The following is a 144,179-nucleotide window of genomic DNA, read 5'->3' as shown; positions in this document are numbered from 1 at the left end:
TTTCTTGCTTCCTGATGGTTTAAAAGGCATTTTATTGACAAGTTTGAAAATATCACCTAGGAGAAAACTCAGGTGAAAAAGTGAATTGCATCTGGGCCTCAGTGTCTTTCGGTAGGGTGGCACCATTATCCAGGGCCTCCATCAGAAATTTGTGGGCCTCTTAGGGCTTGTTAACACCATGGGCTTGATTCACTAAACTGTGATAACTCAAATATCACCTTATCAAAGATATCACACCTTATCAAAGTTAACATGCCTTATCAGAGTAGCATAGCGAGCGCTACGAACCCGCAGGGGCTCAGGGCAGGATGAGTGCCATTGCCAATTAGCAGGCATAAGTTTGTAGCGCTCGCTATGCTACTCTGATAAGGCATGTTAAATTTGATAAGGTGTGATATCTTTGATAAGGTGTGATATCTTTGATAAGGTGTGATATCTTTGATAAGGTGTGATATTTGAATTATCACGGTTTAGTGAATCAAGCCCGATGAGCATTTGTTTGGGTTTTTTTGTATTTAAACTTTTTATTTTCCAATATGCCAAAATACAAACATTTGTAAACCTTATAACATGTTGCAGTTACAAATAAATGCTCTTTCTAAAACAATATTGAGTCTTATTTATTTGTTGGCCTATTTATGTTGAACCCGATTCTCAGATAATCTATTGATTTCCCTATAGTGGGAGTGAATCGATTTGTTCCTGTATATATTTGTATTTATTGCTTTATAATTACAGTAACCACAAATAAGCTTTCTTTAGATAGCTATAAAAGAGAGAAAGAAAAAAAAATAAACGAAAAAAAAGAAATGGTTGCTAAGAAAGAAAAGATACGAAAGAGTAGAAAAAGGGGAAAGGAAACAGAAAAGAGAAAGGAAGAGAGAGAAAAGAATATAGTCCGCCAGCCCATTTACCCCTGCCATAGGTATCTCCCTAATTGAAAAGAAGACATTCAAAAAGTAACAGGCTCCCACACTTTATCAAAAATATGTACCTTATCCCTTAATACTGCTGTTAAATGCTCAATTTTGTATATATAATGTATTCTACTTCTAACTTCCGTAATTGGTGGTGCGGTGGAATCTCTCCAATGCTTTGAAATAATACACCTGGCAGCTGTTAGAAAGTGATTAGTAAGTCTTTGTCGTGGACCTTTCAATTGAGCGTTTGTTTTTTTAAGCGCTAGCGATTTTAGAAATCGCCCCCAAAAGCACTTGTGCAACGACTTCCTATGACAGTGTTCACATGTGCACGTTTCCATTTTACAAAAATCGCAACGCGCTAGTGGCGCTACATGTACCATTTTATAAGCACTTTGGCTAAATAGAAGGTTGTAACGATTGGTGTCAGCACACAGAGAGAATCTGATTATTGATGATCTGCAGAATCATCAATAATACAGATGTATACTTGATTATGGATGATCTGCAGAATCACCAATACTACAAGTATGACTAACCTCTGGACACCTAATAAAGTGTAAGTGTTTGGTGTAACTGTAGGCTATCTCCCGTGAGGCGGGAGACACAGGCAGCTTGGCTAGGAACCACCTGAGGGGCAGGTGGCCCTTGGCTGTGCAGGAACTATCTCCTTTGAGAGAGGGAATAGAGAGAACCTAGCAACCAGTGATCAGATATAGACTGTACTGCAGCCAGGTGGGGGGGGCTCCAGAGGAGTAGAGGCCACTGGCTGCTAGCAGGCCAGACTCTCTGAGGAGCAGGAGTCCTAACATCTAACTGACACTTGAGGGAATAGTGTCACAGCTAGTACAGATAGACTGAGCACTCAAGGGATGAGTGACAGCCTGGAGGGTCGGGCAGGCCAGGTCGGCAACACACGAGCAGATAAGGTACAGAGACAGAAGGCTGATTCGGTAACCGGGTACAGGCAGAGTTTGGCAACAGATAGACAGATATGCAGAGGTACTAGTGTTGGGCGAACAGTGTTCGCCACTGTTCGGGTTCTGCAGAACATCACCCTGTTCGGGTGATGTTCGCGTTCGGCCGAACACCTGATGGTGTTCGGCCTTTTAAGTTCGGGTTCGCCCCGAACTTCTAATGGCCGCCGAACAGGGCCGAACAGGGCCCCTGTTCGGCCGAACAGGGCCCTGTTCGGCCGAATATTGCCCCCCTATGGGGTCGCAGGCATAAGGGGGGAGCATGCCCCGATCGCGGGGGGGGGGGTCGGAAATTCCCCCCACCCCCTCCGCTAGCGCTCCCCCCTCTGCCCGCTTCCCCATACAAAAGTTTAAGCAAAGTACCTGTAGTGGATGGCCTGGCAGTGGGCGGCACTGTGGAGTGAGGAGGAGGAGTCCGGAGAGTGACGAGTTGAGGGAGGCCGGGCAGCGGGCGTGAGGTCAGAGAAGGGGCGGAAGTACCACAAGGGTACTTCCGCTGAACCGCCCGCTGCCCGGCCTCCCTCAACTCGTCACTCTCCGGACTCCTCCTCCTCACTCCACAGTGCCGCCCACTGCCAGGCGATCCACTACAGGTACTTTGCTTAAACTTTTGTATGGGGAAGCGGGCAGAGGGGGGAGCGCTAGCGGAGGGGGTGGGGGGAATTTCCGACCCCCCCCGCGATCGGGGCATGCTCCCCCCTTATGCCTGCGACCCCATATGGCCCCCAAAAGATGGATGTTCGGAAAGTTCGGGGTTCGGCCCGAACATGCCGAACATCTCGGCCATGTTCGGCGAACTTTCCCGAACCCGAACATCCAGGTGTTCGCCCATCACTGAGAGGTACCGAATCAGTAAGCAAGAGAGAGGTCAACAGAGCAAATAGTCATAACAGATATAAGGCACAGTCCTAGTCTGAGGTGTGAGGTCCTTGGTCTCGACACCCAGGAACTAGTCTAGAGAATAACTCAGCAATGACACAGTAATCCTAAGCTTGGGTGTGAGGTCCTTGGTCTCAACACCCCGGAACTGGTCTAAAGTATAACACAGCAATGACACAGTGATCCAGTGGCGTAGCTAAGGAGCTGTGGGCCCCGATGCAAGTTTTGCAATGGGGCCCCCCAAGCACTCTATACATAACAATTGATACGGCGCACCACAATCTGCCAATGGCAACCACAGTGTCAGAGGTGCAAGAAGGGGGATGGGAAACAGCTTGTTAATGATTACCACAATTCAAAGTATCTATAGAAGTGATTATTATGAGCACAGGACCAATAGTGAGCTAAAACTGTAGTTGAGGGAAGGCACTTTGGGGCCCCTTTGGCCCAAGGGCCCCGATGCGGTCGCAACCTCTGCAACCCCTATTGCTACGCCCCTGCAGTGATCCTAAGCTTGGGTGTGAGGTCCTTGGTCTCAACACCCCGGAACTGGTCTGGAAGTATAACACAGCAATGACACAGTGATCCTAAGCTTGGGTGTGAGGTCCTTGGTCTCAACACCCCGGAACTGGTCTGGAAGTATAACACAGTAGTAATCTGGCTAAGTGTGAATTCCCAGGTCCACCTGGTTCTAACACACTGTGGGATCTGACTGAGGTCTGAGTGCTCACACGTAAGTATTCGCAACGGCAGACAACCAGAGACTGACCAGCAAGATCTATATATACGGCAGTGCTCCTCCGCGCCGCCCTGCGCCACTCAGCCAATCAGTAACCGCGCTGAGATCAGCTGATCAACCTGATCAGCTGATCGCTCTCCTACTGGCATAAATGGCTTGCCTTCTAGTGCACGCGCGCGCGTATCTCTCCATCTGTGTGCACTAGAAGGGCCAGGCAAACCAGACGCATGCTGCTGTGCGGAAACCGCCGGTCTGAACACGGAGACAGCCGCCCCGCTGCCAGACCGCGCGGTGGCATCTCCGCAATCCATTGCAAAGGTATCGGGAAATCTCACCAAGCACTTGAAAAAGCTCTTTGTATAGAGATTTCCTGAGCGCTTTTATGAATAAATACATTGAGCTTGATTCAGTAAACCGTGCTAAGTGTTAGCACGCCTGTGAAAAGCCCTATATCATGCCTAAAGTTAGTTTAGGCGTGATAAATTCACATCGCGCACATGGTGCGATGTTAAGGTCGCACTTAATGCGACCTTATAGGCGCATCGTTTGCGCCATTTTGGTCGCACCGCGATGCAACGTTTTGCGCGCGGGACTTTGCGCGCGATGTGAATTTATCACGCCTAAACTAACTTTAGGCGTGATATAGGGCTTTTCACAGGCGTGCTAACACTTAGCACGGTTTACTGAATCAAGGTGCGCATCGGGTGAGCCGTTTTGGTCGCACCACGATGCTACGTTTCGCGCGCACCGTGCGGTGCGTGTGCAAGGTTTTGCACACGGGGACTTTGCGCGCGATGTACATAATGCAGAGCAGCAGCAGAACATAATACATTACCTTCTTCTGGCTGCAACACAGGTCCTCTTCACTACTCTTTAAGGCCGAATTTATACTTTTTTGCCCTGAGGCTAAGTATATTGGGGATCCTCTTCCAAGTGCAGCAGCCCCTCTCATTCCATGTGCCACCCCCTCTTCCATGTGTATCCTCCCTGTACTGCAGACCCCTCCCATCCCATGTGCCACCCCCTCTTCCATGTGTATCCTCCCTGTACTGCAGACCCTCTCTTTCATGTGCAGCACTCTTGAACATCAGCTTCTCTTTTCATATGTTGCTCCCCATTTGTAGCCTTTTCTTTCATATGTAGCAACCATGCCCAGGTACCCCCTGCACAAGGCCCGGGCTTGGTGGCCTTTTCAGAAATCTGGCCCTGCTACTCTTTAGTGTACAAGCGCTGTACAGCCAATCATATGCGCTTCTGTCTCTTTCAAATGACATGCAGGGATGGAAGCCGCATGGTGATTGGCTTTACAGTGCTTGTACACTGAAGGTGAGTGAAGAGGACCTGTCTCACTGCGGTGGCCCCACCAACCGATCTCTGCTGGGGGGCCCAGCACAATGAATTTATGCCCCTGCTAGAAAACCTTGTTCTGGAAGCACTCCATAGTACATACATTCATTTCTACTTAAAGTGGACCTGGACTCTTGCACAAGACTGAATAAATACATAGAGGAATGCATCCTGTATTTATTCAGAGAGTTTAGCCTGTTTAATTCCTCCTTAATTCCCCCTCCTGTGTCACATGACTGCCATGTCAGAGATGGCAGATAAGCTCATTTGAAAGCACAGAATGTTAACAATATGTCTGCTTCCATGATCCAGGAAGTATAAACAATGCAGATTTAGTTTAGGATTTGTATCAGCTGTAATAAAGAAATGCTTTTTGTTTAAAGGATATTATGCTGTTGTGTATCTTTTAGAGCAGAGAGGACATTCTAAATTAAGGTCCGCTTTAAAACAAAAGGTAGTATTGTTAGCAGGGGTCAAGTCCTGGGAAAAGAAGTGAGTGGACTCACTTGGAGAACTCCTGCGGGGTGCCAAAAATGGGTGTGGCCAAGCACACCGTGGGCGTGGTCATGGGTGGAGCCAAATATACATGACTTTAGCAGTGATGTAAAAGGTCTGCCGAGGAAGTTTGAGCTCTGCCGTAGTGTATCCCCCAAAAATAGATGTAATCTGACAGCATTTCACCAAAAAGACACATAATCTGGTAGAAGTTCTTCCAAAATACAGATAATATGGAAGTGGTTCCCCCAAAATAGACACTGTGGCAGCAGCAGTTCCACCAACATACACATAATTTGGAAGCAGTTCCCCAAAATACGCTAAACCAGGCAGCGGATCACCCAAAATACACGTAACACCCAAAGGTCATATAATCTGGCAGTAGTGGTCCCCCCAAACATACACAATCTGGCAGCAGTTCCCCAAAATACACGTAATCTGGCAGCAGCCGTTCCCCTAACATACACATAATCTGGCAGCTGTTCCCCAAAATACACGTAATCTGGCAGCAGCCGTTCCCCTAACATACACATAATCTGGCAGCTGTTCCCCAAAATACATAACAGCGCTTCCACAAAAATGCAGATAATCTGACAGCAGTTCCCCCAAAATAGGTACTCCCAGGTAGCCAGGTCTATAGATGTCCCCAGTATAAGTAGCCATGAGTATAGTAGTCCCCAGTATATGTAGCCAGAGGTATAGTTGCCTAGTATATGTAGCCAGGGGTATATGTGCCCAGTATATGTAGCCAGTGGGATATGTCCCCAGTATATGTAGTCAGGGGTATATGTGCCCAGTATATATAGCCAGGGGTATATGTTCCCAGTATATATAGGCAGGGGTATATGTGCCCAATATACAGTATATAGCCAGTGGGATATGTGCCCAGTATATATAGCCAGTGGGATATGTGCCCAGTATATATAGGCAGAGGGATATGTGCCCAGTATCTGTAGCCAGTGGGATATGTGTAGAGATGTCGCGAACCGCCGATTTTCGGTTCGCGAACCGGTTTCGCGAACTTCCGCGAACCGCAATAGACTTCAATGGGGAGGCGAACTTTGAAAAATAGAAAAAATTATGCTGGCCACAAAAGTGATGGAAAAGATGTTTCAAGGGGTCTAACACCTGGAGGGGGACATGGCGGAGTGGGATACATGCCAAAAGTCCCGGGGAAAAATCTGGATGTGACGCAAAGCAGCGTTTTAAGGGCAGAAATCACATTGAATGCTAAATTGCAGGCCTAACGTGCTTTAAAACATCTTGCATGTGTATACATCAATCAGGGAGTGTAATTAGAGTACTGCTTCACACTGACACACCAAACTCACTGTGTAACGCACCGCAAACAGCTGTTTGTGTAGTGACGGCCATGCTGGACTACTGCGCAACATGGCGAGATTGCTTTTCCTCACTCAGTGATGTCAGGTAATGTGTGACTTCCTTCTCAACTTTCCATGGCATTGTTAAAAAGCTTACGTTTTGTTTTTAAATTACATTTTCTACTTGCTGTGTACTTGTTCAGTACCGCTACAATAAGAATCCTGTGGAGGCGGGCAAGTCTGCCATTGTGACCCCGGGTTTACCCGGGGAATGAGGGGTTGGAATCCGGTGTGGAGCCTGAGCAACGGCTACCACTACACATCCAAGAAGGGCAGCAGGCAGGCATGCACGCCCGCCCGCCCCGAGGTAGTGACCAAAAATAACAATACAGGAGGAGGACTTTCGAGGCCCTGCTGTGTATTTGAAATGAATGTACTTTAAATCCTTTAACGAGAACCAGTTATGGCGGGCAAAGATGACACCACATTCCTTTCACGAGAATCATATGGAGGCGGGCAAGTCTGCCATTGTGACCCCGGGTAATGGCCGGGGAATGAGAGGTTTGAATCCGGTGTGGAGCCTGAGCAACGGCTACCACTACACATCCAAGGAGGGCAGCAGGTAGGCATGCACGCCCGCCCTGAGGTAGTGACCAAAAATAACAATACAGGACTCAGGAGGACCTTTTGCGGCCCTAATTGTCATGAATCAACTTTAAATCCTTTAACGGGAATCCGTTATGGCGGGCAAAGATGACACCACATTCCTTTCACGAGAATTATATGGAGGCGGGCAAGTCTGCCATTTGTGACCCCGGGTAATGGCCGGGGAATGAGGGGTTTGAATCCGGTGTGGAGCCTGAGCAACGGCTCAACACAAAGCGAGGTGGGTTAAGTCAACACAACAGGTAGTAGGTATATGCAGTGAGCTGGGTTCACTCAACACAACAGGTAGTAGGTATATGCAGTGAGCTGGGTTTACTCAACACAACAGGTAGTTATGTGCAGTGATGAGGTGGGTTAAGTAAACACAACAGGTAGTAGGTATATGCAGTGAGCTGGGTTTACTCAACACAACAGGTAGTTATGTGCAGTGATGAGTTGGGTTAAGTAAACACAACAGGTAGTAGGTATATGCAGTGAGCTGGGTTCACTCAACACAACAGACAGAATGCTCAGCTAATCTAGTCGCTGTTTCAGCGATGGCAACATTCACACTGAGATAGGCAAGACTAACAGGTAGGAGCGAAACTAATAGCAACCGCTGCTATAGTTCGTCCTCAAGAACAAGGCAAAAACAAGGCTAGGAGGAATACTACCAGTCACCAATGTGGTGCTGGCAGAATCCAAACTATCAGGATCAGAAGGACTTTACTGACCCCCGCAGGCCCCCCGCAGGTCAGCAAACGTCAAGCAGACATAAAAATACAGAGCAAGGCATTACTTTCACAGCATAGTCCCAACGACAACTCAAAGAGCTGAACGATATGTCGGGCAGGGTCTGAAATGGCAGGCAGACCTTTATGCTGGAATCAGCCAATGGATGCAGGTATGCAAATTCCCACACAGCTGAATGGTAATCATTAAATCCTGAGCTGGCTTGTTTTCCATTTGCTAGCTGAAAGACTAACATAACAAATGCATGCAGTACTATGCAACAACATGCATGCAGGAAATCCAGGGCTATCTGGCTGCAGTTCAACTGCAGCAAACCATAGGAGGAATCCTGACAGCATCCTGAACTGCAGAGTGATTGCAAATGACAATAAGACTCACTGTGAATGCGCAACCAAATGAAAGCAGACACGTCAGAACTGCCCAGTTGCAGCTCCACTACAAGCGACAGAACATGCTACAGGAGAGATCCTGACATCAGCGCACTTTACACAAGGAGATGCTGTATGCTAGAGTGATGCAGAAGAAGCCTTCTCTCCGCCCACAGCACAAACAGAGCCGCATGAGGTATGCTAAAGCACATTTTAACAAGCCAGCTTTATCTTGGAATAAGGTGCTGTGCACTGATGAAACTCAAATTGAGTTATTTGGGCATAACAAGGGGCGTTATGCATGGAGGGGAAAAAACACAACATTCCAAGAAAAACACCTGCTACCTACAGTAAAATATGGTGGTGATTCCATCATGCTGTGGGGCTGTGTGGCCAGTGCAGGGACTGGGAATCTTGTCAAAGTTGAGGGACGCGTGGATTCCACTCAATATCAGCATATTCTGGAGACCAATGTCCAGGAATCAGTGACAAAGCTGAAGCTGCCGCGGGGATGGATCTTTCAACAAGACAACGACCCTAAACACTGCTCAAAATCCACTAAAGCATTCATGCAGAGGAACAAGTACAATGTTTTGGAATGGCCATCTCAGTCCCCAGACCCGAATATAATTGAAAATTATGGTGTGAGTTAAAGAGAGCTGTCCATACTTGGAAGACATCAAACCTGAATGAACTAGAAATGTTTTGTAAAGAGAAATGGTCCAAAATACCTTCACCCAGAATCCAGACTCTCATTGGAACTAGTGTTGGGTGAACAGTGTTCGCCACTGTTCGGGTTCTGCAGAACATCACCCTGTTCGGGTGATGTTCGAGTTCGGCCGAACATCAGCTGGTGTTCGGCCAAACTGTTCGGCCATATGGCCGAACTAAGAGCGCATGGCAGAACGTTCCCCGAACGTTCGGCTAGCGCTGTGATTGGCCGAACGGGTCACGTGTAGTGTTGGGCGAACATCTAGATGTTCGGGTTCGGGCCGAACATGGCCGCGATGTTCGGGTGTTCGAGCCGAACTCCGAACATAATGGAAGTCAATGGGGACCCGAACTTTCGTGCTTTGTAAAGCCTCCTTACATGCTACATACCCCAAATTTACAGGGTATGTGCACCTTGGGGAAGGGTACAAGAGGAAAAAAAATGTAGCAAAAAGAGCTTATAGTTTTTGAGAATATCGATTTTAAAGTTTCAAAGGGAAAACTGTCTTTTAAATACGGGAAATGTCTGTTTTCTTTGCACAGATAACATGCTTTTTGTCGGCATGCAGTCATAAATGTAATAAAGATAAGAGGTTCCAGGAAAAGGGACCGGTAACGCTAACCCAGCAGCAGCACACGTGATGGAACAGGAGGAGGGCGGCGCAGGAGGAGAAGGCCACGCTTTGAGACACAACAACCCAGGCCTTGCATGAGGACAAGAAGCGTGCGGATAGCAATTTGCATTTTGTCGCCATGCAGTCATAAATGTAATACAGATGAGAGGTTCAATAAACAATAAACAGTAATTGGTGTTGTCCAGAATGCGCACAATGCATGGGTCGCGTTCAATGCAGTCCTAGGCCGAAGAGGTCATAGCCTAGGGTCACAAAAACCTGTTTATTTGGGCAATTTCAATGGTGGCAAGTCTGACGTACATAAATCGCAGCAATGGCCGTTAGCAACGTCTGAATCTCACGAAATGTCTCATGCAGGTAGAAGACATATTTTTAGACTTGGGCTCCAAAGATGGGTTCCCTACATCTCTGCAAACCAGAGTTACAGGGCTCCAAATTTGGTAAAATCCCCCATAGGCTTTCATTGGGCCTCCTATTTACAGTTCCAAAATCTCACATCTTTTCAAAGGGCAATTGCTCAGCAGTGGCAAATTTTTTAGCATTGTAGGGACCCTTAGGGGGAACATGACTGGTGAGTTTCGGGCCCCTAGGCCAAAGAGGTCATAGCCTAGGGTCACAAAAACCTGTTTATTTGGGCTATTTCAATGGTATTTATGCTGACGTACATAAATCTCAGCCATGGCCGTTAGCAACGTCTGAATTTCACGAAATGTCTCATGCAGGTAGAAGACATATTGTTAGACTTAGATTCCAAAGATGGGGTCCCTACATCTCTGCAAACCAGAGTTACAGGGGTCCAAAATTGGTAAAATCCCCCATAGGCTTCCATTGCCTCCCTATTTCACTTTCCAAAATCTCACATCTTTTCAAAGGGCAATTGCTCAGCAGTGGCAAATTTTCTAGCATTGTAGGGACCCTTAGGGGGAACATGACTGGTGAGTTTCGGGCCCCTAGGCCGAAGAGGTCATAGCCTAGGGTCACAAAAACCTGTTTATTTGGGCAATTTCAATGGTGGCAAGTCTGACGTACATAAATCGCAGCAATGGCCGTTAGCAACGTCTGAATCTCACGAAATGTCTCATGCAGGTAGAAGACATATTGTTAGACTTGGGCTCCAAAGATGGGTTGCCTACATCTCTGCAAACCAGAGTTACAGGGCTCCAAATTTGGTAAAATCCCCCATAGGCTTTCATTGGGCCTCCTATTTACAGTTCCAAAATCTCACATCTTTTCAAAGGGCAATTACTCAGCAGTGGCAAATTTTTTAGCATTGTAGGGACCCTTAGGGGGAACATGACTGGTGAGTTTCGGGCCCCTAGGCCAGAGAGGTCATAGCCTAGGGTCACAAAAACCTGTTTATTTGGGCTATTTCAATGGTAGTTATGCTGACGTACATAAATCTCAGCCATGGCCGTTAGCAACGTCTAAATTTCACGAAATGTCTCATGCAGGTAGAAGACATATTGTTAGACTTGGATTCCAAAGATGGGGTCCCTACATCTCTGCAAACCAGAGTTACAGGGGTCCAAAATTGGTAAAATCCCCCATAGGCTTCCATTGCCTCCCTATTTCACTTTTCAAAATCTCACATCTTTTCAAAGGGCAATTGCTCAGCAGTGGCAAATTTTCTAGCATTGTAGGGAACCTTAGGGGGAACATGACTGGTGAGTTTCGGCCAAACTGTTCGGCCATATGGCCGAACTAAGAGCGCATGGCCGAACGTTACCCGAACGTTCGGCTAGCGCTGTGATTGGCCGAACATCTAGATTGGGCGAACATCTAGATGTTCGGGTTCGGGCCGAACATGGCCGAAATCCGAACATAATGGAAGTCAATGGGGACCCGAACTTTTGTGCTTTGTAAAGCCTCCTTATATGCTACATACCCCAAATTTACAGGGTATGTGCACCTTGGGAGTGGGTACAAGAGGAAAAAAATTTTTAGCAAAAAGAGCTTATAGTTTTTGAGAAAATCGATTTTAAAGTTTCAAAGGGAAAACTGTCTTTTAAATGCGGGAAATGTCTGTTTTCTTTGCACAGGTAACATGCTTTTTGTTGGCATGCAGTCATAAATGTAATACATATAAGATGTTCCAGGAAAAGGGACCGGTAACGCTAACCCAGCAGCAGCACACGTGATGGAACAGGAGGAGGGTGGCGCAGGAGGAGAAGGCCACGCTTTGAGACACAACAACCCAGGCCTTGCATGAGGACAAGAAGCGTGCGGATAGCAATTTGCATTTTGTCGCCATGCAGTCATAAATGTAATACAGATGAGAGGTTCAATAAACAGGGACCGGAAACGCTAACCCATCACAGATGTTCATTGTTCATGTTACTTGGTTGGGGTCCGGGAGTGTTGCGTAGTCGTTTCCAATCCAGGATTGATTCATTTTAATTTGAGTCAGACGGTCTGCATTTTCTGTGGAGAGGCGGATACGCCGCCGATCTGTGACGATGCCTCCGCCAGCACTGAAACAGCGTTCCGACATAACGCTGGTTGCCGGGCTAGCCAGCACCTCTATTGCGTACATTGCCAGTTTGTGCCAGGTGTCTAGCTTCGATACCCAATAGTTGAAGGGTGCAGATGGATTGTTCAACACAGCTATGCCATCTGACATGTAGTCCTTGACCATCTTCTCCAGGCAATCGGTGTTGGAGGTGGATCTGCACGCTTGCTGTTCTGTGTGCTGCTGCATGGGTGTCAGAAAATTTTCCCACTCCAAGGACACTGCCGATACCATTCCCTTTTGGGCACTAGCTGCGGCTTGTGTTGTTTGCTGCCCTCCTGGTCGTCCTGGGTTTGCGGAAGTCAGTCTGTCGGCGTACAACTGGCTAGAGGAGGGGGAGGATGTCAATCTCCTCTCTAAAGTCTCCACAAGGGCCTGCTGGTATTCTTCCATTTTGACCTGTCTGGCTCTTTCTTCAAGCAGTTTTGGAACATTGTGTTTGTACCGTGGATCCAGAAGGGTATAAACCCAGTAATTGGTGTTGTCCAGAATGCGCACAATGCGTGGGTCGCGTTCAATGCAGTCCTAGGCCGAAGAGGTCATAGCCTAGGGTCACAAAACCTGTTTATTTGGGCAATTTCAATGGTGGCGAGTCTGACGTACATAAATCGCAGCAATGGCCGTTAGCAACGTCTGAATCTCACGAAATGTCTCATGCAGGTAGAAGACATATTGTTAGACTTGGGCTCCAAAGATGGGTTCCCTACATCTCTGCAAACCAGAGTTACAGGGCTCCAAATTTGGTAAAATCCCCCATAGGCTTTCATTGGGCCTCCTATTTACAGTTCCAAAATCTCACATCTTTTCAAAGGGCAATTACTCAGCAGTGGCAAATTTTCTAGCATTGTAGGGACCCTTAGGGGGAACATGACTGGTGAGTTTCGGGCCCCTAGGCCAAAGAGGTCATAGCCTAGGGTCACAAAAACCTGTTTATTTGGGCTATTTCAATGGTAGTGATGGTGACGTACATAAATCGCAGCAATGGCCGTTAGCAAAGTCTGAATCTCACGAAATGTCTCATGCAGGTAGAAGACATATTGTTAGACTTGGATTCCAAAGATGGGGTCCCTACATCTCTGCAAACCAGAGTTACAGGGGTCCAAAATTGGTAAAATCCCCCATAGGATTTCATTGCCTCCCTATTTCACTTTCCAAAATCTCACATCTTTTCAAAGGGCAATGGCTCAGCAGTACCAAATTTTCTAGCATTGTAGGGACCCTTAGGGGGAACATGACTGGTGAGTTTTGGGGCCTCTAGGCCGAAGAGGTCATAGCCTAGGGTCACAAAAACCTGTTTATTTGGGCTATTTCAATGGTAGTGATAGTGACGTACATAAATCGCAGCAATGGCCGTTAGCAACGTCTGAATCTCATGAAATGTCTCATGCAGGTAGAAGACATATTGTTAGACTTGGATTCCAAAGATGGGGTCCCTACATCTCTGCAAACCAGAGTTACAGGGGTCCAAAATTGGTAAAATCCCCCATAGGATTTCATTGCCTCCCTATTTCACTTTCCAAAATCTTACATCTTTTCAAAGGGCAATGGCTCAGCAGTACCAAATTTTCTAGCATTGTAGGGACCCTTAGGGGGATCATGACTGGTGAGTTTTGCCACTGCTGAGCCATTGCCCTTTGAAATGGTGTGAGATTTTGGAACGGTAAATAGGAGGCCCAATGAAAGCCTATGGGGGATTTTACCAATTTTGGACCCCTGTAACTCTGGTTTGCAGAGATGTAGGGACCCCATCTTTGGAATCCAAGTCTAACAATATGTCTTCTACCTGCATGAGACATTTCGTGAGATTCAGACGTTGCTAACGGCCATGGCTGAGATTTATGTACGCCACCATCACTACCATTGAAATAGCCCAAATAAACAGGTTTTTGTGACCCTAGGCTATGACCTCTTCGGCCTAGGGGCCCGAAACTCACCAGTCATGTTCCCCCTAAGGGTCCCTACAATGCTAGAAAATTTGGTACTGCTGAGCCATTGCCCTTTGAAAAGATGTGAGATTTTGGAAAGTGAAATAGGGAGGCAATGAAATCCTATGGGGGATTTTACCAATTTTGGACCCCTGTAACTCTGGTTTGCAGAGATGTAGGGACCCCATCTTTGGAATCCAAGTCTAACAATATGTCTTCTACCTGCATGAGACATTTCGTGAGATTCAGACGTTGCTAACGGCCATGGCTGAGATTTATGTACGCCACCATCACTACCATTGAAATAGCCCAAATAAACAGGTTTTTGTGACCCTAGGCTATGACCTCTTTGGCCTAGGGGCCCGAAACTCACCAGTCATGTTCCCCCTAAGGGTCCCTACAATGCTAGAAAATTTGGTACTGCTGAGCCATTGCCCTTTGAAAAGATGTGAGATTTTGGAAAGTGAAATAGGGAGGCAATGAAATCCTATGGGGGATTTTACCAATTTTGGACCCCTGTAACTCTGGTTTGCAGAGATGTAGGGACCCCATCTTTGGAATCCAAGTCTAACAATATGTCTTCTACCTGCATGAGACATTTCGTGAGATTCAGACTTTGCTAACGGCCATTGCTGCGATTTATGTACGTCACCATCACTACCATTGAAATAGCCCAAATAAACAGGTTTTTGTGACCCTAGGCTATGACCTCTTCGGCCTAGGGGCCCGAAACTCACCAGTTATGTTCCCCCTAAGGGTCCCTACAATGCTAGAAAATTTGCCACTGCTGAGTAATTGCCCTTTGAAAAGATGTGAGATTTTGGAACTGTAAATAGGAGGCCCAATGAAAGCCTATGGGTGATTTTACCAAATTTGGAGCCCTGTAACTCTGGTTTGCAGAGATCTAGGGAACCCATCTTTGGAGCCCAAGTCTAACAATATGTCTTCTACCTGCATGAGACATTTCGTGAGATTCAGACGTTGCTAACGGCCATTGCTGCGATTTATGTACGTCAGACTCGCCACCATTGAAATTGCCCAAATAAACAGGTTTTGTGACCCTAGGCTATGACCTCTTCGGCCTAGGACTGCATTGAACGCGACCCACGCATTGTGCGCATTCTGGACAACACCAATTACTATGTTTATACCCTTCTGGATCCACGGTACAAACACAATGTTCCAAAACTGCTTGAAGAAAGAGCCAGACAGGTCAAAATGGAAGAATACCAGCAGGCCCTTGTGGAGACTTTAGAGAGGAGATTGACATCCTCCCCCTCCTCTAGCCAGTTGTACGCCGACAGACTGACTTCCGCAAACCCAGGACGACCAGGAGGGCAGCAAACAACACAAGCCGCAGCTAGTGCCCAAAAGGGAATGGTATCGGCAGTGTCCTTGGAGTGGGAAAATTTTCTGACACCCATGCAGCAGCACACAGAACAGCAAGCGTGCAGATCCACCTCCAACACCGATCGCCTGGAGAAGATGGTCAAGGACTACATGTCAGATGGCGTAGCTGTGTTGAACAATCCATCTGCACCCTTCAACTATTGGGTATCGAAGCTAGACACCTGGCACAAACTGGCAATGTACGCAATAGAGGTGCTGGCTTGCCCGGCAGCCAGCGTTATGTCGGAACGTTGTTTCAATGCTGCCGGAGGCATCGTCACAGATCGGCGGCGTATCCGCCTCTCCACAGAAAATGCAGACCGTCTGACTCAAATTAAAATGAATCAATCCTGGATTGGAAACGACTACGCAACACTCCCGGACAACAACCAAGTAACATGAACAATGAACATCTGTGATGGGTTAGCGTTTCCGGTCCCTGTTTATTGAACCTCTCATCTGTATTACATTTATGACTGCATGGCGACAAAATGCAAATTGCTATCCGCACGCTTCTTGTCCTCATGCAAGGCCTGGGTTGTTGTGTCTTAAAGCGTGGCCTTCTCCTCCTGCGCCACCCTCCTCCTGTTCCATCACGTGTGCTGCTGCTGGGTTAGCGTTACCGGTCCCTTTTCCTGGAACCTCTTATATGTATTACATTTATGACTGCATACCGACAAAAAGCATGTTACCTGTGCAAAGAAAACAGACATTTCCCGCATTTAAAAGACAGTTTTCCCTTTGAAACTTTAAAATCGATTTTCTCAAAAACTATAAGCTCTTTTTGCTAAATTTTTTTTCCTCTTGTACCCACTCCCAAGGTGCACATACCCTGTAAATTTGGGGTATGTAGCATGTAAGGAGGCTTTACAAAGCACAAAAGTTCGGGTCCCCATTGACTTCCATTATGTTCGGAGTTCGGGTCGAACACCCGAACATCGCGGCCATGTTCGGCCTGTTCGGCCCGAACCCGAACATCTAGATGTTCGCCCAACACTAGTCCCTACAATGCTAGAAAATTTGCCACTGCTGAGCAATTGCCCTTTCAAAAGATGTGAGATTTTGGAACTGTAAATAGGAGGCCCAATGAAAGCCTATGGGGGATTTTACCAAATTTGGAGCCCTGTAACTCTGGTTTGCAGAGATGTAGGGAACCCATCTTTGGAGCCCAAGTCTAACAATATGTCTTCTACCTGCATGAGACATTTCGTGAGATTTAGACGTTGCTAACGGCCATTGCTGCGATTTATGTACGTCAGACTCGCCACCATTGAAATTGCCCAAATAAACAGGTTTTTGTGACCCTAGGCTATGACCTCTTCGGCCTAGGACTGCATTGAACGCGACCCACGCATTGTGCGCATTCTGGACAACACCAATTACTGTTTATTGTTTATTGACCCTCTCATCTGTATTACATTTATGACTGCATGGCGACAAAATGCAAATTGCTATCCGCACGCTTCTTGTCCTCATGCAAAGCCTGGGTTGTTGTGTCTCAAAGCGTGGCCTTCTCCTCCTGCGCCGTCCTCCTCCTGTTCCATCACGTGTGCTGCTGCTGGTGCTGGGTTAGCGTTACCGGTCCCTTTTCCTGGAACCTCTTATCTGTAGTACATTTATGACTGCATGGCGACAAAAAGCATGTTACCTGTGCAAAGAAAACAGACATTTCCCGCATTTAAAAGACAGTTTTCCCTTTGAAACTTTAAAATCGATTTTCTCAAAAACTATAAGCTCTTTTTGCTAAATTTTTTTTCCTCTTGTACCCACTCCCAAGGTGCACATACCCTGTAAATTTGGGGTATGTAGCATGTAAGGAGGCTTTACAAAGCACGGAAGTTCGGGTCCCCATTGACTTCCATTATGTTCGGAGTTCGGCTCGAACACCCGAACATCGCGGCCATGTTCGGCCTGTTCGGCCCGAACCCGAACATCTAGATGTTCGCCCAACACTAATTGGAACCTACAGAAAGCGTTTAGAGGCTGTAATTTCTGCAAAAGGATTTCTGAAATAAAAATTGATTTCATTTCTTTTTTGTGGTGCCTAAATGTATGCATCTGCCTAATTTTGTTTACACAATTATTGCACACTTTTTGTAAATCCAATAAACTTAATTTCACTTCTCAAATATCACTGTGTGTGTCTCCTATATGATATATTTAACTGACATTTTTTATCGTAACAACCAACGATTTATACAGGAAAATCATGACAATTAACAAGGTTGCCCAAACTTTCCCACCCCACTGTATATTCTTCTGCCTATGCCTGCCTGGATTTTGACTACTCACTGCCTGCCTTTTTGTACAGTGTCACAATTCTTTACGTTTATTCATAAATGTAATTAATTCAACACATTTGTGTTCTAGTCTTTTATTCATATGCAGAATGTCTACCAGGCTTTTATTCTGACATATTTTGGTGAGTTATGACTTAAGAATTGGAGGCCTACAATTCTTGAAAAACAATGTACCGTTTTTGACTCATAATTCCGGACAGAAATGCACCGCCAGGGAGGTTAAACAGTAAACTTTATACAATCTTCTCTCTCCACTTACTTCAGTGCATTTTCGTTCTGTAAAAATCTACATTTCCTAAAACCTAATAGATAACTTGGGCTTGTTTAGCACTAGTTATTACAACACTTCCGCCACCAGATGGCATTGTGGGTAACCCCATCCCATTATCCACTGATCCAGCTAGAATATAAAGGCTCCAGGTTTTTACGCTTAGCGTTAGACATTTACGCTTAGCAGCTACAGACAAATTGGAGATTTACATTTCCCCACTGAGATGGCACAATAATATTTTTCTGACTATTTTAAGGTAGTCAAAACAATGTTGCTCTATCTCTTCTCAGCGATCTTTGTTTATAAATGGAAGAAGTGTACTTAAGAAGAACAATGTAGATAATAATGATTCAGATGCATGTAATGCCATTTACAGCACTTGGACATTCTTTGCAGTGGCTTCAGCTGGTTTCTATCAGGTTCACAAACTCCTTTCTTACATTTCACATCAGCTGGTCTTGTTTAAAGTGTATTGAAACCTGCAGATAACCCAACGTGTGGAAGAAGCAAGCACAGATTGCATCTGGGAGGATCAAACGCACTGCGCTATCTCTGGTGATGACGGTGGTAGGAATAAACACATGGCACAAATGGAACACTCGTAATCATCTATTTCTGCCGCTACTCATATTTGTGCACAATGCAGCACACTCTCCCAAAAAAGAAGAGCTGTTTATGACAGATCAAAGTTTTCTTGCAGAAGTTTAAAGTGTACCTGAGAAGGGGGCCACATTCCTGGGGCTTCCTGCAGCCCCCTCCGGCTTGATCGCTCACACACTGTCCTCTTCTGACTGCCTGTTCGCTCGCTACTGGCCCTGGAAAACACAGTCCGGTTAGGTGCTCTCCCCTGCCTTGCTCCCATCGGCAGGAGTGTTCTACGCTTGCGCAGTAGTACTGTGCAGGGGCAGAATGCTCCCAGAGATGTGAATGTGGCCGGGCCACACATGCGCAGTTGGCCCCTGACCAGAGGACTTTCCGGGGCCAATTGCAGAATAACGGGAAGTCAATAGAGGACAACGCTGGAGGGGGCTGAAGGAAGCCCCAAGCCCTCATCCTGGCTGATACTCCCTCCAGCTGGGCAGTCCCCCCCCCACCCACGGCCAGGTGGGTGGCGCCCCCCCCATGAGTGCCGCCTGAGGAACCTGCTACACCCCACCTCATGGGCGGCCCGGGGCTGTATATATCCATGTTCTGTGATGCTGTCTAGCAACATACACAGGCTTTACTAGAAGAGTGTGATATTTAGGGATGGTCAAAAATATACAGATTTTGCAATTCTGAAAGAATTTGAGAAGTGCTTTTCCAATTTCTGCGTAATTCTGCAGAAATCGAAGTTTCCGATTTCCGTGCAATGTTTTTTTCTTGCTATTTTTGTCAGCAGAGTTAGTTTTTTTGTAAAATAGTTTTTGCACAATCTGCTATTTTTTGTGGATGTACGGTATTATGCATAATCCTAATTTTCAATTGGCAACCGCGGTACTGTGAAGAAACGCGGAAAAGCCGCCGTATGGACGCAGGATGAGGCGGCTGTTTCCGCGGCTGGCATAGCGGAACGTGGAGAAAACCACAGTCTGACAGTCTGACCAGGCGCGGGGAGGCTACCGCATGTGCAGATAGCGGTGCATCTCACCCCGCGTGCAGGCCAGCAGAGACATTGCAAAGCGTGACTGGTGTGGCTGGGACTGATAGTCCACACAGGTTCAGAATGACGCGCGCGCGCTGAGAGGCAGAGTTTATATGACAGCCAGAAGAAGGTCAGCTGACCCAGCTGGTCAGCTGACATTTTCACCACTTTTCATTGGTCCAGCACTTAGGGGAGGCGCTGGAAGCGCTGATGTATATATACTGGATGCTGGTCATTTCTCTGGTGTCTGGCGTTGCAATCACTACGTGGTAGCACTCAGACCTTGTCAGTATCTGTGTTCTAGCATAGTTTCCAAAGGTGTTGATGATCACGGAGCTCACACCTTAGCATTAGGAATATTGAACTGTATTATTTGTTATGACCTTCTGCTTGCCTGACTAATCCTCCTGAACTCTGATTCTGTACCTTGCTATTTCTGATATCCTGTTGCCAATCTCTGCTCGTTCCTGGACTCTGTACCTGCCTCCTGATTCTGTACCTCGTTATTCTGATTCTCCGTTGCCTAACCCTGCCTGTTATTGGATTCCGAGTCTGCCTTCTGATTCTGTACTTTATCTGTCTGTGTGTTGACGACCTGGCTTGGCCGACCTCGAGAACTAGCCTTACTGTTAGAGGCAGTTCCCAGATCTGTTAGTGACGCCCTCTCATTGGTGTCATTCACGCTCTGTCCTTCCCACATTCTGCTTAGCTCCTCCCCGGGAGAGTCTAGGCTTACGGAAGGAGCATACTTCTGTGCAGTATTCCTTACTGCCTCTGTACCTACTCCTTAGGTACAGTCCACTAGTGTTACTGTTACACCCAAACACTCACTTCTCTCTCAGGTGTCCAGAGGTTAGTAGATATATCTGATTATCGGTGATACTGCAGATCATCAATAATCGGGTATATTCTGCATTCTCGGTGATACTGCAGATCACCGGTAATCAGACTCTCTCTGTGTTACACCGATCGTTACAGGTACACTTCCGAACAGTGGCGTAGCTAGAGACTATAGGGCCCTATAGCAACATTTTCATGGGGCCATCAGATTTAGGCACTCTTGAGCAATGTCACCTGCCCATAACCCATGGATATAAAGTGAGTGGGCAATTTAAATTTCCATGCAATGTGTATAGTCCCTGCAATAGAAATAGCATGTGGTCATATGGTTATCCCCCCAGTCCAGTAGTATTTTGAGAGATGTGCAGCCTCCAGGGAAGTTGTGCTAGACAACATATACCCTAAATCCAGTTGCATTTCTGGAGTGTTGTTCTGTGATCAGTGACATCACTTCCTGCTCTGTATCTGTGAGTACCCATTGATTTCCTCATCTGCCAAAAGTAATCTTCCTGAATTCCTCCCCTTCCCCCCACCTTTAGCTTCTTCACCTGATTTCTTGATAAATGTAATTGCCTTTCCCCCAGATAATATTATAAACACCAATAATCACAAAGATTCAACATGTTTCACCTAAATATAAGTAAGGCTTTGTCAGGAAATATAATAAAGTGCAGTGCCAATGTGCTACAATATAGTTACATGCTAACAGCCTGAGTTAGAGTCAGGGCTCTGACCTGGGCTGTAAGCATGTCACTATCTTGTAGCACATTAGCACTCCACTTTATTATTGTTCCTGACGAAGCCTAACTTATATTCAGGCTAAACATGTTGAAATTTTGTGATTGTGCGTGTATAAAATTATCTAGGGTAAGTGTAAACTTGGGTGATTATATTTAGCACCAAGGGGAGAAATTACTAACCTCTGTTTCCTGAACCCAGCACACCTTATCATGAATCTGTTGTGTGTGATTAACTGTATTGTGTATTTTTGGCCATTGCTTTGGCCATTGCTTTCCATAAGGTAACCCTACTGGTGGGGTGGAGGGAGAGACTTTTTCTCTCCCTACCAGACTTGTGTGCATTTTGGCCAGTTCACATTATGTGCATCCTATTAAATGTGCACTAGGATTCAATGATAGAGGTGATATCTTCCACTTAAGGTGGCCACTGGCCACACACAAACATGATACAATAAAATTATCCGATTTTACGGCAATTTGATAAAAAAAAAAGATCGAATTTCCCGAAAAATCAAAAACTTTTTTTATTCGAGCAAGAAATCCGATTGGATTTCCCCTTTTTATTCGATAAAACTCGATCAGGAATGGTGGATTTTTCTGATCAATTGAATGGTGTGTGGTAGATTGTCAATTTATTAATATATACATCTAATCAATTTTATCAAATTGAGGAAAAATTAAACGTGTGTGGTCCATTGGTCAGATTTTTGAAATGTTACAATCAGTCAGAAGAATTGATTGCTATTCTTGAATTGAACAGATATTAAAAAGTTGTATGTTGTGTGGTCACCTTTAAATGTTAAAGAGGAACTGTAGTGAAAAGGGGAAACAAATAAATCAATACATTGCAAAATGAGAAGTTGAATTATAAAAGAGAGATCAAGAAATGATTGATATTCGCCATGTAATTTGTTCATATTGTTTGATCCACAATCAGCCTGCATGTAATCGTCTTTACTACTGGCAGACATGAAAAAAACAACACCAATTGCCATACATACATAACCACACCCACTAACATTTTGATAGGCTAAAAGGCTAATACTACTAATATTATAATTGTGAAAGTTTGGATGTTTGTTACTCGATCACGCAAAAATGGCTGAACGGATTTGAAAGAAGTTTGGCACACACATAGTACATTACCTGGAATAAAGTATAGGATAATTTTTATTCCCATAATCAGAAAGTGGGCGGAGACAAATACAAATTTAATTGGAAAAATGTAAACTGCAGCCATTCTTAAACTGTTAATGGTAGGGTTCTCAAACTTTGCACAGTTGGTAGCTGGGTGACTAGGATTAATGTTCAGAAAAGTGGGTGGAGCCTATAAAAGCCAATCAAAATACACCTATTGATTTTCAAGGGGAATATTTACATTGCTGCCATTCTTGCACTGTTAATGGCACAAGCTTCAAACCTGGTACAGTTGATCATTAGGTGACTAGCGTTCAAATTGAGAAAAGGGGTGGAGCCACAAACAGCCAATCAGATTTGTTTCATTCCATTGCAAAGTATTGATGCCAAACACCGCAAAGCTCACAAACTTGGTAGTTGAGTAATTGATTAATTGTGTGTTAGGGTTAGGAAAAGTGGGTGCAGCCAACACCAGCCAAATACATAAGCGGGCAACAACTGGGTCATCAGTGGGCGGAGACAAAATACAAATTTCACTGGGAAAATGTAAACAGCATCCATTCTTACACTGATAATGGTAGGGTTCTCAAACTTTGCACAGTTGAATACTGGGTGACTGGTATTAATATTCAGAAAAGTGGGTGGAGCCTACAAAAGCCAATCAAAATTTACCTATTGATTTTTAAGGGGAATATTTAATTGCTGCCATTCTTGCACTGTTAATGGCGCAAGCCTCAAACCTGGTACAGTTGGTCATTGGGTGACTGGGGTTTACATTAATAAAAGGGGGTGGAGCCACAAACAGCCAATCTGATTTGTTTCATTTTAATGCAAGTTATTGATGCCAAAGACTGCAAAGCTCACAAACTTGGTCATTGAGTTATTGAGTAATTGTGTGTTAGGGTTAGGAAAAGTGGGCGCAGCCAACACCAGACAAATACATAAGTGGGCAATGACGGGTCATCAGTGGGCGGAGATAAATACAAATTTCACTGATAAACTGTAAACTGCAGCCAGTCTTACACTGTTAATGGTAGGGCTGTCAAACTTTGTGTAATTGGTTACTGGGTGACTGGGATTAATATTCAGAATGTGGGTGGAGCCTACAAAACCCAATCACAATTCACATATTGATTTTTGAGGGGAATATGTAATTGCTGCCATTCTTGCACTGTTAATGGCACAAGCCTTAAACCTGGTACAGTTGGTCATTGGGTGACTGGGGTTCAAATTCAGGAAGGGGTGGAGCCACAAGCAGCCAATCAGATATGTTTCATTTTATTTCAAATTATTGGTGCCAAAGACCGCAAAGATTACAGACTTTGTCATTGAGTAATTGTGAATGGGTTAGAAAAAGTGGACGGAGCCAACACCAGCCAAATACATACCCGGGCAATGTCGGGACATGGAGAAAAATACAAATTTCATTGGGAAAATGAAAACTGCAGCCATTCTTATGCTGTTAATGGTAGGGTTCTCAAACTTGGCACAGTTGGTCACTGGGTGACTGGGATTCATATTAAGAAAAGTGAGTGGAGCCTACAAAAGCCAATCAAAATCCACCTATTGATTTTCAAGGTAGAATATTTAATTGCTGCCATTCTTGCACTGTTAATGGCACAAGCCTCTTGCAATATTAATCACCTGTACCTGGTACAGTTGTCCATTTGGTGATTGGGGTTCAAATTCAGAAAAGGGCGCTCCCAGCGCCCCCCCCACCTCTGTCCCCGCTGCTGCCCACTTCCGTGAGCTTCCTCCATTAGGAAGCTAAGCCACGACCCAGGAAGTACCTCACAGGTCGTGGCTTGGCTTCCGATTGGAGGAAGCTCACGGGGGGGACAGAGGCGGGGGATCACCGACTAATTGACAGGCTGCAGGTAAATACTAGGCTAGCGACAAGCAGATTGTCACTAGCTTGGCACTTTTTACAGAGGGGCACAGCAGACCCCGGGGGGACTAGAGGCGGCAATAGCGAGACACAGAAGCATGTCCTTGTGCAAAGGACATGCCTCTGTGTTCTCTTAAGATTTAAAATACCCATCTCGGGTTCTCTTTAAAGGGAACCTGAGGTGAGAGGGATATGGAGGCTGACATGTTTCTTTCCTTTTAAATAATGCATATTGCCTGGCTGTACTGCTGATCATCTGCCTCTCATACTTTTAGCCATAGACCCTGAACAAGCATGCAGATCAGATGTCTATGACAAATCTGACAAAATTAGCTGCATGCTTGTTTCAGGTGTGTGATTTTAGATCCTACTGACTATCAAGATCAGCAGCACTGCCAGGCAACTGGTATTTTTTAAAAATAAATAAATATGGCAGCTTCCATGGGTCTCACGCTTTGGGTTCCTTTTAAGAGGGATGGAGGATGAGATTTTGTATCCTAGGCTGGGTATGCCTCAGACAAGCCAACTGTAATAGCATTAATAACATGAATAATAATGGCAAAAATAATTGTGATTATTATTATTTAGCATTTATATAGCACTGACATCTTCCGCAGCGCTGTACAGAGTATATAGCCAAGCTGTTCTGAATTATTGCAGTGTAGTAAAGCAATAGATGAAGAATTGTTATTTCAAGGTCACGTTTTCGTTCATTAGTATCGGGGAGGGGGGGGGGGGATGGGGAGGGATTTGCAGATGTTCACACTCAATATATTGCCTTATTTTTTGAGGAATTTATTTAACTCCTTCACTTCCAACAGCTTTTTCTCTGTTACAGGACCATTGCGTGACAAAGGGGAAAACATGAGGCTCTGAAGAGGGCATCAAAGCTCAAAGCAGGCATTAAAACAAGACTCTTACACTTTTTTATGTCGCTTTATGTTAATATCCCCGCTTTCTCCCCAAGCAGAGAGATCACTAATCACATTACCTCCGCTTCAGCCGTCAGCTCCAATAGGAAAATGTATAGAAAGAACAACAGCATAGCCAAGGTAGTGAGAAAATGCCAGTCCTTACCAGCAAGGCTTGGAGGGAGCACTATATGTACAACTCCATTACGACTTGCTAAACAACTGATAATAACCTTGTGCACCAGACAGGACTGTACGCCTGGTCCCTGTAGGGATGGACAGGAAAACCCTGTATATTCCAGGATATCCCATATATTGCATGTAAGACTGGGATAATGTTTGTTTTTTTATCATTTATTTTTTAATCCATTTATACTTTTATTGTTTTGTAAGCATTCAGTAGACCTTTCTGGTTTATTGTATCTATGTTTTGGGGGTTTTACAATCATTTTACTTGCATGTGGTGCACTACAATTTATATGCAACTTTGGTGCATTTAAATACATGTATTTGGCCCACAGTGGTAATTACATTTATGTTTATTTTTGGTACTGTTTAGGAATAAAAAATGTGTGTAGGACTCATGCTAAAGATAGATCATATCTGCATATCCGGCTAAATTTTTGGGGGACAGCTAGTGGCGTGGTGCTCTGTGGCACATATAGGTTGATGGACTGACAAAAGTCTAAAATGCAGTATATATGTATATATATATATATATATATATATATATATATATATATATATATATATATATATATATTTATATTTAATTATAAAACTTAATGAAATAAGTTTAAAAAAAAAAATTCTAACACCACGATAAATTGAAAATAAGTATTTATCAATTTCATGTATATGTAAACATGGATATTTAAAAAATAAAATTCTGATATAATAAAACAAACACAAAATAAAAATATTGAACTAGTATTTACAATAAGTGTATTGAAAGTTTATAGCAATTATGCATCTTATTAAAAAATTAAGAACATTACAAAAAAGTAGCGGGAACTGAAGGAGAGTTAAATCAATCTAGTTTTTAAAAAATGCATAAGCGTTTAGCAAAAATTGGAAAACATAAATGGATTGTTCGCCCTTCTGAAGAGCCTTTCAGCTCAGATTGATAATGTAATGGGCCATATTGATTTTAATTTAGGCTGTTCCTGTAATTGCAGAAACGTCAAATATGAATCGCTTATTATTATCAGTAGGGAGGTGAGTCTGGCGGAGGGGATATGGAATAAATAGGTATGATGGGTTCCGTAACTGCAAACCACAAACTACATCTGCGGGCTGGGAGCCGCACTTGTGTCCTATAGGGAGGAAAAGATTATCCAAGATAACCGAGAACTCTTCACTGTCAATACCTGCAAGACAGAGACAGACCAAGATAAATTCTGAGAGACAGAGAAAAGAGACAGACAACCTAACAGCTTCTACAATCATAACAATTATACTCTGAATAATAATAATAATAATTACACAGCAATAACAAACTGAAATTATTGTTATTATTCAGAGTATATAATATATGTAACGTTTTGTGCTATGCTTTATTTTTTATTGATAATATGCACAATTGCAATAAACTTTCAATAATCGTATTGATAGATGTTAATAGTAGAGTAAATAGTTCTACATTTTTATTGTGTATTTTTTGCTGAGCTACAGTATATCTAAATGTAATTATAAAATTAATTCCATTCTCTGATATATGAGATTGCTAAATATTTGTTTTCAATGTATCATGGTGTTAGCTTTGTTTTTGCCCAAAAATATGTTATTATGTTTTATGATAACAAAAGCATATGTTAAACTCAGCTTAATACATGCATATAACTATATTAACAGTTTATTAGTTTAATAAAACTTTTCCTTCTGCTATGCTATTTAATTTTGTGTTTTTGAAAAACACGTAATCATTTTTTTTACACCCCATGAAATTAAATGGCATACAAATTATTTGTGTGATTCTGTTTTCATCTTAATAGTTTTATAGTTTTACAGGCCAGTAGCTTTTCACTATCAAATTATTTAACAATGATTTTATGTAAATACATTCAGCTGAGATTTTTTATTCCATTTTACTATTATCATTCATTGTTTGTATAATAAAAGAGAAAATTATATTCTTAAAACTAGATAAGCTGTAGTTAATTCTGGAGAAGTAAGTTGAATTTTCAGACCCAAGAAGGAGTGGTAGATAAAGAAAAATGCGTGTTTGTGTACATTTTTAATGCACTTTGAAAGTTTTTCTGCTCATTTGCATACATGTGCATAAATTAGCTTAAAACACATAGAAATCCACATTTAAACTGCACATAAATGTGCTAAAATGTATTGAAAGATGTATGCAATAATGAACTTACTGGCACTGAGGAGCAACAATTAATTTCTAAAACATGTATCTGTATATATAATATATATGTATATGTATTCTGTATATTGTATTTTAAATGGTTGTCAATCCATTCAGTTATAAGGTCCATAATTCACCATGCCGCAAACTGTCCCGCAAAATGTAGTCGATCTGTCCAGGGTATCAAATGTTTGCAGATATGATTTATTCTTGGTTTAGAATTTGAAGGGTCCAATCACACTTCTATATTTAAATGCAGTTTCTACACATGTAGCTACACTGCCAAAATTGCTGATAAAATACAAGGTTTTAAACACACCAAAACTGCATATAAATTGCCACCACATGCAAGTAAAATGACTAAAAAAAATAAATACAATAAACGAGAAGGTTCTTAATGTCTGAATGGGAAGAAGACAAACATACTGAGTGCTTACAGAACAATAAAAGTTTAAACAGATCAAAAAATAAAAAAGTCTAAACAGTAAAAAAAAAAAAAAAAATCCCAGGCTTACATACAATATATGGGATATGCTGGACGATATACGATTTCTGTTGTCAATTCCTATAGAGACCAGACGTATAGTCCTGTTTGGTGTACAAATTTATTACCGGTTGTTTTTCAAGTCATTTTACATATAGATCTCCCTCTAGTGGTGGCCATACATGGTACAATTTTTTCATCCAATGTTACTATTTCTATGTAGTAGAAGGGTAAATTAAGTGAATATACTGAAAGGATAATTTAGGCAGTTCCCCTATATTACATAGAAATGGTAAGATTGGATGAAAAAATTGTACCATGTATGGCCACCATAAGCCTTGCTGGAAAGGACTGGCATTTTCTCACTACACTGGCTATGCAGCTATTATTATTATTATTATTATTATTATTATTATTATTATTATTTGAAAACTCTGGTCTTCCCACAGAAATGCAATACCTTTAAGAAATCACTAAATATTGACAATTCTCTAATCATTTTGCATGATCTATAACAACATTTAATGACTACTATTACTGCTACAGCAACAATACAAACATTCAAAGTGTGTTTTCTTTTTGTTTTATGTTTTCTGCACTAGAATAGGCCATAGTCAGACGTACAAGCAGTAGGCAATAATGCATGTTTTATCATTGCACATACATACACACAACACACTTTGCTTTATCTGTAACGTTCCCCTATCTAAACACAATAAATCTACAAATATTAATATGTATTAGCTGTATTTGGGAGGAATATGGTCGCCCCTGCTTGACTGGTCACTTTCTGATCAGCTGGGATTTGTAGTTCAATCCCTCCAGGGAGGTAAAAAGCTGAACAGTGAAAGGCAGAATAAGTTGAGGAAAGAACAGCAATACCCGAGAGACAAAATGAGAATCTCTCATGTACACTTTAGTTGCTTTAAACTGACTACATGATATCTTACTGCCAGCCTAATGGTTTGACCTATAGAGCAAGGAAAGCGGCTCCTCCGCCACTGTATGAATACATGATTGGTCACTGTCTCCCCCTATGGTTTGGACTGTATCCCCTTTTACCCTTGGCTTAAGTTCTGACTGCCCTAGTAAGGCTGGTGGTACAATAGACTTTTGTGTGTTACCTAGCGATGTCCTCAGATGTCCCCATGTCTCCTCCTCACACTGAGTTCATGTGAGCTCTAATAGGACTCTTATAAAGGGCTCGATTCACAAACAGGCACTTGCAGATTAGAGAGGGGGACGTGTGACTATTCCCAGCACATCATCATCATCAGGTCTTGGAAGGGGGGGGCTCAGGTGACATCAGTAGCTCAGGGGACCACCTCCCCGCTGCACAATGTGACTGACTAAGAGCAGCAGAAAATCCCAGCCAAGCATACAGGGTGTTCCACAGTCACACATCAAGATAACATGAATCTTACATTTACCTCTCAGGATTTAAATCCACTGTATAAAAGTTAACCCAATACATACAGGTGCTGGGTAACTGGGACATTTTACAGATCTCATTAACCAAGCTACAGGACATTGTAGATTCAGACATAACACAGATATTCTAAAAGGTGTTAAGGGGTATAAGCAGAATTATATGAGTACGGTCTTACACACACAATAAGTGTAATGCATTGAAATGTAATGTATTGCATTTTGCTCTACTCATAGGGCCATATGCATTTAACGTTTTCTCCTAAGTTTTCTCTTAGGTGATATCTTTAAACTTGTCAATAAAATGCCCTTTAAACCTCCAGCAAGCAAGAAAATACTCTATAGTACTTTTCACCTACTTTTTAGTACTTTTTTGGTTGAAAAGTGCTGGAAAGTTATTTTAAATCGAAAATTAAAAATTATCTCCTAGGAGAAAACTCAGGTGAAAAAGTGAATTGCATATGGGCCATAGTGCGGTAAGACTTAAAGAGGAACTCCAGTAAAAATAATGTAATTTATGTCATGAAAATCTTAAAATTTAAAATACATGCAAACATATACAAATTAAAAGAATGTTTCTTCCAGAGTAAAATGAGCCATAAATTACTGTTGCTGTCACAGTAAGTAGTAGAAATCTAACATTACCAACAGATTTTGGACTAGCCCATTTTCGCATGGGAGGTTTTAGGGTTTTCTTTAAATGGCAGTTGAATAGCAGTTGCTTCGTCCAACTGCCAAAGAAGTGTACGGTGAGTAAGGAGGCTGGCCAGCATCATTGTATAAATCTTTTTCAGGGAATGTCTTTATAAAGAATATCGGCCATGATGAGATTCCTCCATGAAGACATGGACTAACCCAAAACCTGTCGGTAATGTCAGATTTCTACTACCTACTGTAAGTGACAGCAACATAGGAGAAAAGTAATGTATGGCTCATTTTACTCTGGAAGAAATGCACTTCTTATTTGTATGTGTTTTAAATTTTAAGATTTTCACAACAGTTCCTCTTTAATGTTTACAATAATTATATATAAATGATTCAGTCAGTGTTTTCCCATTGTAAAATTTTTCCTCTCCCTGATTTACATTCTGACATTTATCACATACTGACATTTTTACAGCTGGCAGGTGATGTCACTGGAAAGAGATGCTGCTTGCTTTTTTGGCAGTTGGAAACAGCTATTATGGCCTACAATTCAACAAGTCTCCCACAGTGTGATGTCAGTACCTTAGTGCTGTGAGTAGCTGACATCACACTGTGGGAGGGGTTTCACCACAGAATCAGTCATACAGAGCCCCCTGATGATCGGTTTGCGAAAAGGAAAATATTTCTCATGGGAAAGGGGGAATCAGCTTCTGATTGGGATGAAGTTCAATTCTTGGTTACGGTTTCTCTTTTTAACGCACATAATTCTGCTTAATGCAGTGATGTGATGGATCACATAAGAACTAAGTAGGAGTTGCTGAAAGATTACTGAATTATGGCCACTCCCCCTCCTAAAGCTAACCCCACCCCTTTTTTACAAAGCCATGATATGTGGCTATGAAGGTAAATTTCGGCGCCTGAAGGCACCCATTTAGCGGCAAGAGGGGCAATTTCCAAAGACAGGTTTATGAAAGGAAAACTGGTTTGCTGATAAGTAAAGGAAAAATTTAATCAGACGCCTCTGGGCGCCAACATTTACCTTCATAGCCACATATTGTGGTTTTGTGGAAGGGGGGGGGGGGTTAGCTTTAGGAGGGGGATTAACCCTCCTGGCGGTATGAAAAAATCTGCCAGGAGGCAGCGCAGCAGTTTTTTTTTATTATATCATGTAGCGAGCCCAGGGCTCGCTACATGATAGCCGCTGCTCAGCGGAATCCCCCCGCCCGCTTCGATCAGGAAATCCCGTTCAAAGAACGGGATTTCCTGGAGGGCTTCCCCCGTCGCCATGGCGACGGGGCGGGATGACGTCATTGGGAGTCCAGAACCACCCCTCAGCGCTGCCTGGCTCTGATTGGCCAGGCAGCGCACGGGGTCTGGGGGGCCGTGCGGCGTGACAGATAGCGGCGATCGTGCGCGGGGTGGCGACGATCGGTGTGCTGACGCAGCTAGCAAAGTGCTAGCTGCGTTCAGCAAAAAAAAAAATTAAACAAATCGGCCCAGCAGGGCCGGAGAAAACCTCCTGCGCGGCTTACCCCGAACTACGTTCGGGGTTACCGCCAAGGAGGTTAAGGGTTAGGCACCACCAGGGGGGATTAAGTTTAGGCACCACCGGGGGAGTCTTGGGATTAGGCACTAAATGGGGGGTTTTAGGGTGAGGCCCTACCAGGGGTGGTCTTAGGGTTAGGCCCTACCAGGGGGGTTTTAGGGTGAAGCACCACAAGGGGGGGGGGGTCTTAGGGATAGGCCCTACTAGGGAAAGGTTTGGTGTGAGAGTAGGGTTAGGTATGGCCATAGTAAAATAACGGTAACTATTAGCACACGTGGTTTCCAGCAACTCACAGCTCCATACGTGTTAATATGGTAGAACCCGGTGCACCGTTATGGCTATGTTCATAAATGAATGTGCCAATTGTGGGACTAGGTTGCAGCGCATTACTGTGATTATAATTGAAATAAATATTATTACGCATCACAACACGCATAGTGTGAATGCACCCTTTGGGAACACAAACATGCAGTCATCTACAGCACTCACCGTGAGACCTCAAATAATCTTCTGTGTTCTGAATTTTTTAAAACGTTTCCTTGATGGGAATTATAATGAATGACAGGGGCATAGCAATAGCCATAGCAGCCACAGCAAGTGCTATGGGGCCCTAGAGTTGAGGGGGCCCCGGTTGTACTTGATGTGTTCACTATTCACTCTCCTCTTGTTTCTCCACCCTCTGACTGTGTCTCTTAGCCCCAGGACTATACACAGTGTACATTGCATGGAAAATGTCATTTACCCATTTAACTCATATCCAGAAGGTGGGGCAGGCGGCATTGCTGAAGAGTGCCTAGTTCTGAGAACCCCATGAAAATTTTGCTATGGGGCCCCATAATTTCTAGCTATGCCACTGATGAATGATACAAAGGGATAAACCCACTAATCATGGACTCCCCACCCTCACCAAATTTTGGTGGAATCTCATTAATGTTCACATCACCTCCCTTACCTCCCCTTGGTGACCCTCACAGCCCCCTCGGTGGTGTAGCTAAGGCACTATGGGCCCCAGTGCAAGTTTTACATTGGGGCCCCCAAGCATGCTATACATAATATAGCACACCAAAACCTGCCAAGGACAACACAGTGTCAGAGGAGCAAGAAGTGGATGGGGAACAGTTTGCTAATGATTACTGCTATTCAAAGCATTTACAGAAGTGATTGTTACTAGCACAGGACCAATAGAGAGCTAATACCGCAGTTGAGGAAGAGAACGCTGGGGCCCCTCTGGGCCAAGGGCCCAGGTGCGGTCGCAACCTCAGCATTCCCAGTTGCTACACCACTGGCTCACGTGTAGTTATCCCCCTGGGGTGAACAGCACAAACCAGGCATTTTTTTTTTTTGCAATCAGATAAATGGGATGCCCTATAAGTGCTAAGATGCTGGCAATGAAGATGAAGGCACCCTCCATACATTGCTGCTCAGGTCCACTTTGAATTTCTCTAGCGTTAATGTGCATTGCTTACAAGTTGAATGATGAATTGCTATTCAGCTGCCTGAACTATATAAGTAAATACATTAATATTGCTGCTTGTCTTTATACTGTTACTGTATAAACAGGCATTCTGTACTGATTCAGGTAAGTTGCCAAGCTGTCATAACAACTAGTCATCACTCGGATCTCTGGAGAGATTGGGTGAAGGAAAAGTAAGCAGAGGCTGGGGAAATGGAGCTGTTCATCACATCTTAAATAAAGAATCCCACGTTCATTTTTTAGGGCCCTTTTCCACCAGCGCGTTTGCGCTGGCTGAATCGCAAAACCGCAAACCGCTAGCGATTTTACAATCGCTACGGTTTGCTTTTTAACATAGGAATCGCGGTAGGTCATTTCCACTACCGCGATTCGCTTTTGTCGGGAACGCGAACGCGCGGCGGAGCGATAATTGCCGCGATTTTGCTATGCAGTGCATAGCATAGCAAAATCGCGGCCGCAAACGTCGGGGGAATCGCCGGTTTTGCGATTCAGCAATCGCTAGCGTTCAGCGTGAACGCTAGCGATTGCAGGTGGAAAAGGGCCCTAAGTCTTGTTGGAAATATTTGATCATCTAGCAGTAGTTACAACTGAATTTGATACGCTGGAAATTTTTTTGGGCACCATTGGAATGGTAATGCTTAGTGATGGGCCGAATATCACATTTTGCGAATCTCGGAACACAGGTTTGCGAATCTCGGAACACGAATTTTTGCAAAAATAAGCGAATCTGCTATTCGCAGCGGGCTCCATAGACTTTAATGGCAGGCAAATGGATGCCGAATTTAGCGGTTAATAGCAAAGCCCCCTTATGTGCTGGAAACACCACATTCTCAGGGTATGTGGAGGGAGATAGTGGCTACAAGAGGGGAAAAAAATCAAAAAGACCTTATGGTTGTTGAGAAAATCTTCAAAAGACCTTATAGTTCTTGAGGAAAAAAAATAATAGGAAAAAATAATACATTTAAATACAGTAAATGACAGATAATGTAGCAAGCCTAAAGGTAGTGTAAATTTACACATATCAAAAGAAAGAGCAATGAATTTCGTGACAGGGTTTCCAGGGAGTCTGTATGCACTGCCAACGATCGCTATAGAGCCGCAATATGGCTGTATCAATATCCCTGGCAACTTTACCTATTTTTGGAATTTTTTTATGTTTAGAGTGTGGGAAATAAAAAAAATGACATGAGGGCCCCCCTCCCGAGCCTCTTCAACCCCTTGTATCCCATGCAGGCTGGGATAGCCAGAATGCGGAGCCCTGGCCGAGTGAGGCTTTGCACCCTGAGGTATACCAGGCGGCCAAGCCTTTCCCTCCCCCCCGGAACCTTTGTCCAATCCATGGACCAGGGGCTCTTCCCCATCTCTGCTTGGCCCAGGAGGAGGTGGGGGTCGACGATTCCCAGGGGGTTCATGGGGGCATCTGGGAGTCCCCCCCCCCCCCTCCAAGGAGAAATGAGTACTGCCTGCGCAGTACAGCCCGGAGGACGTCCGATGACGTCAGCGTCCCCGTGAGGCGCAGAAGAGCCCGTCATTGGAGCGCAGAAGAGCCCGACCTGGCAGCCGGCCTGTCCAGGTCGGGTCAGCCACCGGAGACCACCAGGAGCCTGCGGATCGGCGGCGAGGGCACCTCCTGCCTGCCACGGGCTGGAGGAAGCCCCAGGTAAGTGGATAAGGATTTTTATTTCCCCCCCTCCCTGAACCTTTCCTTTAATTAACCAGAAATACTTACCTGTACCTTTAAAAAAAAGTAGGGATGTTTAGAAATGCAGATTTCCGATTCCGCATAAATCCTGATTTCTGCCAATGCTGATTACCAATTCTGCGGATTCCCGATCGGTTTCCGTTTCCGAGTTCGGATTTCCAAGTAGTGTTTTTTTTGGGTCATTTTTTGCATTCTCTGATTGGTCTAATGCTTCAGAGTTCTGTGATTGGGCTAAAAATACCGAGTTGTGGTAATGCAATATATCCACAGAAATCCGAGTTCTGATTTCCGATTAGTGGGGTTTTTTTGGTTATTTTTTTGGTCAAATACTTCCGAGTTGTTCTCTGATTGGTCCAATGCTTCCGAGTTCTGTTGTTAGTTGTTGCAGTAATGCAGTATTTTCACAGAAATCTAATTTCCAAATTCCATTTTCCCATTTCCGATCGAAAAATTCAGATTTCCGATTGAAATTTGGAAATTTCATCTGGCGGCGGTATGTACGAGGGTGGTGGATTGGAATATAAATGAATCATCAAAACAATGGGTTCTGCTGGAAAGGGAATTATTTGAGGGGGAGTTGAGAGAAGCACCATGGCTTACATACATTCCAGATACATACAGAATCCCGGGATCATTGGTGGAACATACTCTGAGAATCTTTAAGAAAGTAAACAGTAAGAAAGATATGTCCAGGGGTCCCTCTCCTTTAATGCCGTTACTGGAGAATATAAGATTCCCACCGGGGTGCCAAAAAGGGAGCTATAGAGAGTGGAGGACGGGAAGGAGGCCACAAATCCGTTCCCTGATTTCAAATAATAAGTGGCTGGACGAAAGGGAAATAGCGGAACAACTACAGGTGAGTAGGATAGATACATGGAGTATGATCCAGTTCAGACATTTTTTACTTACACTGGGCTCGAGGGAGACCCTATCAAGGGAATTGACTCCATTTGAGAAGCTATGTACATCAGAAGAAAGAACTAAGGGGACCCTGGCAAAGATATATAAAATATTAGAAGAAGAGGAATATCACACCTTAAAATATAAAGTAAAATGGGAAAGGGATATGGGGAGGGAATGGACGATTTCCCAATGGAAAATAATAGTTAAAATGACATATGGGGCCTCGATGTCCACCCGGATACAGGAATCTGGCTATAAGATAGTGATGAGGTGGTATTATACACCAGATAGGTTAAATAAGATGAGTGGGGTAAGCCCAACATGTTGGAGGTGTGGCAGGGAAAGAGGGGATTTCATGCATATCTGGTGGACATGCAAGGGCCTCACTACATATTGGGAGGGTGTAAAAAAATGGATCTGGGAGTTGGCGGGGATACCAATCTCGGTAGGACCCGAGGTATATTTATTACATCTAGTGGAGAAAGGGATAAGAGAGTATAAGGGGTCACTGGGGATGCATTTAATTAATGCGGCCCGGATCATAATTGCGAGAAATTGGAAAAGTCAACAGGCCCCAACTATAAAGGAATGGTTTGTGGAGGTAGACCAAGTATATAGGATGGAAGAACTTTCGTGCATAATTAAAGGAAAAGAAAACTGGGGATGGGATAAATGGTTGGAATTCAGAGAAACGGAGGAATACCGCAATAGTGTAGCATGAGATGGGTGATAAGAAAGGTAGTTTGCCCCGCGGACAGGGAGGTTTAGAGGGGAAATTGGGGGAGTTTGGAGGAACAGACAAGTGGGACCGCTGGGCAATTAACTTTTTTGGTGGTGGTGTTATTTTGTTTTTTGTTTTTTCTTTTCTCTTTTTCTTTCCTCTCTTCACGGGAGGAGGCTTCCTCTACCACTATAACTTTTCCTTCTCTCAAGGAGAGGATATTTAACTAGAAGACGTGACCCAAGCATTGGCCCATAGATATAAGGATGGATAGGAAGGAGACGGGATTAGTAACGGAATGATTGTGGGAGGTGAGATGAGAAGAAGATTAGCTCCGGGAACAGAGGAAATGGGTCAAGCTTGGGATAAGTTATGTTGGGGAGGGAAAGAGATTTCTTCTGGAATACATTTTGTAAAGATTGTGAATTGGAATTTTTGTAAAAGCTTGGAAAATATATGCTTTTGTATAAATAAAGAAAAAAAAATAAAAAAAGAAATTTGGAAATTTCAATTCCGCAAAATCCGAATGAGCATTCCTAAAAAAAAAGTTCCCATGCCAATATCCTTGGAAATGTCCCACACCAATATCCTCTAGTCTTGCGATCTTCAATTACATGTTGATTGAAGATCACCATTCACCGCCGCCACAAACAACGCTTCTGCCGCCAGCTCTCAGTTATAAGTATAGCTGAGAGTGCATCCTATGCAGACGCTTTACTGCCAGCTTCTGCTGTCCTCTCTGACCCCTAACACCTGTCACCCCCACAAAGGCTGGCACCTAGTGCACCCGTGCACTGGGTGCCAGCATGAGTGAGGGTGATAAGTGAGGGTAGGTGGAGAGGACAGCACGAGCTGATGGTAAAGCATGCACATAGGAAGCTTAGTATAGCTGAGCGCAAAGGCATCTTTAAATTTCCCTCCAAGACTCCCCATTGGTTTCTCAACTGACCAATGGGGATCCTCCAGTTTTAATAGGGATGGGGCAATATGGTAGGTTTCTAGGTTTTAGTATGGGATACAGTGGAAGCGGGCAGCGACATAACTACAGATAATCAGATCCAGTTCTGTATCATGGGCAGCACGGTGGCGTAGTGGTTAGCACTCTCGACTTGCAGCGCTGGGTCCCTGGTTCAAATCCCAGCCAGGTCAACATCTGCAAGGAGTTTGTATGTTCTCCCCATGTCTGTGTGTGGGTTTCCTCTCACATCCCAAACACATACAGATAAGTGAATTGGCTTCCCCCTAAGTTGGCCCTAGACCATGATACATACACTACACGATACAGACACACAGGGTTGGACTGGGACACTGGGGGCCCACCAAAGAAATTTCAACCTGGGGCCCACACATCCCATGATTGCGGTGAAAAAAGGAAGGTGGGCGTGGTGTATTATGGACAGGACCAAATGTACATGATCTTAGCAGCATTGTAATTCAGAGACACTGCTGCCCAGCAAAACTTTGCAAAGAGTCCCCTCCTTCAATATAAAGTAATGTCCTACTTTGCAGAGGTTGCAACTGTACTACTGTGGCCCACTCTGACCCTGCAGACACAGACATATGACTATGGTAAGGACTAGATTGTGAGCCCCTCTGAGGGACAGTTAAGTGACAAGACATAATACTCTGTACAGCGCTGCGTAATATGTCGGCGCTGTATAAATACTTAAATAAATAATCAGATTCTGAGAAAGTTAGCATGGAGGGGGTAAATAATTTACTTCCGAAAATTTATTCCCGGAATGTAGACATGTGCAGAGCAGAAGCGTCAAGCTTTAGTCCAAACTGGTGATGATGAATAAGTATTTGTAAACATCAGATGTGGAATAGACGTCAGTGCCAAAAACATACCAGCAACATGTAAAATTTGTTAGTTATGAAATTTCAAGAGTTGATAATTTGTGTGGATGCTCCAATGCCAGAAAGTATTATTATTAATAAACTTTACTTATAAATTGATAAAATGTTACGCAGTGCTGTACAATAAATAGGGACAAATTACAATAAAAACAATGTTACGCAGGGGCATTACTGCATTAAACAATGGTACACAAATTAGTGATGTAACAATAAGCAATGTTACATAGATTGTAATGAACAGGGCCGGATTTCTGGAAAGGCCACAAATGCCCGGGCCTTGGGTAGCTGCCACCCGAAGAGGCACCTGAACATGAAAGAAGGGTTGTGTACTGGTTAATGGCTCTGCCTCTGACACAGGAGACCTGGGTTCAAATCTCGACTCTTCCTATTCAGTAAGCCAGCACCTATTCAGTAAGGAGTTCTTTGGGCAAGACTCTCTAACTCTGCTACTGCCTACTGAGTGCGCTCTAGTGGCTGCCTCGCAAGCGCGTTGAGTTTGACAGGCAGGGACGGATCTAGACCAAGTTGCGCCTGGGGCAAGGTCAGGTTTTGGCGCCTAAAGGTCAGGTTTTGGTGCATAAAGATCAGGTTTTGGCGACTAAACTGCCATTTCCCATCCAAATTTTGCCGCCTTTTTAAGAATTCAACAAACTGCGCCTGGGGCAAGAGACCCGTCTGCCCCCCCCCCCCTAGATCCGTCCCTGCCGACAGGAGAAAAGGGCTATACAAAAAAAGGAATTATTATTATTATATAAAAGGAGGCTGAAATTGGGACGCAATGCATAAAAAAGGGAAACTGATGCTCAAGGGAACTTCATGAAACAGGGGGGCTGCTGTACATTATTAATACGCATGGAAGAGGGGGCTACACATGGAATGGGAGGGGCGCTGGCGCACAAGAAAGGAGAGCAACAATATACTTGGCCTATGGGCACAAAAAGAGTAAATCCGGCCTTGGTAATGTAACGATCGGTGTAACACAGAGAGGATCTGATTACCGGTGATCTGCAGTATCACCGAGAATACAGATATATACCCGATTATTGATGATCTGCAGTATCACCGATAATCAGATATATCTCTAACCTCTGGACACCTGAGTAGTATGAGTGTTTGGTGCAACAGTAATACTTTGAGGAGAGCACCCGTATAGAAGTGCTAGGCAGTACGAGATACTGCTTAGAGATCTGGTTCCTTCCAAAGGTCTGATGCTCCCCAAGGGGCGGAGCCAGGCTGAGAGTGGGAAGGACCAGAGAGTGAGTGACACCAAAGGTGAAGTGTCACAGACAGGTCTGTGAACTATCTTCCAACAGGGAAGATAGTTCTCGAGGTCGGGCAAGCCAGGTCAACAACACACAGACAGATAAGGTACATAGACAGGAGACTGATTCGGAAGTCCTAAAACGAGCAGGGTTTGGCAACAGAGTATCAGATATAGCGAAGTACCGAATCAGTAAACAGAAGGGTGTGAGCTCCTAGATCATCAACACCCCGGAACTGGTCTAGAATATAACACAGATGTTAACAGGATTCCTAGACTAAGGTGTGAGCTCCTTGGTCATCAACACCTTGGAAACTGGTCTAACAAATAACACAGATACTGACAAAAAGTCTGAGTGCTACCACGTAGTGATCGCAAATGCCCAGCCACCAGTATATATAGTTCAGCGCTCTCCAGCGCCTCCCCCAAGTGCTGGACCAATGGCAACCATTTCTGGCGTCAGCTGACCAGCCTGGTCAGCTGATCCCCCACTGACTGACATAAAGCTCTTCCTCCCAGCGCACGCGTGTGTCCACCTAAACCTATGTGGACTACAGCTCCCAGCCATACCAGAACTTGGTTGTGAAATGCCCGCTGCGCTGCACGCGGAATCCGCCGCCATGCCACCAGCGCATGCGGCGGTTCCTCCGCGTTCAGGCAGACACAAAGACGAGTGAGCAGCTGCATCAGCTGCCGCGCTGGACGCGGAACCCGCCGCCCTGCTAGAGGTGCATGCGGCGGTGCTTCCGCGTTTTCTCACAGGTAATGAAGGGATAAATATAGCAGATGAGTTACTGAGTCCATATGGTGGTGAAGAAGAGCACACCAGGAGAAAGACCTTGCCAAATAGGCCCTGTTACATCAGTATTCAGATGCTGTAATTAATGTACTGATTACAGCTGACTGTCTAAAATGAAATGCAGATTTACTGATCTAATGAATACTGGATATGTTAAAGGGAATCTGAACCAAGTAAAAATATTTAAAATAAACACATGGTATGCCTGAAAATGTATATTACATACTTGCTTTGCCATCAGTTCCTTTCAGAAGCTCACCATTTTTCTTTTAACAACAATTCCTTCCAGTACTGACTAGATCTAGTCAGAACTGGAAGTGTTACGGTCCCTTTCCACTATATCAGTTGCTGTCTGTTATAACTGAAAGGGCAACTGATTTGTAAGGTAATGTCCATGTTTCCCAAATTCCATGATCACAGTGGACAAACCGGACACAGGAGAGATGAAAGAGATTAATGAGCAGACTACGCGGGAGGTATGTATGTGTAGGTTTATTTTGACTTTTATGTTTACAGTTCAGGTTTGCTTCAAATGTTAATAATAACTGCAGTTATTAATTAAGCTTCGAGGCCATCAGGTATAGTTTTCCTTTCTAAAACAAGTTATTTGCAAATATTCAGCTTTAGGTATGCTTGAGAGTTCTCCCATAATTTTTAGCGTTTAGTATGGGATACAGTGGAAGTGGAAGGACTAAGGACTGCTCCAAACAGAGCTAAGTGTCTGCAAATTGTTTTGGGTCAAACAACTGTCTTTTCAGATTGTGATATTACATGACCTCTAAAGTTGAGGTAAGTATTGGGGGGAAAGGGGGAGGGGGAGTGTTAGGTTAACTAAGAAGGGCAGCTGGGAGGGGGCAAATAATTTACTTCAAAAAATGTATTTCCGGAATGTAGACATGTGCAGAGCAGAAGCGTCAAGCTTTCTGACTGGTGATGGGATGAGTATTTGTAAACATCAGATGTGGGATAAACATCAGTGCCAAATACATGTTCGCAACATGAACAATTTGTTAGTTATGAAATTTCAAGTGTTTAATTGAAATTTTGTGCTGATGCTCCAGTGCCAGAAACAACTATTATTTTTATTATTATGAAACTTTATTTATAAAACGCTAACATGTTACGCGGTGCTGTACAATAAGAACATTACAACAAAAACAATGTTATGCAGGGACATTACCGCGATACACAATGTTATGTAGATTGCAATGTAGGGATGCATTGTAATTACAAGCGGAGTGTCAACTGATCTAAGGGCACCTGCAGTGATCAGCTGCATCTCCTTTCCCTCACTCTTCCCCTAGTGCTTGCTTGTGCTGATTGCATCATTACACGTGACCAACACTAGGGGAAGAGCAAGGCAGAGGAGATGCAGCTCATGTGAAGTGGCGGCGGTGACTTTTAATGCTGGACATGAGTCTCGGTGACTTTTAATGCTGGACATGAGTCTCATGGTCAGGAACCTTTAGAGTAGCTGGTTTGGATGTGAGACTCACGTCCAGGAACCATAAGTGGTTAAAGTGAACCTCCAGAATAAAAATCTACTCAGCAGCACTGAAAACGCTTTGTGTTTCTTTAACAGTTTCACAGCATCAGAACTTTGCTTTTCTTATCCAAGCCTCATTTTAAACTGCACAGAAGAAAGCTGCCTGGGCATTTTTCCCCTGATGCTGTGCAAAGCATGATGGGATTTTTTCATGCTGTTGTTCTCCTTCTGCTGTTTTTGGCTCAAATGGTTTTTTTTATTTTTTTTATTGAATTTGAGATATGAAGCCTAGCGTGCACAGCTGGTAGGGGTGATCAGGACACAGGACAGTTGGAACTGTGTCTTATGCTCCCTGTCACCTCCTTTCAACTAAAAAGTTGGCTGCCCCCATGAAAAATATGGCTACTCCCATGAAATCACAAACATTCGCCTGTTCTTTTAAAACAGGGTGGGTAAGAGATTATATTACCTATCTATTTTAATTAACATAACGAATGTATCTTAATGACAGTATGTTTGTTTAGGCTGAAGTTCCTCTTTAAAGATCCGATCCGTTATGACGGTCGTTGGTCTTTCATGTGATTGCGCGCCTGTACCCACATCACTAGAACGCTGAAATGATCGCTCCTCATTGGAAAAATTGCATCAAAAAGCACGTAGTGGGTACAGGCTTTTAATAGGATCAGTACCATCAGGGCTGGGCCGAGGTAGAGGCGAGCGAGGCTCCAGCCTCAGGGCGCAGTGTAGGAGAGGGGCACACAACTCAGCTATCATTCCCCTATTGTGTTTGAAGCAGAGAGAAATAAGAAAAGGGGATACATGGCAGTGACTGCAAACGCCTCTTACTCTAATAGCAATCAGTGTGTGACGACTGGGGTGGGAGGGATGGAGGGGCGCACTTTGGTGTCTCAGCCTTGGGTGCTGGAGGACCTTGTCCCGGCTCTGTGTACCATATGCTCACACGTTGATGTTGTCAAGCCACAAGTCGCTTCAGGTACACTTGAAATTGAGGGTTCAACCTCCTTAGCTGAATGATTCTTTCAAGATTTTAGTTTCTAAAAGTGGTACAATGTTTTCTCTGGAAGGAATCAGGCCGCTAAGTATAGGCAGCCAGAGAACCCCCTAACCCCAAGTCTAGATAGCCAGAGTGAACCCCCCCCCCCCCCACACACACACACACACACACACACACACACACACACACAGTTTAGGTAGCCAGAGAGTGATCCCAGTAAAGGTATGTACTGTATGGGTAGCCAGAAAGAGCACCCCCTCCACCAGCATAGATAGCCAGAGAAGTCCCCAGCGTATAAGCAGGCAGAGAGTGCCCCCCCCCCCCCCATAGGCAGCCAGGCAGTCCCCTCCACAGTTTATGTAGTAAAGTAAGTGTTCCTCCTGTTATAGGTAAGAGAGCCCTCACCAGAGCAGGTAGCCAGATAGTACTCCCTCCATTCAAAATACAGTATATAGCCAGAGGGTGCCCTCCCTGTATAGGTTGCCCAATTGCCCCCCTATCCCCAATACAGAAAGTATGTGGAGCATACATTACTCATCTCCCAGTAATCCAGCCGCTGACATGCTTCAGTTCTTCCTCCTGTCTTCCTGTTATGTGACAGTCGGAGATCTCAGCATAGAGATGGGGAGCCTTAAAAATCACAGAGACAGGCTGCTGTGCCTGTGGCTGGATACGTAGGGAGGTGAGTCATCGAGAGCTTCACTGCACACACTGCATCTGGCCCTCCCGGCGGTATCCACGATTCAGCTCGGGGGCTACCTCTTATTACTGCAAAAAGTAACCCGAGCTACACTCGGGAATACCACCAAAGGGGTTTTAAGATATGACAAACCTCAGTAATAAAATAGAGAATCCGAATTTCTATCCACATAAATTGGCTGGAAGTTACATGGCTTTTTATTATGCCGTGTATTTATATAAATCTCAAGTATCCCTAATTACACACATGCCAGGTTATCTTGTCCAGATCAAACCAGAATCATAGGAGAAGAAGAACGATTTTCCTGTGTCTGATCTTTGATGGTTGAAAAGCTTCTGTTGTGCCACTATTGTAACTATCCATTTAGAGCTATGCTTTCCAGTTCTAATAACTAAATGCTTTATTTGCATCTGTTTCTGGTAAATGTTAAACGGAATCACATCTCTCATGCTTGTCTACAATTGCAAAAAATGCATCAGCTCAGCACTTCTGACCACTAAGACTATTGAAGTCGGAAAACCAAAGTAGAGAAAAAAAATGTCTGTTCTATCAGAATTCCCAAAAGGAAATGCTAAACTATTCCAATGTAGATTGTAGTGTGCTGTCACTTCAAAGCTCTTCAGTGGTTAACTAAAAAGAAGAAGAAGAGTGATATAATAACAGTAGTAGCTGACTTTCTTTGAGCACTCAGAAGGAAGTTCAGAGTTTAATAAACTGTGATAGAGCCGGATCATCCACAAGGCAAGTCTAGGCAGGCAGTTGCCTAGGGCCAGGAGAGAGCCTAAGGGCCTGGTGGATGCTACTCCCCACCAAATCTAACTAAAAAAAGCCAGGTGACCATCAGTGGGGGCAAACACTGCTATCTTGCCTAGAACCCAGGAGCCCTCTTAGTGCTGTGTGAACTTTTTCCTTTATGAAACTGCATCAGTAAGAAAGATTTTGGGAGTCCTGTCTCACTCAGCACTCCATTCACAAAGCCGTGATAAGCTTAGCGCGCTTGTTAGCGCGTTTACAGGTGTGCATGCATTAAAGTAAAGGTTTGCGCGCATTAAGTTTCCCCCTTCACGCACTAAGCCATACTTTAGCGCGTGAAAGGGGAAGTTAATGCGTGGAAACCTTTACTATTATGTGCGCAAACCTGTACGCGCGCTAACCCCGCGCGCTAAGCATATCACAACCGTGATATCATTTATCACGGCTTTGTGAGTCGAGCCATTATATGCCACTGGCTCTTATAATAATGCTAACCCTAAGTGTGGACTGCCCTAATGGCAACAGAAGTACCAACTGGCTTGTAGCGGTCTCAGGCACCTATGTCTATGTCACCTTACTGCCCAAGACAAGACCACTGCATGCTTCCTTATCGCACTGTTACTGACCTGAGGAAGCCGCTTGTGGCGGTGAAACGTGTTGTCCAGTACATTAATAAAGTTTACCTTTTGAAGTTCCAAGTGTGTCCTTCCTGGAAGGTAGGACCTTGGTATACTTTTTTATACTGCATATCTATAATTGGGCGCCGCCTACCTACTGGTTTACATTGTCTATCCCTTGGGCAAGAGACACCTGCTTTTGAAATTCTCCATCTAGCCATCTCTTTTACTTGAGTAGTGACCGATCATTCCCCATAAAGGCCGAGAGGGGGCGGCACTTCCCCTCACACTTATTTGATGGTTGCTGTTCTAGCCAGGGCCGGGCCGAGGCAGAGGCTGGAGAGGCGCCAGCCTCGGGGCGCAGGACCTTGAGGGCGCATTCTCCACTCTCCCCGCCAACCCATAATCTGTCCCTGCAGTAGTTGCGGTGGCGCAGTCAGTAGCGCGTCCGCCCACCGCCAATCAATTGCCACCTGAAGATTACCGCTGCCCACTCTCCCTCCCTTTAGTAGCTGGGGAGTTGGTGCCTTTGAGGGAAGGTCGGAAGTCCGGTGTGCGTTGCCTAATTGCTGACTGTTTTGCAGCTCCCGCCCCCTCACTGATGTGTGCCGCCGCTCGATTCCCCCCTCACTGATGTGCGCCGCGGCCACCGCTCGATTCCCCTCACTGATGTGCGCCGCGGCCGCCACTTGATTCCTCTCACTGATGTGCGTCGCGGCCGCCGCTCGATTCCCCTCACAGATGTGCGCTTGGCTCCCCTCACAGAAGCGCAGTCTGCCGCAGGAGGTAAGGCCCTGTACTTGTGTTTGCCGCTGACTATGTTGTTAGTTGTGCTTCAGTGTTCGGCACACGAGAGCAGCTGATCTGCACCATGAGACCATGCAGCATCTAGAAATGGTCCCGGAGCAGAGAGCCTGAAATTCGCAGCGCACGAGTGTGGAAAGGCTCTAAAGCCCAGGAATAATTTTATCCCACCCAGGGCTGGGCAAAAGCAGGCCCTGGGGTGTGTGTGTGTGTGTGTGTGTGGGGGGGGGGGGGGGCGCACTTCAGAGTTTCTGCCTCTGTTGCTGGAAAAGCTTGTCCCGGCACTGGTTCTAGCAACCCTGCCTTGTGAGTATAACTACACTACCATTCTAATTCCTTCAATTAAATCTACATACAACACCAGATTGGGATCCCGGTGTCTTTGTGTTTTTTCCTTCTCCTTATGCTGGGAATACACGTTAAGTTTTTACTTTAGATAGATGGGTTCGATAGATAAATTCCAACCTGTTGGATCTGGTCGATTCTACTTTCGTTTCGATTCTCCTCATTTAAGTGAATGTAATTGATAAGAAAAGATAAGGAATCGAGAGGGGAATCGAGCAGTGAATCGAGAGTAGAATCGATCGAAAGCGAAAACGACGGCAAAAACGAACGCAAAAACGCATCGTGTATTCCCAGCATTAGACCTACCAGCTGGCTTGGGCTTTCACCTTTCAGGCAGTGCTTTTTTGTCATCAAGATAGCCAATCAGATGTTTGTTTACATCCTAAAACATGTAAAGATGCTGTGAGCCACATTATCTCAAGTACCCCTTGACACATACAGTATATTTTTGTAAAGAGCACTTCATATTTTTGTATAAATGCATTTGAAACATTCCTTTATGTTTTAAATTAACTAAAAATACCAGTGGTGTAGCTATGGAGATATGGGCCCCAGTGCAAGTTTTACATGGGGCCCCACAAGCACTATATACATAACAATTGATACGGCGCACCAAAAGCTGCCAAGGATTTCCATAGTGTCAATGGTGCAAGAAGGTGATGGGGAACAGTTTGTTAATGATCACTACTATTTAAAGCATCTATAGAAGTGATTAATACCAACACAGTGCCAATATAGAGCTAATATTGTGCTTGAGGGAGGATCCCAAGGGCCCCAATGTGGTCACTACCTCTGCACCCCCTTTTGCTATGCCACTGAAAAATACCTATACAGAGATATTTATAAATGTATCATTATCTTAATCCCCAAATTTGCTGTAATAGATTGATGATGACCAATTAAGTGCCCCCTATAACCTACCCAAGTACTACTAGGGGTATGCGTACCCCATGTTGAGAACCTATGTGTTAAAGAGATTCTGAAGCCTAAAAAAAATACCTCTTTTTACTAGGCAGTCCTGTTCAGCAATAAGGCCATAGCTGAAACACTGCATTCCCGCAGCAGACTTATCAATGAATACCCCCGAAAACCCCAGGGCAAAATTCGGAGCTCCTTCCTGGTAGAGGCAGAGCTTTGTGCAGTAGCTCTGTCTCTGTTCGCATCAATCTCAGCAGGTCTCCGCCTCCTCCCGGCCCTCTCAGTCCTCTTTCACTGAGAGGGGCAGGGAGAGGCGGAGATCGGTGGAGATTGATTGCCCTGGAGGCAGAGCTACAGCGCAAAGCTCTGCCTCACCCGGGCAGCAAAATGCACGACCTGGAAAGTCGTGGAATTTTGCCCCGGGATTTCGGGGGTATTAATTGATCATTCTGCCGCGGGAATGCAGCGTTTCAGCTATGGCTTTATTGCTGAACAGGACTGCCTAGTAAAAAGAGGTATTTTTTTTAGGCTTTAGACTCTCTTTAAGGGTTGTAAAACAAAAGGAGACAATCGGGAGCCCTTGATAGTGCAGTAAAATAAGACAATCTCCAATAACATGCGTAGTGAAATAATACTCACCAAGGTAACCACTCGGGGTGGAGTATTGATAAAGAAAGGTAAAAACAGAGGCACCATAACAAATTAAAATATGCTAAAAATAGTTTAAAAAGGAAGGTAGTGGTGGACTTTCTTCCCCAAACATATACTCAGAAAGTCAACATTCAGCATAAAGAAGACTTTAATAATTAAAAAAAAAAAAGCTCCAAACGTACCGCATTTCGCAGGTATTCACACCTGCTTCTTCAGTCAATAAAAGGAGCAACTTTGCTGAACTTCAAGCTAGAAATATACAACCACAGAGGTGTTATTTCTAGCTTGAAGTTCAGCAAAGTTGCTCCCTTTATTGCCTGAAGAAGCTGCTGAATACCTGCGAAACGCGTTGCCTGAAGAAGCTTTTTTTTTTATTAAAGTCTGTTTTATGTTGAATCCCGACTTTATGTATACCAAAGTATGTGTTTGTGTCTGTGTCCGCCACTTCCTCCCTTTTTAAACAGTTTTTTTAAACATATTTTATTTTGTTTTGGCACCTCTGTTTCTACCTCCCAATGTGTGTTAAGGGAACTAAAAACAATAGATGACGATGGCCTGAACTTGAAAATTGTGATGCTCAGCCAGTCTGTCTCTAGGAGATACACTGCCCTATGCAAGTTCTAGATAAGTATCACCCAGCCCATCTGCATTCAGGGACTGGTTCATCTGCCTGCCATGCTTGGGTACAGGCAATACTGCTGTTGTAGGTGCTCACTAGTCTCTGAATAGCTTTAGTCTTCAATACTACACAGAAAATAACAGCATAGGCCAACATAGTGCCTTCAATTAATGGAATATGACTTCACACCTTCACTTCTGTTTTTAGACAGTCAGCTATAGTCAAAGTCAAACTTTTTGTAGCCTTTTCATTCTGTCTCAGGTTTTGAAGCACACATTTCTAAACGTTCATTTGAAACCCGAGGCCCCCAATCCATACAGAGGGGTTAAAGTCACAGAGACAGAAACACATTTGCTCCCTTTCTGTTACTTTAACCTTTACACCTTCTGTATGCTCCTTCCTAGCTTGAAGGGTATGGCTGGGTCCTCAAGGGCTGTTAGAATGTGAGAGTTGCGGAATTTTTCCTATTATCACTTAATTAAACAATTGACTTGGACCTAGATGCTATAAGATAAATATTTAAATGTTTGGCGTCTTTGGAAGCCTGGCGTGCCATTTGCCCTCTTGCCGCCTGGGCTTTGCACCGATGTTATGGCATCAGATTTCAAACGTCAGGTTCGTTAGTCATTATTATTTCACAGCTGACACTTTTGCTTGAAATAACTCTGAAAGGATAGCCTGCTGACAGTGCAACAGTCCGAACCGTGTTCTGTGGCCAAATCAATATGGAAAGGCTTATTGACTAAAGTACGTAATGGTATTCGCAGACCGATGTAGGATTTGTCCATCTGGTAGACATAGATGAGTTGATATCCGCGCCCCACCCAACAAGAGACTTAAAGAGTACCTCTAGTGAGGTAAGCGCTCTGCCCCCATTGGAAATGCAGCCATGGCGGGTTTTTATCAAACTTCTACCAACGCTTTCCCCCCCCCCCCCCCCGCTCAGCTTTGCCACGGCCTGACCCCAGCACACATAAGCCACTAATAACTGCACTTTTAATGTAAATGGGACCGGCCGAGGCAACACAGACAAAGGTTTCCGTGGAGCTTCAGAAGACTGAGACATGGTTGCAACTGCTTTGCCGAGGACCGGGATGGAGCTTCACCTTAAATCCAGTCAGGTAAGTAATTAAACCTGAAATCCCTGCAATCTTTCATCATTAAGACAGAGCCTGAAATGACAGGCTGTCCTTTATACTGAAGGTTTAAAGCGTACCTGAGACGAATGGGTGCAAAACATTTATGCTTACCTGGGGCTTCCTCCAGCAAGTGGATTTGCTTAAAGAGACACTGAAGCCTCCAAAAAACAATCTTTTTATTTAATAAATGTGTTTAACATAATAGCCCTAACTAAACCGCCGCATCCCCGCCGCTGTACACTATCTAAATCCCCCCAAACTCTCCCTCCCTCTCCCCTGCAAAATCCATGGCTTTCTTGGTCGTGGATTTTGCTGCCCCTGTGCGCTTCCGTGTGAGGCAGAGCTATGAGCTGCAGCCCTGCCTCACACGCGTCTGTCAGCAGCGGATCTCCGCCTCTCCCCCGCCCCTCTCAGTGAAGGAAGACTGAGAGGGGCAGGGGAGAGGCTGCGATCCGCCACTGACAGACGCGTGTGAGGCAGGGCTGCAGCTCACAGCTCTGCCTTACACGGAAGTGCTGCCCAGATTGCCCCCCGGGGAGTTTGGGGGGATTTAGTTAGATTAGAGCGGTGGGAATGCAGCGGTTTAGTTAGGGCAAAGATTTTAAACATATTAGTTAAATAAAACGACGGTTTTTTTTTTTTTTGAGACTTCAGAGTCTCTTTATAGCGGTATAAAACCCTGACATAATATTCAATAAAGACATGTTTTCCTACTTTTTATATGCCATACGGTTATCATATTTGCATTTGTGCAGAAGTATTACTATTCATTTAGAAATTATATATTCCCAAACATACAGTTTTTGCTTTGTGAGCTGACTTTGCATTTTATTCATAACTGGTTTTATTCATTATGTATTGAATTCAGAAATGCTTTGAGTCTGTGTCTGTGTCCAGGAGCGTCTGCACAGTCAGATAATGTGTCACATTCCTCACTTGACACAATTTAGTAAACACAAGATAACATAATCTACACTTTGGATAAGTCCACATTTCTCTGCACTGAACGTTTCAGCCCTGTGTGTAACCCTTTGAATGCTGGTCTAGTAAAAAAAAAAAAAATGCTGGTTGTATATAATATGCTGTAAATATTTTTTTACAGCAAAGAAGAAATGCTGGGTTTCATTTCGCTTTAAGGAAATCATTTATATGGCAACCTCCATATCACTCTCGCCTCAGTTGTCCTTTAATGCAGGACTGTCCTGTAACTGAAGCTAATATATTGGTGATTATGTGGTTAGCAAGTATGACTCTTATCATTAAAGCCACATGGTCAGTTCCCAGTTAGGACATTGGTATTTCTTTGTTCGCCTGCAGTTTATACATTCTTAAGTTTGCATGGGTTTGTTCTGGGCTATTTACTTTGTTCCCATAACCCAAAAACATTTAAGTAGGTTCCCTTGGCCTACCCCAAATTTGGTAACACTAAATTGTGAAACCCACCAAGGCATAATTAATCATGTGAGTAGAGATGGCCCGAACGGTTCGCCGGCAAATGGTTCCCGGCAAATTTCGGTGGTTCGCTCGCCCACGAACGCAAACTTTAAGGCGGTTCGATTCGCTTCCTATACTACATGATTAGGGTCAACGTTGACCCTCTAGATCACAGTCAGCAGGCACATTGTAGCCAATCAGGCTACACTGCCTCCTGGAGCCACCCCCCCCCCCCCCCCTTATAAAAGGCAGGCAGCGTCAGGCATTAGACTCACTCGTGTGCCTGCAGTAATTAGAGAAGGGAAAGCTGCTGCAGACTCTCATAGGGAAAGCTTAGTTAGGCTCTTGTAGGCTTGTTAGCTTGCTCCTTGCTGATTCTTATTGCTAAAAAAGCACCCCTCAACTTTTGAGAGCTAATCTTGTTCTTGTGATCCAATTTTTTTTGTGTGTGTGTGTGTGTCCCACTGACACTTGTGTTGCATAGACAGCCTTGGTAATTCCTATTGTGTGTGCCACTGCCAGGCCCAGCACATTCAGTGACTACCTGAGTGTGTGGCAGGTGCACTGTGCCTGTCCGGTACCACAAAAAATCCCACACTGCTGAGCCCTGGGGTGATGGAACTTTGGTGGTGGCGGCCGACTGAGTGTTAAGTGGGGTGCCAGAATCAGAGCAGGAAGAGGAAGATATGTCACGCTTCCGTGCGGAAGCTGAGAAAGATGAGGTGTTCTGTGTTAAATAGTCAACTACGTTCTGACAATATTAAGGGTTGATGGCACGTGCCTTCTTCTGAACACTGTACTTTGGTCGAAGGCAGCACGAAATCACGACAGCGCAACCTCGAACAGACCTACCAGGTGGCCTGCCGCTGCCTTTTGTTTTGTCCATATTGGGGGGGATGAAGTGAAAGGTATGTACTGACTTGACTAATGCAATGTGCAGTCACACAGGTGCAGTTAACAGGTATGCACGGAGTGGTATATCACACTGCGTGCACTCACGTAAGTAGGTGGGTGCACTGAACACAACAGGTAGGTATATGCAGTGATGGGTATTACAATGTGCACCTGTCACACACAGACAGGTAGCAGACAGGCACAGTGACACTGCGTGCGCTCACGTAGGTGGGTGGGTCCAGGTGAACAACAGGTAGGTATACGCAGTGATGGGTAATGTGCGCCTGTCACACACATAGGTAGTCACTAAATGTGCTGGGCCTGGCAGTGGCACACACAGTATGAATTATCAAGGCTCTCTATGCAACACAAGTGTCAGTGGGACACACACAAAAAAAAAAAGAGGCACAAGAACAAGATTAGCTCTCAAAAGAGCTGTTGTGGGGTGCTATTGTAGCAATAAGCCTACAAAAGCCTAACTAATCTTTCCCTATGAGAGAGTTTGCAGCAGCTGTCCCTTCTCTATTTACTGCAGGCACACGAGTGAGTAAAATGTCCGGCGATGCCTGCCTTTTATAAGGGGAGGGGGGCTCCAGGAGGGAGTGTAGCCTGATTGTGGCTGGATAGTGTAATGGTTAAGGGCTCTGCCTCTGACACAGGAGACCTGGGTTCAAATCTCGGCTCTGCCTGTTCAGTAAGCCAGCACCTATTTCAGTAAGGAGTTTCTTGGGCAAGTCTCCTTAACACTGCTCTTGCCTACTGAGTGTGCTCTAGTGGCTGCCTCGCAAGCGCTTTGAGTCCGACAGGAGAAAGGCGCTATACAAATACTGCCATTATTATTGTCTACAATGTGCCTGCTGCCTCTATGTAGAGGGTCAAAGTTGACCCCAATGGAGCATTATGGGGGCGAACCGAACTTCCGGTAAAGTTTGCGGTTCTCCGCGATCGGGAACCCCTGGAAGTTCGCCTGGAACCGTTCGCCGGTGAACCATTCGGGCCATCTCTAGTGATCATACCAGGGCGGTGTATCTGAGGATAGGGCTGTGGTTAGTGGTAATATTTTCCTCTGACTACTTACACCTTTCTCAAACACTTTCTTTTTGGTTTGGATGGTCTGTACACATACAGTTATTGGGGGGGGGGGGGGGGCTAGTTTGCACTAGATATTTGCACTAGGCCCATGTCTCTGTAGCTACACCACTGCCGTAAACCAAAAATACAAAGTGTCAGTGTAATAAAAATAAGTAGCGCCAGAGAGTAATTAGCTCCACTTGACCTTCTCCACACTGCCAGAATGAAAAAGAGGGCCACTAGGATGTCACATAACCCCTCCCACCTGGGTAGCTGTTTCTTTGAGCTCCTCCCATCTGGACTCAGATACAGGTCCATTCCATCCAGAACAACCAGGTGCAGGAGCACCTTCTTCCCCCAGACAGTCCTCCTGATAAACTCCTGCCCCCCTCCCCCCCCCCCCCCCCCCCGACAGGTGAGTCCTGACAGGCGTGCCCATCTGAGGCTCTCCATTCCATGGACAGCATAAGTCCCACAGATGCCCACTCCAAACTTCCAAGCTTTTCTAGGCAATACTTGCTCCTTTGTTCTGAGTTCCTGATTGCCCCCTTTGCACATTTTCATATTACCCTGACCTGTATCAATGCACATTTCACTACGCTATGTAAATATGTGTCATGTATGTTCTACACTGCCTTGTGTCTCATGTACTACTGCCATAGCCATGTGTACCACAAGTGGGTACGTCACCCGTCATACTTGGTGAATAAAAATGATTCTGATTCTGAATCTGGTGAGTTCCAAATCCTTAGGGGGGTTGCACAACGGTGTGATATCCAGCGGCAAAGGGATACCAGAACCTGCACTGGCATAGTAGTGGGATATTGTTTATGGTCATTATTTGAGCTTACACGGCACAGACCGCTACTCTCATAGATTTTAACTTGAACTGTGCCTTCATTATTAATATTATTATTATTGATTTATAAGCAGGTAACATACAGTATAAGCAAAGTTAGAAAAAAACGGTACAAAACATTATAGACAATGGGGTTACACCAATATACAAAATGCAGAGTTGGTACAAAATACAATTTACTATTACAAGGACAAAAGTAACATGATTAATAAAATGTATAACAAATTTCAAGACACAAAAAGATGAGAGAACCCTGTCCTTGTGAGTTTATTGTGCCTTTAACGTATGAGCATTTTTTTAATTTAATCTCATTTATGATGTACTATGTTTTATTGGTTTTATATGCTTTTTGTGCAGAGGTCTGATTGGCAGGGCCGGGCCGAGGCATAGGCTGGAGAGGCTCCAGCCTCAGGGCGCAGTGTAGGAGGGGGCGCAGAATTCATTTAGCTGTCATTCCTAATTGTGTTTGAAGTAGAAAGAAATAAGAAAAGGGGATACATGGCAGTGACTGCAAGCCAGATAACTAGAGCTTAAGGTGTTGGGGAGGTTGTGGGCCCTGTGGCCCTCTTAGTCTAATAGCAATCAGTGTGTGACAGCTGGGGTGGGAGGGATGGAGGTGTCTCAGCCTTGGGTGCTGGAGGACCTTGTCCCGGCTCTGCTGATTGGTTTGAATTCAATTAGGCTTTGTGCATATTGCACCTTCTTATGCTATCGCTAACAGAAAGCGGTCTACAAGACAGCCTAGGAATCCTGGAGAAATTTAGCACAACATGGGCACACCCCATTTATCTAAAGTAAACCAAAACCATGGTGTTCCAGAGGAAAAACACTAGGTCAGCCCAGAGCCCATCCTTTACTCTCAATGACTGTGAAATCAGCAAAACTGACAAACATACCTACCTTAATCTGGAAATCAAACAACCTGAAAGCCTTAACCACTTTATGATAGGCTGACTTATTAAAACGTCCTGTTTGAGCCTGTTAATTAACTGTTGGGACACCACAATCTGAGATTGGGGAAGAGGATCGAGCGGTTCTCTACCCAATCGCAATGCCTGGAATGAATGGACATGACCGCGATCAGCGGCCACGTCCATTCATAAAACAGGAAATAGTCCCAGTTTAGTTACCGTAAATGTAAAAAAAAAAGTGAACACTTCCTATAAAACAGGAGAGTGTTCACTAGCGCCATCCCGTGGGCAAAAAGTAAAATTACACATACAGACACATACATACACATACACGTATACACAATATTAATAAAGTTAATAACTTGTACTTCCAAAGCCAGCCCCCCCCCCCCAAAAAAAAAGTGTAAAAAAAATTAGTTAAAAAAAAATTACATAAATAGTTGCCTTAGAGACTCAGCTTTTTTAATCTATATTTTATGAGGGAATATTACTATAACTTTACTACATAGGGGATAGTAATTATGGATCAGACCAAAAAATAAATAAATAAATAAAACAGAAGAATAACAGCTATATTTCCAAATAATATATTGTCGCCATACATTGTGATAGGGACATAATTTAAAAAGTTTAATAATTGGGACAATTGGGCAAATAAAATGTTTTTCTTATTTTTCCCATTAAAATGCATTTGGAATAAAAAAATTCTTAGCAAAATGTACTACCTACAGAAACCTAATTGGTGGCGAATAAAAACAAGATATAGATCATTTTGTTGTGATAAGTAGTAATAATGTTATTGGCAAATAAAAGGGAGGAGCACTGACAGTTGAAAATTGATCTTGTCCGTTAGGGTAGAAACCTCTATGGGGCGAATTGATTAAATCAGCCATAGAAACTCTAAAAGCCAAAGCTTGCCGAACTTTCTATACTGTCTGGAAAGAACTGTACCACCTCAAACCAGCGGTCAATGTCTGGCTTAAAGTCTTTGACAGTGTCATCACCCCAATCCTACCCCAAGGAAACAAAGTATGGGGCCCTATCACCTACCCAGATCAATCAAAATGGGAATCTAGCCCTACAGAAATATTTCACTTGGAATTCCACAAACACCTCCTCCATGTCCATCGGAGTACCTCAAACAATGCCTGCCGAGCTGAGCTGGGTAGATTCCATACTCTGCTTGAGATACAGAAGAGAGTGTTGTCCTTCTGGGCCCACCTACAGAGCACCAGCCCCAACTCACCCCACTACAAAGCCATGAAGGCCAAGAAAAGCCATGTGCCCTGAAAGAAGTGGTCAACTCTCTACTCCCTCCAAACCCAGACCCACAGTTCCTATCATTAGCCCAGACAAAGCACACCACAGCCAAGAGCAAAGTGAAATAGTGAAATAAAACAGTCACAAAAGCTAACCATACTGCATACCAGTCCCTACATATAATAAAATGGCCCAATACCTGGAAAATCACCAAAACTCTCAAGAGAGGAAAATCCTGAGTGTCTACAGACTGAGTGCTCACAACCTCGAAATCAAGTCTGGGAGACATAGACAGACGTACAAACCCAGGAAGGAGAGACTATGCCAACACTGTAAGCAGAAGACCCTACAGGACAAGAATCCCTTCCTGCTGCACTGCCCCAAATATACTGCAAATATACTGCAGCCAGGGTAAGCTTCTTTAAGGAATTGTTGAACTATTTCTAGACATTCACACATTATAGGATGAGAGAAAATTCTACATTCTCTACTAGAAGAGGAATTCACAGTGACAATCACTGCACACTATGTCACAGCATGGCACTGACTGAGAGGAGTAGTGATGCTCAAATACCCCTTTTTAAAATTCGAGTTTGGTCGAATTCGAATAGTAAATTATTCGAGGTCAGTCGAATATTCGAGTCGAATAATTTTTACTATTCGATTCGACCTCGGACTTCGAGCTCACTATTCGAGTCGGTATTCGAGCTAACTATTCGAGCTGACTATTCGAATTGGCCTTAAATAGCTTCCAACACTTGTTTTGAGGGTGAATGATGCAAGAAACCTCTTTTTTTCCAAGTAACAACAGCAAGTGATTATGTGGGGATGTTCCTTTAAAAAAAAATGTGGAAAGAGAAGTTATGTCCTTAATTTTGTTCAGTAGTGTTACTGTATATACTTGTTCTTCTTCTTCTTTATCTTTCTTCTTCTTCTTCTCGATCTTCTTCTTCTATATCTTCTTCTTCTTCTTCTATATCTTCTTCTTCTATATTGTCTTCTTCTTCTTCTTCTTCTTCTTCTTCTTCTTCTTCTTCTTCATCTTCATCTTCATCTTCATCTTCATCTTCATCTTCTTCATCATCTTCTTCTTCTTCTTCTTCTTCATCTTCATCTTCATCTTCATCTTCTTCATCATCATCTTCTTCTTCTTCTTCTTCTTCTTCTTCTTCTTCTTCTTCTTCTTCTTCTTCTTCTTCTTCTTCTTCTTCTTCTTCTTCTTCTTCTTCTTCTTCTTCTTCTTCTTCTTCTTCTTCTTCTTCTTCTTCTTCTTCTTCTTCTTCATCATCATCTTCTTCTTCTTCTTCTTCTTCATCTTCATCTTCTTCATCTTCTTCATCATCTTCTTCTTCTTCATCTTCTTCTTCTTCTTCATCTTCTTCTTCTTCATCTTCTTCATCTTCTTCTTCTTTTTCATCTTCTTCTTCATCATCTTCTTCATCTTCTTCTTCATCTTCTTCTTCTTCTTCATCTTCATCTTCTCCTTCCTTTTCAATATCGTCTTCTTCTTCTTCACGTATTTCTCTTTTCAATTTTTTTTTTAAAGAAATGCAGCTATTTTTGAGCGATGAGCGTAACAAATAGCTGGTGGGCGCACGCATGTTGGAAGCGCCATTGTATGTGCTCCCTGGCAGTGGAAACACAAAGACAGCAGGAGGTAAATTCAGCAGCAGGAGGAGGAGGATGAGTGTGTGGCAGCAGGCAGTCAATGAGGCAGGCAGCTCGCCGTGACATAATAGCCCTGGTACCTAGCGGTGATACCAGGGCTGTAAATAAACACAACAGGAGGTCCCAGACAGCGGTCGTGCAGCCCACATTGTGTCCAATACACAACTGGGACAACACAGTTTTCAACCCGGGCACCTCAGAAAAATTAAACCTTTTTTTTTTTTTTTTTAATGGTTTGTTTGGTTTTGGTTTTGCAACCAATATAGCTATTGTTTGACGTAATAGCTGGTGGCAGAGTGGCAGCAGAAGTTAATTCTGTGTACCCTGGCAGTGGGAAACACAGACAGACAGCAGCAGCAGGAGGAGGAATGGAGGAGTAGGCGAGCAGCTATTGTTTGACGTAATAGCTGGTGGCAGAGTGGCAGCAGAAGGTAAATCATCTGTGTACCCTGGCAGTGGGAAACACAGACAGACAGCAGCAGCAGCAGCAGGAGGAGGTATGGAGGAGCAGTGTGAGTGTGGCAGCAGGTAGGCAGCGTGACATAATAGCCCTGGTACCTAGCGGTGATACCAGGGCTGTAAATAAACACAACAGGAGGTCCCAGACAGCGGTCGTGCAGCCCACATTGTGTCCAATACACAACTGGGACAACACAGTTTTCAACCCGGGCACCTCAGAAAAATTAAACCTTTTTTTTTTTTAATGGTTTGTTTGGTTTTGGTTTTGCAACCAATATAGCTATTGTTTGACGTAATAGCTGGTGGCAGAGTGGCAGCAGAAGTTAATTCTGTGTACCCTGGCAGTGGGAAACACAGACAGACAGCAGCAGCAGGAGGAGGAATGGAGGAGTAGGCGAGCAGCTATTGTTTGACGTAATAGCTGGTGGCAGAGTGGCAGCAGAAGGTAAATCATCTGTGTACCCTGGCAGTGGGAAACACAGACAGACAGCAGCAGCAGGAGGAGGAATGGAGGAGTAGGCGAGCAGCTATTGTTTGACGTAATAGCTGGTGGCAGAGTGGCAGCAGAAGGTAAATCATCTGTGTACCCTGGCAGTGGGAAACACAGACAGACAGCAGCAGCAGCAGCAGGAGGAGGTATGGAGGAGCAGTGTGAGTGTGGCAGCAGGTAGGCAGCGTGACATAATAGCCCTGGTACCTAGCGGTGATACCAGGGCTGTAAATAAACACAACAGGAGGTCCCAGACAGCGGTCGTGCAGCCCACATTGTGTCCAATACACAACTGGGACAACACAGTTTTCAACCCGGGCACCTCAGAAAAATTAAACCTTTTTTTTTTTTTTTTAATGGTTTGTTTGGTTTTGGTTTTGCAACCAATATAGCTATTGTTTGACGTAATAGCTGGTGGCAGAGTGGCAGCAGAAGTTAATTCTGTGTACCCTGGCAGTGGGAAACACAGACAGACAGCAGCAGCAGGAGGAGGAATGGAGGAGTAGGCGAGCAGCTATTGTTTGACGTAATAGCTGGTGGCAGAGTGGCAGCAGAAGGTAAATCATCTGTGTACCCTGGCAGTGGGAAACACAGACAGACAGCAGCAGCAGCAGCAGGAGGAGGTATGGAGGAGCAGTGTGAGTGTGGCAGCAGGTAGGCAGCGTGACATAATAGCCCTGGTACCTAGCGGTGATACCAGGGCTGTAAATAAACACAACAGGAGGTCCCAGACAGCGGTCGTGCAGCCCACATTGTGTCCAATACACAACTGGGACAACACAGTTTTCAACCCGGGCACCTCAGAAAAATTAAACCTTTTTTTTTTTTAATGGTTTGTTTGGTTTTGGTTTTGCAACCAATATAGCTATTGTTTGACGTAATAGCTGGTGGCAGAGTGGCAGCAGAAGTTAATTCTGTGTACCCTGGCAGTGGGAAACACAGACAGACAGCAGCAGCAGGAGGAGGAATGGAGGAGTAGGCGAGCAGCTATTGTTTGACGTAATAGCTGGTGGCAGAGTGGCAGCAGAAGGTAAATCATCTGTGTACCCTGGCAGTGGGAAACACAGACAGACAGCAGCAGCAGGAGGAGGAATGGAGGAGTAGGCGAGCAGCTATTGTTTGACGTAATAGCTGGTGGCAGAGTGGCAGCAGAAGGTAAATCATCTGTGTACCCTGGCAGTGGGAAACACAGACAGACAGCAGCAGCAGCAGCAGGAGGAGGTATGGAGGAGCAGTGTGAGTGTGGCAGCAGGTAGGCAGCGTGACATAATAGCCCTGGTACCTAGCGGTGATACCAGGGCTGTAAATAAACACAACAGGAGGTCCCAGACAGCGGTCGTGCAGCCCACATTGTGTCCAATACACAACTGGGACAACACAGTTTTCAACCCGGGCACCTCAGAAAAATTAAACCTTTTTTTTTTTTTATGGTTTTTTGGTTTTTGGTTTTGCAACCAATATAGCTATTGATTGACGTAATAGCTGGTGGCAGAGTGGCAGCAGAAGAAGGTAATTCTGTGTACCCTGGCAGTGGGAAACACAGACAGACAGCAGAAGGGCAGTACACAGCAGCCCACTGTAGGTGTAAAATGTGTGGCTGCAGGCGACGTAATAGTCAAAGTGAACCAGGCTGGCTTAGTGAGCAGGAGCCAGGAGGTGGTAAAGGGTGGTAAGGCACATTAACGATGGTTCCGGCAGCCAGTTCATGTCCCCCTCTCGCCGACAACAGGGGCCAGGAACTCGCCTTCCACCCACGCCTGGTTCATCTTGAGAAACGTCAGTCTGTCCACAGACTTGTGAGACAGACGTGAGCGTTTCTCGGTGACCACGCCACCAGCTGCACTGAAGCAGCGCTCGGACAGCACGCTGGAAGGGGGGCAGGACAGCACTTCCAGGGCGTACTGCGCCAGCTCGCTCCAGATCTCCATGCGCTTGACCCAATACTCCATGGGATCAACAGGGGCATCGCTGTCAAGCCCGCTGTACGACCCCATGTAGTCAGCCACCATGCGGGTCAGGCGCTGGCTGTGACCGGAGGAGGATGCTGCTGCATGCATCTCCTCTCTAGTCACTGCTGCCGGAGCCTCTACAGTCCTGTAGAGCTCGTGGCTGAGAGACAGCAGGTCTGTGGGGCGCTTGCTGCTGCTGGATGCAGGCACCTGCTGCTGCCTCTGTGCTGGCTGCTGGACAGTGGGGGTGGAAGGCTGGGGGAAGGCTTCCTCCAAGCGCTCAACAAGGGCCTGCTGCAAGCTCCTTATTTGTTGCGCTGGGTCTCCTCCTGCAGGCGGCAGGAACTGGCTCAACTTCCCCTTGAGGCGTGGGTCCAACATCATGCTGATCCAGATGTCCTCCCTCTGCTTCATCTGGATCACCCTGGGGTCCCTGCGCAGGCACGTCAGCATGTGCGCTGCCATTGGGAAGAGGCGGGCCACGTCTGCTGGCACATCGACGTCAGTGCTGTCCTCATCCTCCTCCTCTGCCGCCTCATCCTCTCTCCACCCCCGCACCAACTCAGCTGCGCTGTGCTGATCCCCCTCATCAGCAGCCAGGTCAGGGACCTCCACCAAGTCCTCCTCCTCCTCCCCCTCAGAGGTGGACTGCGCAGCTGGTTGCCACTCCTGCTGGTCCAAGGCTGCCGCTCCCTGTTCCAGCAAAGCATCGAGGGCCCTGTTCAGCAGAGAAACCAGGGGCACCCACTCGCAGACCATAGCATGGTCCCTGCTCACCATGTTTGTGGCCTGCAGGAAGGGAGCCAGCACTAAGCACACCTGCTGCATGTGCCTCCAGTCATCATCGGGGACGATGGACGGGAAGTTGCTGGTCTTGTCCCTTCTCTGAGCTGCGGAAACAGTGGCCAGGGCAAGGTACTGTTTGACAGCGCGCCTCTGTTCAACCAGACGCTCCAACATCGCCAGGGTGGAGTTCCAGCGAGTCGGAACGTCAAGGATCAGCCGATGGCGTGGCAGATCCAGCTCCTTTTGCACGTCTTCCAGGCTCGCACAGGCTGCAGCCGAGCGCCGGAAGTGACGCACAACATTCCTTGCCGTTTCCAGCAGTTCGCCCATCCCCTGGTAGGTGCGCAGGAACTTCTGCACCACCAGGTTCAGCACGTGGGCAAGACAGGGGATGTGGGTCAGGTTTCCCCTGTCTATTGCGGCAACCAGATTGGCCCCATTGTCGGCCACCACCTCTCCGACTCTGAGGCCTCTGGGGGTCAGCCAAATCCTCTCCTGCTCCTGGAGTTTGGCCAACACATGGGTTGCCGTCAGCTTGGTCTTCCCAAGGCTGACCAAGTGCAGCAGCGCTTGGCAGTGGCGGGCCTTCACGCTGCTGCTGAGGCGGGGGGTTTGGCCAGGTGTGCCGGAGGATGGCAGAGGATCGGAGGAACCTGCTGCAGTTCCCCTGAGCCTGCGGGGTGGCACCACCCACTGTGTTGCTGCTGCTGCTGTGCCCGCTGCTGCTCTCCCATCCTCACCCCCTTCCACCAAGCTGACCCAGTGGACAGTGAAGGACAGGTAGCGGCCTGTCCCGAAGCGGCTGCTCCAGGAGTCCATGGTGACGTGGACCCTTTCACCAACCGCGTGCTCCAGCCCTCGCTCCACATTGGCCATCACAAAGCGGTGCAGTGCAGGAATGGCCTTGCGGGCAAAGAAGTGTCTGCTGGGGAGCTGCCAGTCTGGGGCTGCGCAAGCAAGCAGCGCACGAATGTCGCTCCCCTCCTGCACGAGCGTGTACGGCAGGAGTTGGGAGCACATGGCCCGTGCCAGCAAGCCGTTCAGCTGCCGCACGCGACGGCTGCTGGGAGGCAGAGCCCTAACCACCCCCTGGAAGGACTCGCTCAAAAGGCTCTGGCGTGGCCTTTTGCTGACACGGGAATCAGCAGACACAGCAGAGGAGGCCACTGAGGACTGGCTGCCAGAACAGGCCTCAGTGTCGGCGGCAGGAGTTGCAGAGGGGGGAGGAGCAGTGCGTTTCCGCACTCCTGCTGGTGCTGCTGGAGGAGCAGGAGGGCGGGTGGCTGCTGTTGCTGCTGCTGCTGCTGAAGGCTGTGCAGTGATGGGTGTGGTGCCACTGCCAGCAGCAGATGCCTTCAGCCTCTGGAACTCCTCATGCTGGTGGAAATGTTTAGCCGCAAGGTGGTTGATGAGCGAGCTGGTGCTGAACTTTAAGGGGTCTGCACCTCTGCTCAACTTCCGCTGACAGTGGTTGCAAGTGGCGTACTTGCTGTACACAGTGGGCATGGTGAAAAACCGCCAGATTGGTGACAGAAACTTCCCCCTACGGCATGGAAGCGCTGCTGCCTGTCTCCCTGTGGTGGTTGGGGGGGGGGCTTGGGTGCGGCTGGGGGTGGTACTGGCTGATGCTGCTGCTGCTGCTGCTGAGCCTGAGACACCAGCAGGCTGTGGGACGCTGCCAATGCTTGCAATGATGCGCCTCCTTGCAAGGCCCACAAGCGCATCCTCCTCCTCCTCCTCAGAGCTGCTGAGGACGACATCCCCTGGAGGTGGTGGCACCCAGTCTCTGTCTGTCACCGGGTCATCATCATCCTCCCCCTCCTGAAACATGTCCTGCTGGGATGAGGACCCCCCAAACTCCTCTCCTGATGCATGGATGGGCTGCTTGACTGTCGCCACAGTCTTGCTGTCCAATCCCTCATCCCCCAAAGTGCCCATCAGCATCTCCTCCTCAAGATCGCCAACAACAGCAGACAATTTACTCATGATGCCTGGGGTCAAAAGACTGCTGAATGACAGGTCGGCGAGTGACGGTGAACTGGCCTCCTCCCCAGACCCTGCTGGGCGGCTGCTGCGAACAGGGGTGGTGGTGGTGGTGAGGGTGGAGGCCTCGGATGCAGAGCTGATGGCGGGCTGCTCATCCTCCGTCATGAGTTGCACCACAGTGTCTGCATCCTTTTCCTCAATGGGACGTTTCCGACCCGGCTGGAGGAAAATGGGAGCAGGTGCTACACGCTGCTGCTGCTGTGTCTCTGCAGCGTGAGTTGCAGATGCTCCTGCTGGGCGGCGCCCAAGGCGTCCACGGCTAGTGGCTATGGGAGGAATGTTAGCCACTGACGCTGCTGCTGCTGCTGCGGAACTGTGCATGCTTGCCACAATGCTGCTCCCTCTCCTCCTGATTCCCTTGCTGCCCTTCCCCTTGCCCAAACCGCGCTGGCTGCCACTTCCAGACATCTTAAATGTTTTGGGCGTATAGACAAAAGTTTTGTAAAAGGGCGGGTGAAAAGTGGGGTACTTTAATGGAGTGGGTTGGTTGGTGAGGTGACTGAGTGAGTGTCCCCTAGTACAGTAAGTAAGTAGTAACAGTCAGGAAGTACAACTAGCAGTTACAATAATCAGTAGTAATCACAAGTAAATTTAGTGTGTGTACACTCAGACAGTGTGGGTGTGTGTACACTCAGACAGTGAGTGCACGCACGCAGGAGCTAGTAGCCTATGAACACAGTGACTGAGTGTCCTAGACTCCTAGTACAGTAAGAGTAAGTAGTAACAGTAAGTAGAACTAACTAATTACAATAATCAATCAGCGATCAGAAGGAAATGGAGTGTGGGTGTGTGTACACTCAGACAGTGAGTGCACGCACGCAGGAGCTAGTAGCCTATGAACACAGTGACTGAGTGTCCTAGACTCCTAGTACAGTAAGAGTAAGTAGTAACAGTAAGTAGAACTAACTAATTACAATAATCAATCAGCGATCAGAAGGAAATGGAGTGTGGGTGTGTGTACACTCAGACAGTGAGTGCACGCACGCAGGAGCTAGTAGCCTATGAACACAGTGACTGAGTGTCCTAGACTCCTAGTACAGTAAGAGTAAGTAGTAACAGTAAGTAGAACTAACTAATTACAATAATCAATCAGCGATCAGAAGGAAATGGAGTGTGGGTGTGTGTACACTCAGACAGTGAGTGCACGCACGCAGGAGCTAGTAGCCTATGAACACAGTGACTGAGTGTCCTAGACTCCTAGTACAGTAAGAGTAAGTAGTAACAGTAAGTAGAACTAACTAATTACAATAATCAATCAGCGATCAGAAGGAAATGGAGTGTGGGTGTGTGTACACTCAGACAGTGAGTGCACGCACGCAGGAGCTAGTAGCCTATGAACACAGTGACTGAGTGTCCTAGACTCCTAGTACAGTAAGAGTAAGTAGTAACAGTAAGTAGAACTAACTAATTACAATAATCAATCAGCGATCAGAAGGAAATGGAGTGTGGGTGTGTGTACACTCAGACAGTGAGTGCACGCACGCAGGAGCTAGTAGCCTATGAACACAGTGACTGAGTGTCCTAGACTCCTAGTACAGTAAGAGTAAGTAGTAACAGTAAGTAGAACTAACTAATTACAATAATCAATCAGCGATCAGAAGGAAATGGAGTGTGGGTGTGTGTACACTCAGACAGTGAGTGCACGCACGCAGGAGCTAGTAGCCTATGAACACAGTGACTGAGTGTCCTAGACTCCTAGTACAGTAAGAGTAAGTAGTAACAGTAAGTAGAACTAACTAATTACAATAATCAATCAGCGATCAGAAGGAAATGGAGTGTGGGTGTGTGTACACTCAGACAGTGAGTGCACGCACGCAGGAGCTAGTAGCCTATGAACACAGTGACTGAGTGTCCTAGACTCCTAGTACAGTAAGAGTAAGTAGTAACAGTAAGTAGAACTAACTAATTACAATAATCAATCAGCGATCAGAAGGAAATGGAGTGTGGGTGTGTGTACACTCAGACAGTGAGTGCACGCACGCAGGAGCTAGTAGCCTATGAACACAGTGACTGAGTGTCCTAGACTCCTAGTACAGTAAGAGTAAGTAGTAACAGTAAGTAGAACTAACTAATTACGATAATCAATCAGCGATCAGAAGGAAATGGAGTGTGGGTGTGTGTACACTCAGACAGTGAGTGCACGCACGCAGGAGCTAGTAGCCTATGGACAGTGACTGAGTGTCCTAGACTCCTAGTACAGTAAGAGTAAGTAGTAACAGTAAGTAGAACTAACTAATTACAATAATCAATCAGCGATCAGAAGGAAATGGAGTGTGGGTGTGTGTACACTCAGACAGTGAGTGCACGCACGCAGGAGCTAGTAGCCTATGAACACAGTGACTGAGTGTCCTAGACTCCTAGTACAGTAAGAGTAAGTAGTAACAGTAAGTAGAACTAACTAATTACAATAATCAATCAGCGATCAGAAGGAAATGGAGTGTGGGTGTGTGTACACTCAGACAGTGAGTGCACGCACGCAGGAGCTAGTAGCCTATGAACACAGTGACTGAGTGTCCTAGACTCCTAGTACAGTAAGAGTAAGTAGTAACAGTAAGTACAACTAACTAATTACGATAATCAATCAGCGATCAGAAGGAAATGGAGTGTGGGTGTGTGTACACTCAGACAGTGAGTGCACGCACGCAGGAGCTAGTAGCCTATGGACAGTGACTGAGTGTCCTAGACTCCTAGTACAGTAAGAGTAAGTAGTAACAGTAAGTAGAACTAACTAATTACAATAATCAATCAGCGATCAGAAGGAAATGGAGTGTGGGTGTGTGTACACTCAGACAGTGAGTGCACGCACGCAGGAGCTAGTAGCCTATGAACACAGTGACTGAGTGTCCTAGACTCCTAGTACAGTAAATTTGGACAGAGGCGCCAGGCAGGTTAAAATGATCTAAAAACAACTAAAAAGGAGGAGTACAGGTGGACTTACCTCCTGAAATGATGGACAATCAAGATTGTTCAAATCGCAAATAACAATTTATTTTGGCACTCCGCAACGCGTTTCGCAGGTATAACCCGCTTCATCAGGCAAGGAGTGCAAGCTCAAAAAGGTCCAATAGTGGCAATGCGCCTCTGTCAGAGGCGCATTGCCACTATTGGACCTTTTTGAGCTTGCACTCCTTGCCTGATGAAGCGGGTTATACCTGCGAAACGCGTTGCGGAGTGCCAAAATAAATTGTTATTTGCGATTTGAACAATCTTGATTGTCCATCATTTCAGGAGGTAAGTCCACCTGTACTCCTCCTTTTTAGTTGTTTTTAGATCATTTTAACCTGCCTGGCGCCTCTGTCCAAATTTGCACAGTATATAGTCCACCTTGGGTGGAGGGGACTGTCCCCTTCTTTCTATCTACAGAGAGCGACTTCTTAAACCTGAGTGGGGTCAGGTTCTAATACTCCCCACCTGCAGTTCAAGTGGTTGCCTATGTGGTAACCCGTGTTTGTGAGTATATCCACATCTGTTAATTATTTCGCCAACAATTGTTAGACTTACTGCACTATATTGGGCTCTCGGTTTTTCTTTTTGTTTCAAGTGCATCCTAGTACAGTAAGAGTAAGTAGTAACAGTAAGTAGAACTAACTAATTACAATAATCAATCAGCGATCAGAAGGAAATGGAGTGTGGGTGTGTGTACACTCAGACAGTGAGTGCACGCACGCAGGAGCTAGTAGCCTATGGACAGTGACTGAGTGTCCTAGACTCCTAGTACAGTAAGAGTAAGTAGTAACAGTAAGTAGAACTAACTAATTACGATAATCAATCAGCGATCAGAAGGAAATGGAGTGTGGGTGTGTGTACACTCAGACAGTGAGTGCACGCACGCAGGAGCTAGTAGCCTATGAACACAGTGACTGAGTGTCCTAGACTCCTAGTACAGTAAGAGTAAGTAGTAACAGTAAGTAGAACTAACTAATTACAATAATCAATCAGCGATCAGAAGGAAATGGAGTGTGGGTGTGTGTACACTCAGACAGTGAGTGCACGCACGCAGGAGCTAGTAGCCTATGAACACAGTGACTGAGTGTCCTAGACTCCTAGTACAGTAAGAGTAAGTAGTAACAGTAAGTAGAACTAACTAATTACAATAATCAATCAGCGATCAGAAGGAAATGGAGTGTGGGTGTGTGTACACTCAGACAGTGAGTGCACGCACGCAGGAGCTAGTAGCCTATGAACACAGTGACTGAGTGTCCTAGACTCCTAGTACAGTAAGAGTAAGTAGTAACAGTAAGTAGAACTAACTAATTACAATAATCAATCAGCGATCAGAAGGAAATGGAGTGTGGGTGTGTGTACACTCAGACAGTGAGTGCACGCACGCAGGAGCTAGTAGCCTATGAACACAGTGACTGAGTGTCCTAGACTCCTAGTACAGTAAGAGTAAGTAGTAACAGTAAGTAGAACTAACTAATTACAATAATCAATCAGCGATCAGAAGGAAATGGAGTGTGGGTGTGTGTACACTCAGACAGTGAGTGCACGCACGCAGGAGCTAGTAGCCTATGAACACAGTGACTGAGTGTCCTAGACTCCTAGTACAGTAAGAGTAAGTAGTAACAGTAAGTAGAACTAACTAATTACAATAATCAATCAGCGATCAGAAGGAAATGGAGTGTGGGTGTGTGTACACTCAGACAGTGAGTGCACGCACGCAGGAGCTAGTAGCCTATGAACACAGTGACTGAGTGTCCTAGACTCCTAGTACAGTAAGAGTAAGTAGTAACAGTAAGTAGAACTAACTAATTACAATAATCAATCAGCGATCAGAAGGAAATGGAGTGTGGGTGTGTGTACACTCAGACAGTGAGTGCACGCACGCAGGAGCTAGTAGCCTATGAACACAGTGACTGAGTGTCCTAGACTCCTAGTACAGTAAGAGTAAGTAGTAACAGTAAGTAGAACTAACTAATTACAATAATCAATCAGCGATCAGAAGGAAATGGAGTGTGGGTGTGTGTACACTCAGACAGTGAGTGCACGCACGCAGGAGCTAGTAGCCTATGAACACAGTGACTGAGTGTCCTAGACTCCTAGTACAGTAAGAGTAAGTAGTAACAGTAAGTAGAACTAACTAATTACGATAATCAATCAGCGATCAGAAGGAAATGGAGTGTGGGTGTGTGTACACTCAGACAGTGAGTGCACGCACGCAGGAGCTAGTAGCCTATGGACAGTGACTGAGTGTCCTAGACTCCTAGTACAGTAAGAGTAAGTAGTAACAGTAAGTAGAACTAACTAATTACAATAATCAATCAGCGATCAGAAGGAAATGGAGTGTGGGTGTGTGTACACTCAGACAGTGAGTGCACGCACGCAGGAGCTAGTAGCCTATGAACACAGTGACTGAGTGTCCTAGACTCCTAGTACAGTAAGAGTAAGTAGTAACAGTAAGTAGAACTAACTAATTACAATAATCAATCAGCGATCAGAAGGAAATGGAGTGTGGGTGTGTGTACACTCAGACAGTGAGTGCACGCACGCAGGAGCTAGTAGCCTATGAACACAGTGACTGAGTGTCCTAGACTCCTAGTACAGTAAGAGTAAGTAGTAACAGTAAGTACAACTAACTAATTACGATAATCAATCAGCGATCAGAAGGAAATGGAGTGTGGGTGTGTGTACACTCAGACAGTGAGTGCACGCACGCAGGAGCTAGTAGCCTATGGACAGTGACTGAGTGTCCTAGACTCCTAGTACAGTAAGAGTAAGTAGTAACAGTAAGTAGAACTAACTAATTACAATAATCAATCAGCGATCAGAAGGAAATGGAGTGTGGGTGTGTGTACACTCAGACAGTGAGTGCACGCACGCAGGAGCTAGTAGCCTATGAACACAGTGACTGAGTGTCCTAGACTCCTAGTACAGTAAATTTGGACAGAGGCGCCAGGCAGGTTAAAATGATCTAAAAACAACTAAAAAGGAGGAGTACAGGTGGACTTACCTCCTGAAATGATGGACAATCAAGATTGTTCAAATCGCAAATAACAATTTATTTTGGCACTCCGCAACGCGTTTCGCAGGTATAACCCGCTTCATCAGGCAAGGAGTGCAAGCTCAAAAAGGTCCAATAGTGGCAATGCGCCTCTGTCAGAGGCGCATTGCCACTATTGGACCTTTTTGAGCTTGCACTCCTTGCCTGATGAAGCGGGTTATACCTGCGAAACGCGTTGCGGAGTGCCAAAATAAATTGTTATTTGCGATTTGAACAATCTTGATTGTCCATCATTTCAGGAGGTAAGTCCACCTGTACTCCTCCTTTTTAGTTGTTTTTAGATCATTTTAACCTGCCTGGCGCCTCTGTCCAAATTTGCACAGTATATAGTCCACCTTGGGTGGAGGGGACTGTCCCCTTCTTTCTATCTACAGAGAGCGACTTCTTAAACCTGAGTGGGGTCAGGTTCTAATACTCCCCACCTGCAGTTCAAGTGGTTGCCTATGTGGTAACCCGTGTTTGTGAGTATATCCACATCTGTTAATTATTTCGCCAACAATTGTTAGACTTACTGCACTATATTGGGCTCTCGGTTTTTCTTTTTGTTTCAAGTGCATCCTAGTACAGTAAGAGTAAGTAGTAACAGTAAGTAGAACTAACTAATTACAATAATCAATCAGCGATCAGAAGGAAATGGAGTGTGGGTGTGTGTACACTCAGACAGTGAGTGCACGCACGCAGGAGCTAGTAGCCTATGGACAGTGACTGAGTGTCCTAGACTCCTAGTACAGTAAGAGTAAGTAGTAACAGTAAGTAGAACTAACTAATTACGATAATCAATCAGCGATCAGAAGGAAATAGAGTGTGTGTTGTGTGTGTACACTCAGACAGTGAGTGCAGTGCGCACACGCAGGAGCTAGTAGCCTATATGAACAGTGACAGTGAGTGTCCCTACGGGTACAGTAAGAGTAAGTAGTAAGTAAGTACAACTAACTAACAATAATCTATCAGTAATCAGAAGGAAATAGAGTGTGTGTACACACAGACAGTGAGTGAGTGCACACACGCAGGAGCTAGCTAGTAGCCTATAAACAGTGACAGTCAGTGAGTGTCCTACTCCTAGTACAGTATAACTACAATACTATTAGTAAAGGACAGCAGAAATACTGGTATAGATGAGAGAAATAAACAGAGGACAGCTGCCCACAGAGGCAAGGCCCCCCTGAGGCCTAAACCTGTAAGCTTGCAGCAGCTGCCTGTCTCTAATGTAACACACAAGCTACTAACTAAAATACAATGTCTATCTAACTAACAACAATATAGGTGTATATGGCAGGTGTAGGTGAGCAAAAACGCTAGGTAAATGATCACAATAGAGCACTTGCTAAGCCAAAGCACAAAGGAGCAACTCTCTCTCTGTACAAGTCTCAGGCAAGCATGGAGAAACGGAACATGGCGGCCGCTATTTATAGGGTAGGGGCTGGCCAGGGTCCCCCTCTGTGATTGGCTGCCGTCAGAGGGCCTGGGAGCCCTCTGATTGGCTCTAAGGACATCAATCTGGGCTATGACGCTATTCGAGCTCGGTACCGAGCTCGAATAGCGCCGAGTTGCTCGAATAGCTCGAATAGTGAATGGGCTATTCGAGTGTACTCGGATAGCCCATTCGAATAGCTCCAGCTATTCGGAGCTCGAATACCGAGCTCGAATAGCTGAAAAAGAGCTCGAATATTCGAGCTACTCGAATATTCGAGCTCTGCTGAGCACCACTGGAGAGGAGCATAAATGAACTGTATACATAAAAATGTCCACGAACTGCTATCCCACTGTACCCCTACCCCACCCCGTTCCATGTCCCCCTACCCCACCCCGTTCCATGTCCCCCATTCCCCCACCCCATGCTGTGGCAATACCTGTATGAATCTTGGTCATGCCAATAAAGCTAACTGATTTGATTTAATTTGCAACAGTTGTAGAAATCGGTTGTGAGCACTGAATCCTTGTGGAACAGTTCCAGAGGGAGATGGCCTTGGCCTATCTCATAGTGTCAGTACTGTAGTCACACACAGTGAGAAGGCACATTTAGCCTGGTGACACCTGCACATAGCTTCATTCTGCACACTCTGGAGCCTTTAAAAATACAATGACCTCTCCGCCTCCATGGCTCTCATTCCACAGCATGGCTGGAACTTCCCTCCAGCCCTAATTCCTCCTCACTAGTACATTGTTTCCAAGTGATTTGTGCTTTCTGACAAGGTCAAGCTGCCGTTAACAAAGGTTAAACAAACGGACCTTATAAGCTTCCAACAGTGACCACTGCAGCTTGGCTGTGCTGTGTCTAAATGAAAAACAATTCTGAGGTGAACATGTTCCCCCAGATAAGGAAAAGTCACAGATGAAAACCAATTTAGAGTAAATGCATTAATAATTGAATTGCTTTTTTTGTGCTCTTGCATCTTCTCTGTGTGTGCAGTGACCTAGACCACCCTCAGCTGGCAAGACTAAAGCTGGTCATACATGGGTCAATTTTTCCAGCAGGTTTCATCACTTTGATCTAATTGCAAACGATTGGGTCAAGGTGGTACGTTGATCGCTGGTTCCCAATTGATTTCTAATGGAGGACTGATGACTGTTTACCAGACTGGACCATCATTGAGTCTTTTACGGCTAGCTTAAAGTAAACCCAAGGTGAAAATAAACTGAGATAAACAATTGTATTTATCCTCTTACTCCTAAAAATGACTTTTCAAGTATAAAGCCCCATCTACATGATACAATTTTTTGTGCGATTCGATCGGGTTGAATTCGATTGATCAATTAAATCCGACATGTCCGAATGGGATTCGATCCGATTCGATAGTGTGGTTAAATGTCATTGCAAAAAAATGGCAAATCGATCACACTACCGATCTAATTGAATCCCGATCGGACATGTCGGATTCAATCGATCACGTTACCGTGCAGGAAGTCATATTAGTCTACGGCGATGCAGGGTTATTAAAAAAAGACAATTTTTTTATGGCGATGCAGGGCTAATTAAAAAGTTATACAAATATTGATGTTGCAATGTTAGAGCGCGTATGCATATTTTTACCATACGCTTCTGCATTCCCGAAGCAGGAAGTGACCGCAAGTGCAGGTCACTTCCTGCTTGGCTGGTGGCCAGACAGGGAACACCGTGTACAACCACGGTGTTCTCTGAAGGCCTGTGTTTGGCGGTGTGGTGGGCGTGACGCACCGCATCGCTACTGCCAGTCTGCACATTTGTTCTAATGACTGCATCTGCTCGGGCCACTGATAACGAATCATACAAAGTTTTGCAGACAAAGATTTGTAGACAGTCCCTATTTAGTGTTCAGCAGGGTCTTGTGTACAACCTCTCTACCCCTCCCCAAGTGCTGCAGGCTGTAGTCATGCTGGAGAAGTCTGCATCAGAGATGAACAGAGTGAGTGTAATAAGCTGAGGCTGGGAGCAAACTTGTCTGTAAGTTTTCTGTATTTGTTTTTCTGCACACCACCATGTGTGCCTGAATGTGTGAAAACATGCATGTTGTATCACAGAATCTAATGTAATTGATAGAGAAAATGCATGCAGTGCTCCACTGCTGTCTGTTTTTATCTGCATTAGGAAAACACATTCAAGTGTGCACTAGCCAATTGAAAAACATTAGTTCTCCCTTTACCTGTGCAGCAAGCAGGGGAGGTGTGTGTGTGTGTGGGGGGGGGGGGGGGCGGCGGGGGGCGTCATCTAAAGTGTTGCAGGGGGGCCCAGTGATTTCTAGTTACACCCCTGGCTGAAATAGAACCGATTTCTCATTTCTGTTTGCCTATTACTAGAGAACCTATGTGCTTTGTCTGCCTCTTGCTGGAGAACCTGTATCTCTTGTCTGCTTCTTGCTGGAGAACCTGTATCTCTTGTCTGCATTCCACAGGAGACTGTGGCCCATATGCAATTAACTTTTTTTCACCTGAGTTTTCTCCTAGGAGATACATTGTCATCCTCTATTTAAAATAACTTTTCAGCACTCTGCAATTGGAAAAGTACCAAAAAGTAGATGAAGAAGTACTGTCAAATTTATTTTGATTATTTTCTTGCTTGCTGCTGGTTTAAAGAGCATTTTATTGAAAATATAGAAAATATCACCTAGGAGAAAACTAAGGTGAAAAGGTGTATTGCATATGGGCCTGTGGACCTTATGCAAATCACCTTTTCACCTGAGTTTTCTCCTAGGAGATAATTTTTCATCTTCTACATAAAATAATTTTCCAGTACTTTTTGACTAAAAAAAGTACCAAAAATTAAATGATAAAGTAGCATCAAAATTATTTTGAGCATTTTCTTACCTTCTGGTGTATTAAAAGGCATTTTATTGAAGTTTAAAAATATCACCTAGGAGAAAACTCCCAGGAGCCATATGCAATTAACTTTTTCTCCTGAGTTTTCTCCTAGGTGATATTTTTAAACTTGTCAATAAAACACATTTTAAGCCATCAGGAAGCAAGAAAATGCTCAAAATAATTTTGATAGTACTTTTTCATTCAGTTTTTGGTACTTTGTTTAGTTGAAAAATGCTGGAATGTTATTTTAATTTCAAGATGAAAAATGATCTCGTAGGAGAAAACTCAGGTGAAAAAGTGAATTGCATATGGGCCGTGTGTCTTGTCTGCCTTTCCCTGCAGGAAATTGGTTCTCTTGTCTGCTTTTCGTTGGAGAACTTGTGTCTCTTGTGTGCCTCATAATCAGAGGCGTATCTAGAGGGGTGCAGAGATGGCTTGTGCCATGGGCACCACAGCACCATGGGCACTATGCCTGCCCCTGTGCTGCACCACCATGCCTGACCCCATGCCTCCCAATCACTCAGACCTCACATCAGATTAATTCTGTTATCTGGGGAACATGGCAAATTAATTTATGTATGCAGGGTGCAATTGGCTTGGTGTTAGAGAAGAGAACAGAGAGGAAAAAAGAAGATATTTCCAAAAAAGTAACTTCAGCCTTCTTAAAAACCAAAAAACACAGGCAAACATAACACATGTACACTAGAAATGCTACTGTTTTTAGAGGGGAATGGGGCTCTGACCAGGAGAACGGGGAGAGGGGGGGGGGGGCGCAAGTTCAGTGTTTGCCATAGGCTCTATATTACCCAGATACGCCCATGCTCATAATGGAGAGCCTATGGGCCATATGCAATTAACTTTTTCTCCTGAGTTTTTTTCTAGGTGAAATATTTAAGGTTGTCAATAATATGTCTTTTAAAGAGAACCCGAGGCGGGGTTCTCACAATGAAATCCCCATACAGAGGCTGGGTCTGCCTATAGAGCCCAGCCTCTGTTGCTATATAGATCGCCGCTAAATCCCCCCTGTGCTCACCCAGACCCCATAAATCACAGCCGCGCTACGCGGCTGTGTTTACCTTTGTAACGTCAGTATTGGCGCTCCCCCCGCCTCCTGCATCGCTTCGGTCCCCGCCCACGTCCCTTCCCTCCAATCAGCAGGGAGGGAAGAGACGCAGGCAGGCCCGGAGCGATGCAGGAGGCGGGGGAGAGCGGAGACGTTCCAAAGGTAAACACAGCCGCTGCTGACACGCTGCGTGTCAGCAGCGCGTCTGTCATTTATGGGGTCTCGCTGAGCGCAGGGGGGATTTAGGGGGGATCTGATTAGCAACAGAGGCTGGGCTCTTTAGTTTAGGCAGACCCAGCCTCTGTATTGGGATTTCGTTGTGAGAACCCCGCCTCGGGTTGTCTTTAAGCCACCAGCAAGCAAGAAAATACTCAAAATAAATTTGAAATTGATAGTACTTTTTCACCTAATTTTTGTACTTTTTCGATTACAAAATGCTGAAAATCGGTTTTAAAAAGACTTTGAAAAAAAAATCTCCTAGGAGAAAACTCAGGTGAAAAAGTAAAAGACTAAGGGCTCGTTTCCACTATTGCGTTGCGAAATCGCTGCGGCAAAATTCGCATGCAGATGCGAATTTTGCATGCGTGTGCATGCGAATTTTCGTGCGAATTCGCATGCGAATTCGCATGGATGATGATGCATGCGAATTTAACCATGGCAATGCCGGTGTGCTTTTCCATTGATTTCATGCGAATTCGCATGCGAATTCGCATGAAAATTCGCATACCAAAACAGCATGCGAATTTCCTATTAAATACATTAGCGGCGATTCGCATGCGTTCCACTCTCAGGCGAATTCGTTGGCTCTTTTGTGCGTTTTTTCACCGCTGAAAAAAACGCACCTCAACAACGCTACAGTGGAAACAGGCCCATCCACTTGCATTACATGTGCGAATCTGCATGCGTTGGACGCATGCAGATTCGCGATAGTGGAAACGAGCCCTCACTTTCTAGCACTTTTCAATTAAAAGGGTACTAACAAGTAGGTGAAAATGTACTTTTAAAATTATTTTAAGTATGTTCTTGCTTTCTGGTGGTTTAAAATGCATTTTATTGACAAGTTTGTAAATATCACCAAGGAGAAAAAGTTTTCTCCTAGGAGATAATTTTTCGTCTTCAAATTAAAATAACTTTCCAGCACTTTTCAACTAAAAAAAGTAACAAAAAGTTAGTGAAAAAGGACTAATAAAATTATTTTGAGCATTTTCTTGCTTTCTGTTGGCTTAAATGCATTTTATTGACAAATGTAAAAATATCACCTAGGAGAAAACTCATGTAAAAAAGTTAATTGCATATGGGCCAATGGCGATAATTTTTCATCTTTGATTTAAAAAAACTTTCCAGCACTTTTCAACTAAAAAAGTACCAAAAAGTAAATGAAAAAGTACTATCAAAATTATTTTGAGCATTTTCTTGCTTTCTAATGGCTTAAAATGCATTTTATTAACAAATTATAAAAATATCACCCAGGAGAAAACTCAGGTGAAAAAGTGAATTGCATATGGCCCACTGTGTCTTGTTGGCCTCCTGCTGGAGAACCTGGGCCATATGCAATTCGAGGAGATAAGAAGCTGAAAACATGCGAGCTTCTTATCTCCTCACATCGCTCAGGATTTACCGGCAAATTCAATTGCCAGTTTCACCTGAGCGATGTCCTTGCGTAAAGGAGCATAACTCAGGCGAATACTAGGTATTCGCCGAGCGATGCTCCTGTGTGGCCAGCGATGTGGAGCGAGGCATTTGTGCAGTGGAGCTGGCCTTCAGCACCACAACACTGCTGCCTCGCTCCCGGGAAGATGCGCGCGCATCGTCGCAAGAGCCAGCACATCGTCGCAAGAGCCAGCGCATCGTTGCAAGGCTCATACCCGCCGCCCGTTGCCTTCTGCCGCTCGTCGCTACCGCGGGACCTTCAGAAGATACATACCTCCATCGTTCCGGCTCGCCGCATGTCCCACGCCGCTCCTCCGCTCATCTGAGTATTCTTGGAGCCGGCAAAGCATCTTTGAGTCTCCCGCCGAGGCTCCCCATTCCTCCACTAGGTGGCCCAATGAGAATCATCCTGATTCTAATTGGACCAATGAGAATCAGGATGATTCTCATTGGGCCACCTAGTGGACGAATGGGGAGCCCCGGCGGGATACTCAAAGATGCTTTGCCGGGCTCCAAGAATACTCACAGAGACAGAGATGAGCGGAGGAGCGGCGTGGGACATGCGGCGAGCCGGAACGATGGAGGTATGTTTTTTTGTTACATTTTAAATAGTTAAGGAGTCAAAACTGACTCCTTTACCTATTTAAACACTGGCATCTGGGGTTTCCTTAGTAAAGGAGGCTCCCAGATGCCAAAAACAGCCCGCTGACAGCAGCGATAGGTCTTCTCGCCTGCTCAGAGCAGGTGAAAAGTTAGCACCTATGTTTGGCGGGAAGCATCGCTTCCCGGGGGGTGCAAAATGCAATTGCATAGGGGGAAAGGAACTTGCTGGGCGATTATATCGCCCAAGCGAGTTCTTTTCCGCCCTGGGGGGTGTTAAATGCAATTGCATTAGGCGACCTTGCTGACGCCTAATTTAACCACTTCCCGACCGCCGTATTGACAATTGGCGGCCGGGAAGTGCACCCCGCAAGGACCGCCGTATTGACAATTGGCGGCGGTCCTTGTAGGGGCATGGGCGGAGCGATCGCGTCATCAGTGACGCGATCCTCCGCCCGGGATCGTTACTTGGGCATTTTGTCTCCGCTCGCCGGCCACTTAGCAGAGCCGGCGAGCGGAGGAATCCGATACTGTAGCCAATCAGAATGTATAAGGCACTTTGTTAAGTAAACAAAGTGCCTTATACGTGCTTCCTCCTCGCCTCGTGGTCTCATTGTTGCAGAGACCACTAGCGAGGAGGAAGCACTTTGTAAGTACCCAGCACACAGCCTTTTTTTGCCTTACAGCCCCCTGATCACCCACCCCAGGCCTCATACCCCCCCTGATCACCCCAGCAGACCCCTGCCTAGCACCCTTGCACCCCTGCAAAACCCCCACCCCCCCCACCTGCCACTAACTAGCGACGCTGCCCCTTAGTTTAGGTCCCTAACTGCCTCCTAGTCACCCCTGATCCCCCCCCCTACCTTTAGATCACCCCCAGACCCCATCCCAGACTACCCCCCTGTATACTGTATACATCTGTATACAGCTACCTTACCCCCTGATCGCCCTCTGATCCCCCTCTGATCACCTGTCTATCACCTGTCCATCACCCCTCAGCACCCCCACCCATCAGAGCAGACCCTAACTGCCCCGCGGGGGTAACCGATCACCTGCCCAGGCCCTCGATTGCCCTCATACCCCCCTCCTGATTACATCCCCTGCTCTTTGTTTACATCTGTCCTCCCCAGCGATCACTAACTGATCTGCGATCAGTAACCCCCTGTGTCTGCCTCTCATCAGATCAGGACTCAGTCTGCCCCGTGCGGGCTCCTGATCAACCCCCCACCCCCTCAAATCGCCCTCAGACCCCCCCCCCTAATCACCGTCCAAGTGCATTGTATTTGACTGTGCTGCGCTTGTATTCGATTGTGCTGCGCTTGTATTCGATTGTGCTGCGATTGTATTTGATTGTCCCGTGATCTGCTTCGATTGTCCCGTGATTGTTTGATTGCCTCTGAGACCCCACTTCCCACCAACCCCCACCCCACCACCACCCCCACCCCCCATCACCTTCCGAGTGCATCAGATTTGATTGTGCTGCGCTTGTATTCGATTGTGCTGCGATTGTGTTTGATTGTCCCGTGATTGGCTTCGATTGTCCCGTGATTGTTTGATTGCCTCTGAGACCCCACTTCCCACCAACCCCCACCCCACCACCACCCCCCATCACCTTCCGAGTGCATCAGATTTGATTGTGCTGCGCTTGTATTCGATTGTGCTGCGATTGTATTTGATTGTCCCGTGATCGGCTTCGATTGTCCCTCCCCCCCACCACACCCAACCCTCCCCCCCCACCACACCCAACCCTCCCCCCACCACACCCAACCCACCCCACCACACCAACCCTACCCTCCCCCCCCCCCCCCCACCACACCCAATTACCACCTTCCGAGTGCATCAGATTTGCTTGTGCTGTGATTGGAGTCGATTGTGCTGTAATTGTATTTGATTGTCCCGTGATTGTTTGATTGCCTCTGAGACCCCACTTCCTTTAACCCCAATACCTCTCAAATACTCCCTTTTTGCTAGGTAGGTGCTCTTTTTTTCTGGGTAGTCTCGGAGGAAAACCCCATAAATTTAGCAATCCACAATGGCAAGAAGGGGGCTTTCCGATGACGAGGTATACAGGTACATGGACCAGTCGGATGAGTTCTTTTGGGAAGAATCATCCGTCGAATCTTCCGGGTCCGAATTTGAACCTGTAGAAAGCAGTGGTTCCCTGACCGATAGTGATGACGAGGCTATGGTCCCGGCTAGAGCCAGGCGTACCAGACCCCAAGTCGTTAGACCGCAGGTGGCGCAGGATCCGCCTCAAGGGCAGCAGGGTGGTGCTAGCGCTGTTGATAGTTTTCTTGGTGAGGCAGGCACCAGCAGCGCAGCATCTCCTGGACTTGGTACCAGTACTTCTGTAGACCCTGGCGAAGTGGTGAGCGTCAGCATGGAAGTCGAAACTGGTACGGTGGCAAGTGCAGTAGTACCCCCGTCGCAGCCACCAAGAAGAAGACGGGCCCGTAGTACCCATAGACTCCCAGAGGTGCTGGCACAACCAGATTGGCAATCCCCTGATTCCGCCGCACCCGTAGTGCCCCCTTTCACTGCCCAGTCTGGAGTCCAGGTGGCGACAGCTCATCTAGGAACGGCCCTAGACTTTTTGCAGCTGTTCATCACCCAGGTTCTCTTGGACTTAATTGTGGTTGAGACCAACCGTAAAGCCACACAATTCATCACCGAGCACCCGGAGAGCATGTATGCCCAGCCTTTCGGGTGGAAACCAGTCCAAGTTTCCGACATTAAAATCTTTTTGGCCCTTATCCTTCACTTGGGACTAATGAAACAGAATGTATTGCGGGCGTATTGGTCTACGAACCCAGTACATCATGTTCCCTTGTACCCTGCTGCCATGTCCAGGACACGATTTGAGTCCATCCTGCGCTTCCTGCACTTCAACGACGACGAAACCTGTCATGAAAGGGGAGACCCTGCTTATGACCGGCTCCACAAAATTCGGCCCCTCATAGACCACCTGTCCTCAACATTTGCAGATGCTTATATCCCTGAACAGAACATCTGCGTAGACGAGTCCCTCTTACGCTTTACCGGGCGCCTTGGCATCAAACAGTACATCCCAAGCAAGCGCGCCCGGTATGGGGTGAAACTGTATAAGCTCTGTGAAAGGGCCACAGGCTATACATGTCGTTTTAGGGTCTATGAGGGAAAAGACTCAAAATTGGAGCCGGTCGGATGCCCTGACTACCTGGGGAGCAGTGGAAAGGTTGTGTGGGACTTGGTGTCACCCTTGTTCCGGAAGGGGTACCATCTTTTTGTGGACAATTATTACACAAGTGTGGCCCTCTTTCAGCACTTAAAGTTAGAAGGAATCCGATGCTGTGGCACTGCGCGGCCTAGTCGCCAGGGCTTCCCCCAACGGCTCGTTACCACCAGACTTCAACGGGGGCAGAGGGCCGCCTTGCGTACTGAAGACCTGCTCGCGGTGAAATGGAGGGACAAGAGGGACGTTTACTTTCTGTCCACCATTCACACAGACACGACAGTCCAAATTCAACGGGCAACTAAGGTCATTGTAAAGCCCCTTGTCGTCCACGAATATAATGTCAACATGGGAGGGGTGGACTTCAATGACCAGAGGTTAGCGCCCTATTTAATTGCCCGGAAAACAAGACGCTGGTATAAGAAAGTGTCTTTTTATCTGATTCAATTGGCAGTTTACAACAGCTTTGTTCTCTACAGTAAGGCTGGGAGAACTGGATCTTTCCTCCAATTTCAGGAACAGATCATTCTGGACATCCTGTATCCAGGAGGTGCCAGGCCCCCCCCCCCCAGATGCAACTAGCCGACTGCATGGTAGGCATTACGCCTATCAGATTCCGTGTGCCCCAGGTCAACGCATCCGAAGAAAACGTTGTCGTGTCTGCAGCAGGACTGGAAGAAGGAATGACACCAATTTTTATTGTCCCCGCTGTCCTGACCAGCCTGGCCTATGCGTAGGGCCGTGTTTTGAGAGGTACCACGAGCAGGTACACTATTAGAACCTAGGGAACTCCAGACACAGGAGTAGGCACACACTCAGTGGTCTTTCGCACATTGTCGCAGGGAGAGGAGAGGTAAGCTTGAAAACCAAACGGGTAAGCATAAAAGTGGCAAGAAGGATCGGTTTCCATGCTTGATATTGCTGATCTGTCCTGGGTTGGCGATATAAGACGGCATGTTTGAATTTCCCTTGAGTGTGGACACCCCCGGTTTATATGTGATTTGGGCCTATGATGATGCTTTAATGCCACAAAGAGTCATCTCTATTGGCAGGCATATTGCTGTATCCTACAGGCATAATGCTGTATACTAAAGTTCTGAGGCCCAGTCACATAAGTTGGTGGCTCACCCTGAGTGCAGGGTGGCATGGGGTGTCTCTCTCCTGAGGTTATCACTGCCATTGATGTGGAGGAAGATCTGCCATTGATGTGGAGCAAGGTATGTTTGCCGTTCATTTTTCCTTTCAGCCCAGAGTGCATTACTTGTATACCCAATATAAGGAGGATAGCAGAAACTCCTAATACTGGCCATACATGTAATGATTGCAGAGACCCTAAAATGCCAGGACAGACTCCACAAATGACCCCATTTTGGAAAGAGGACACCCTAAAGTATTATGTGAGGTGCACGGTGGGTTCATAAAAGATTTTAGTTTTTGTCACAAGTTAGCAGAATTTTTTTTTTATTTTATTTTTTAACAAAGTGTCATTTTCCGTTTACTTGTGACAAAAAATAAAATTTTCAATGACCTTACCATTACCCTCATGGAATACCTTGTTGTGTATTCTTTCCAAAATGGGGTCATTTGTGGGGTTTGTTAACTGTCCTGGCAAGTGGGCAGGGTGCTAAATTGTGAGCACCCCTGTAAAGCCTAAAGGTACTCATTGGACTCTGGGCCCCTTAGCGCAGTTAGGGTGCAAAAAAGTGCCACACATGTGGTACCGCCGTACTCGGGAGGAGTAGTATAATGTGTTTCGGGGTGTATTCTTACACATACCCATGCTGGGTGGGAGAAATACCTCTGTAAATGACAATCTTTTGATTTTTTTACACACAATTGTCCATTTACAGAGTTATTTCTCCCACCCAGCATGGGTATGTGTAAAAATACACCCCAAAACACATTGTACTACTTCTCCCGAGTATGGCGATACCACATGTGTGGCACTTTTTTGCACCCTAACTGCGCTAAAGGGCCCAAAGTCCAATAAGTACCTTTAGGTTTTCACAGGTCATTTTGCGGAATTTGATTTCCAAACTACTCCTCACGGTTTAGGGCCCCTAAAGTGCCAGGGCAGTATAGGAACCCCACAAGTGACCCCATTTTAGAAAGAAGACACCCCAAGGTATTCCGTTAGGAGTATGGTGAGTTCATAGAAGATTTTATTTTTTGCCACAAGTTAGTGGAAAATGACACTTTGTGAAAAAACAATAAAAATCAATTTTCCGCTAACTTTTGACAAAAAAAAAAATCATCTATGAACTCACCATACTTCTAACGGAATACCTTGGGGTGTCTTCTTTCTAAAATGGGGTCATTTGTGGGGTTCCTATACTGCCCTGGCATTTTAGGGGCCCTAAACCGTGAGGAGTAGTCTGGAAATCAAATTCCGCAAAATGACCTGTGAAATCCTAAAGGTACTCATTGGACTTTGGGCCCTTTAGCGCAGTTAGGATGCAAAAAAGTGCCACACATGTGGTATTGCCGTACTCGGGAGAAGTAGTACAATGTGTTTTGGGGTGTATTTTTACACATACCCATGCTGGGTGGGAGAAATACCTCTGTAAATGACAATCTTTTGATTTTTTTACACACAATTGTATATTTACAGAGTTATTTCTCCCACCCAGCATGGGTATGTGTAAAAATACACCCCAAAACACATTGTACTACTTCTCCCGAGTACGGCGATACCACATGTGTGGCACTTTTTTGAACCCTAACTGCGCTAAAGGGCCCAAAGTCCAATGAGTACCTTTAGGATTTCACAGGTCACTTTGCGGAATTTCGTTTCCAGACTACTCCTCATGGTTTAGGGCCCCTAAAATGCCAGGACAGTATAGGAACCCCACAAATGACCCCATTTTAGAAAGAAGACACCCCAAGGTATTCAGTTAGGAGTATGGTGAGTTCATAGAAGATTTTATTTTTTGTCACAAGTTAGTGGAAAATGACACTTTGTGAAAAAACAATAAAAATCAATTTTCCGCTAACTTTTGACAAAAAAAAAAAATCTTCTATGAACTCACCATACTCCTAACGGAATACCTTGGGGTGTCTTCTTTCTAAAATGGGGTCATTTGTGGGGTTCCTATACTGCCCTGGCATTTTAGGGGCCCTAAACCGTGAGGAGTAGTCTGGAAATCAAATTCCGCAAAATGACCTGTGAAATCCTAAAGGTACTCATTGGACTTTGGGCCCTTTAGCGCAGTTAGGGTGCAAAAAAGTGCCACACATGTGGTATCGCCGTACTCGGGAGAAGTAGTACAATGTGTTTTGGGGTGTATTTTTTACACATACCCATGCTGGGTGGGAGAAATACTTCTGTAAATGACAATCTTTTGATTTTTTTACACACAATTGTATATTTACAGAGTTATTTCTCCCACCCAGCATGGGTATGTGTAAAAATACACCCCAAAACACATTGTACTACTTCTCCCGAGTACGGCGATACCACATGTGTGGCACTTTTTTGCACCCTAACTGCGCTAAAGGGCCCAAAGTCCAATGAGCACCTTTAGGATTTCACAGGTCATTTTGCGGAATTTCGTTTCCAGACTACTCCTCACGGTTTAGGGCCCCTAAAATGCCAGGACAGTATAGGAACCCCACAAATGACCCCATTTTAGAAAGAAGACACCCCAAGGTATTCAGTTAGGAGTATGGTGAGTTCATAGAAGATTTTATTTTTTGTCACAAGTTAGTGGAAAATGACACTTTGTGAAAAAAAACAATAAAAATCAATTTTCCGCTAACTTTTGACAAAAAAAAAAATCTTCTATGAACTCACCATACTCCTAACGAAATACCTTGGGGTGTCTTCTTTCTAAAATGGGGTCATTTGTGGGGTTCCTATACTGCCCTGGCATTTTAGGGGCCCTAAACCGTGAGGAGTAGTCTTGAAACGAAATTTCTCAAAATGACCTGTGAAATCCTAAAGGTACTCATTGGACTTTGGGCCCTTTAGCGCAGTTAGGGTGCAAAAAAGTGCCACACATGTGGTATCGCCGTACTCAGGAGAAGTAGTATAATGTGTTTTGTGGTGTATTTTTACACATACCCATGCTGAGTGGGAGAAATATCTCTGTAAATGGACAATTGTGTGTAAAAAAAATTAACAAATTGTCATTTACAGAGATATTTCTCCCACCCAGCATGGGTATGTGTAAAAATACACCCCAAAACACATTATACTACTTCTCCTGAGTACGGCAATACCACATGTGTGGCACTTTTTTGCAGCCTAACTGCGCTAAGGGGTCCAAAGTCCAATGAGCACCTTTAGGCTTTACAGAGGTGCTTACAATTTAGCACCCCCCAAAATGTCAGGACAGTAAACACACCCCACAAATGACCCCATTTTGGAAAGTAGACCCTTCAAGGTATTCAGAGAGGGGTATGGTGAGTCTGTGGCAGATTTCATTTTTTTTTGGTGCAAGTTAGAAGAAATGGAAACTTTTTTTTTTTTTTTTTTTTCTCACAAAGTGTCATTTTCCGCTTACTTGTGACAAAAAATAATATCTTCTATGAACTCACTATGCCTCTCAGTGAATACTTTGGGATGTCTTCTTTCCAAAATGGCGTCATTTGGGGGGTATTTATACTATCCTGGAATTCTAGCCCCTCATGAAACATGACAGGGGGTCAGAAAAGTCATAGATGCTTGAAAATGGGAAAATTCACTTTTTGCACCATAGTTTGTAAACGCTATAACTTTTACCCAAACCAATAAATATACGCTGAATGTTTTTTTTTTTATCAAAAACATGTTTGTCCACATTTTTCGCGCTGCATGTATACAGAAATTTTACTTTATTTGAAAACTGTCAGCACAGAAAGTTAAAAAAATCATTTTTTTGCCAAAATTCATGTCTTTTTTGCTGAATATAATAAAAAGTAAAAATCGCAGGAGCAATTAAATAGCACCAAAAGAAAGCTTTATTAGTGACAAGAAAAGGAGCCAAAATTCATTTAGGTGGTAGGTTGTATGAGCGAGCAATAAACCGTGAAAGCTGCAGTGGTCTGAATGGAAAAAAAGTGGCCGGTCCTTAAGGGGTAGAAAGCCCTAGGTCCTCAAGTGGTTAAAAACTCGCCAGCACTTAGCGCTGGTGAGTTTGGTAATTGCATAGGGCCCTGTGTCTCTTGTTTAAAGAGAATCTGTATTGTTAAAATCGCACAAAAGTAAACATACCAGTGCGTTAGGGGACATCTCCTATTACCCTCTGTCACAATTTCGCCGCTCCTCGCCACATTAAAAGTGGTTAAAAACAGTTTGAAAAAGTTTGTTTATAAACAAACAAAATGGCCACCAAAACAGGAAGTAGGTTGATGTATAGTATGTCCACACATAGAAAATACATTCATACACAAGCAGGCTGTATACACCCTTCCTTTTGTATCTCAAGAGATCATTATACACAGGCAGTGTGCATAGAGGGGCCTGGAGGGGGGAGATTCATCACAGAACCACAACACTGAAGAACTTGGCAGCCTTCCAGACACAGGCTGACAAGTCTGACAAGAGAGAGATAAGTTGATTTATTACAGAGATGGTGATAGTAGAAAGTGCTGCAGTAAGCCAGAACACATTAGAATAGCTTTTGGAACTTGTAGGATGATAAAAAACAGGATGTAATTTTTGTTACGGAGTCTCTTTAAGTTTACTCCTTTTTCTTCTGGGCCATGGTCATGATTATACTCATAAACAGCTGCCATGATGCCATCTCATTTTGCTATTTTCTGAAAGCATATTTATGTAGCATGCATACATTTTGACATGAGAAACACTTGAAAAAAACAACAACACCAAGCTAGATATTTTCCAAAAATGATTAGAATTTTATTTTTATTGGAAGCTTAAAAATTTGACTGCATTCATATTTAATTTTAATAGTTGCTAACCCCAAATACATGAATATATAAAAACAACCCCAGAACAAACTCCAGGAGTCTAACTAGGATCTATTTCTAAACATACTCTACTACATAAAGGCGTATTGCACTCTTACCACAATACGGGGTGATCACAACATGGGTTAATCACACACAGTTTTATGCTTCCAATAAAAAAAATGTAATCATTTTTGAAAAATATGTAGCTTGGCTTTGTTTCCTTATTGTTTTGATCTATATGTCCTGTGTTATGCACAGAAACTCTTAGTACTGTATATACATTAGTATTAACCTCTTGCCCCTAATGCAGCCTGGTATTCCCAAGGAAATTCAGAGCCTGGAATTGGGCTACACCTCCTGAGCAATACCATGCCACATGGTCTATTGAGGGGCACTCTCAGCAGTGTAACTACACTAGGCCAAGCCGCCCAATAGATGTGTCGGCAAGGCCCCCCTAATCTTCATCACAGGAGAAGGGGAGAAGGGCATTTTTGTAAATAAAGTTGAGTGATTAAAAAAGGGTTTTTTTTCCCTCAAATCCGCTATATTTTGCAGATGTATGCTATTATTATGCGTATAACTGCTGTAGAGTTCAGCATTCGCTGATTGGCCTAATACTTCCAACTAATTGGCCTAAAACTCTCAATAAAAGTCTAACAATACGGTATTACGCAGAATTTCGATTTCCGCACACTCATTTCTGCTGCAGAAAGACGATTTCATATTGGAAACTCGGAAATAGGAATTCCGCAGAATCTGGAAATTCATCCCTAATGCATTAGAAGTCTGAGAAGTGAAGGTGGTGGAAGCGAGTCAGGTAAAAAGAGCACCAGAGATTTGGGTGCAGCCAGCCCCACCACAGGCTGTAATGGGAATTTGGGTGCCGTCAAAAAAAAGACAAAGCCCAAATTACAATAAAAACAGCAGAATTCAGGTGCCATCAATAGATGGGAGCCAAATTGTGCCGTAAGGCTCGTACACACACCATATTTTAGCAAACGACGGGTCCATCAGACCCTCCCGCTGGGCGGTCGTTCTGCCGACAGTAGGACATGTGTACATGCTGTCAGCAGACTAATAAGACTGTTTCATTCTGACAGATCTGCTGAGTCTTAACAGTCTGCCGACAGCGTGTACACATGTCCTACTGTCGGCAGAACGTCCACCCAGCGGGAGGGTCTGACGGACCCGACGTTTGCTAAAGTATGGCGTGTGTATGCGCCTTTACCCTGGATGTAATGGCTGCCTGGAGGGAGAATAGTAATACCGCCAGGGCTTTTGCAGGAGCAGGGGGAGCCGTATTTCAGCTTCACCCTGTGCCCAAATTTCCAGGCGCCTTAATTACATGTATACGGTGAAAGCTGATCAGTGTGTTCACGTACCGCTAGTGGTGTGATGAAGCCCAGTGTGTGTGGGATGGAATTAGGCTTTCAGTACTTTGCCTTTATTGATTCCTCTATGATAATAAAGCCAGCCCTGCTATGTCACCATATGTCCAGATACTGTAACAGGATTGGGCAAAGTCCTTATCATGCAGCATACATCTATTTACACACGTGGCCCTCCTAGCATATTTTCTTTTATTGAAATCAATGTGTTTTTTATTCCTTTGGGTGAAGGAGTTGGAAGAGGAGATAATGAATGATATATAAATGGTGGGTTATGCAGTTGGAGGAGAGAGAGGAAGCCCTCCAGATGGGTTGTGCTATCACTGAGACCTCTACATTCTTCTCAGACTGAAGTTTAACTCAGCGTTCTTAATCTTGTCTGACTTCATCTTGTCAGGTGGCCACTCAGTGGAAAAAGCTCACTAACAGGAAAATAGTTGAGGCAGCCCAAAAAATAAAGAACTTCTTACTAGCGCCACCAACCAACCAACCAACCATACACGTCTCTCCTCTGATATCACCAAACAGCGTCAGCTTTCTGGACCCCAAGGCAAGGTGGGTGTGATGACGGAAGTGGGCGCCGAAAGCTACCGGCAAAGGGCTGAAGCAATATGTCTCAGCTGTCGTGTGATTTCACACAGATGACCCTTTTGGAGTACAAAGGGCTGCTATTTCTATGTGGGTTAGATTCATTTAGAAAAATGACTGGAGTTACAGATTACTCAGTAAGCTCATGGTGAACCAGAACTCTTAGGAGTGTGTAAAGGGGCTACAAAGGACCAAAAATTACCTTCTGTTTTAAGAGGGCAAACTTTCGTTTTTTTTGCATAAAAATTACTGGGAAAAAGAACTTTCATTTCCAATGTAGTTTGGAAACGGGTCTCTGTGTTGAATGGTTAAGGGCGGGTTTCCAATGGAGTGCCTTTTCCAAATCGGACGTAGCACCTGTGCTGATGTGAATTCCGCATTCGAATTTCTATAGCCATGCCATGCAAGGCTATGGGGATCCGTATGTGTTTAGCGAAAAAATCCAGCAGCTACAGTTTTCGGATGCAGCCTATTGATGTTAATAGGCTGTGTTTCTGCATCCGAAATCACGTGCAATAAACGGCCACTATTCACTAATAGTAAAAATAGGCCCTAAGGAGGAAGTCAGCACAGAATACAAAGTGTCAAATAAAATTAACAATAATTACACAATGACTGCTTAAAATGGACCTGAACTCTTGCACAGGACAGATGGAAAACATAGAGAAATGCACCATGTATGTATTTAGAGAGTTTAGCCTGTCTAATGACTCCTCATCTGTGACTTATCACTAGTTTAATTTGATCACTCAGCTCTGTCAGCTCAAGAATCTCAGCAGTGCTTGGCAGAGCAGCTGAATTGTAAACACAGGCTGTTAACCCTATGTCTGCTTCCATGAAAGCCGGAAGTAGGCATGCTACAGATTTATTGCAGGGTTTGTATCAGCTGTAACAAAGAAATGTTTTTCTTAGAAGATTTTTTGGAAAAAAAAAATATTTGGCAAGTAAATCTAAAAGAAAATGGTATGGTGTGTACCTAGCAGCCTTTGATGAATTGATGCCACACCGTACAATTTTCTGTTAGATTTACCTGCCAGATAGATTTTTGTCCAACATGTTGGAAAAAAATCTATCTAGCAAGTAAATCTAACAGAAAATTGTATGGTGTGTACCATAAAGTCTCATACATACAGTTGATAACTATTGCCCTTGATGATTATTGCTCAACTGCTAGGGCAGCATTGTGGGGACAGGATTGTGTGCAGACATACCTGTAGCTACAGCTGTAATGGAGCAACATGTACTGTTAATGGAGGGATGGGGGGGATGGCACCCAAGTAAGCGGCTACTTGCCGCCAGGTAAGTAGGAACATAATGGACCATATGCAATTAACTTTTTCTCCTGAGTTTTCCGGAGTGATATTTTCAAATGTGACTGTCTATATAATATCTTTTAAACCACCAGGGAGCAAGAAAATACTAAAAAATAATTTTGATAGTACTTTTTCACTGACTTTTGGGTACTTTTTCAACTGCAGAGTGCTGAAAAGCTGTATTAAATAGAACCTGAAAAATTATCTCCTTGGAGAAAACTCAGGAGAAAAAATTAATTGCATATGGGCCAATGTCTCGTTCATTGCTGATTGTTTAGCAGTCATCCGTGGCGGATCATTAAATAACCTTGTGTGGCAGCTGTATGCATGCTGGATTCTCAAAGCTGCATAGACACGTTAGATATAAATCTCTGGAAAACAAGGAATCAATCTGCTGTATAGGTTTGGCAGGAGGGTTTGAACAATGGATTGTTCTAACGATACTGTACACATGCAAATAACCAATTCGTTCATGCAAAAGACCCAATAAATTCTTTTTTAGTCCCTTTACTTTTTTTCCTTTTCACGCATGCGCTGTGCACACAACAGTCAAGATATATCTGAGGATTTCATACACACCTTGTGAAAAGGATGATTGTTGGCAGAAAACATCCACCAAGGTGAATTTGACATGAATATGATTAATAGAGTAAAATCTTTCATCGTTTTCTCATAAAGCTGGCCACTAGCGGTCCAATTTCTAGCGAAAAATCCTTTGAGCGATCAGAAATTCTTGGTTTTAAATAATCTCAGTTGATGGGCACAATCGATAATGAACGATTATAAACAAAATCATCAGATTGAATTTTCGTCGAACCAAAATTTGGATTTTCTTGTTGGTCGTGATAGATAGGAAGCATTGATTGGTTAGTTGATGGTGTAGTGAACGATTTTTCGTCCGATCAGAATTTCTGATTGCTCGAACGATTTTTCGCTAGAAATTGGACCGTTAGTGGCCACCTTAAGTCATTAAGTACATTTTTTACAAAGATTATCTGCCAATAGGTCATTGATTGTTTATTTCAAAAGATGTTTATCTCATGTGTGTACGTAACTTATGCCTCTAATGCTGGGCATACACGGAGCGTTTGCTCCTTATCAATCGAGCTGCTGATGGCTCGATTGATAATATCCGACAAGTCCGATGACCCGCCGGATAGATTCCCCGCTCGATCCCCGTGGGCGGACAATAGCGGGGAATCGAGCGGAAGATAAGGAGCGCCCGCGGGGACGAGCGGGGATGCGCCGGGATCGAGCATGACACACGGTAGACAAAAGTAATTGGAAACAGCCAAGAAGACCGATCCAATCTGCGCGATCTGTTCTGCTGACAATCGTGCAAAAAATACAGTGTGTACAAGATTCATTAGATAATCGAACGATGTGCTCATTCAGTGTACACACTTTATACATCACATCTAGTTATGCACACAGGATTCCACTGAAAGAATTGAGCTTCTGCACACTTATATCGTTATTGTGTTGTACAATGTCATTCCCACCTCTTCTGGATATAGAATCATCATTAACCAATATTGAATTATAACATCTTTATTTGTCTTTAGCCAACCCCAAGACAGTGCAGAAGAACCCCTCAAAGATAAAGTTTTAAGGATACAGTTTCTCTCCCTGCCTTGCCTGAACTCAGTGAAGAAAAAAAACAAAACTTTTTTTTTTTACTTGCATTCATTATTTTTGTTACTTTCTGATTTCTGACCTCTCTGTAATCTAATGCCACCACTGCGGTCACGGACACGCCCTCTCGCTTAAAAGTATTCTATCAGTAGAGCTAGAACTTAATGAGGCATTATATGGGGTAGTGTCTGATTCCTGAGTGTGAAGAGGAATTGTCACCTTTGCAATAACATCTGCACAACTTTCCGCTCAATTCAAATTGTTCAATTAAATTGTTAAATTGTTCAATTGAAATTGAAATTGCTGTGTGGATGCTATAGTCTATATAAAGGGGAGGGAATCAGTTATTGGTGTTGCAGTATCAAATCATTCTCTGCAGAATCCACACACAGAGATGTGCTGAATGTTCCATGCAGCTGATAACTAGAAAAGTGAAAAAACAAAAAAACTTTACACTGCTATCCATCTCTTGTCAAGAGAAGGTGCATGAAAAAAAAAATGATCGTAATAAAAACAAAACAAAGAAAAAGTAAAGAAAGCTAAAGCATAATAATAGTAAATAATAATAATTAAAATAATAATAACAATAATAATAAACAATAATACAAATATAATGTTATTGTTCTATTATGCTACAAGCATGTTTCATTATTATTATTATTATTATTATTATTATTATTATTATTATTATTTATTTACAGGTTATGTTACTTTAATTTCATTTCTCAATTAATGAAAAAGGAGAATAATAATAATATGAATAACAAATAATTCATAACAACTCATATTATGATTATTATCAAATTTTGGCTTGTGAAATTATTAAAAAAAAATACTTATTGTTTATAATAGCAAGTTTCATTGTCTTAAAATGGAAAGAAAAAGTGTTTTGAAGGAAGACATAATCAACATTCGTGCCACACCAGTTTATCAGCGGTTTCAGTTCTATACACACATACAGTTTGCATTCATACACTATTTTGTTTTATGCAAGAAAATAATATTTTGATTCTGCTGTCTTTGACCAGACAGAGGCCCCGATCAGCGGGATGAGGACATAAGCGGGGAGGGTATATAGATTGGAAAATGAGCCAGAACTGGAGACGATCCATAGAAACAACGATCACAAAAAAAGCAAAGCGAACAGGCTTTCATTTCTATCAGTTCTGTGAAATATTGACGCAGATTTTCCAGAAGCTCCCGGTGAAGGGAGGGAAGGCACTTACTATAGGCAATATAATGCAAGAAACGGGAACTGACAATCGCCGAAGCTGATCCGCCGCACCGCAGCCTGACTCCCATCGATTAGCAGAAACACCCCATGCGCGGAGCAGTACAGGGGAGACAGCGGTATAGATTCCCATTCCCTCCTGGAGCCAGGGAGAGCAGGCGATCAGCGAGAGGGTAGTGACGGGCAAAATGTACAGCTCATGCATTAAAAAAACTAAAAATAATAATGGAATTACAAAATATAATTCCCAAAATATAATTGGTGACAAAAGCACGATAAAGGATGCAATAAATATAAGGGGTACCGTATTTAAAAAACAAAGCTGCAGCTGTATGGTGGGAAAAGACTGCTAATAAAGTAACTAAAAATTGCATTTTATACTGATACTGTTAACGCGTTCGGGATTTTTATTTTATTTTATTTATATATAAACAGCCGAGTGACGTCAAAAACAATAAACTGAGTGACGTCACCAGTGTAATAATTGGCCCGCTGGATGTCTATTTTAAAAAGTGAGCTATGCAAACGAAAAATATGTATATACTCAACCTGGGGGGGGGGGGGGGGGGGGGAGGGGCGCTATGCAGACAGGCTGTGTACAGGGAAACCATATACATAATTGTATTTATTATTATTATTATTATTATTATTGTTATTGTATATAGTTTTCTTGTACACAGCCTGTCTGCACTGTCGTGGACTCCCCCCCCCCCCCCCCCCCCCCCCCCCCCAGCGGTTGACCTGCTGTCTGTACACATTAGTTCGGCTTGTCATCTGCAAAGTGCTGAACGGACCAGCCTTGCTTTGAAGTCAGACACGCCGCTGGTTGTTCATATTTTTACCTATATATAGCGCTACAGCAGCTACTCTTTTAAATTTGCGTTATGTTTCTCGCAACAAACACAGTTTATCAAATTCTGAATTTATTTCTATTCAACTACTTAAATGTATGACAATTTCGGCGTCAGGTATTTGTTGCAGCTGTAGCTGACCGCAGCTCATCTATCTAGCTCCAGCAGCAGCGGACGTGTCGTGTAGTCCATCCTCATCATCGATCTGGAGGAAGCTTGCGATGTTCTCCTGGACTCTGCTGGAGGAGGCTAATTAGTGCTCAGTATTCTCCCATAGACCATCCTGGACGTGGCGTCTGGCAGTCTATGTGGGAAAACACTTCTGACTGCAGGTCTACTTGTTGCACCATCTGCAACTTAATAGAGGTCTTGTTCTTCCTCTGTACACTGCTGGCCAGTGTCCTAGCATTATCCATCATCAGAGCCATCATTAGCCGAGAGCTGACTGCTGCCTTATTCCTCCTAATGCTCTTGCTGTGGACAGTAATGCTGGTCTGCATGCAGAGCAAGGTCAGAAGGACTCCTGACACTATTGCCTTCACTTAATGGGAGAAGCATTACTATTCCACGAAATTAAAACAGCCAGTGTTTATATACCTCAGAGATTGTGCAGAGAAAATCCAAAATTTAAGTCAGAAGGCAGATTTACTGACTGATGAAATCTCTGCCATATAAATCACAACATTTGCCATATCCCATAGGGCCATATCGATTCATGCCATACACTGATAAGGACCAGAAAGTACTAAACAGGTGTATGTAGGTTGGGTTGGAGCAGTGCAAGAGCAACACTCTGTACTACATATGGCAGTATGACTAAGTGTTGGTCAAAATAGGCCTGTGTTTGATTCGACAGGCCCATATTTTCGGGTTGATCTAATGACATAATTCAACCATTAAAGTCAAGGGGGTGAAAATTCAGGTGGTTTTGACACCGAGCACTGGCGGCTGTGTAGCACCTGAGTTGGGTGCCGCTATAGCAGTTATAGTCCGTGGCTTACACTCTGGTAATTCAGAGTTCCGGCGATTGCCAGAACCTAAATTACTTCTTCCTCCAAGTTGCTAGGATTCAGAGGGGGAATATGCCACTGGGCATTTGAGTGGCAGCAGGGTGAGCCGTCTTTCGGCTCACCCTGCGTCCAACTCACCTGCAGGTACGTACTTACGCCTGTGTAGAGCTTGTACAGCCTCCAAATACAGTTCATTGAAAAAAGCATGTCAAGAATCCCGCAACTCTGCACAACACTGTACAAGCCAAGAAAAAAAGCTGAAAGGGGGGTTAGTGTGCTGGAATGCGGGGGGGGGGGGTGTCAGGGCGGGGTGCTGTAGGTGCCCTGAGTCCTGGGGTTGTTATATGTTAATGCAGGGGTGCCGGCACCAGGGTTGGGGCTTGAGTGCTGGCAGCAGGGTTGGGGCTTACTATACTAAAACATAGCATGCCCTGGAGGAGAAAGACCAATAGAGTAAGAGGAGACTGAGGAAAAAGCCAGAGAACAGAGGCACTTGGGAGGAAGGTGAGGGACTCAGCGGTGCTTATGGGACTAGAGGAAGCCCCAGGTAAGTATCATATCTTTCTTTATTTTCGTCTCAGGTACACTTTAAAGAGACTCCGTAACAAAAATTGCATCCTGTTTTTTACCATCCTACAACTTCCAAAAGCTATTCTAATGTGTTCTGGCAGTGGCGGCTCCAGGAAATTTTTTTAGGGGGTGCTATGCAGGTGCTGGACCAATTTCCGGGGGAGCCGACGACCTGCGGCGCGCGAAGCGCGCCGCGGCAAAAAATGGGTGTGGCTACAACCGCGGTGAAAAAATGGGCGTGGTCATGACCGGATGGGGGCGGGGCTAACTGTAATTTAAAGTGAACCCAGGGTGAGAGTGATATGGTGGCTGCCATATTTATTTCCTTTTAAACAATACTAGTTGCCTGGCAGCCCTGCTGATCTATTTGGCTGTAGTAGTGAACTGAATTACACCAGAAACAAGCCATGCAGCTAATCTTGTCAGTTCTGACAATATTGTCAGAAACCCCTGACCTGCTGCATGCTTGTTCAGGGTCTATGGTTGAAAGAATAAGAGGCAGAGGACCAGCACGGCAGCCAGGCAACTGGTATTGCTTAAAGGGAGATAAATATGGCAGCCTCAATATTATTCTCACCTCGGGTTCCCTTTAAAAGTGCAACGCAAAGACAGAGGGCCCAAGTTTTGGTGACCCTTTTCCCAGAAAATTCACATAATTGTGCAGGTTTTCTCAAGAAAATACACGTAATGTGAGCAGATTTTAACAAAAAACACGTCCAATGACCCCAATATGCACAATCGTTATCAGATATGGCTCCAATATGCACAATCGGTAGCAGATATGACCCCAATATGCACAATCGGTAGCAGATATGGCTCCAATATGTACAATCGGTAGCAGATATGACCCCAATATGCACAATCGGTAGCAGATATGACCCCAATATGCACAATCGGTAGCAGATATGACCCCAATATGCACAATCGGTAGCAGATATGGCTCCAATATGCACAATCGGTAGCAGATATGACCCCAATATGCACAATCGGTAGCAGATATGACCCCAATATGCACAATCGGTAGCAGATATGGCCCCAATATGCACAATCGGTAGCAGATATTGCCCCAATATGCACAATCGGTAGCAGATATGACCCCAATATGCACAATCGGTAGCAGATATGGCCCCAATATGCACAATCGGTAGCAGATATGGCCCCAATATGCACAATCGGTAGCAGATATGGCCCCAATATGCACAATCGGTAGCAGATATGGCCCCAATATGCACAATCGGTAGCAGATATGGCCCCAATATGCACAATCGGTAGCAGATATGGCCCCAATATGCACAATCGGTAGCAGATATGGCCCCAATATGCACAATCGGTAGCAGATATGGCCCCAATATGCACAATCGGTAGCAGATATGGCCCCAATATGCACAATCGGTAGCAGATATGGCCCCAATATGCACAATCGGTAGCAGATATGGCCCCAATATGCACAATCGGTAGCAGATATGGTCCCAATATGCACAATCGGTAGCAGATATGGTCCCAATATGCACAATCGGTAGCAGATATGGTCCCAATATGCACAATCGGTAGCAGATATGGTCCCAATATGCACAATCGGTAGCAGATATGGTCCCAATATGCACAATCGGTAGCAGATATGGTCCCAATATGCACAATCGGTAGCAGATATGGTCCCAATATGCACAATCGGTGGCAGATATGGTCCCAATATGCACAATCGGTGGCAGATATGGTCCCAATATGCACAATCGGTGGCAGATATGGTCCCAATATGCACAATCGTTATCAGATATGGCCCCAATATGCACAATCGGTAGCAGATATGACCCCAATATGCACAATCGGTAGCAGATATGACCCCAATATGCACAATCGGTAGCAGATATGACCCCAATATGCACAATCGGTAGCAGATATGACCCCAATATGCACAATCCGTAGCAGATATGACCCCAATATGCACAATCGGTAGCAGAAATGACCCCAATATGCACAATCGGTAGCAGAAATGACCCCAATATGCACAATCGGTAGCAGAAATGACCCCAATATGCACAATCGGTAGCAGAAATGACCCCAATATGCACAATCGGTAGCAGAAATGACCCCAATATGCACAATCCGTAGCAGATATGACCCCAATATGCACAATCCGTAGCAGATATGACCCCAATATGCACAATCCGTAGCAGATATGACCCCAATATGCACAATCCGTAGCAGATATGACCCCAATATGCACAATCCGTAGCAGATATGACCCCAATATGCACAATCCGTAGCAGATATGACCCCAATATGCACAATCCGTAGCAGATATGACCCCAATATGCACAATCCGTAGCAGATATGACCCCAATATGCACAATCCGTAGCAGAAATGACCCCAATATGCACAATCAGCATCACCTGAAAAAGAAAAGAAAAACCCATTTACTCACCTACAGCCAGAAGACCTTCTTTCCCGACCTCCTGTCCCGAGTCCCGACCTCATTGTGGCGCGCAGCGCCCGCGCGCCCACGATCCTCTTCCTTCCCGACGTCACGACGAGACTTCCTGCCTGCATGCAGAGAGCAGGGCTACGGGAAAATGGCCGCCCGAAGCCATGCACTGCAGACTCGAAGTCTGCAGAACAGGGCTCCGGGCGGCCATCTTACCGTAGCCCTGCCTGCTGCTCCGTGCTGCCGCTGTGTGAACTGACTTGGCGTCTTTTAGACGCCTGAAGTCAGTTCACTCCAGGGGGTGCTTTGGGGGTGCTTGGACAATTCTAGGGGGTGCTTGAGCACCCCCTTGCACCCCCCTGGCGCCGCCCCTGTGTTCTGGCTTACTGCAGCATGTTCTACTATCACCATCTCTGTAATAAATCAACTTATCTCTCTCTTGTCAGACTTGTCAGCCTGTGTCTGGAAGGCTGCCAAGTTCTTCAGTGTTGTGGTTCTGTGATGCATCTCCCCCCTCCAGGCCCTCTCTGCACACTGCCTGTGTATTATTTAGAGTAGGGCAGCTTCTCTCTTCTCTCTTATCTTTTAAAAGCTGGATAAATCCTCCTCTGAGCTGGCTGGGCTTTCACATACTGAGGGATTACATACAGGTAGAGCTGTCTGCACTCTGCAGGAAGAAACAGCCTGACACTTCAGTGGAAGATAGCTGCAGGGGGAAAGAAACTCACAAATGATCTCTTGAGATTCAAAGGGAAGGGTGTATACAGCCTGCTTGTGTATGAATGTATTTTCTATGTGTGGACATACTGTCCATCAACCTACTTCCTGTTTTGGTGGCCATTTTGTTTGTTTATAAACAAACTTTTAAAAACTGTTTTTAACCACTTTTAATGCGGCGAGGAGCGGCAAAATTGTGACAGAGGGTAATAGGAGATGTCCCCTAACGCACTGGTATGTTTACTTTTGTGCGATTTTAACAATACAGCTTCTCTTTAATAAATTCCCGAAAAATTTTCGGTGAAAGTCATGGAACAATCTTATTTTCAATGATTTGTTTTTACATAATGTCACAGGCTTTTTGCTGATCCCTAATCACTGGCTAAGGTCCCTTGGGGGGTTGGGGGCTGTTGTACTTACACATTCTATTTTCTTAACAGAAAAATCAGTATTGTCCTGCACACCCGCAAGCAAGGCCAATTAAAGGGATACTTAAGTCAAAAATAAAAAATGATTTTTACTCACCTGGGGCATCCCTCAGCCTCCTGAAGCTGTATGATGCCCTCGCAGCCTCGCTCCGATCCTCCTGTCCCCGCCGGCGGCTACTTCTGGGTTCGGCGACAGCTGTCGCCGAACCCGGAAGTAGCTGCCGGCGGGGACAGGAGGATCGGAGTGAGGCTACGAGGGCACCATACAGCTTCAGGGGGCTGAGGGATGCCCCAGGTGAGTAAAAATCATTTTTTATTTTTGACTTAAGTATCCCTTTAAAGGTGGAGTGCCTATGCTTCAAAGGTAAATGGCAGCACCTGTATATATTAAGCTTTAAATGTCACATAAGCAGGCACATTCTGTTACTTGATTCTCAGTTTTTATTCGTCAACAACACATAGCGAATGTTTCGTGATGTAATGTCTTTTTCTCGGGGCATATAAAATATATTTCACAATCCAGCAGATTGTGCTTCTCATCAAGGCCTGATTTATACTTTTTCTGCCCTTAGGCCAGTTGTGACTCCCGTTCCTTGTGCAGCAGCACCCTCTCATTCCATGTGTCGCCCCCTCTTCCATGTGCATCAGCCATGTACTGCAGCACCTCTCTTTCATGTACAGCTCCTTTGGACATCAGCTTCTCTTTTTCATGAGTTGCTCCCCATTTGCAGCCTCCAAGGTCCTACGTTGCATCCTCTTTTTCATGTGAATGCGCCCTCTTGGGTTGCAGCTGCCCAAGGCCATGGCCTTTATGGTCTTCCCAGAAATCCAGCCCTCCTTCTCGTACACTTATTAAACCACGATGTGTCAGGGCTGAAGGCTGCAAAACTTGGTCAAGAACTCACTAGCAGCTGTAGACCAGATAACTAGATAAACAGTATCTGAAAAATATTCAGTAGGATGAGTATAGGTATGCTTTAAAAGCTCATTATTTCTCTGTGTGAGAGCTGAATGAACCAAATTGTATGTCTCACTGACATGGCTGCTGTTTATACTCCAGACTTAGGATTTGAGCCCTTAATTTTAAAAAAGAATATGAGAATCCAGAAAAGCTCTATTTAAAATGAATACTGCTCATACAGTTAGTTATATAATAAGTGTATTTTCAGTTCTTCAGGCTTGCTTTACCACAGCAGTGTCACAATAGGACCATGTAATCCTCAATAGAGTACCAACATTCCTGCCTTAACAAACAGCAATTACAGGCTGGTGTATTTGTTGAGTGCTCTGACACAGCATCATTTTCTGTTAGTTGAGTTGATAAAGTTAATCAACTTTGATATGCTGTCTAAAGCCACAAAGCATTTGAAGTCGCATTACATTATATAAAAATAAGAACGTCATGAACTTAAGGCCCCTTTACACTTGCATTGGAAACCTGTGTTGCATTACACTGTTTTACCACAGAGTAACGCAATGGCAATGCAAGGTAATGAGGCCTAGCACACTTACTGCATCACATGGTGCCGGAAGTGCCCGATGAGCCGCCGTAGAGTCAACAGCGAGTTTAACTCAATGCAGGAATTTAAAAAAATGTTGGTGGCGGTGATGCGGGGTGCATGCGTGGAACTATGGCAATACGATGTGGAAACCTGGGAATCCCAGTGATGTACTTCCTGCCCAGCAGGGCGTATGCCACTAGGCGAGGGGCGGGAAGAGGTGTGCGAGGGGGGGGGGGAGGTGGCGCTTTACCAAAAGGGCCATAAGGGGGCACCAAATTTACTACCTTGCCTAGGGCCCTATTACATCTTAATCCATCTCTGTCTCTCCTCCCCCCCATCCCTCCCCCCCCCCCACCCAGTGGTGTAGAGTGTTAGAAGCAGAGCTTACACTTGCCTGTCCGGTGGCATGTGTCTTCTCTCCATCACGACTCCTCCCTGTCTCTTCTCTCCATCGCCTGTGTTCTGTTATCCTGTGACAAACACTAAAGGCCGAACACTAGAGGCCAGGTGGCACGTACCTTACATGACCACATACACGCCATGCATCTAGCATTTGGACTCTAGTGTTTTTCACCAGACACAGGCGATGGAGAGAAGAGACACAGAGGAGCAGCGATGGAGAAAAGACACACATTGGTAGACAGGTGAGTATACACTCCGCTGGCAACATTTTGCACATCGGTGGTCTAAAAATCGAACACCGGTACCAATGTGCTTCCGACTCACAGACGATCAAGTCATATCTTCCTTTTGGTGTGTTTGACTGGTTTGATCTATTTTGGCTGTCAATCGATCGGGTGTCATTCGTGGCATCAATTCCTAGAAGAGTTTAACAGAGTATTGGAATACGCTGTATAACAACGGAAAATGCATTAAGCTTTGTCAACCTAACTGCTAGAAAATGTGTTTTGTATCATTTAGACTTTAGGCTTCCTAATTTCCTTTTACAAGTGCCTGATGCATTTTGCACAGGACTTGTTGTATGGAATGCCATGTCTGGAGTGATTGCTGTCAGTTTCTTCTATCCTGTGCAAGAGTTCAGGTCCACTTTAAAGTTGATAATAAAAGTTACATTTTATGTTAGATTTCCTCAATAGGGTTAATAATTGTGTTTACTAACTGAATCAGAATGTGTGCTGTTTGGCGAGGTAAGTGTGTAATATTCATTTACAGGTACACCAAGGCCTCAATTCACTAAACTTTATCAAACGTTTGATAATTTACCTCATGAGTAAAATCTAATTTTGAATTCACTAAGGTGTTATAGATTTATTGAACATTTTATCGATAAAACATTTAAATAAATAAATAAATCTATAACACCTTAGTGAATTTAAAATTAGATTTTACTCATGAGGTAAATTATCAAACGTTTGATAAAGCTTAGTGAATTGAGGCCCAAGTGTTTATTTTAAATAATTTTACTCGGTTTCAGGTTCACGTAAATGCTTGGAGACAAAGGTGTTGATTCCAGAAGATAAGTTTGTAGGTATTCGCAAAAACGTTATTACTTACAGCTTCCATCAGGCGCCTATTATTTATATTTGCACATCAAATCGTTCCCCTCCTTAAATAGTTTTCCCCAAAATAGAAAATATTCAAATTAACTCTGTCAGCATGTTCTGGCTCTAAAATGATTAATGAACGAGGGTACGGATCGAAAGGCCTCGTTCTTCCAGCAGATAAAACATTTTGTTTCAAAGGTTACATCTCCCTTTGAAGTACAATAGCTAAAAAATTAAGACGCATCTCTCGTTGTTATTAAAATTCAAAATAATGACAGTCAATAAATATTCCTGTCACCTCCCCAATGATGTCTCTCTCTCGTTCAGGCCTCGAGTGTGTTTCATATAAGGAGATCAAACGGGAGGGCCGGAGTTCTGGAACTCCAAGATTCCTGGGCAACGCATTCCAGGTATGGTGAAAGTGACTTATTGCCTCTGTGGAAAGCTTTGACACCCAGGATTGATTGAGTAAATATTCGGCACGCTATTCCACTCACGCTGATCATTTGCATAAACGCCACGACCGTAAGTGCTTGTGGCTGAGAAATATTACACTTAACCCCACCGGACAGATTGTTCTGTTTAGCTGCAATATGGTTTAAGCAATGTGTTTTCATACCATATAATGGTGTATAAATGCTGGTGTCAGCACATGTGTTTATCGTTAGATTTCACACTGTTTCATAAATGGTTATATAAGTTCATTGGAAATATTAATGCAAAGGTGGCTAATCAGACTTAAAAGCTTTTAAGACGATCTACTCATCAATGGACATTTGGATGGTTTGTTTATAAAGACCACATTGGTAGATTTATCCCTGATTTGCCAAAAATTAGTGTTGTCATTTGGATTCAGGTAAAAGTTGGATTAACCAAGAATATCAATCATTCCCAGGGTCAGATTTTTTGAAAAACCACAAAGGCCCGGGCATTGGGCAGCTGCAGAGCTACATTTGAAAGAAAAGGTCGCAAATCGGGAGCAACACATGAAAATGGAAGCTGGTTCCCTAGAGAGCTGTACATGAGAGAGAGGCTGCAGTACATGGATGTTACACATGGAAGAGGGGGCAGCACATGGAATGAGAGGGTGCTGCTGTACTTGGAAGGGGAGCCACAACATACTTGGCCTAGGAGCAGAAGAAGTATAACTCTGGCCTTGCTCATTCCCTTTAGAAAAGTCAGAACTGAACAACAGCGCCAAAATTGGTATATTTGGTGAACTCACAGGCTATCCTATCATGCCCTCGTCCATTGCAGAATCCAATCGGTGGCCATAATGTTGCATTCGATTTCTCATTGATCGCAAAAGGGCTGTATGCTGCATTTTCCTGGGTTTCATCATTTGTTTTTACTCCAGTTGCAATCCTGTTGTAAATCGTGGTAGCAAACGTGCTCATTGTAAATAGTGAAAATCGTGATCGCATCACAGCATGTACTTTTAGCTATGTTGTAAAGCACTCATCATCCCCATTGCTTTGGTGCTGTCTATGGGGCTTATTCAACTAGAATTGTAATTTTAGTGCATTACACCAGGCACTAGGTGGCACTGCTGCTTTTCTGCATAGGATAGTCCTCAGGCTCAGATAATATAATAATTTATTATTTATTTAATTATTTATATAGCGCCAACATATTACGCAGCGCTGTACAGAGTATACATTGTCTTGCCACTAACTGTCCCTCAGAGGCGCTCACAATCTAATCCCTACCATTGCCATATGTCTATGTATGTATCATGTAGTGCATGTATCCTAGTCTAGGGCCAATTTAGGGGGAAGCCAATTAACTTATCTGTATGTTTTTGGGATGTGGGAGGAATCCGGAGTGTCCGGAGGAAACCCACGCAGACACGGGGAGAACATACAAACTCCTTGCAGATGTTTACCTGGCTGGGAATCAAACCAGGGACCCAGCACTGCAAGGCGAGAGCAATAATGCCAGTATTTGTACAGCCACTTTTCTCCTGTTGAACTCAAAGCGCCTGCAAGGCATCCACTGGACTGGAGCACACTCAGTAGGCAGTAGCAGTGTTAGGGAGTTTCACCCAAGAACTCCTTACTGAATAGGTGCTGACTCACTGAATATGAACTGAATATGAATATTAGTTCATTAATATGAACTGTTGTTATACTCTGTGGCTCCTCATACAACATTTAAATTGAAAAGAGTTTGTTTTAGCTGGAGTGCGTAGACATGTCACTTACTGTCCCCCCAGAGGAGCTCATAATCTAATCTCTACCATGGTCATAGTCTTATTTCACTACCATAGTCTATAGGCTTGCACACACATGCAACTATTCTACCCAACCAGAGCCAGGACATGGTCCTCCAGCACTCAAGGCTGAGACATCAATGTGTGCCCCTCCATCCCTCCTACCCCAGCTGTCACACACTACCACTTGACCTCCAAGGGTTTTTAATATCCAGCACTGTTCTATACAGGTAGCAGCACATGTGATACAAAGGGACCCGCAGATCGCTCTCTGATGGTAAACGTTACTACCAGATTCCACAGATCTACATATCAAGCACAATAGGGGAACGATAGCCGAATTAGTTGTGCGCCCCCTCCTGCACTGCGCCCTAAGGCTGGAGCATCTCTGGCCTCTGCCTCGACCCGGCTCTGTACCCAACTATCGTCCAAACTTGGTCTGTTGGACGATAGTTGGGCGTGTACGCGTGGAAAACGACTAGATGAGTAACTGAAAATAGGTGGGTTTGCCTGATCTAATGGGTGGATCAACTCACACGACTGTTGTGCTGATATTGTACAGTTGGCCATGTGTGTACAAGTCGTTTGAATTACTTGTACTTGTTTTGAATGTGGCCATATCGTGCAGTTCGTCATTCTGCTTGCACGCATAGTATGTAAATGAGTTGGTCATTTAGTTGGCTTGGCCGAGGTGTCAACAGGTTGTCGTGCAGTTGGTCATTTCTTTGGGTTGGTCATGCGCTTTGTTGGACATGTAAGGCCTATTTTAGGTGTAACCAATTGAAAATATAAAAGGCCAGCATATGTTATTAGTTATGGCCTCTAATCAAGTACATAATCGTTATCTGATGGAAATCATTAAGTGTTGAACATCTGATTCATTGGAGATGTATCCATTGGCACATCTAACTTTTGTACTGCTTGATGAAATACAAAGGTATTATTATTATTATTATTATTTAGTATTTATATAGCGCCGACATATTACGCAGCGCTGTACAGTGTATATATATATTGTCTTGTCACTAACTGTCCCTCAAAGGAGCTCACAATCTAATCCCTACCATTGCCATATGTCTATGTTATGTAGTGTAAGTACTGTAGTCTATGGCCAATTTTAGGGGGAGCCAATTAACTTATCCGTATGTTTTTGGAATGTGGGAGGAAACCGGAGTGCCCAGAGGAAACCCACGCAGACACGGAGAGAACATACAAACTCTTTGCAGATGGTGCCCTGGCTGGGATTCGAACCAGGGACCCAGTGCTGCAAGGCGAAAGAGCTAACCACTACACCACCGTGCTGCCCGTGCTGGTATGAGATTGATGGACAAGCTCTGCATCTGTCCCCAGCCAACCTACAATCTGCCTCATGTCACTTGCCAGTTTCATCAAACAATAAAACAATCAAACAACAATCAAGAAGGCCTTGATTTCCAATAGATTATTGTTAGATTCAGTGTTTTTGTCAAATCTAACATCTACAGTATTGAAAATGTCTGAGAGTGAACGGTCATCACCTTCAGGTGTTGTTAGCACCTATACCTACTGTCCCCTAAGTTTTTCCACCTCTTAGATAAGCCTGATAGAGCAAAATCATCTCTCCTTAGGCTTATCTAAGAGGGGGAAGGACCTGCCTGTATGACCTAAGTGTATACTGCACCATATAAAGTCTGGCACACAATCATAAGAGAATATACAGTCACAATATGATATGATTATCTTCCAAACCAGTTCAAGTCAACAAATCACAGAATTATATGAACTGATTTTGGTGCTTATGATTTTGGCAATAAGCTAAAATCTAAATGTGTTTCCAGATAAATGTTATATGATGATTAGATGATATAAAACTTAACAGGTTGGTGTTCCCTCTCTAATACTAGACATATGCCTCTTCTAGATATAATGGCATTGTGGTTGTAATAACACTCAAAATGACTTTTTAATAACTGAACTTAAAGAGAGAGAAAAAGAAAGATTTAAGTTGCATCAATTCATCATTGTCTTTTCTTGTGTGCGAGGTCTTACTGAACAATTAGGAGCAGATAAAAGGGGCCAATGTTGTAGCAATTTCCTTGAGATGACAAATGAAGATGAATGTCCTCTGGTTAATTAGGTAACATGTACCAGTTACAAAACTCAGAAGGACCTGGAACTATATTCATGGATGACTGAGTCAATGCCCTTTTTTGCTGGTTTGGGATCTTCTTATATGAATCAGTGGTGGCATTCAATAATATTTCAGTTCTGATCCTCACAGTCTAGAACTGGAGAAGAGTACGTCTTTCTATGTCCGAACCCAAAAAGGACATTGCTGTCACAGAGTGATGACATCATCATGTTCTGCTGTGTAACTTTTTATGAGAACTGGTCTCCTCTTTTATGGTGCTTATTAGTAGTAGAACATATAAAACTTTATATAGACTAGTCCATCTCCTCATAGGGGATTCTCAGGGTTTTCTTTATTTTCAAAGCACTTACAGTTGCTCAGTTCAAGTACCAAAACAATGTGAAAACCAGTAGGGAGGCTGTGTGGTATCTTTGTATGGATGCTTTACAGGGAGAGATTTTGTAAAAAAAATAAAGGAAAAGCTGAGAACCCCCCCCCCCCTCTTCTTGAGGAGATGAACTAGTCCAAAACCTGTCCGATTTTTCACTGCTTACAGTAAGCAACAGTTACATAGGAAAACGTTTTTAAAAACGTTTTTTCAGCGTGGTAGCGTGGTGTGGACAACACGAGATTGAACTATCTATACTGACAACCTGAAGGGTCACCAGGACCACCATGCGCATGACTCCAAGCACATTATATTTTCCTTGAGGAGTAAGCGGTATTGGCTGTACATAGAAGGGACCATTGAACGGGTGAGACCCAGCCATACTTGCTGAAATGCATGATGCCTAAAGCTATGATGTGACAAGATATCTGGAAGCCTCTGGTATTGGAACTTGTTAAACGCAAGTGGATTTTTCTATCCTTTGAAAACGAATAAAGGGAGAAAGGGGGCCCCGATATACATTTGGGACATTGTGGCAGATTGGAAGGTGTATGTATGCGCGGGTGATTGTGTGTGTATATATATATAGTCTTATAGGCCTAGGCCAATGATTAATATACCACCTAGAGCGCAGGCACTGCACCACTCATGCATAATTAAGGCACCGCACTGGTTCTGGTTTTAATGTGGGGAAGGATTTGTGGTTACTTGAGGGTTATATTTAGGGGAATGTGCCTTGTATTGAATTATATTGTAATAAACGGATTTTGTATATTGGTATAATTATGGTGGCCTTATGACCTTTTGTTGCCTCATTAATGTACTCTTAATGTTTAGGTTGGCCCCACCCTATATTGTGCAGGGTATATTAACCAATTATATGAGGCACCATTGCCTTTTATTTAAATTAAAGCACGGTCAGGGCAGGTACATTACTTATACAGCAAAAGGGTCCTTACTTGGATGTGTGGTGGTGGTAGCCGGTTCTCAGGATCCCACTCCGGACCGAAATCGAACCCTGATTCCCCGACCATTACCCGTGGTCACTCACAATGGCAGACTTGCCCTCCATAACAGATTCTCATTACAGGTACTGAACAGCCAGCAGAAAATGTAATTTAAAAAAATAGATGTAAGCTTTAACAATGGTAGAGAAAAAACCATTGAAAGTTGATAAGGCAGTCAGACATTACCTGATATCACTGAGGAAGAGCAATCTCGCCATGGTGCGCACCACTCCAGCACGGCCGGCACAACACAAACAGCTGTTTGCAGTGCGTTACACAGTTAGTTTGGTGTGTCAGTGTGAAGCAGAACTCTAATTACACTCCCTGATTGATGTATACACATACAAGATGTTTTAAAGAGAAACTCTGACCAAGAATTGAACTTTATCCCAATCAGTAGCTGATACCCCCTTTTACATGAGAAATCTATTCCGTTTCACAAACAGACCATCAGGGGGCTCTGTATGACTGATATTGTGGTGAAACCCCTCCCACAATAAACTCTTGAGTACGTACTCCTGGCAGTTTCCTGTCTGTGAACCTTGTGCATTGTGGGAAATAGCTGTTTACAGCTGTTTCCAACTGCCAAAAAACCATGCAGCAGCTACATCACCTGCCAACAGTAAAAATGTTCACTGGAGTTCCTCTTTAAAGCACGTTAGGCCTGCAATTTAGCATTCAATGTGATTTCTGCCCTTAAAACGCTGCTTTGCGTCAAATCCAGATTTTTCCCCGGGAAATTTGGCGTCTATCTCACTCCGCCATGCCCCCCTCCAGGTGTTAGACCCCTTGAAACATCTTTTCCATCACTTTTGTTGCCAGCATAAATGTTTCTAGTTTTCAAAGTTTGCCTCCCCATTGAAGTCTACTGCGGTTCACTGAAGTTCGCGCAAACCAAACTTTTGCGGAAGTTCGCGTTCGCGCTTAGCGAACCGAAAATCGGAGGTTCGGGCCATCTCTAATTATATACAACCTGGTCCTTCTTCAATTAACTTTTCCTCTTGAGTTTTCATCTAGGAGATATTTTTTCATCTTTCTTAAATTAAAGTTTCAGCATTTTGCAATTGAAAAGTATCAAAAAATAGGGCAAAAAAAGTAATATCAAAATTATTTTGAGTATTTTCTTGTTTCCAGGTGGCTTAAAAGGCATTTATTGGCAAGGGCACATATGCATTTAATTTTTTCTTCTGACTTTTCTCCTAGGTGATCATTTTCCATCTTCTCTTTTCCATTTTCCGTTTTCTCTTTCCCAGCTTTTCAGCACTTGGGTAGCAAAACAAGTAGAGCTGGATAAACTAAACTGTAGTCAAAATTTGTTCTCCCAACTTTTGGATTGCACAGATAATTGTAGCAGCACATTGGTGAGTCATCGCTCTGTTTCCCTCATCCATGAAAACAGATCTCAAAATTCTCACAATAAAATACACTATTGAGAAATCTGAGAGAAAAAAACAAAACAAAATAAAAAAACGAAAAACATGTTTGAACATTTTGTTCCCTATTCACTTAACTTTTCTCCTAAAGGATAATTGGTTATCATATCTATAAAATACTATTTCAGCACAATTTCAAAAGTACTAAAAAGTGAGTTAAAAGAAAGTAATATCGAACTTGTTTTGAGTATTTCCTTCCTTGCAGGTGACATAAACAGTATTTTATTAAAGAAAACCTGTAATGAGAAAAGCCTCTCCTGGGGGGTACTCACCTGGGGTGGGGAAGCCACCAGATCCTATTGGGGCTTCCCCCATCCCAGTCCGCAGTCCCACGGCAGCGGAGATAAAGCTTCCCGAACAGCGGAGATGTAAATATTTACCTTCCTGGCTCCAGCGCAGGCGCAGTATCGGCTCTGCGCTCGGAGATGGGCGGAATTAGCCGATCGCTGTCAGCCCGCTGTACTGCGCAGGCGCAAGTCTCCTGCGCCTGCACAGTAGAGTGGACCTAACGGAGATCGGCTATTTTCGCCTATCTCGGAGAGCTGCAACAGCGCCCCCTCTGGAGCCAGGAAAGATAAATAAATCAGCGCTTATCAGCGCTTGTCAAGCTTGTCGAGGGAGGATTCCGGGACACTTCGGGGGAGCCAGCGCTGGATTGCCTGCAGCTACAGGGGAGGGGGAAGCCTCATTGGGATCCTGAGGCTTCCTCCTCCCAAGCTGAGTACCCCCCAGGGGAACTTTTTTTTGTTACAGCTTCTCTTTAAGGTTTGAAAACCTCTCCTGTGAAAAAAAACTCAGTAGAAAAATTAAAGGAGTACTATAGGGGGTAGGGGAAAAAAGAGTTGAACTTACCTGGGGCTTCTATTGGTCCCCCACAGACATCCTGTGCACGCACAGCCACTCACCGATGCTCCGGTCCCCACCTCCGGTTCACTTCTGGAATTTCCAACTTTAAAGTCGGAAAACCACTATGCCTGCCCAGCCGCACCCTCACTCCCGCTGACATCACCAGGGGTGTATTGCGCAGGCCCAGTAAGGTCTGCGCCTGCGCAGTATGCTCCTGGTGATGTCAGTGGAAGGAAGGACACGGCCGCGCAATCGTAGTGGTTTTCCGACTTTAAAGTCGGAAATTCCAGAAGTGAACCAGAGGCGGGACTGGAGCATCGGTGAGTGGCTGCGCGTGCACAGGACATCTGTGGGGGACCATTAGAAGCCCCAGGTAAGTTCAACTCTTTTTTCCCCCCGACACCCCTACAGTATTCCTTTTATTTTTCTACTGAGTTTTCCTCACAGGAGAGGTTTTCAAACCTTAAAGAGAACCTGTAAAAAAAAAAGTTGCCCTGGGAGGTACTCAGCTTGGGAGGAGGAAGCTTCAGGGTCCCTCAGATGTCCTGTGGCTGCACAGGACTTCTGCAGGGGACCATTAGAAGCCCCAGGTAAGTTCAACTCTTTTTCCCCCTACAGTAGTCCTTTAATTGAATAGAAGTTTTTGCCAATTATTCAATTCACTTTTCCCTCTTAGCTTTCTTCTACGAGATAATTTTTTTTTTTTTTTGCACTTTGCTGTTGAAAAAATACCAAAAAGATCTTATTGGTAGGCCAACTCATTTGGAGTTAGGACACGTAAACTTTTATGTTCTTAAAACAATTCCATTTATTTAGTATTTTCCTGCTGCTTTATGTATAAAGAGTTTGTATGACTGCATTTTTATGTTGCTTATTTTTTTTCCGATCTTTATGTTGAAACTGATAATGCTGTAAAAATCCAATAAACTTAGTGTTACTGAAAAAAAAAGAAAAAGTACCATAAAGTGGGTGAAAAAGTACTTGACTGTGGCTAAACAGTCATTTTATTGATACAGCGGGAATATATCACCTAGGAGAAAACTTAGGAGAAAAAATGAATTGAATAAAGCCTTTTTTGAGAGATATCTGCTGTTTCTGTTACCATTCTCATCATTATTCATCATATTTTGCTGATAATATAAAGTACTTCCTGATGTCGTGCTTTGCATAGCAAGAAACTGGGACATTATTGGTCGGGAGGATTATACTTTTGCATTAATGTGTGCAAAGGATTTTAGTTGGTATTTTGAATGTGGAGACCTCAGCAAACCTGTTACCTAGTTTGTTCCCTATCATTAGAGGCTCTTTTTTTTCTGTAAGCCCTTAATCTGCTCCTAAGTGATTTCTGATGTGTAGTCACTGGAGTCCCACAACTGTTCCATTCCTGTCTGGTACTGATTCCTCCTCTGATCTAGCTCATTAGCTTTTAAAACACAAACAAATTGAACTTTCCACCCCCAACTCCTAAAACAGCACAGCTTTAGTCTCTAAGCACAATACAACAACTGAGACTGTACAGTAATAATAAAAAGGGCAGTGTGTCTGTAATCTTATAAATAGCTCATGGCAAAAACTGCTTGCTTCAACAATTTACTACACGAGACTGAGCCTATCCTTTTAAGTGTAATCTGCTTTGCCACTTCCTTTTCTGGGTACATGTTTCCTTTCTGAACCAAATACATGGCTATATTTATATAAAACATTATAAAAACAAGGGCACAAGACCCAAAATAATTATGAAATACAACAGTTGAAGTGAGACATTTACATATACTTCAGTTGTAAATGTGTGACTCCAGGGGGTCACAAGTTTACAATTACCAGCTGGAATTTTGGCCTATTCCATTAGACATTATCGGTATAACTGGGACAGGTTTGTAGACCTACTTGTCTGCATACACCTTTTCAGTTCAGCCCACAGATTTTCAGTGGAATTGAGCTCAGGGCTCTGTGAGGGCCATTCCCGTGCATTGATCTTGTTGTTAAGCTATTTTAAAAAAATTAGAGAAACCCTGCTGGCTCACCTACATTCTTAAAGGGAAACTAAACTGAGAAGGATATGGAATTTTCCTTTTAAAATAATACCAGTTGCCTGACTCTCCTGCTGATCCTGTGTCTCTTATACTTTCATCCACAGCCCCTGAACAAGCAAGGTGCTCTGCCTGAAGTCAGACTGGATTAGCTGCATGCTTGTTTCAGGTGTGTGATTCAACCACTGTTCATGCCAAAGACATCAGCAGGACAGCCAGGCAACTGGTTTTGTTTAAAAGGAAACGCGTACATCAAAAAAGGGCATTGGGAAAAAAGGGCGCGTGGTGTAAACGATAAGCAGTATTATCGTTTATAAAAATATTGTGTAGAATTTCGTTTACAAATAGTGTTTTAACAATTTATAAATCATTAAATAATGTGTATGAAATCGGCAATTCTTAAAACGTTAATCTTCCCTGTTTCTAAACTGAAACTTATAATTACGTTTGTTAAAAAAGCAGTAATATTTGTTTAAACATTATAATTATATATTGTTATGAATAATCTTGATTTATCGTTTATTATTATAATAAAATGTGAAAATATTGTTTATAACAATGATATTAATATAAGTACATTCATAATAACTGTTGATTAGTATTATTAAAATTGTACTAAAACTATACCTAACCCTACTCTCACACAGAACCCTCCCTGTACCTATCCCTAACCCCTTGGTATATCCCTGATTAATTATTTAAACCTAAGACCCCCCCTGGTGGTGCCTAAACCTAAGACCCCCCTGGTGGTGCCTAAAACTAACCACCCCAAAGCCCTCCCTGTACCTATCCCTAACCCCTAGACCCCCTGGTGGTGCCAAAAATTTTCAATTTTTGATCTTCTGTGTCTTTGGTATATCCCTGATTAATTATTTAAACCTAAGACCCCCCTGGGGGTGCCTAAACCTAAGACCCCCCCTGGTGGTGCCTAAACCTAAGACCCCCCTGGTGGTGCCTAAACCTAAGAACCCCCTGGTGGTGCCTAAAACTAACCACCCCAAAGCCCTCCCTGTACCTATCCCTAACCCCTAGACCCCCTGGTGGTGCCTAAACCTAAGACCCCCCCTGGTGGTGCCTAAACCTAAGACACCCTTGGGGGTGCCTAAACCTAAGACCCCCCTGGTGGTGCCTAAACCTAAGACCCCCCTGGTGGTGCCTAAACCTAAGACCCCCTATGGATAATAATGTTTTACAAACATTAATAAATTTTGGGTGGATAATAATGTTTTAGAAATGTTTTAAAAATAGTGATTGTAAAAAAAATATTGGAATTTACGTTAGGTACTGATCGCTTTATTTTGTGAATAATAATGTTTTACAAACAGTAAGGGTTAAAATGTTAAATAATGTTTTAATTAAATAGGATAAATATGTTTAGTATTTTTATAAACGTTATTCCTCACGGGCTCATTTTGTAAAGTTAAATCATCACAAGCACAGTGATAAAACATTAAAAATCTCCGGGCGCCGTTTGTAAAACGTTAATAATCTCCGGTGCCCTTTTTTCCCTGTTTGGCGCCCATTAAACGATATTTATAATGGGAGTGAATGGGGCGCCCTTTTTGTCCACTTGTCTCATGCGCCCAAATCTCCTGTTTCCAAGGAAACATCCACATCCCTCTCAGTTTAGGTTCCCTTTAACTGTGGTGGGGAATTGGGATACACTTCTATCTCAACCACCACACTGTACTCTTAATTGTGCTAATAGCAGTCAAGAGATGAGAGCTTGATCAAGCAAGGAATAAGAAATCAGAAACAGATTAGACATGCAAACATGAGCCTCTAGATTGAAAATGTGGAATCCTTTATTGATACTTACTCAAATAGGGGACAACATCTACACTATGGGTGATGTTTGTATATTAAAACCAATTAAAAGACATGTAGCTAGGGACTTGCAGGTCGACTTCAGTCAGACATATCATGCCATGCACACCACCTACATCATGGCTGAGAAATAAAGCTAAATAAATTAACACCACTTGGTTTTGCACATTGCATTGGTCTGCATTGTGCCCTGACGACGACGTGGTCACTCCGTGGCCCCACAACAATTGTCAACTACTGTTTTGTGGACTGCTGATGTATTGAATAAAACTCATAATGAAGATATTGGTGTGTTAACCTGCTTTGGACTCTTTATAATAATAATACTCTTGCAAATGTCATTCCTATTTAATTAACAGTCCAATTACATTTTGAGGAACTGTGTTCTGTGTCAATTCAAGATTGAGACAGTTGCCACAGTTTGCAAAAATTACTCTGTTCAAATGATGTTTCATTAAAAATGAACAGCTTTCCAAGACCGTAAAATTATATGGACCAATAAGACAAAGAATGGATTAGCATATACATTTGGATTTTATAAAGTAATTTTACCTTTGTATACACTAAGTTTGAAGAGCAAAGGGACTGGTACTTCTAGACGTTGCTTTGAACTCTGCTACATCAGTGGCAGATGTAAGTTATACTGGTTGTGGAGTCTAAATGGGTAAGGGTCTTCACCAGAGAAGCCCACAAATGATGTTGAGCCAAAACTCATAGTGTCACACTACCGAATCGGAGGTACTGGTAATATCTAAACGATTACACACTGCCCAAAGGGCTAAAACCATAGGTACCAAAATAGGGGTCAAAAATAGACCTGTCCCATATACACGACAATGTTGTTGTCGTAATCATACAAGGGAGATTTGCTCACTCCACAAATGAGGGACAAGGACTGTCTAAATGGTCTATAATGATATCTGTACTTTGGGGTGAGGGTCCTTGCTGATCCCCCCCACTGATAGACTCAAATAGTGGGGTGTAGCTATCTCATCTACAGTATCACCACATAAGACCTATATGACAACACAATTCACTCACAAGTGGGAATAAATGCCTGTAAACGTTATGTGTTTGTGGCTGGACACTGCATGCAAATTCCCCTAGTTTTGGGATATCACCAGATCTGCATGCAGGTCAATGTGATGATCAGCCACACTAACAAACCCCATAGGGGTCAAATACGTGAGTAAAAAATCCTTCATAGAAGGTAACTGGGGTATAAATTATACAGTGGGTGCAAAGTGTCAATAATATATACAGTGCTCTCAACAATTGTTTCACCCTATTACAGGGCGTCGTAAGGAGAAAATCGTGCACAAAATAATAAACACAGTACAAAGCTATCCCCACACCGAGTGTCAAAGTTTCCCCCAGCAATAGCCCAAGTCAGAGCTAATCGAATTGTCAGTTGGCTGTGTTTAAATAGCTGTTGCGCTAGCACACCCCACCCATCGCATCCACCCCCCACATCTAACCTATCCATGTTACCTGTGTTGGAGATTCTGCCTATTTCCACCATCTCTCCAAAACGCTGCCCCATCCCCTGCATGTGGGAGTGGTGCTGGTGCAACCGAATACCGCTCTCCAAGCCTCATATTGGCCCCTGACGTCACATCCTGTGAGATCATATCCTCCCTGTTGCCATGCATCTATAGCAACGCATAGACTTACTACGGACGGCAGTGCTGTGTAAACAAATCCGCATTTGCCGTCCTAGTTGTGAATGTGCTGTCATGGCAACCTGGTGATACATGTAGGGAAAGCTGTACATAAATGGTGTGGCGTGTCCGCCTGATTTGTATCCACCATTTGTTTGAGCTATTCCACGGTATATAGACCAGGTTAATTTGATCAAAGGGATGGATGATGAGCATACACATATGAACATATGTCACATCATAGTGTCCACTAGCAGTATGCTAGATTACAATATTGATATAGCGATACAGTGGATAGTTAATGGATGCTAATATCCAGAGAGCAAGGAAGCATGAGGGGGGGGGGGGGGGGGGAGGGGAGGGCCGAACAATCATAGGTGTATGATGCCAGAAAGACATAAAAAGAGGGGGGGGAGGGGGGCGGCATGCATGATGCTATATATATACACAATATAGGCAGGGGAGCTACCCCAGAGTGTCTGTGTTGGATACTGCAGGCCTAGGGCACTGGAAAGTACAAATCCGGCCCTGGTTCTGTGTCAATTCAAGATTGAGACAGTTGCCACAATTTGCAAAAATTACTCTGTTCAAATGATGTCTCTGTAATGATCCGCTCAGCTGCCTGCGCAGGCAGGCAGCTTTTTGACCACTGTTCAGGTCTGCATTCTGCAGGTCTCTGGAAAGGAGACCTTTTGTCAGTTTTGCAGCTTGCTGCTGCTGAGGAATTTGCATACGTTTGTCATGCAAATTGCCTAGCCACATCCTTTGTAGGCTTGCTCTATATATAACATGTGATTCCACAGTACGTCGCTGGTCATAAGGGTTTGTCCTGTGAAACACTCCTGGAGTGTCAGCCATGCTTATCGTTTAAAGATTACTTAGAGTATTCCTGGGACTGCATTAGGCATCCTTGCTAGAGCAGTCAGGATTGTATTATTTGTATTGCCTGTTCTGTCTGTCTGTCGTGCTTGGATCACACTAGCCTCTAGCAGTAGCGGCTGTGGATCCTTCTGATCTACAACTCTCTTGCTGTACTTGGATCGCACTTGCTCTGACGGAAATAGCAGTGGATCCAGCTCGCTCTGTTTCTATACTTGAATCACACTCACTCTGGCGTAAAGAGCAGTGGATCCTGCTAAGCTCTCTTGCTCTACTGAGATCGCACTTGCTCTGACAGAAAGAGCAGTGGATCCTGCTAGCTCTGTTGCATTACTTGGATCGCACTTGCTCTGGCGGAAAGAGCAGTGGATCCAGCTCGCTCTGTTTCTATACTTGGATCGCACTTGCTCTGACGGAAAGAGCAGTGGATCCTGCTAGCCCTGTTGCCTTACTTGGGTTGCACTTGCTCTGGCGGAAAGAGCAGTGGATCGTATCTCTCACTTATTCCTGTTTTCGTGTATCTGTCTTGTCTGATACGAACGCTTGCTGGAGGCTCGGTGAGGTAACCGTTAAGCAAGCGCTCGCGTCCTCTGTTTCATGTTTGTCTGTCGGTGGTTAGTTAGGCGTGCTTGTCTCAGTTGTGCTTAACATGCGGAGACCGCGCAGTAAACGCGTTCGCTGTTGCGAATGAGTACGGTGTTCGCGTTTAGTTAGCGTTTGTTATTTACCTTATCTTCTCATTGTATTATTGCTGTGCCTTTGCTACTCTCATGCCCTGTCTTGCTTAAGCCTTGTGTCACCTCTGGCAATCGCCTCTCTCGCGATTGCGTTCCTACTTCGTTTCTGCTGTTGTGTGTGCACCGTCGCGGGTTGGCGACTAGATTGGGGCACATACATACATTCTGTCTCTGTGCTCATTCTCTTTTGCAATCGCTTCTCTTGCGATTGCGCTCTCACTTGGTTTCCTCTGTTGTTTGTCCACCGTCGCAGGTTGGCGGCTAGATTGGTGGACATACATACATTCCTCATCTATGCTTATTCGGTCTTGTGTCGCTGTTAGCAATCGCCATCTCTGGCGATTGCCTTCTCACCTGGTCTTCATGGTTGTGTGTTCATTGTCGCAGGGTGGCGACTAGATTGGTGGACACACATACCCTCTGTCGCTTTGATCTCTCTCTTTTAGGGCTATCTTGCCCTGCGTTTCTTCCCTTCGTACAATTCCTGTCTGGCGTCTGTGGCAGGGCAGAGGAGCTGTTCCTCTGCACTCCACAGCTCCACCTGCCGACAGGAATTTCCCTCTACAGGTGCGTTGCACCTTTTGCTGGGTTCCCTCAAATTATACGCTTGTGGAGGATTTCCGCAGTGTCGGCGCACGTCCTGTGCGCTGATCACGGAGAGAATTCCACAATCGTTACAGTCTCATTAAAAAAAGAACAGCTTTCTAAGACCGTAAAATTATATGGACCAATAAGACAAAGAATGGATTAGCATATACATTTGGATTTTATTAAGTAGTTTTACCTTTGTATACACTTAGTTTGAAGAGCAAGGGGACTGGAACTTCTGGACGTTGCTTTGAACTCTGCTACATCAGTGGCAGGTGTAAGTTTTACTGGTTGTGGAGTCTAAATGGGTAAGGGTCTTCACCAGAGAAGCGCACAAATGATGTTGAGCCAAAACTCATAGTGGGCAACTATTTTGCAGCATTATAACTACCAAATTATGACCCTCAAAAAGGCCCACTGGTGACAGAGAAATCAGAGGATCCTTGAGACATGTAGAGCAGTTCAAGTTCTGGAGGTAGCAAATAATAGGCTAGAAATGGTCAGGGCAGGCAGCGCAGCTTTTGGCGCATTTGCAGACCTGTCACGCCAGCCGGCGTGATGACGAGCAGTGTAATGAACCAGGAAGAGCTGGCCCGACACCCGGCCCGGGTGTTTCCGGTTGTGGGGGCTGGCGGAGGAGCATGGAGAAGAGCCAGGAGGAAGCCTGGGGACCTCGTGGCCTGCGGTGGGCTGGAGGAAGCCCCAGGTAAGTGCAGTCCTTTAAATTCGGGCATTCCTCAGTGTCACTTTAAGGATCAGAGATATCCTTCCCCTCTTGTGTCCCGTGAGTACTGTGATTGGTTCACAGTAATCATGGGGTCAAGACCCAATGAAGTTGACTCCTGACCGAGATGGGAAGCTGTGCTGTCACTGCGACAGCAGAGCAAGTGGGTGCATCGGCGAATGGCAAGGACAGTGTGAGTGCGCGGTGGTGAAAAGTTGGAATCTACGTTCTGTCAGAGCCACACAGCCACCAGCAGGAGTTAGATTCCAACTACGTCGGTGTGGAAGTGGTTAAGAAATATCTGTTTGGAATTGCATTGTTTTTGAGTCCTCTATAGTCAACTTAAAGGGATTTCATAGTGAGGAAATAGTAGAGTAAGTCCAGCCCCAAGCAGTGCTGTAGCTGTATATCTAGTCAAAGTTAATGTGATTGTGATTCCTGTTCATATAATGGAGCAGGGCAGCCATCAGGGGGGGACAACTGACACTGCAGTGAGGGGCCCAGGGCTTCTGGGGGCCCCGGGCTCCCCAAGCACTGGAAGGGCCGCCTGAGCTGGCTGTGGGCCTGTGGCTCACTAACCAGCACACTACGTTCCAGCACTGACAAAAGAGGCACAGGAAGAAAAGAGGGGGACAAAAGAGAATGGATAAAGAATAAGAATGGACCTACAAGTCCCTATCTCATTTGTTAACCGGGGACTACCTGTATTTTGCTAGTATTTGACTCCACCCACAACATGCCATTGCCACGCCCACTTTTTTTGCAGCATCTTGCTGCAGCGCACTTCGTGCACGGGGGTGGGGTGGCTAGTGGGTGGGCACAGCAACCAGTGGGTGGGCCCAGGGAGGGGGGCCCCAGGTCTGATGATGTGTGAGGGGCCCCAAAATTTCTGATGGCGGCCCTGTAATGGAGTATATCTCATTTTGGAATTCAAGGCCAAGCAGACTAACAGCACAGTTACCAGAGCTTGGCCTGCATCCCAGTGGCCACCTTTGCCCATATTGTGATTTCAGTCCCCATCACCATTTCCTCATCACATAATGGGCTGGTGAAGGAGGGGGAGCAATGATAAACGGTAGATCCAAGACAAGCTTTGGTTGCTGTGTTGCTTATAGTTGACTTTGCACAAAGTTGGACACCAGGAAATATTGTACTATATGAATTAATACCTGTATTTACTTTGTTAACTTTCCTCAGTACAGGAGCACTTTAAAGAGACACTGTAACATCAAAAAGTTCCCCTGGGGGGTACTCACCTGGGGAGGGGGAAGCCTTAGGGTCCCAATGAGACTTCCCACGCCGTCCTCTGTCCCACGGGGGTCTCGCTGCAGCCCTCCCAATAGCGGCCCGACAGATCCGACAGCTTGTTCAATATTTACCTTTCCAGGCTCCAGCGGGGGCGCTATTGCGGCTTTCGGCTCTGAAGTAGACGGAAATACCTGATCTCAGTTGGGCCTGCTCTACTGTGCAGGCGCCGGAGACTTGCGCCTGTGCAGTAGAGCAGACCCGACGGCGATTGGGTATTTCCGCCTATTTTGGAGCCTAGAGCCGCCACAGCGCCTGCGCAGGAGGCGGGAAGGTAAATATTTACATCGCTGCTGTTCGGAGGGCTGCAGCGAGACCCCCGAGGGACGGAGGACGGTGTGGGAAGCCTCATTGGGACCCTAAGGCTTCCCCCTCCCGAGGTGAGTACCCCCAGGGGAACTTTTTTGATGTTACAGTGTCTCTTTAAAGTGCTTCTGTACTGAGGAAAGTTAACAAAGTAAACACAGGTATTAATTCGTATAGTACTTTAAGGTTTTGCACTTCTCTAACAAATTCCATCTAGCTATGGAGGAAAAGCCGAACAGAAAAGTGTCTTTGCAAGATGTGGCTTCTAGAGTCTAGACTACTAGTCTAAGGACAATAAATAGTTTTGGTAACAATACCATGTATGGGGACTTTGCTATTCACCGCCAAAGTCGACAAGAAATTCTGTAAATATTATGCCTAAATTCATGTGTAATTATGAATGATTATACAAAATTAATTGAGTTAACAATTTGTAATTACGGATAGGCATAGTTATGAAAATGTACGCAAATTTACACATCGAAGTTAGCTGATTACGATCATCGCTGGTCTGTGTTTTTCATGTCTGCCAGTAGTAAAGATGATGACCTGCAGGCTGATTGTGGATAAAACAACATGAACAAATTACATTTTGGCGAATATCACTCATTTCTTGATCTCTCTTTTATTTGTTTTACTTCTCACTTTGCAAATGTATTGATTTATTTTTTTCCCCCTTTTCGCTAAAGTTCCTCTTTAATTGTGGTCTTCCATACATGAAAGAGGCAGAATGTTATGAATCAGAATTACACAATTTAATGGCTAACCTAAAAATAAATAAATAAACTAAATATCTCCTTCAGACTCCAACTACTTCTTCTACTGCTATTCATAAAAAGACAATTAAAAATAAGAAAACATCTATGTGCTGTTCTATTCTGTGTTGCCTGCTTCTTTCTTAGATCAAGGCCAACGCGCTGTCACTGTTTGTTTGTTTAATAGAAAGCACAGCTTCCACCTCTCAGATGTTTGTGCCCCTTCTGTCCTCTAGAACAAAAACCGTGGCCCAGAGTGAAGTGGCAGCCCTTATGGGAACAGCAGACTGCCCTCCAGGTATTACAGATTGCTGTGGACTGTGGGCCGCCTGGTTCTCATTTTCTGTGCTAACTATAAAATCATGGTGTGAAAGATGCACAGAGAAAAGGGGAACACCCCTAACACCGGCAACATTCTGCTTTTTGCATGAGTGACACTAGCCCTTATTTAGAAGACTTTCTGAGGGAAGAACTGTCTCAGGCAATAACTCAGCCGTTCATTAAAAAAATTATTCTGCAAATCATTACTGATTTTGCTTAGCAAAAGTACAGGCGTACCTGCTTGGTGCTTTGTGACAAATTCATCCTTACCGGTATTCATTTTGTACAGTAAACCCCTTCTGCAGGAGGGATATTTTTCAGCATGGCTTCTGCATCCTACCTAATAATATACAACTGTCCCTGCGTCCTGTCCCTGTGTCAGTGCTGTTGCCCCACTGCGCATGTCCTGCACTGACAGCCGTTGGGACAGAATGCAGGACGGGCCAGGGGGCGGGTGTGTGTGTGCGCACATGCGGCAGGTGCGCGCGCGTTGTGGCAGTGACAGACCTAGAGCCCGTTTTTTAAACTTGCTTAGGTCACTAGTTAAAAAATAATTATAGTATGGAGAGCTATAACTACCAGCAGAACAGGCCATGTAATGGCTTGGGGCCAAAAGAGCAGACCAGTCTTCTTACTCCGGCTTCTCCCCCTGCCCCTTCCTCAACCACTTTCTCAGTAGCCACAATTGCAGAATGTACAGGAGAGCATTGGCAACAGATTTATATTTACCTAACATGGCAGAGGGCACCTTCTCCCATTTGCATTACTCAAGTACATTTCGCAGTGCCGTTTTTTGAGTTGGGCAGTGGGCACCAAATTGTTCTGCTAGTAGTAAAATGGCGGCAATTTAAATGACTGATATTTTACTATGCAGTACCCGTCCCCCATTTTCACTTGAATCCTCTGCTCTAAATGCTGAGCTCTAACCCTCCCACCTAACGCCTAACCATAACCTTTCCACGCCCCTGTGAGGGAAGCAGGAAATTGGGCATCAGAGAGCCGCAGATCATGTTTGGACACATCCAACAAAAATATCATTTTTAGCAGAAACCGCTATGCTATAAATTATATTTAGCATTTTTCTATAAACCAATATGACATAAATGATAAATGCCGGTTTCCTATAAATTATATTTTAGCAGCAGGTGGGCTTTAAAGTTAGGTGTGTGTGTGGGGGGGTATAAGATTAAACATGGGGAGGGGGTTTTAAGGTTAGGTGTTGGGGGGGGTTAGGTTAGGCATCGGCAGGGAGCAGTGGCGTAGCTGAGGAGCTATGGGCCCTGGTGCAAATTTTGCATTGAGGCCCCCCAAGCATGCTATACATAACAATTGATACGGTTCATCAAAACCCATCTCGGACAACCACAGTGTCAGAGGTGCAAGAAAGGGATGGGAAACAGTTATTGTTAATTGTTACCACTATTCAAAGCATCTATAGAAGTGAATATTATCAACAGAGGACCAATAAACAGCTAATACTGTGGTTGATGGTAGGCCCATCTAGCCCAAGAGCCCCGATGCGGTTGCTACCTCTGCACCCCCTATTGCTATGCCACTGGCAAGGAGGTTGGTTAAGGTGAGGCATCAGGCGGGGTGGTTAGGGTTAGGCATCGGCAGGGGATTGGTTAGGTATAGGCATTCAAGGGGGGATTGGTTAGAGTGAGGCATCAGAGGGAGTGGTTAGGGTTAGGCATCAGCAGGGGGTTGGTTAGGGTTAGGCATTAGAGGGAGGATTGGTTAGAGTGAGGCATCAGAGGGGGTTGGTTAGGGTTAGGCATTGGCAGGGAGGTGGTTAGGGTTGGGCATTAGAGGTGGGATTTTACAGTGAGGCATCAGAGTGGGGTTTGGTTAGGGTTAGGCATTGGGAGGGGGGTTGGTTAGAGTGAGGTATCAGAAGGGGGGTGGTTAGGGTTAGGGTTAGCATCAGCAGGGGGTTGGTTAGGGTTAGGCATTAGAGGAGGGATTGTTAGAGTGAGGCATCAGAGGGGGGTGGTTAGGGTTAGGTATCAGCAGGGGTGTTGGTTAGGGTTAGGCATTGGGAGGGAGGTTGGTTAGAGGGAGGCATCAGAGGGGGGTGGTTAGGGTTATGTATTAGCAGGAGGTTTGGTTAGGGTTAGGCATTGGGAGAGGGGTTGGATAGAGTGAGGTATCAGAAAGGGGGTGGTTAGGGTTAGCATCAGCAGGGGGTTGGTTAGGGTTAGGCATTAGAGGAGGGATTGTTAGAGTGAGGCATCAGAGGGGGTGGTTAGGGTTAGGCATCGGCAGGGAGGTGGTTAGGGTTAGGTATCGGCAGGGAGGTTGGTTAGAGTTAGGCATTATAGGGAGGATTGGTTAGAGTGAGGCATCAGAGAGGGTTGGTTAGGGTTAGGTATTGGCAGGGAGATGGTTAGGGTTAGGCATTAGAGGGGAGATGGGTTAGAGTGAGGTATCAGAGGATGGTGGTTAGGGTTAGGCATCGGCAGGGCGTTGGTTAGGGATAGGCATTCGAGGGGGGACTGGTTAGAGTGAGGCATCAGAGGGGGTGGTTAGGATTAGGTATCGGCAGGGAGGTGATTAGGGTTAGGCATAGGTAGGGTTCTATGTGAGAATAGGGTTATGTTAGCTGTAGTAAAATATTGGTATCATTTACTAATATCACAATTTGCACTTCATAATTGTAGAGTATCTGAAAATTGACTGATAATCTACTACACGATATTTTGGGTGCCCAAATTTCGATCTGCCCTTTTTGCATGTGCCTAATCTTAAACATGTAGAGGTATTGCACATGTAGACGTATTGCACATCTTAATGCTGGGATTACACGATACGTTTTTTGCGTTCAATTTGGCGCGCGATCTATTAACCATTCGATTTTTCTGCTCGATTCTCTTATCTTCCACTCGTTTTTCTTATCTTTTTTCCATTGACTTCTATAAGAAATCGAGCAGAAACGAATCGAGCGGAACATCGGACATGTCGGAATTTTATCATCGAAGGCGCCTATCAGAACGATTCTTACAAAAAAACGTATCGTGTAATCCCTGCATTGGGTTTCCGGACATAGATTCTACATCCTAATTAGTCCCCCTGTGTGTTCTAGGACGCAGAATCTACGTCCTGCATTGAATCCCGCCATCTGCCGCCGCACGAGCTCGTGTGCGCGTGCTCCCGTGCGTGCTCCTGCACGGCCACGTGAATGGATGGGAAATTAATATACATTTTTTAATTCTCCACTTAAAATTCCTATTGATTCATAACATGTACCAAAGGTGCTTTGATTTGAGGAGTTCCCCCTAATGTTATGCATGATGTAAGTTGGTATTGCTCAAGGGACTTTGAATTCCTTGTGGAAGCTTGCATAGGGATCAAGGGAGTAGCCAGGCATAAGGTTTGCGGCGATGCAAAATGTTTTTATTAGAAAAAATGCATTGAATAACGGGCAGAGTTATTTGCTATATGTAACCGATTACACCTTTTATCCTTGTTAATTGATGCAATTTACATATCTTTTGATGGCAGCACGGTGGCGTAGTGGTTAGCTCTCTCGCCTTGCAGCGCTGGGTCCCTGGTTCGCATCCCAGCCAGGTCACTATCTGCAAAGAGTTTGTACGTTCTCTCCGTGTCTGTGTGGGTTTCCTCCGGGCACTCCGGTTTCCTCCCACATTCCAAAAACATACAGATAAGTTAATTGGCTCCCCCTAAAAATTGGCCCTAGACTACAGCACTTACACTACATAATATAGACATATGTCAATGGTAGGGATTAGATTGTGAGCTCCTTTGAGGGACAGTTAGCGACAAGACAATATATATTATATATATATATATATATATATATATATATATATATATATATATATATATATATATATATATATATATATATATATATATATACACACACACACACACACTGTACAGCGCTGCGTAATATGTCGGCGCTATATAAATACTAAATAATAATAATAATAATAATAATGGCAGGCTAGATTATATTATATACACTTTATAGACTGTTATTTAGATATGTGTTTGAACTATATGCTTATTAAAGAGGAACTCCAGCCTAAACAAACATCCTGTCTTTAAGTTACATTAGTTTTGTTAATTAAAATAGATAGGTAATATAATCTCTTAGCTACACTGTTTTAAAAGAACAGGCAAATGTTTGATTTCATGATGGCAGCCATCTTTTTGGTTGAAAGGAGGTGACAGGGAGCATGAGACACATGCCAACTGACCTGTGTCCTGAGTAGGGATGCTCATTCGGATTCCGCGGAAATGCAATTTCCGAAATTCCGATCGGAAATTGCATTTCCGCATCGGAATGCAGAAATCGGTAATGCGAGTGCGGTAGGCGGATTTCCTCCGGAAATCGTGGAAATGTCCGCCGACTTTAACATCAATTTTCTCAGAAACTATAAGGTCTTTTTGAAAACTGTTTTTTTGCATCTTGTTCACAAGATTCAGTTTAATAAACCCTGAAAATTTGGTGTTTCTAGGACCTCCTAGGACTTACGTTACATCTGCCTATTTTCTGCATTTTACAATACAGTAAAAATCCGCCGACTTTAGCGGTAAATAGCAAAGCCCCCGTAAGTCCTAGAAACACCAAATTTTCAAGGTTTATTAAACAGAATCTTGTGAACAAGATGCAAAAAAAGTTTTCAAAAAGACCTTATAGTTAAAGTTTTTGAGAAAATCGATGTTAAAGTCAGGTGGAATTTCCGTGATTTCCGGCGGAAATACCGCATCGGAATGCGGAAATTGGTAGCGGAAAGCGGAATCGGTAACTGGCAATGGCGGAATGCGGATTTACCGCTGAATCGGAAATTGGCATTTCCGACCATCCCTAGTCCTGAGCACCTCTCCCAGTTGCTAGGCAACGTGAATAACAACATAGGAAATCCCATCATGCTCTGCACAGCATCAGGGAAAAAAAGCCTGGGCTTTTTTTCTTTGATGGGTGGAGCTTAGGTAAAAATGCAGCTAAAAATGATTTTTTAGTAAGAAAAACAAAGTTCTGATGCTGTGAAACTGTTAAAGAAACACCAAGCCTTTTCAGTTCTGCTAAATAGATTTTTAGTCCTGAGGTTCACTTTAATTATATGCTAGAAGTTTTAAATCTGATGGCTAACACGGTACAATACCCTACTGCTACTACTAATTATATGCTGTGTCACTTACCCATGGAATTGCAGTGAGGTTTTTAGACCTCTATTCTCCTTTTTCACCCCTTCCCCTTTTTTCTAGCTCTGTGTACTGTGCTACATAGCCAACCCTGAGATCTGTGTCTTTTGCACACAACAATTTATACATGCGTCAATACTTTGTTTTCTCCTAGGTGATAATTTTTCAACTTCTTTTTAAACTAACTTTTCAGCACTTCCAAAAAGTAGATGAAAAGGTACTATCAAAAATTATCTTAAATATTTTCACTTACTGGTGGTTTAAAAGTCATTTTATGGACAATGTAAAATATTATCACCTAGGAAAAAAGTTAATTGCATATGAATATTTATACATGTGGATGGTGACATTGCATATGTTTTAGTTTTTTATAATTCTTGGAGAATCTATTTGAATAAAATTGGTTGTGAGCATAGGAGAACATTATGAACATGGAGGGTGTTTGTATCATATTTTGCCTGTAGGTACTAATTTTGTGGTTCAAAATGTTTGCAAAAACAAATCAAAATTTGGCACACGTGGGAATATGTGTGAAAACAAATTGTCATGAAAAAAAGCTCTTTTTCAACAAATGCACTGAAGTCGGTGAGCATAAGAAAACACAAAAAAAGTGTAAAAATAAATGCACAGGCAAATTGGTCTATTGGCAAGAAAATACACATTTTAACAAAGTTTTTATCTTCATGAATATGTGTATCTTACAAAAATGCCATTAAATTTTCAAAAAAATGTTGATGAATTTTGATGCGAAAATAGCTTTGGCAAAATATGAGCTCATTCCTAATGTATACTTATGACTGAGTTTTCTAAACATCTGTTTTTTCAGGCTGTTCCAGCTCTAGCAGATATGAAAAGATACTTCCCCACAACTGCAGTTTTTTAGATCCATCAACATAAATTTGGAAATATTATGGTCCCAAAAAGGGACTCCATTGACATCAATGAAGGAGAAATTCTGATGCTGTCTTCAGGTCTCAGCTAAGGACATTGGGCCCCCAAATGTTTAAAAGCAAGAGCTTCTGCAAATAAAGAAATAGCTAAGAATCCCCCATGAGGGGGTGGACAAGTCCAAAACCTGACCGATCTATCAGATTTTGCAACCAATTGTGAGTGACAAAACAGGAAAAACATAGTAATTTATAGCTCATTTTACTCTGGACGAAATGTACAATTTATGTAGGTATTTAAAATGTTACAATTTTCCGCAATAGTTGTCATTTAAGTTACCTCACCCAATGTGAATAATCTCTTTCTGACATTTTTCGGTTGTGTCCAAATGCAAGGAGATTGAATACAGTGTAAGCCCCAGACTTCTTGATAGCATTGCAAGGTCTCTGCATGGATTTATGGTCTTGAAGTTATGCATCCTTTATTACAATTTTCTGCCTGGTTTCCTGGTATAGTTCACTGCTTTTCTCTCTTCTCCATGCTCAGTGTGTTGCACGCAAATACAAAGCAGCAGGATGAAGACAACTATTCTGGTTTCAAACTAATGGACTTTGGACTTCTTGTATTGCGGGCATATATACCTCATTTAAGATAAGTCTGCCAAAAAATTAACAGTGAATTGCCTGCGTACGACTCCTTTTACACTTGCATAAAAATCATTCCGTTTAGCGGAGCGCAACAGACCAGATCGGAATAAATGCAAACAGATTGTATGTTAAGCAAAAGGATCTGTTCACATCAGTCCATTGATAGCAGATCCTTCAGTGCATTCCAACAAGTCAAATGCAAGGATGGGTCCCAGATTGACAGGCCAATGGAATCAATGCTAGCTATGAGTGTCCATTAGGCTGCTTGTTGCGTGCTCTTGAGAGCAAGATACCTGCTGCCACCCATTCTGGTCATTGCACTGAACAAATGCTGGTATACTGGTGTATTAATCCAGGAGCCCCAGCAGAAGCATCTCAGGCTCCCACTGGCTGCAACAGACCAATGGGAATTGTGCCTCCCCAAGGAGGATTCTCATAGGATCCCTGGAGAGGGACTATTCCCATTGGTCTATTGCAAACCAATGGGAGCCTGTGATGCATGCATTCTCGTGCACTCGCGCATGCGCAGTATGGAGAAGTCCAACTGTTGAAGCCTCCTGCAGCGGAAGGGAGCAGTCTCCGACCTAGCAGTTGGAGACTGGCAACAGGGGAGCCAGCGCTGGAACATGGGGAACGTAGGAGGAATGGGAAGGCTCTATAGGACCCAGAGCCTTCCCTCTCCTTAGGTATGTGTTTTTTTTTTTATTATTCCGTTTCAGACTCCCTTTAACCACTTGAGAACCACAAGCTTATACCCCCCTAGTGACCAGGCCATTTTTTACAATTCGGGCCACTGCAGCTTTAACAGTTTGCTGCACAGCCATACAACTTAGCACACAAATTAATCTTGCCCCCTTTTCTTGCCACCAACAGAGCTTTCTGTTGGTAGCATCTGATTGCAGCTGCTAAGTTTGTTTGTTTTTTAATAATATTATTTTTTTTTAAATAAAAATGTAATTAATTTTTTCTTTTTCCCTTTCACTTTCACCACTCTGTGACCGCCTAATGCAGGATGGCAGTTGCAGAGTGGCTCTCTTGTTCCTCCATCACGCTGTGGCGTCATCTCACAAGAACAAACACAGACAAACACAGAACATTTATATCGTGCTTTTCTCCTGGCGGACTCAAAGTGCCAGAGCTGCAGCCACTAGGACGCACTCCATAGGCAGCAGCAGTGTTAGGGAAACTTGCCCAAGATCTCCTACTGAATAGGTGGTGGCTTACTGAACAGGCAAAGCCGAGATTCAAACCCAGGTTGCCTGTGTCAGAGGCAGAGCCCTTAACCATTACGCTATCCAGCCACTGGTAGCAAGCACAAGCTCCTATCAGTAAATACTGTGGGGCACAGCGATCAGCCTGCCAGGAGCTGATCAGCGCTGGCAGGCTGTGATCTTTATTTACATAAGAAAATGTATTTATATAGTGCTGATATCTAACACAGCGCTGCACAGAGGATAGGCTTGTCAGTTAACTGTCCCTCTGATGGGCTCACAGTCTAATCCCTGACATAGTCATATGACTATATATGTGTATTGTAGTGTATGCATTGTAGTGTAGGGTTAATTTAGGGGGGTAGATAAAAAAATCAACAATTTTGCTATTTTTTTAATTTATAAAAATGGCAGCAGCAATCAGATACCACCAACAGAAAGCTCTACTGGTGAGAAGAAAAGGAGGTAAAATTCATTTGGGTGCTAAGTTGTATGGCCGAGCAATAAAGTTGTGAAGTGCAGAATTGTAAAAAATGGCCTGGTCACTAGGGGGTTATAACCTCTGGTCCTGAAGTGATGTCAAGATCGGTGACCATGAAATTACTTTGCATGTACTTAGCAGCAACTGGTGAAATGAGATACAGTCAGCTTGTAAATGTATTTAATTACAAATGTATACATTTATTCTTCCAGAGGGAGGAATTCATTTGGAGGGTAAATGCCTGCCTGTGAATACCCAGCACACCCTAGAAGTAAAATAAAAAATAAATAAATAATTATAATGGTGATGGATCAGATTATTATCCAGATAACTAATTTTTTCACAGCTTAGGAACAGCTTAGCAAGGTTCAAGAAAGTCTTCAGAAGTGGAGCAGACATGACATTAATGATTTGTATCATAAATAAGCTAAAGACCCCAAAAGCTGTCAGGTTTTAATGATTTCCATGTTAAGAGGGAAAGAGATCTATGCTTAGATTGTAGGTAGCTGACTGTTTCAGGTTAACCTGCATGACACACACTTCCCCAGAATGTGAGGATGTATAGTTTTTTTTCTTGCACACAGTGAGAAGCCAATACGTCATGCTCTTTAGGGAATCAGTCCAGCTATGCCATATGAAAGACATAGGACTCTCAGGGGCAAACTGAGGATTTTCAAGGGGGGGATTCCTGAAAGGTGTCCCTCAGCCATGCACGGTACAGTATAATAATATACATGAATATAATAATATACATACATGCTGGGTACACAATGCATTTTCCCGTACGACCGACAATGGGATTGATCGGGATCAGTTTAGATACAGATAATAATGAGGACAGTGGAAATTTGGTAATGTAGGGGAAAGTGAAGCATTTGCACAGCAGGGCATAGCGCTGTGCTCATACCTGGTTCTGTGCTTTGTAAAGTACCCCAGAGCTGATCCATGCTCTGTACACATTTTGCTGCTACATCCAAAGTCAACTGTAGCAGGGAAAGAAAGGGGGCGGGGCTGTGAGCTGCAGGATTCCTGCAGATATTCTGCTGTCCCAGCTTGTGCCTGTCCCCAGACACTGCACCAGCCCTGGTCTGAGGGGGGATTCTGGGCAGCTGTAATCCCCCCCTGCGTTTGCCTATGCTTCTGGACAGCTTGACAAGTTCCCTATAAAATTGCCATAAACATAGATTTGCTCTGCATAAAGATTTTTTTTGGGGGGGGATAAAAATATTATTAAAAATATCTATTTCGATTTTCAGCCACCAAAACTATTTCCAAAACTGGCAGTAAACTCCGTTGCATTGGTTTTGCAGCCATGGCAACAATATTGTTTGGACCACAAATCCCCACTTTGCCACATAAATACTAAAATGCACAGTGCAGAAGTCCTTATTGAAGGGGACCTGAACGGAGTGTCATATGAAGCCTGCCATATTTAACTCCTTTTGAGCAATTCCAGTTGCCTAGCAGTACTGCTGATCTCTTTGGCCGCAGTAGTGTCAGAATCACGGAAGCAGGAAATTTGGGCGCATGAGGCAGGTGGACAAAAAGGGCGCCGCCATTCACTCCCGTAATAAATATCGTTTAATTAGCGCCCAACAGGAAAAAAGGGCGCCGGAGAAAAATAACGTTTTAAAAGCGGCGCCCGGAGACTTTTAATGTTTTATAACTGCTTCTCATGATTACCCATTATTTAATGATTTATAATTTTTTACACATTATTTTTAAACGAAAAACAGTACAATATTTTTTAAAACATAATTTTTAAACGAAAAATTGTAAAATGTTTCTTTTTTAAAACATTATTTTTAAACGAAAAACCGCACAATATTTTTTAAAACGTTATTAATGCTTATCACAGGGGGTCTTAGGTTTAGGCACCACCAGGGGGGTCTTAGGTTTAGGCAGCACCAGGGGGTCTTAGGTTTAGGCACCACCAGGGGGGTCTTAGGTTTAGGCACCAACAGGGGGGTCTTAGGTTTAGACACCACCAGGGGGGTCTTAGGTTTAGGCACCACCAGGGGGGGTCTTAGGTTTAGGCACCACCAGGGGAGTCTTAGGTTTAGGCACCACCAGGGGGGTCTTAGGTTTAGGCACCACCAGGGGTGTCTTAGGTTTAGGCACCACCAGGGGGGTCTAGGGGTTAGGCATAGGTATAGGGAGGGTTCTGTGTGAGAGTAGGGTTAGGTATAGCTTTAGTAACATTCTTATTAATGTTTTATAAAACATTATTATAAATTTCACTTTTTAAACAGGGAAGATTAACGTTTTTACAATTGCCGATTTCATACACATTATTTAATGATTTATAACTTTATAAAACATTATTTTTAAACGAAATATAGCACAATTTTTTTTTAAATGTTATTCATGCTTATCGTTTAAAACCGTGCACCCTTTTTTCCCGGCGCCCTTTTTTAACGTACGCCAGAATCACACCCCTGAAACAAGCATGTAGAAAATGTAGTCAGAGTTCAGTCAGGGCACCTGACCTGCATGCTTCTTCGGGGTCTATGGCTAAAAATATTAGAAGCATTGGATCAGCGGGACAGCCAGGCAATCTGCATTGTTTGAAAGGAAATACATAGGGAATAAATACCTGAGATATAGAAAAATAAAATAAAATGTTACATACCTGGGGCTTCCTCCAGCCCACTTCAGGCTAATGGGTCCTTTGCCATCTTCCTGGGTAGATAGGTTGCCTGCATCCTCCATTAGATGCACTGATAACTCAACCAATTGGGAAATACTGAGCATGTATGTCGCGGCCGCGCACCGCGCTGCGCTCCTGTCTAAATTCCAGGAGTGGGATGGGGGAGCTGGACTGTGCCTGCACCAACTGGTCCCGACTTGACGGAATTACCAGTCTACCTAGCGGATGATGCAGGCAGCCTGGGAAGACGGCGAGGGACCGACTAGCCTAAAGGGGCCTGGAGGAAGCCCCAGGTATGTATCTTTTTTTTCCATTTTTCTAGGTCTCAGGTACACTTTAAGGTGACATGAAACTGATGTGTAACGATTGTGGAATCGCTTTCGTGGTCAGCGCACAAGATGCGCACTGACACAACAAAAACCCCCACAAGCGTATAATTAAGGGAACCCAGGCTAGGTGCAATGCACCAGCAGAGGGCCATTCCCACCGGCAGATGGCGTTGTGGAGTGCAGACGAGCACAATCGCTGCACGGCCACAGATGCCATCTGCCGGTGGGAATTGCTCTCTGCTGGTGCATTGCACCTAGCCTGGGTTCCCTTAATTATACGCTTGTGGGGGTTTTCGTTGTGTCAGTGTGCAACTTGTGCGCTGACCACGAAAGCGATTCCACAATCGTTACAGAATGACCAGCCAAACCGTATTTCCCAGTGTAGAGGGAATTTCCGATTTGTACGCTTTTGTCGAGTATGGATCCTATGTCTTTAAGAGCTTTAAAAAGCTAAATTCTGAGACCAAGACGGAATTACTCTCTGAATGTGTAAGATTTTGCCTGAATCCCACCTTTCAGATTACTGATCCGTCCACGTCAGCTCTCCAGTTTGCCTATGTGCTCTTGCAAGGGGATCTGTTCTCCTGGGCTTATAATGTATTAAAAGTCAATTCTTGGAATGATAATCTGTATCAATTTCTTACATTGATCTTCTCTCACTGGTTTAAGCTGCCTTGTTTACCACCTGCTCTGTTTGAGTCTGTAGCTGTTAATAAGTCAGCTGATCTATCCCTTTCATACAAAACCATGCAGTATGACAATCAGTTCAATGTTTCTGTTGCCACTTCAGGTTTTAAACAGCAGCCATCCAAAGTTGCTAAAAAGAAAAAATCTAAAAAACACAAACATCTGAATAAAACGTTTCCTAGTGATGTTGACAATGATGTTGCTCAGTGTCAGGATTTTTTGCCCCAATCTGAAGCATTTGTGGATCCCTTAATAGGCAAAATTATTTTCTATATTAAAGGAGTAAGAAAGTCTATGCATATTCCTGACCCCAACCCTTATGAGTGCTACTTAGATACCGGGTTGATTGAGCCCCCATTTGCTCCATGGGATATTGGAGCGTTGGTTGATGAGTTCGAGATTAATTGGAAGGCATTTTGCGATTTCTACATCACAGAAAGCGCAGAGATGCTAAACGCTTGTATAAATTCTGTGTACACTTTGATAGATTCTGATGAGTGTGACCAATGTTTTGTGGATCCAGTGGAGTGTGTCTGGCAGACGATCTTGGATGAGTTGCACACACACCAGTCAATTGATTTCAATAGAGAGACATCGTTATCGAATGATTGTTCCTGCCTTCCTGGGGTAAAGCATGTGAGTTTAGACACCGTACGATCTGAAATGAATGTGTGTACCGTTGTGGTTGATTCCTTTGCGAATCCTGAAGGATTCTCTCCTGACTGTGTGCAGTTTGAATCTATGCGATCTAATGCCTGTTTCTCGGATGTTCCTGCAAAGTGTGATCAACATGAATGTGTCATTCCCCTCAAAGGTAGACGGGATCCTTTGTCATCAAAAAACAGATTTTTAAGATCTTCCATCTATGATCCTGCTATGGGGAAAGTCCTAAATTATGCAGCATCAAAAGTAAAATTAATATGTCTAATAAAGTTTCTCCTGTTGTGGTCGCCACTTCTTTTGCAAATAAATCTATGTCTCATTCTGTTCACACCTGTGAAGGCCTGTTGCCTGATGACAGTTGCTCCGGTGTTTCTGACCTAAATGTCTTGCAGTCTGCTCCGCAGATCGCGGAGGTTTGCGCTATGGAAGTGTCAGTTTCACAACCTAAAGCAATCTTGGATTTGCAAATTTTGCGTTCTGTCTCCTCGGATTTGACATCGTTAGCCGAGTCTAAGAGTGAGACAGCACTTTGGTTTTGCGAATTTGACTCTGAAGCATCTTTGCTGTGTCCAGAGAAGGTTTCTCTGAGCCTGCCCTGTACCATGAATAACAATATGATGTCCAATCGAACTGACATTTGGGAGTCCCTTTCTTGCTTTGAAGAAAGTACTGACTCTCCACCCTGTACTCTGGATGAGTCAATATTGCCATGTACAATATCTCCTGCAGTGTCCCTAGAGGCTCGTCTAGGTATTGCTGCTATTCTCACCTGTTTTTCTGCAGTTTTGGAGTTGCAAGCTAGTTTGACTGCTACGCAGAATTCTGGGTGCAGTGAGATTGAAGTTAGGGAGTCAGTGTGTGTTCCAGTAAATATTCCTGTACATCCCGCTCAAGATGATGAAATTCAGTCTCAGCTTATGGTGGAACCATTCCTGGGACATCTGCCCTGCCTGCAGGAGGTATTTAATGTTCAGCCCTGTAACATAGATAGTTCAGAATCCTTCATAGAAAACTTGGAAAATGACATTTCTGAGGTCTTAGTTGATGTGTTGGAAGTTTCCAAGTCCCTCCTAAAGGGTGCAGAACTTCTAGGAGATACCTCCTGCCCCCCAGATCTGTCTGAGGTTTTGCCCACTTCGGTAGGCATTGCTCTTGTGCTGACTACCTTTGCAGCTCTTGTGGAGCTTCACTCATGTGTAGTCAATGATATTACAGTCACAGAAAATTCTGAATTTAAGTCCGAGTCTTCTTTTGAAAGACCAGTACCTGTGACCTCCACTCATGATGATTTTCTGCCCGGTACTAGATTTGGTCTTGTCGTGTCGGACTCTGAGGTTGGCAGTTCCCCGACATGTCCTGAGGTTTCTCCTGTGCTGGTGTACCCCAATGTGCTCTGTGACCCAGAAAGCCCAAGTGTGCCTCGGTTACCAGCATGCTCAGATGCTTTCTCGGTGGAGACATGCTCTGATATGGCCTGCCTCCTTGCATGCCCAAAAGTGGTCCCTGAAAGTCCTGATCTTGATGGGTGTCCTTGTAATTCTGAATCCGGAATAGTCATTGGTTCCATAGGAGGGCTTGATAGTTCTCCATGTGAGCCTGGTGATTGTTCTGCCCTCTTGGGATCTCTGTGGAGCTTCAAAAGGTTCTGGGAGATTCCGGGAGAAATTTTGCTTGGTACCCTGGATAAGATCAACAGTGGCTTTTGTGTTGTAAGGGACACTTCGAACAGGTATTGTGGTAGGTTATTTTCGGACGCTCCCTGGAAGGTGGTGGGTATTGTCTGGAGGGTGTTGATGGCTTCTTCTCTGGCGTTCACAGTCCTGATGGGTGTTATACTGAGACTGGTGGTACTGATGGGCATGTTTCGGTGGCTTTTGCTTTCGATGAGGTTGGTTTCGGCTGGACTGACTCTGGAATTGGGCCTTGTCGGGCTGTCCCGACCTTCATGAGTCTTCAGTTGGAGTTTTTTGGAAATACCAGTTCTGAGGGACATCTGGAATCCGTCCCTAGAGGAGGGGGTACTGTAAGGATCCGCTCAGCTGGCTGCACAGGCAGACAGCTGTTTGACCATTCCTTGTGTCTAAGGGATGCAGGACTCTGGATAAGAGACCTGGCTTTGTCTTGCAAGTTCCAGACCTGCTCTGCTGCTGAGGGATTTGCATACATTGGTTATGCAAATCATCTAGCTGCTGGCAGTATAAAGGTTGGGATCACCCACAATCCTTTGCTGGTCATTCCTTCAGGGTTTGTTGAAACACTCCTAGAGTGTCAGCCATGCTATTTCTTGTTAAAGTTATCTTAGAGTAATTCTTGGAACTGTACTAGGCAGTTTCCTAGTACAGTTAGATTGCCTATCTGTTTTGTCTGCCTGTTGCGATTGTCCTGTCCCAGCGGTGGTCGACAGGAAATCGTTCTGTTTGTCTGGGTGCTAACCGGGGCAGCGGTTGCTACCGGTAGCCCCTTCTGATCTGTCTTGCTTGGATCGCACTAGTCTTGCGCTAGCGCTGTGGATCCTTCTGTTCTGTTTTCTTGGATCGCACTAGCCTCTAGCGGTAGTGCTGTGGATCCTTCTGATCTGTCTTGCCTGGATCGCACTAGCCTTGCGCTAGTGCTGTGGATCCTTCTATTCTGTTTTCCTGGATCGCACTAGCCTCTAGCGGTAGTGCTGTGGATCCTTCTGATCTGTCTTGTCTGGATAGCACTAGCCTTGCGCTAGTGCTGTGGATCCTTCTGTTCTGTTTTCCTGGAGTATAGCTGGAGCAGCGGTTGCTACCAGCTATCTCATCTGCCTGTCTTGCTTGGATCGCACTAGCCCCTAGCGGTAGCGGCTGTGGATCCTTCCTAGCTTATTCCTGGTTTCCGTTTGTCTGTCTTGTCTGATACGAATGCTTGCTGTAGGCTCGGTGAGGTAACCGTTAAGCAAGCGTTTGCGTTCTCTGTTTCGTGTTTGTCTGTCGGTTGTTAGTTAGGCGTGCTTGTCTCTGTTGTGCTTAACACGCGGAGACCACGCTGTAAACGCGTTCGCTGTTGCGAATGAGTGCGGTGTTCGTGTTTAGTTAGCGTTTGTTATTTTCGTTACTTCTCATTGTCGTTTGCTGTGCCTTTGCTCCTCTCGTGTTTTGTTCTGATCTGTCTTGTGTCACTTCTGGTGATCGCCCTTCTCGCGATCGCGTTCCTACTTTTGTTTCTGCTGATGTGTGTTCACCGTCGCAGGGTCGCGACTAGATTGGTGAACACACATTCATCCTGTACCTGTGCTCTTTCTCTTTAAGGGCTGTTCAGCCCCACATTGTCTTGATCTGTACAATCCCCAACTGGCATCTGTGGCCATGCAGCGGTTGTACTCGTCTGCACTCCACAGCGCCATCTGCCAGTGGGAATTGCCCTCTACTGAAGCTTGCACCAAAGCTGGGTTCCTCCCTTCATACGCTTGTGGAGGATTTCCGCTGTGTCAGCGCACGCCTTGTGCGCTGATCACGGAGATTATTCCGCATTCGTTACATGATGTTAGAGAAATCTTGTACTTATTGCTAGGTATAAGAGTAATAGTTCATCGCAGTTTCCACTATTTTTTTATACATACATTTATGTAATTACCTGGTTGATTCAGGAGTGCTATAACAGCAGAAGGTGCTGAAGCTTTCTACCCAGCATACTCACAATCCTACCCACCTACTCGTTCAAAGTGAAGCATCTGGCTCAAAGATGCTGACATCTCAGTGAGCGGCAGCATGTTCTGGCCAGTGGAAAGATGCACATTTCAGGTCCATTTACAAGTGAAAAGTCAGCCATTTCAACTTATCACTACGAGGCCTGGAATGGGGAGGAGTTTAAGTATGCAGGACAGAGAGCTTAATTTTTTCTGGCACCTTCCGCTTTCTAGAGGATCAACCAGGAAATGACAGTATGTAAATGTACAGTGCTGCCCATAATTATTTATACCCTTGGCAAATTTTGACTTAAAGTTACTTTTATTCAACCAGCAAGTAGAGATGGCCCGAACTGTTCGTTGGCGAACGGTTCCCGGCGAATTTTGGTGGTTTGCGTTCATGGAGAACCACAAACTTTTCCGGAAGTTCGGTTCCCCCCCACAGTGCATCATTAGGGTCAACTTTGACCCTCTACATCACAGTCAGCAGGCACATTGTAGCCAATCAGGCTACACTCCCTCCTGGAGCCCCAACCCCCCCCCCCTCCCCCTTATAAAAGGCAGGCAGCGTCCGACATTGGAATCACTCGTGTGCCTGCAGTAATTAGAGAAGGGAGAGCTGCTGTGCAGAGACCTATAGGGAAAGCTTAGTAATACTCTTGTAGACTTCTTAGCTTCTTAGCTTGCTCTTTGCTGATTCTTATTGCTAAAAAAGCTCCCCTCAACAGCCGTTTTGAGAGCTAATCTTGTTCTTGTGATTTGTGTGTGTGTGTGTGTGTGTGTGTGTGTGTGTGTGTGTGTGTCCCACAGACACTTGTGTTGCATAGACAGCCTTGGTAATTCCTACTGTGTGTGCCACTGCCAGGCCCAGCACATTCAGTGACTACCTGTGTGTGTGACAGGTGCACATTGTAATACCCATCACTGCATATACCTGTTGTTCACTTCAGTGCACCCACCTACCTACGTGAGCGCACGCAGTGTCACTGTGCCTGTCCGGTACCTGTCTGTGTGTGACAGATGCACATTATAATACCCATCACTGCATATACCTACCTGTTGTTCACAGTGCACCCACCTGCCTACGTGAGCACATGCAGTGTCACTGTGCCTGTCCGATACCTGTCTGTGTGTGACAGGTGCACATTATAATACCCATCACTGCATATACCTATCTGTTGTGTTCAGTGCACCCACCTACCTACGTGAGTGCACGCAGTGTGATATACCACTCCGTGCATACCTGTTAACTGCACCTGTGTGACTGAACATTGTATTAGTCAAGTCAACTGTTGGATTGACGTCCTATCAGTTTTATCAGTTGTGTGAACAATAGCAAACAACTTTTTTTGGTTGTTTCAACTTGTTTAACAACAAAAGTTGTTTGATAATTGTGCTGCATAAAACACCGCTGTTGAGCACCTTAGACTTCGCTCTTCACAAACCTACAAACCCCCACCACCACAAGTGTGCTGGCTGGCCCAGCTGTCACTTCTCCCTTACTTTCTCAGCAGTCATAGGTGCTGCATAAAAGTCCGCTGCTGAGCATGTGTACGAGGCTTAAGTCGAGTTTTGGGGACCAAAAAAGTCTCCCAAAAGTGTGTGTCTCCCTATGCTCTAGGGCAAAATAGAATTGAAGCAAGCAGCACACTTGCTTGGCCTCTTGCCACAGGGATGTGTCTGGTGCACCCTAATGTAGGGGCTGATAGAAGACTGCACAAGTGTTCTTATTCATTTAAATGAAATAAAGTTGTATGGGGAAAAAAAGAGGTGAAAAGAAGGTTTTATGGAAAAAGAATGCTATAGATAAGTTAATTGGCTTCCCCCTAAAATTGGCTCTAGACTATGACGGACATATGACTATGGTAGGGATTTAATTGTGAGCTCTGTGAGGAACATTTAGTAACAAGACTACACACTCTGTACATCAGTGTGGTAGATGTTTGCGCTATACAAATGCTAAATTATGGTAATAAAATAATAGTAAAATAAGATAAATACTGATGAGGAACTTGATGTTGGTACCGCAGTTAGTTCCACAGGTACAAAATTCACTGCACCACAACTTTAACCACTTCCCAACCACAGGTTTTTTTCCCCCTTAGGATGCTTTCACAGTAAGACGTTACAGGCGCACGTTAGAGCAGCCTGTAATGCAGCCCAACTCACAGTAATGAAAAATCAATGGGCTGATCACAGTGCCCACGTTGCGTTACATTGCAACGCTGCACGTTATTTAAAGGTGCAGCATGCTGTGCGTTCTACGTTAGACTGTTTGCACATGCTCAGTATTGTGGGTTTTTTGGGGGTTTTTTTGAGGAGGAGAGGAGGAGGGGAGAGTCCACTATTGTTAGCCACATGGCAAATTAATATTCACTGCACTGCATGTAGTGATGGGAAGTTTGGTTCGATTCATTGAATCGATTCATTGAAAAGAGCCGGATTTCCCATCACTAGGTTCAGTCCAGCTGCTCTGAATCGATTCTGAACAGTAGAGATAGGAAGTCCGGCTTTTTTCAATGAATTGATTCATTGAAAAGAGACGGACTTTCCATCACTACTGCAGTGTTTACTTCCTGGAGCGGCCGCTGATTGGCTGGCGGGACCATGTGATGCGGAGAGCTCCGCTCACGTGGTCCCCGCAGAGTATCGGACAAAAAAGGCACACCAACAGCTGCACAACGCTGCTCACTCTGGTGTCCACCTCCAACACCACCAGGCGTTGCGTTAGGGGCACGTTATGCGACCATAACGTCCCCTAAAACGCAACGTCCTGGTGGGAAAGAGGCCTTAAAGACTAAGCAATTTTCACATTATGTTCCTCCCATTCATTTGCCAATAAATTTATTGTTACTTATCTTTCTTTGGGTTGTACTTTTTGCTAGGAATTATTTTGTTTTATATGCATATTAAAAGGAATACTAAGAAAAAAATGACAAAAATCATTATTTCTCAGTTTTCAGCCAGTATGGTTTTAAAATAAAATGTGCTACAATAAAATTAACACATTTTATTTGTCCCGGTTATTGCAATATTTAGATTGTGTCCCTAGTACAATGTATGACGATAATATTTTATTTGTAAATAAAGGTGTTTTTTGTCTGTTTACTATATCAATAACTACAAGCCTTTATTTACAAAAAAGAACAGTAATATACCCTCATGACATACATATAAAAAAAACCCCTAGGGTATCTATTTATGGCTTTTTTTTTTATTTTGTGTTTTGGTTTTTTTGTACAAGTGTTTTATTTTGGTAACTATGGGCTGGGGGAGTAAGGGGTTAAAAACAATAAAATGTATTTATTGCTATATATAATAGTGCACGTGAGTGTATTTTTATTTTTGGCCACAAGGTGGCGCCACACTTAAATCCTGTGTACAGTGAACAGTACCCAGGAAGTGTTATGTGTATCTATGTGTATCTGTATTACTTACACTTTGTGAATGAATGCGGCATCTCGCTGGGCACTGTGATTGGTTTTGGGAACAACTGTTCCCCTTCACCGATTATGGAACAGCAGGATGGCACCAGAAATGAATGGCAGCAGCATGGCAGAAGCGTGGCAGTCGCGAGCGGCAAAGCTAATAAACGAGTTACGCACATCTACGCCCCTGGTTGTTAAGTGAAGTTTTCAGGGAAGTAGATATACATACCAGCAGTAGGGAAGGGGTTTAAAGAGACACTTAAGCCAGAAAAAAAATTAGTTTGACTCACCTGGGGCTTCTACCAGCCCCCTGCAGCAGTCCTGTGCCCTCGCAGGCACTCACTAATCCTCTGGTCCCCCCGATGCCAGCTAGTTTCGTTTTTGCCGACAGGCCCGTCAGGACTGGCCACGCGTAGCTTTTTCTGCATTCCAGACTGTAATTGGCGCTATTGCGCACGCATAGATATGCGGCAATGCGTATTTTTTGTACGCGTTGCGGCCCGCAATGGCGCTAATTACAGTCGGGAATGCGGAAAAAGCTACGCGTGGCCAGTCCTGACGGGCCTGTCGGCAAAAACGAAACTAGCTGGCAGCAGGGGACCAGAGAATTAGTTAGTGGCTGCGAGGGCACAGGACTGCTGCAGGGGGCTGGTAGAAGCCCCAGGTTAGTCAAACTAATTTTTTTTCTCTGGCTTAAGGTTCACTTTGAAGAGACACTTAAGCCAGAAAAAAAAATGAGTTTGACTCATCTGGGGCTTCTACCAGCCCCCTGCAGCAGTCCTGTGCCCTCGCAGCCACTCACTAATCCTCTGGTCCCCCCGCTGCCAGCTAGTTTCGTTTTTGCCAACAGGCCCGTCAGGACTGGCCACGCGTAGCTTTTTCCGCATTCATGACTGTAATTGGCGCTATTGCGGGCCGCAATGAGTATTTTTGTACGCGTTGCCGCATTACACACGCATAGATATGCAGCAATGCGTATTTTTGTACGCGTTGTGGCCCGCAATAGCGTTAATTATAGTCGGGAATGCGGAAAAAGCTACACGTGGCCAGTCCTGACGGGCCTGTCGGCAAAAACGAAACTAGCTGGGAGCAGGGGACCAGAGGATTAGTGAGTGGCTGCGAGGGCACAGGACTGCTGCAGGAGGCTGGTAGAAGCCCCAGGTGAGTCAAACTCATTTTTTTTTCTGGCTTAAGGTTCACTTTAAAGGATACCCGAACTGAAATGTGACATAATGAGATAGACATGTGTATGTACAGTGCCTAGCACACAAATAACTATGCTGTGTTCCTTTTTTTCTTTATCTGCCTGAAAGAGTTAAATATCAGGTATGCAAGTGGCTGACTCAGTCCTGACTCAGACAGGAAGTGACTACAGTATGACCCTCACTGATAAGAAATTCCAACTATAAAACATTTTCCTAGCAGAAAATGGCTTCTGAGAGCAAGAAAGAGGTAAAAAGGGGTCATTTCTTATCAGTGAGGGTCACACTGTAGTCACTTCCTGTCTGAGTCAGGACTGAGTCAGCCACTTACATACCTGATATTTAACTCTTTCAGGCAGAGAAAGAAAAAAAGGAACACAGCATAGTTATTTGTGTGCTAGGCACTGTACATACACATGTCTATCTCATTATGTCACATTTCAGTTCGGGTATCCTTTAAAGAGGAACTGTAATTAAAAAAAAAAATAACGTAATTAATAAAATTGCTTATTTTTTACAATTTTAATTTATATTATTAGTCAGTGTTTGCCCATTGTAAAATTTTCCTCACCCGATTTACAATTTAAAATTTATCACAGGTGGTGACATATTTAGTTCTGCCAGATGATCGATCTCTGCGGTATGTTCATTTATTGAGAGTTCTATAGACAGTGGGAGATACTGCTTGCTTGGCAGTCGGAAACAGACATTATTTCCCACAATGCATCAAGGTTCACACACATTAAACTATCACGACCATGGCCCTGACATCACACTGTGAAAGCGGTTGCACCACAATATCAGTCATACGGATGTCTCTGATCACCAATTCGAGAAAAGGTAAAGATTTCTCATTGAAAGGGCGCTATAGGCTATTGATGATAGGGATGAAGTTCAATCCTCGGTTAATGATGTATGTTCACATCATGTCATGTGCACTGCATAATGCCCACACTACTATGCAACACACATCGGGCTTGATTCACAAAAGTGTGCTAAGTGTTAGCACGCCAGTGAAAAGCCACTTAGCACGTGCAAACTGGCTTTGCACGTGCTAATATCACTGGGGCACGGAAGGGGTGTTCCGGGTGTCTGGAACCCCCCCTGCACTGAGACCGGACTGGGGCTGCCGTGTATGTGTGTGCAGCGAGGGTCTGACTGGCGGTATGAGCAGGGGCGCCGCGAGGCCTCACGCTGGGAGGGCCTCGCTTGCTGCTGGCAGCTGGCAGCGGGCTTACGGGCACCAGGCAGAGCTGCGGGGAGAGAGGAGACTTTCCACTTACGGTGCCTGGATCCGGCTCGGCTTCTAAGTACTTTCTGTCCCGGCCGGCATCTGTCGCTATGGTAACAGCGCCCCCAGTGATGACGTAACCGCATGTCATCACAGGGGGTGCTCTTACCAATGCAACGCGCGCCTGGAGAGGCTGAAGATAGAAGCTACCGGTACGTGCAGGATGAAGGCAGGTAAGTGGAAACTCCTCTCTCCCCGCTCCCCCCGCCTAACCTATAGTGGGGCATATACCCATCTAATCTATACTGGGGGACATATACCTATCTAACTTATACTGGGGAACATATACCTATCTAATCTATACTGGGCATATACCTATCAAACCTATACTGGGCATATACCTATCTAATCTATACTGGGGGCATATACACCTATCTAACCTATACGGGGGGACATATACCTATCTAATCTATACTGGGGGACATATACCTATCTAATCTATACTGGGCATTTCAGGGATCCCCCCCTTGAAAATCCTGGATTTGCCCCTGAATATGCGCGCAAAAGTTTTGTGAGCGAAGTAGCGTGATAAGCAAAAGAAGCATTTAGCGCAAAACTTTACGCGTGAAAACATTTACGCATCCTAAAATAGCACGCGAACAGTAACAACTTTGCCGTGCAAACTACTTAGCACCCTAGTTTGCACGTGCAAAGCTTTTAGGCATGCTGTGTTAGCACCCGTTAGTGAATCAAGCCCATTGTGTGTGCACATAAAAAACACAGGCCTTATTTCACAGCATGACCGATTACTACTACAAAACAAATCACAAGTTAAACACAAACTGTACCCATACAAAAATGTGCATATAGTTGTATAGGTTATGAGCACAATGTAACATGCATAGTAGGGAAGCACCTTCAAAGACAGTTACACTAAATTAGATGCAAAGCAAACTTAATGTAGTTTTCTCAATAGTTAGCAAAAGTAAACAAAATTATACACTCCTCCACCTGCTTGTTCTCTTGTTGTGAGCCCTGAAGAGCATAACATATACTGGGTGACTAGGCATTCAGTATCTAACTACAAGTGAAAAGCCAGTTTTGGACAAACCTGCATTTTAATGCTGTGGATGTCAGGGGGAAGGGAAAAAATCAATTGCAAGTTCTGCCAAGAAAAACAACATGTGAACTGAGCCAGACTGGCCTGGAGCAATGGCTTCAGATTTCAAAGTTACAAGCAAAAAAATAAGCATATTCAGTTCTTCACAGTGGGAAGACTGTGTCCAGTAGATGGCACTGTAGATCACTCTTAAAGGTTTGTAGAAGTTCTAGGCAACTGGAGAAAATTAATTCCTGCACATTTTGCTTGTTTTACACACAAGTCTAGTATAACCAGAGCAGGGACAAGGTCCTCCAGCACCCAAGGCTGAGACACCAAAGTGCGCCCCTCCATCCCTCCCACCCCAGCCGTCACACCCTGATTGCTATTAGACTAAGAGGGCCACAGGGCCCACAACCTCCCCAACACCTTAATATCTAGTTATCTGGCTTGCAGTCACTGCTATGTATCCC

At 44.5% G+C, this 144,179-nt stretch overlaps 2 long non-coding RNA genes across 2 annotated transcripts; one reads left to right on the top strand and one right to left on the bottom strand.

The window, feature by feature from the left end:
• The first annotated feature begins 87,949 nt into the window (after window positions 1–87,949).
• On the top strand, window positions 87,950–126,640 carry LOC137545675 (uncharacterized). The gene is made up of 3 exons (XR_011026076.1): window positions 87,950–88,022; window positions 101,568–101,650; window positions 126,368–126,640. It is a non-coding gene; the product is annotated as an uncharacterized lncRNA (long non-coding RNA).
• Window positions 108,077–114,687, bottom strand: LOC137545669 (uncharacterized). The gene is made up of 2 exons (XR_011026075.1): window positions 114,585–114,687; window positions 108,077–108,395 (listed from the first exon to the last, which is right to left on the bottom strand). It is a non-coding gene; the product is annotated as an uncharacterized lncRNA (long non-coding RNA).
• Window positions 126,641–144,179: the final 17,539 nt, after the last annotated feature.

This window comes from Hyperolius riggenbachi, chromosome 1 (assembly GCF_040937935.1).
Source record: "Hyperolius riggenbachi isolate aHypRig1 chromosome 1, aHypRig1.pri, whole genome shotgun sequence".
NCBI classification, from domain to species: domain Eukaryota; kingdom Metazoa; phylum Chordata; class Amphibia; order Anura; family Hyperoliidae; genus Hyperolius; species Hyperolius riggenbachi.
Note: the sequence above shows the minus strand (reverse complement) of the source record. Positions and strands in the feature narration are given on the sequence as shown.